Source organism: Haemaphysalis longicornis, unplaced genomic scaffold, assembly GCF_048455015.1.
Source record: "Haemaphysalis longicornis isolate Haplotype H1 unplaced genomic scaffold, Haemaphysalis longicornis Haplotype H1 scaffold_7, whole genome shotgun sequence".
In the NCBI taxonomy this organism is placed as follows: domain Eukaryota; kingdom Metazoa; phylum Arthropoda; class Arachnida; order Ixodida; family Ixodidae; genus Haemaphysalis; species Haemaphysalis longicornis.
This window is the reverse complement of record NW_027526422.1, coordinates 101,700,340-101,844,518: the sequence shown is the minus strand read 5'-3', so window position 1 is coordinate 101,844,518 and position 144,179 is coordinate 101,700,340. Positions and strand designations below refer to the sequence as shown.

Below are 144,179 nucleotides of genomic sequence, written 5' to 3'. Positions count from 1 at the left end.
CCAGAAGCTTAAAAAACAGCCTTAGCAGCCGAGTTACATAAGTTAGGCTTCAGGTTTTTCCTTGCAAACGGCCGATGTATTCTACTAGCTTCTTCGCAATAAAACACCGCTACGAAAGTAGGCTGCTCAGTCATTAAGTGATCCCCCGTAATTATATTTTTGAACACGTCACCGGCAAAATGAAAAAAAAGGCTTATTGATAAGCACATGAAACGTTTGTGCGCGATAATTTGAACATGGATGTAACAAACCTCTTTATAAGGAATTCCTGGATTTAACGAAGTTTATCAACTTCCCATTGCCACTTCCTTCGAAGCTGTGAATTTTCGACCTCTAAGTAACAAAACGTTGCGGCGGGTAACCTTGATATGACGAAGTCGGCAAGCTGATCAGTCATTGTTTTTGGGTCTTCTACGGAAAAATCGATCGAAGAAGTTAACTAATTTAGCGAATAATAGCACTACTGTTAAGAGCCAGCAGCAACGACAACGTCCAGAATCGCTTACAAACAAAATTCGCTATGATGATCATGATTAACGGAGTGGCATGCACCATCCCGTAACTAAAGTAGCATCTACTTCTGCTTTCAGTTGTTTAGCGTGACACCGCAACAGTTATGAAGAGTAACTACACTTTCCTGTACCGCAAACTACCATGCGTTTCCACGTGTGAGTGCAGCCTTTGTTCGCGTCAGATTTCAAGCTGCAAGCCCGTCCTATCGACGTGAAGTCGCGCGTCTCCACAGCGTTCTTTCGTAGAAGTTCCTCGGTGGTCAGTTCTGCTGCGAAAAAACGAAACGTTGTGTCTTTTCAGGACAAGCTCACAATTTTCAATTGCGCCTCTACCGTCGAGAATCAAGAATGTGGCCACATTGTTGTGTATCCCAGCTAGCACCCTCTCAATAATTTTGAGTTACGTAAAGAACATAAGGTACGGAAAAAACGCCCTTGCAACACACGTTCGGTTTTTAAACGTGTTAAGGCACAGAAAAGTGTCAAGGGGAAGGTTATATTTAAAAATATATACGTTTGTGAATACCGGGGTAAGTGACCTTGCTTCTTCTGAGTGCCCACCCAGACAGCACAGAAAGTGTTTCTCAAGACCGGCCTGTATACGGTCTTTTTTGGCATGTCCGGCCTGCATCTAGGTTCTGGCCGCCACTGATTGCTCGTTGAACAGCTAGTATTCGGACTCCAGCCCTTCGGTATTTCCCCGGCCGCCCATGTTCAGACACACAACGGCAGGTACCCGGCTGCCAGATATATAGTTTACTTGCGGCGGCCGAAGTTCAGAACAAGAACGGCCGACGTATGGCTTTAGGGCATGCTTTTTTCCTTCGGGAAGTGGTGTTCAGTCACAGAATGGCAAGCAACCGACGACGGAATATTCGTATTCTTGTGGCAGTTGGTGTTCGGAAGGAGACCGGCCGAAGTGCGGCAGCGGCGACTTCGCTCTTTCTATGGAGAACTGCGCGTCTGGCTGCAGAATATTCGTTTTCTTTGGGGAACGAGTGTTATAAAGGAGACTGGCCGACCTACGTCCTCAGGATGTACGTTTTTCTTTCGGTTAGCGGTCTTCAGTCGAATTACGGCAAGTGAACGGCCGCAGAATATTTGGCATCTATTGTTCTGGAGGAGACCAGCCGACGTTAGGGTCTCAAGTTACCAGTCTTTTTTTTCGGTAAGTGGTGTACAGCCGAACAACGGCAGGCCTTAGGGATCACAGAACCCATGCACAACTGCTGTTTAGAAGCAGACTGGCCGGCTCATGTCGGGTTTTTTCTTCAGCGTTGAAAAAGCTGTTAGGGCGCCGAACGAGGCAGACGCGTTTTTCACCCACCTGGTGTTTATACACTTTAAATGAACGAACTTTGTGTGTGCAGCAGTAATGAGTGGTATTAGGGGAACCGGCAAGGTGCAAAGACCCACTGGACATTACCAGCTAACCTTTGAGGCCAAAGGAATGCCATTTATTGCCCCAAGAAGACTGTGTCGCACGGACGGGTGAGCTAAGCCTCTCCAGGCAGCGCTACCGCGCATCGCCCGCCGGCCTCGTCGAAGCATCAGCTCGAGGCTATTCGCCCCCTCGAGAAATGAAGAGCATTGCAGACATCGACACGGCAGAAATGTCCGACGTGAGATGGCCTTGCTTCAGCGAAAATAACTAGCCTGCAAGCTCGTCGAGCAAGCTGTCACTACACAGGAGTGGAATCGGTGCCTTGTGAAGGACTCTTCACCAAAGAAAGGCAATAGCGCGCAAAACCACAATTTTCCGGCAATTCTTCTGGTAATAATGCGGCAAAAAACAAAGTTGCATTACGTTTTTCGTACGAAATATATCAGAGGCTAAGCTTGTGCATTTGTAAGCTCAACTTTGTGCCCTGCACTGTTTTTGATGTGATTTAATGACTGCCTATATAAAAACAAGTGTTATCTTATATTCGCGACAACAACAAAGCCTTGTAAATGACGAAGCGCGGGTTTTAAATTAGTTTCAGTGTGTGATGCTGAGCTCAGCTACACTTGCGATACACATTGCTATGGTTGGAGAAAGTGCGCATGAGCGACCAGAAGACAAGTGTACTTATATGTGTGTGCACTGTCCAATAAAAGTTAGTTGGGAGTTTGCGCTTGTCCCGTCCTTTCTGCGTGTGTTCTTTTTTCGCGCTAAGTGCGTGTTTATTCACCAAGATGTGCCAACGCGCCCAGCAACACGTTCTTCCCAAATGGCGGGTTTGTGCTGATGACAGCATGACTGAGTCATCTGCTTGGGCTGCATGCAGTCGTCGTCCACCGGCCTTAGTACAGTTAATGTACTGTGGCTGGACTCCAATGCCTGTAGCATGGCCGAACTTCCGGCAGCTTTAGTCCGCCTGGAATCCGACGACCATATCTCGGCTGACCTCCAGTGGGCGTACTTCGGCCTCATACAGGTGACTTTCGAATGGCCGGAGCCATACGGCGGGAATTTGGGCGCATGAACCTAAGCCGGTCAACCCGCAAACGGAGACTGGCTGTTTGATAGCCATGGGAGAGACGGCCGTGTACGGCCAAAAGGCCCACATTTGGACACGGGCCGTACACGTCTACCGGAAAAAGGCCGGATGGAAAATCACTGGCCAAAGTACATCTGCTTGAGTTAGGCCGAACGGTCCTGTGCTGCCTAGGACGTAGTGCCTAAGCTCGTGCGAAAGCGTCAAGCGCAACTCACGCACTTTTTGACTGTGAAAAGATCAATGAACGGTGAGTTCACATTCACTGATGTCTATCCTTTTAGCTTTGTTTCTGTTTTATTCCTGCGAGCCCTCTCTCAAAACCTGCATGTAACGAAAAATTCCGAACGATTGTGAACTTCGTTACATCTAGGATTAATTGTACATATAAATGTATTCGTCATTGCACACCGAGGGATTCACGGAAAACACACGTGCTCGTACAGAGACGAAATGTCTTGTTTCATGGATTGTAGGCTTTAACGCGCCGACGCAACGCAGGCGATAAGGCGTGCCGTAGTGCAGAGCTCCGGATTAATTTTGACCACCTGGGGAACTTTAACGTGCACTGAAATCTAGTACACACGGGCGTTTTTTCCTATTCGCCTCCATCAGGAAAGCGGCCGCCACGGCCGGGAATCGAACCCATGACCTCTTGCTTAATAGCACAACCCCCTAGCTTTTGAGCCACCGCGGCGGCTGAGACAAAATGTCGCTTCGTAGATTCAGAAAAACCGCTTTGTATAAAAGGGCCTAAGGTGAAGCCCTACAAAAGAAGTTTTTGTTCCAAATTTTAAGATAATTTCGTATCGATTAGTGCAAGCTCTACCTGCACATCATAATACACCAGCAACGTTTTTATTTGTTTCTCGCTGAATTGAATTGAATTGAATTGAATTGTTTTTTATTATTCCAAACGGTGAGAAATACATACAAATTAGTATACAGACAAGGGTCCCATAGTCAACAGACTGCAACGGGACCCTTGATTAATTAATACAAAATGAAGAATACACAGAAAGCAGCAAAATAAAAAATTACAGTAACTAAACGCAATGAACACAGCTTAGGCAGCGCTAGAGTATAGTAAGAAAAAGTGACGGAACCGGTTAAACAAAAATGCAAAAAAATACACGTAGCATATTGCTATTACAATACTAATTCAAACAAAGAAAAAAGGTAAAAAAGGTTAACAACACAAAAAAAACATTAAGTATACACTTGCATTACAACTACAATCAAGCTGAACTAAAAACACTTGGGCAACGAAATGAACAGTAACATAGCAATACAGATAATAAAAACAATACATTCATCGATTCAACAAAAACGTTTTTAGCAAGTGTTTGAAGGAAAAGAATGATGATGAAGATTTTAGTTCTACCGAAAGACTATTCCAGAATGATATAGCTGAAAAAGCGGATGTCATCTGACCATAGTTAGTATGGACTATGGGTAATAAATAATTTTCGTTTGCTGCAAATCTGGTGGAGTTGTTATTTTGTAATAGTTGCCTGTCAATAAATTGGTACGATAAATTATTAACACGCAGCTGAAACAAAAACGTGGCTATGTTGTAATAGAATAAATTTTTGACCGATAAGATATTATTCTGTTGAAGCAAAATACAGGCGTTAGCACGAAATGAGCTGTTAGTAATGATACGAAGAGCCTGATTTTGAATATGTTGTAATGGTGCCAGATTACAATCATAAGTGTTACCCCATGCAACAATACCATATGTGATATGACTATGAACGAAAGCAAAATAAAGAGACATAAGGGCTTGGCGTGAAAAAAATGGGTGGGATTTTATCAGAGCTCGAATGCCAAAAGCAGTCTTATTTCTAAGGTGATCAATGTGTTTATGAAATTTCAGATGCGAGTCGATGAACACTCCAAGAAAAAGGATGCTGTCACATGGGGTTATGGTACTCGAACAGAGAGAAATGGTTGGAATATATGATAGGCGCTTCTGGGGTGGTCTAAAAATCATAAATTTAGTTTTTGATGGATTGATTAGTAGGTGGTTGATGAGGCACCAATTAGTTACTTTAGCCAAAACAATATTTAGGTTAGACGTAAGATTGGACAAAGATTTATCAGCCGAAGATACTGTGGTGTCGTCAGCATATAGAACACAGTGTGAGGCATTAATGGAATCAGCAAGGTCATTAATATAGATAATAAACAATAAAGGACCTAAAATGGAACCTTGCGGCACACCTTGATTAATCGTTTTAGTCATAGAATACGCATTATTAACCCAAACACTACCTTCCCTGTTAATAAGAAAATTCTTTAGGAAATTTAAAGCTGGTCCGGTTAATCCATAGGATTCAAGTTTGCGAAACAGAATATTATGATTAATAGTGTCAAAAGCTTTAGTAAAATCTAAAAAAACAGATCCAACAAACATACCTAAGTCGAACGATTTTTTAATCAAATCGGTTAAAGACAAAAGTGCAAGATTAGTCGAACTTCCAGAACGAAAACCAAATTGACAGGGCCTAAGAATGTTGAATTTAGTTAGATAGTTATTTAGTCGATTAGCAAACAACTTTTCGATTACTTTACTAAGAGAAGAAAGGATAGAAATAGGCCGGTAGTTAGATATTAGGTGCTTGTCTCCTTTCTTAAAAACAGGAATAATTTTAGCACGCTTAAGAAAGCTTGGAAAAATGCCGAGAGCGAAAATCTTGTTGATAATGATGGAGAGAGGAAGAGAAACACAATGAGCAACAAGTTTTAGATGATATGCACACACGTTATCTAAACCAGCTGAAGTATTCTTAAGGGTAAGGAGCGTGGCACGAACTTCATCGGGAGTGACAGGAAAAAGATAAAAATTATGTGAAGACCGACACATATTAACATTTGCTACTGATTGGCCTGCTGCAGGAAGATTTGAGAAATAGTCATTAAAAGCATTAGCAATATGATCCGGTTGATGAAAGGTACGACCGTCATGAACAATTTTAGAGATAGGGACATTACGTGATGCATTATTTAAGAAATTGTTTAGAAGCTTCCATTGTATTTTTGGATTGTTCTTGAATTTACTGAATTCCTTTTCGTAGTAGAGCCTTTTTGCGTCCTTTAACATAACATTTAGGATGTTACAATAGTTTTTGTATCGATTAGCAAGAGCTAAATTGAACGGCTTCTTTTTAGTTTTCTTATACATATTTTCCTTTTTACGCATGCATTCTAGTAACTTTTGCGTTACCCACGGGTTACTTGGGTAATTATGCCTTTTTTTACATTTAATTATTTTTGTGTTTAACGAAACAGCCCCTAGAAATAGGTTACCAAACGTCTGCAGCGCTTCATCCGGGTCACGTAAGGAATCAATTACAGAGAAATCAGTTTTTTCTACTGAATCAATGAATTCTTCTTTGTTAAGAACGGAGGTGAAAAAAGAAGGAACAGAGTTTTGTGCGTTAGTGGGAAACGTAAGAAATATCGGGTAATGATCTGAAATGTCGCAACTTACTACGCCAGATTCAGGTGACGGAGATATATTAGACAGGGCGTGGTGAAGAAGTGTTTGCGTTACACATCTTGTGGGATGCAGAATTAAAGATTCGTAACCAAATCCGCTAAAACAATTAGTGTACGCTAAATATGAGTTCGAGGTAGTATCGAGCAAGTTAATATTGATATCTCCTACAATTACCGCGCACTTATTTTCAGCGGATACCTTACTGAATACCGAAGCTAAACCGAGCACGAAATCAGGAGTGGAAGAAGATGGGGAGCGGTATATACTGCCCAGAACAATGTTTTTATGGCATTCCGGAAAAAATGATTTATCTATTTCGATCCAGACTGTCTCACACTGGGGGACGTTGATAGTCAGATCCTGCCGACGTGAGTATTTTATTTCCGGAGAAATAAAGATAGCAGCGCCTCCGTGAATACTTGAAATGCGATGGCAATATTCGGCCTGATAGAACGGGAAACCATATAAATTGCAATCGGCGTTGCACAACCAAGTTTCAGAAATACAAATGACAGAAAATGAATGATGAAGTGAAGCAATAAAGTTATTAATAGCATCATAGTTTTTCCGAAGACTTCGGGCATTAAAATGGATAAGGGAGCTATTCTTTCCTAAGAGTACATTTTTTAGTTCATCTGGAGATAAAAGAGACATTGAAAGCGGTGCGAAGGAGCATGGGCGCGAAAGACTGGCTCAGGTGAAGATGCGCAGGTCAGCTTCAGTTACAGCTTGTATGTCATTTCACCCCATTGTTTTAACCCCTCATTTCATCTTTCGGCGCTATATGGAAGTATAACACAGAGCAACTCACTCGGTAGCAAGGATACTGAGGGTGAACGCAGACTTCTTTGACCTTGTGCACAGATTCACTTCGGTCTCTTGTGGCGCGTTTGTGAGACCCCAGATGCACAGTGAAATCGGTGTCTCTTTCTGGACTGGAAATACAGAATAGAGAGTTGATATTGTAATGGCCACCATACAACATCGCCATTGCGAGATTTCTACAAACATTTCCCTTTGCTGTTATAAAGAGCAGTAATTCTTCTGTCCCAAAAATATTTATTTTGAGTTGTGCAAGCCTTAAAGGCAGTAAAATATTGTTACACCGTCAAGATGGTTTAAATTAGACAATGAACTGTTGTTCGCAAACTTAGTGTCGGTTTTAGGTACTTACAATTGAAATCAACCAATAGGAGAAGCAGGCGTAGCGCCAGGTAAAAATATGGCTGGTTGTCACAAATACGTCTTACATAAGATGCAAACGGAATATTTAAAAACCAGAAAAGAACAAAAACAAAACATCTAAACTTCACAAAAATGAACTTGCAAAATCAATTATATGTATCCTTTGCATCGCGTCCAAAAACACGACCGCAAAAATAAATACCCGCGGAAAGGAACACTGAAAATGAGAATAAAAATAGGGAAAAGGAGCACGCTTCCCAACGCCCTGAATTTCCACTAATATGCATAATTGAAGAAGTAACCCTTTTAATCGGTATAATGGCGTAATGCAGAGAGTTGACCCAAGGGCGTTTTTAAAATCCAAAGAAGAGAAAATTATAAAAAATAATGTATCTTTAGATAAATGAACTGACCAAAATGAAAATACCCATTATAGAATTGGGTGCGAGAACACGAACGCAAAACTAAAAAGAAAGAGGCGGGAAAGAACGTTGCGAATAGCAATAATAGAAATCGCGAAGAATTGGCAATTCAGCACAACGCCTTCCATCTGCGGAGAAGTACATAGTGTTAAAGCAGGGGATATTTACGCAATCGGAGAAAATAAACAGACAGAACGTGAAAACAGTAAAGTAAACCACGTATTCGTCTACTCATAGCCAAACCTGTCTGTAAAAACACAGACAATGTACAAAAACATCATAAGGATGCTACACATTACTCGACAATTCTCGGAAATTTGGCAAACTGCGTCCTAAGTTTTTGAGATACGGCTTCGTGTTTATAAACGCTTTTCTATCGGCATTCGTATCAGAGATTCGCCTTAAGAAGAAAATATTGGCCTGAGAAAGTGACTCATTCCATTAATGCACTGTTTCATGAAAATCATATCCGCGACATGTCTCATGGGTGTTTTCTCTAGGACCTGTTTGTTTGTGACGAAGCATGGGGTCGCGTTGCAGAAGCCATAGAGTTCACCTTTGCAGTAAAGATACCCAGGTATTGCCTGCATAAGGTACGATAGTTTAATTCCATTCTATAAAAAAGCAAGTGCCAGCAAGTTGTGACAGGTGATAAAATTCCTTTTTGTCGCTGATATTTCCTTCAGTGTTAAGGCTAATGTAGTGCGTTCTTCAAGGTTGCTTTTTTATTTGCTCGTGAAGTTCACATGCTGGCACTGGCTTTGAATGATAAAGAATGGTTGAAGCACCGATTTCCCTGCAACTACGGCGTTCGGTCTCCAACAGCGTTAAGAAATGGGGGGCTTCCAGTCAGTCTCAAGCCCCTGTGTTTTTGGATAAGTGTATTGAATTATTTTTTAACCCAAGCCGGTTCGGAAACGGTAAAGGAGAAGCAGTGAACCAGTGAACCAGTGAACCACAATGAACCAGTGATCACGTTATAAACGAGGAGATAGTATTAGTTCTTCGTCTGACTCCGCAAACGACAGCTTTGGACTAACAAAACGTGCTTTGTGCGCGGCAGAAAAGCCAGCAACTTTTTCCCCATCACGGCGAATGAACCGCAATTTCGCAGTCCTGCGGACTGGTGGCATATGAAGGCTTCGCCAAAGGCGTGTAGAATTCACTGGAATGCGCTTCACACATGATAACTCAAAACGGTTAGGTTATTAGAAATTCCGGCGTCCTTAGCAAAGGAGCTACAAGTGCGCCTAAGGTGCATCATACTGAAGGGCTACAGATGAAGTTAGATAACAAGGGTATCGCGACAGAAGAAAGTCCATACAACGGTATCTTGACTCGTCGGCTGCTGACGAACGGTTACATAGTGTTGTAAGGAAGTTGGAACGAGTCAAAAGGGTTAGGTGCGCAACGTCTTCACAGTGCTACTGATAGCGAGTCCTCCTAAAATCACCTCTTTCCCTTTGAATATCAACGGCTACACAAAGTATAGACTATTTCACCCAGCTTGTTATTGCAGTAGGAACGCCGATACCTTACTTTTACAAACACGTCTCCCCAAAGTACACTGAATTCAGCAATGCAGAAAAAAAACGAATTTTCGCAGGACAACCACAACAGTGATTTTGTAGAAACTGCCCATACGGAACGTTGGAAGGTATAACAAACATAAAAGTGCACATTCTTAAATACCTTCTACACCGGTCCTTTCTCACATCCTCTGTAATTCCTCTAGCGCTTGGTTGTATACTCAAGAAAGGTTGTATCGCATTGACTGCGTGGTTTAGGCTTGTAATGGTGTTGTGAAAAACCAAGCACACCAAGAAAAAAACACAGTTCCAATGGTCACAACTAACCTGGGTCACTCGCGTTACGAGAGCGACTTCTTCTGATAGGGCAATTCGGACACGGTTTTCAAACGCAAAGCTCTTGAAGGTGATCTTGCGCAGTGTCGTTCCCACGGACGCTGCCGTTCCCAGGCCTTACTTCACGCCAGGACTTGGTTGGCTGAGTTGAAATGGGTGCACCGGAGACTCATGACCGGAGACCGGAGACTCATTTACCGCATCGAGGTTTACAAGGACACCGCCGTTGGTAAGCTTCGCCGCATGCCGAGATATGAGCCATTCATTTGAAAGTTGCTGAGGACAGGCACGTCAGTGGAGGTGAATGTGTATGTGACGAAGTAATTCCTGGTGTGATTAGAGGTGATTGTTCATCTGGTGCGTGTTTGGTATTGTTTTTTTTTTCGTGATAAGATCAAGCTCAGCCAGTGAATGACGTTGGGTTCGGTTTGTGTCAGGTCAGGGTTTGGGTCGGAGTTGATGGGCCTCTGAGCTTTGTTTCGGTTTATGCTGACTAGTGAGAAGCTTTTCGTGCGCCTCTGTTTTATTTTGGAGAGGGACTGGTTTTTTTGTCAGAGCAGTTCAACTCTGGAGCTCTTAATTTACAAACTACAAATATCTGCCTTTGCCATTTTATTATATCAGTCAGGTATCTAGGTAAGCACCACACGTGTCCTACGGTTCGTATTTGGCGCTTCTCGTTTCAGAAAAGCTACTGTGCAGCCTATTGCGTATAAACGGAACCACGATGTTCAAAAGCAGTTTCACACAACAATGTTTCTGAAGATAAAGCGGACGTAAGCCAACTGGTTTTTCAATTACTGGAAGTATTTTCATGGTGTATACCAGTGATTAATCATCCCCACAAAGAAAGCTTCGTCATGTTGTAAACCGAAAAAGGTATTTTACCCTGGATAGTGTTCTTTATTCAGACACACAGTTAGGTTGTGTCGAAGACAGCAAAGTATATCCATCGTCTTGAAAGTGTCACCAGTCTCGTTGACAGGTGATAAACCCAAACATAAGGCCATCGTGCGAGTTTAGGGTGAGGACGCTGATCACAGAACAAATAATATTTGCGTTGCAATAATTTTGGCCAAGTAGTATTAGTCCCGGCTCCACTAAAGGAGTCGATATGTACTTAACTGCAGGAAGGTGCAACTCACCAGAAGCAGTGGGCAGCCGTAAGGACATGTCGGTCACTGATCAAAACACCCCCGCAGAAATCGAAACCATTACTGTAGTACAAGCCAGCCATCCATGGCCAGCTGTGAGGAATGGCGACCTGGCCCCCGAAAACTCGGTCCCCGGGTTCCAGCATGGGCTGGACGCCAGGACGACCGCATTTCTCTGCCCACAAAAAATGGTAACGTAAGCATTGTTTTAGATTTGCATTCCGGCATCCACATAACCTGCTGGTTTTCGCAGGCGACAAACCTAAAGGAGTGCGACCTTTTTTGAACTTGGGTCAATGTAAAGACGGTTCATTTCAGGTTATTCGGTTGCTAGAATACAGAGATTTAGCTTAGTCTACAGCGCATGCATTCCCGCTGTTATACGGATGGCTGCGCATTCGTGCGACAGCTATTAACCTTTTTAAGCAAAGAAAAGTTTGAAGGCTCTGATCATATTGCTACGGTACGTGCATAGCCTATGCACCACATTGGGACATGTGCCAGATACTAGCCGAAAGAAGATGACGGTAGCGCACGCGGACTCGAAAAACGAGCTAGATGACGAAGTAGAAGAGGATCTTGCGCCTGGCCTGCGGGGTGCTCTCGCGATTGCAAATACACTGTGCGGATACCTCTTGTACCGCTTGGCTACACGTCTTCCTTCACGTCACCGTAACATCTTGGTGGAGGTGCGGGGTTCTCCTTTCCGGGGTTAGGGAAAGAGGAGTTTTTCAGAAAGTCCCACGCGGCGCGACGGCGCCCACAGCAGAACAAGTGATCCCGGCGGGAAGTAAAGGTTTCGGTGTCGCGAGTCGTAGCGCGCCTTTTGGGAGACTTGTGATGAGAGAAGGTTAGAGCGGGCAACTTGGCGAGCGTGGTCGGCACGGGCGATGGCGGCTTCGGCATACTCAGTTGTGGGCTGAGAAGGCGGTAAAAGGGTGTCGAGCGGCAAAGATGGTTCGCGGCCGTAGAGCAAGTAGAATGGGGACGAGCCTGCAGTGTCGTGACGGGACGAATTGTAAGCGAACGTGACGTAAGGCAACGCCACGTCCCAGTCGCGATGGTCGGTGGAGACGTACATCGACAACATGTCTGTAAGCGTCCTGTTGAGCCTCTCCGTGAGGCCGTTGGTTTGCGGATGGTAAGCAGTGGTGACCTTGTGTTGTGTTGCGCACGCACGAAGAAGGCCCTCAACAACTCGGGACAAGAAATAGCGGCCTCGATCAGTAAGAAGCTGGCGAGGTGCTCCATGATGAAGAATTACATCGCGTAGAAGGAAGTCGGCCACGTCGGATGCGCAGCTGGAGGGGAGAGCACGGGTAATGGCATAGCGTGTCGCGTAATCGGTGGCGACTGCTACCCACTTGTTGCCCGAGGTAGACACCGGAAACGGACCGAGAAGATCAACACCAACACGATAAAAGGGCTCAGTGGGGATGTCTAACGGTTGTAGGAGACCGGGCGGTGACGCGGTAGGCTTCTTGCGGCGTTGGCATAGGTCTCACGTGGCCACATAACGTTGGACAGAACGGTAAAGGCCGGGCCAAAAAAATCGACGACGCACACGGTCGTACGTTCGAGAAACACCCAGGTGACCAGCCGTAGGTAGGTCGTGAAATTGTTTGAGGATGTCTAAACGAAGGTGGTTAGGGACAACAAGCAGGAGCTCAGGGCCATCTGGACGGAGATTCTGGCGGTAAAGGATGCCATCCTGGAGTCGAAACAGATGAGTGGTAGGTCCAGGGGAGCCCATGGTGAGACTGTCGATGATGGATTTCAAAGAGGGATCGCGACGCTGCTCATCACCGATGTGGAGTAATCCCGAAATGGACAACAAGCAGGATTGGGGCAGAGGCTCAGGAGGGTCAACCGGATAACGAGATAGACAGTCAGCGTCCCGATGAAGGCGACCAGACTTGTAGACGACGGAGAAAGAATAGTCTTGAAGGCGTAGTGCCCAGCGACCCAAGCGTCCGGTGGGATCTTTCAATGAAGAGAGCCAACATAACGCATGATGATCTGTGACAACAGTGAAGGGCCGTCCGTACAGGTAGGGGCGAAACTTTCCAACGGCCCACACAAGTGCAAGGCATTCCCGTTCGGTGATAGAATAGTTGCGTTCGGCAGGCGAGAGGAGGCGACTGGCGTACGCGATAACGCGATCGTGACCGTCCTGGCGTTGAGCCAGTACGGCGCCGATCCCGTGACCGCTGGCATCGGTTCGCACTTCGGTAGGAGCGGCTGCGTTGAAGTGGGCTAAAATTGGGGATGATGTAAGGAGGGATATTAGGGTGTGAAAAGCCTCATCTTGGTCGATACCCCAGAAGAACTTAACGTCTTTCTTGAGAAGGTCAGTGAGAGGACGGGCGATATCAGCAAAGCTTTTGATGAAACGTCGAAAATAAGAACAAAGTCCGACAAAGCTCCGCACGGCGTCTGTAGAACACGGAACCGGGAAGTTCTTCACGGCGTTGACTTTGTCTGGGTCAGGCTGAACTCCTTCAGCGCCGACGAGATGGCCGAGGATCGTAATGCGGCGGCGAGCAAATCGACATTTAGAAGAGTTTAGTTGCAGGCCAGCATGTCGGAAAAGGGAAAGGATGTCCGCAAGGTGAGATAGGTGAGTTTCGAATGATGGGGAAAACACAATGACGTCATCCAAGTAACACAAGCACGTCGACCATTTGAATCCACGAAGTAGGGAATCCATCATTCTTTCGAAGGTCGCTGGCGCATTGCACAACCCAAATGGCATGACCTTGAATTGGTAAAGGCCATCGGGTGTGACAAATGCAGTCTTTTCCCGGTCCATCTCGTCGACAGAGATCTGCCAATAGCCCGAGCGGAGGTCAATTGAGGAAAAGAACTTAGCCCCATGAAGGCAGTCGAGGGCGGCGTCTATTCTTGGCAGTGGGTATACGTCCTTCTTGGTTATTTTATTGAGGTGGCGGTAATCGACGCAGAAGCGCCAGCTGCCGTCTTTCTTTTTTACCAGAACCACTGGGGACGCCCACGGACTGCAGGAAGGCTCGATGATGTCTTTATCGAGCATTTTTTCTACTTCTTTTTGGATTACATCGCGTTCCGCATGGGACACTCGATAAGGTCGCCTGTAAATTGGCCTGGCATCGCCTGTGTCAATCCGGTGCTTCACTGCATGTGTTTGACCCAAGGGGCGGTTCTGGAAGTCAAAAATGTCAGAATACGACAGAAGAAGCTTGCGTAGTTGTTGGGCTTGTGGTCCTGAAAGGTCGGAGCTGATCATTGCGCCAAATTTCTCCGCTAAGTTCGGGGTATATACGAGGTCACGAGAGGAAGCCGGTAGAGAAGTGTCGACGGTTAGCGCAGAAATGTCAATGTCGTGCAGTGGAGAAACTGAGGCGAGGGAAATTCCTTGGGGAAGTACTTGGGGATGCAATCCAAAATTCAGAATTGGAAGGATGGTGTGGTTGTTTTTGATGGTTACCACAGAGTTCGGCAGGATCACATTGTGCGTTAGGAGAACGCACCTCCACCCCACTTCGTACGTGACAATATTATAATGTTTAAAAAAGCGTCTCACCTTTTTGAGTGGCCAAAGCAGCACCAAACAGCAGTAAGGACAACAAAAGTGCCTGCCCCATACTTTCTCCAGCTTCTCAATATCGGACCTCACCAATGGGGAAAAGATTGCGAACTGTTGTGGGTGCCACTATATATACTCTCTCTTATCAAGTCGCGTGTACGCAATCGGACTCGTTGACTCTGGGGAAGGCGTGCGTGTCGCTTACAGGTGTAATCTACCTTATTCCTCAAAGGCATGACTTGATTGTGGATTGCTTGCAGTGTCACATAACTACATGCTTACAACCGAAATACAAAGTGCAGTGTTTACGTGTAGACAATTATCGCCTACGGCAGGCTGTGCTAGGTGAAACAAAATTGCCATAAAACTACCATACGAACGAACAATTTCTTTTCACTAGTGCAGGTTTCACTGTCATGTTATATCGTTATATCGTTCCTGCTTGGACAGCATTGCTGTCCGCAGTATCTGAAAATAAATAAATAAATAAAATAAATAAATAAATAAAATGCAATATCCCGTGCGGGACAACTTGTTTGAGAAATTTGACATTTCTGTACAGAAGTATTTCGCGATGTGCAGTACCAGCACTCACGTCTGGCTTCTGTTCAGGAATCTGTCGGCTCCGTGCGTCTCTCCTTTCAAGATTTGTGTTACGAAATGATTATGTTCGAAGCAAGCAGCAAAAACGACTCCTTCTGCCCAGTGATGCCTCTAATCTAACGGAGAGAATGTTTAAGTCATAAGTTTTATGCAAGCACTTTGCCTCGATACTCCATGGCGAATAAGGCACCGTGTGTTGTAGCTCAAGCGATGACGTCCTCATTGTATGCCAGTTGTACTGTTGCTAGTTTGGTTTGTTTGCATACATTGTAAGAAATGTATCAGAAAGTTTATTAAGCTGCAACAAAATTACTCAAAGAAAGATTCTTTGAGCAGGGACTTAAGATGTTTTCGAAAAAAGCTGCAATTAAAAAGCACAATACATTGATATTGCCAAAAGCAAAGAGACGAACAATATTGCATACAGGATTCAAATAACAGTAATTCTTTAATATTCCCAGAGCGCGTACAAATGCATGAACTGAAACAATGGCAGCAGCCAGAAATTTAGCAAGGTGGCAGCTTGCCATTAGAGGATACTTTTATATTTCTTTTCTTTTTGTCTTCTTGTCGTTCGTAGTCTTGTATGTCCGGCAGAAGCCTGGTAAACGGCGTATCCTCTTTTTGTAAAGCATTTGAAGCTCACGCATATTCCTTACAGGTTTAAGCTGTTAAGATAAGACAGATAAGGCTGATAGGCACCAGTTGAGTAATTTGACGAGCATTGCACATATTTTTTTCATTTTACTCGTTCCTCTCGTTGTGTGAGTGATCCTATCTCTGAATTGCCTCTCAGCCTGTTGAAAGATTTTGTCTTTTTTGTCAATGTAACTAGTAGGGGTATTTATATGTTGCATATTCTCCCTACTGTAAGGCTAGAAGCCACTGACGGCAATAAAAAAAGGAAAGAAGTCAAGAAAATATCTTGAAATTCTTAACATCATAAACGTGGTTGGAACAGAGGACTATTAAAAAACACAACAGCCTGCGGCACTCATTCCCTTTCAATATAATGGCTGATTGGATGCCGTCAAGCACTCAACACCTCTCATTTCCTATCTTCCTAAGGAAGAGGGTTGCAAACGTGCAACTTCGCTTTATTCATCTAATTTTATGTATACCGCAGGACAAGATTTATTTTTGTAATGGCACCAAATTCCGCCAAAGCAGGTCATACGCTTGGCTTTTCCTGAAAAAATGTCGACGCCAGGAGCTAGAGAACCGGTGGAGGCACACGAGTTTATAGACGATCTCATGCACAAAAGCTTCTTGTTGTGGTCGCGAAATTACGGGTTTTCTACCACGGAATCCAGCCACACCCTCGAGCATTGTACCTTAATTATATGTTATGCGTAATTATGCCTTATTAGAAATAATACCATACAGAAAAATACAAGGACGGCGTATACCATAAGTTGCTTTGGGTTCCATTGTATTGCACAGTATTGCATAATTACCTTTCCGATACTCTCGAACCCAGTTATAATGATCCCAGATATAATGATATATCGGTTATAATGACCATATTTCGTTGCAGGTACGGCTTTCCTATGCTACCCCTTGAAACTGCGTTCATACATGCCAAAAACGTTTCTAAACGTCCAATTTTTATAACGAACACTTCCGACATGGTCACGGTAAAAATATGGTGCAAACAAAACAAAAAAAAAATCTAAACAGTCCCTAAAACACGAGAGAGACCGCGTGCTGGTACCTTCACAGCTTCCATTTAATTGTGAGGAAGATATCCCAGATCGGCGAGCACCGTACAGCCCATGTCACTCACTTTCCAGGAATTGCTCCAGAAGCAGACTGGCTGTGAGTAACAAAAAAATGTGTGAGCATGAAGCCCTGCGGTGAACTGGCGGTAATTAGCAGCCCTAATTTGTACGCCGCCGTCAACGTAATTAAGTGTGAACAATTTAGAAACTGAAGCATATTCAAGAAAGCCAAATGAACCTTATGCGGCAATCCGTATAAACTGCCGCTCAAGCGTTGCTATCACCGGTGTCGACCTGCACGGCGTCGGAGCCGACGTGACACCGGCCTCGCACGCTGCAAAAAGCGCCAGTGGTTACTTAGCTACAATCTAGAGATCCCGGTTCACGAGATACTTCGTTTCCTCATTTGCTGATAACAAACCATGATGGCGTTCAAACTTTCCAACTTTGCTCTTCTCCGGCCGAAGCGACGCCGCCACCGGAAGGATCAGCCTGTCGTGGCTGATGACTACGGAAGCCACTGCGGCGAGTGGAGGTTTTGAAGACGTACCAGAGAATGTCTTCGCGGGCATTGAGCCGGATGCGGCAGGTTCGACACAAACACAGTTTAGTTCGTTCGTATGCAAGCATGGAGCGCCCCTGCATGGAGCGAAAGACTTGTCACCGAAGTGGTTGTTCGACATGTACGCTAATTTGCGCGCGTTTTAAAGGGCGAGTCCATATACAACGAACTACTGATATAAGGACCAGTTTTTGCGGCACTTTCGAGTTCGTTATGAGCGGGTTTGATTGTTTTATCAAAGGTAGCGCGGTGCGAGTGACTAATATACGCACTTTTAAACAACAAAATATCTGACCAGAGACCAGAACTAAACACAGCAATTCAGAGCTCTGAATTCATACATACATACATACATACATACATACATACATACATACATACATACATACATACATACATACATACATACATACATACACATACATACATACATACATACATACATACATACATACATACACACCTACACACACATACATGCATACATACATACATACATACATACATACATACATACATACATACATACATACATACATACATACATGCATACAATTCCAGCAACGGTCGGTAGAGCCTTTAACTTACCCCATGGCAAACGCCGGCTGCACTCGGCTTTTCTAAAGCGGTTTTCAACACATCACCGGTAAACTTGTGCTGTTGGGGGTATTCAAATTTATGCGAGAATCTAACATTCTCTGTTGCCTGTTTTCCAATTCGCTGTTTACTTAAGCAAGAACACGCTCTGCCTCTGAAACATTCGATTTCTCAGTAACGGCACACCACGCGTGCGGAGCGCCACACAGTAGACCATATCAAAGGGACACAACAATCCACGGGGTGGGCTGCCGTATCGTGATAGTTGAATTGGCACTGCGTCATGCACGTCTTTCACCCAACAAGGTCGACCACTGCAATACAAGGTTCGTTTTGAATGCACGTAGTATATGTCCTTTGGCGTTGAGGGCGCGCAATGAGACATGGGAACCAAACAGTACGCATGCATCTTTGGACGCGTCCACAAAATCTTAGAACACTCCTCGCCAACGCTATTCCTACACATCTCAAGGAGAATAATAATCATATCTTCACTCTATAAGAAACTGATACAATATCCGGGATATTTGTCAGCTTGTATATTTTAATAGGCTTGAGCACCATTCTTTTTCTATATATATATAAGGTTATTTAGTGCTTGAAAACTCCGTTCCTTTTTATGCAGCAAATGCGTCCATCGAAAGATCTGCCGAAAACAAAACAGCGGGCATCCTTTTGTGCAACAGCGCTTTTGTCTCAAAGGTGTAGCTATTGTAAACAGACATTGTTGTCTAAAACGCTTCAATGAATGGTGATTGACGTGTGATTGAATGAATGAATGAATGGATGTATGAAGGAATGAATGAATGAATGAATGAATGAATGAATAAATAAATGAATGAACGAACGAACGAACGAATAAATATTTAATTGCCTAAATAAGTGATTAAAATATTAAATAATTAATAATGTACGAAAGACTTTTAATGGAAAGCGAAAAAGGAGGAGGGAATAGCCTCAAAGTTCTCATGAAAGCAAAAACACGCAAGAGTAGGGTCGAGCGCACAGAGTTTTCAGGCTCACCCATGAGAGAAGGTTTACGGCCGGAATCTAGGCACTTAGTACGGAAAGATTAGAAAGATTAGAAAGATTGCAGCCTCGCCAGAAAAAGGCGCCAGTGGTAGTTCGCGCTTACATAAAGAGCGCACCGGGTTTATCAAAAAGGCCTCATAAATACCCATTGTTGTAGCTTAGGACAATACAGAAATACAATGCTTTTTGTAAAACCCTTTCCAGTGCATTTAGGTTTGTGTGCTTTGGCGGGCAGTACAATACCGTGTTTTATCAAGAAACAATTCGCAGAACATTAATATATCAATGGTACATTCTTCCTTTTACCTTCGACGAAGCAAAGTTAATATCGGGAGTTCTGTTGTACCTAAAGCGTTTTTATCATGTACATTCTTCCTTTTACCTTCGACGAAGCAAAGTTAATATCGGGAGTTCTGTTGTACCTAGAGCGTTTTTATCATGTTAGCCGTTTCTGATAACCTCTTAAGCATAAAGCAGTGCTCTCAGTGATAATAAAAAGCAGTGGAAAAAGAAGCACAATATTAGAGAAGCTAAAAAATTAGGTCCATTCATTTTATAAGGTCCTGAAATTTGTTATTTCAGATTACGTTGCCTGGAGCTGTGCTAGGTATTTCCATCTTATAAAGGTGGGTGGAATGAATGAGTGTGCAAACATTAACGAATGAGCATTTCCGCGCATAAAGGAGCCATGAAGAGAAAATACAACTTAGTTTAATTTGAAAGAACTAGGATTCAGTATCTCACTCAGCTCCATTACAGCCACAAAAGATGTTTTTTAACGAAAAAAAAAGGAAGAAGTATTTAAAAACTTTCAAATTTCGCGCCACAGTGACGTGTTATGAGCAAGAATGACGTCATACGGGCCAATACTAAAACATAATTTTCAGTGCGTTAACTGCACGTTAGCATTCAAGTGATGCGGTCAAATGGAACTGGAGGCCCCATTACAGACGTCCAGTCATGTGTCGTCGCGACAGGTCAGTTAGGCGGCCGCCAATCGCGCAAACAAGGTTCCGTGACGTCATAGAAAAGTTGCAGGAAATTGGCTAGGGGGTCGCGACTGCTTCACACGTTTTCATTAATATCTTCGTTATTTGTTCGAAGATTGCGATGATATTGGTATCATTGTTATCGGGAATAAGCAGTATTTGTAATAAACCCAATTTGTATTTTGTCTTCATGGCTCCTTTAAAGGGATACTGAGGCAGTTTTCAATCTGCTGAATACACAGAAATTCGGAAGCGTTGACCTTAAACACCTTACCTACGAGGTTTTTTTCTTTTGGTTGAAATAGCGGCGTAATAGGCGAATAAACAAGCGCCATCGCCACGCCCCCGCGACGCGCAGAGCGCAGGGGAGGAGGACGGCACGAGAGTGAAAGGGGTCGTGGTGACGTCGTCGTGAGGAGCGATCGGCAGCCGCGGCAAGTGTTCGGTCCCTGCTGCTGCCTTTCTCAGCGTGCCGTCCGCCAGCGTTTGCTTTCCTGGGCCCCGTGCTGTGTTTTGTTTTTATTTAGCAACTAGTAGTGGAAACTTTTTCAGTGCTGCGTTGTACTGCTTCACAATCGTGCCGTGGAAGCGGAGTAACCATGCCGAGGTTCTGCTCGGCATTCGGTTGTAACAGCACCTATGGCAGCGGTAAAGTGGTCTTTCACATCTTCCCGCGGGAGCCGAAACTCGCTGCTCAGTGGGTTGCTACTGTAAATAGGGAACACTTCAAGCCCACAAAGGCGAGTGTGTTGTGTTCCAGACATTCCCAGACAGGCTGCTTCTAGGCAGTATCGGGGTGCCATTCTGTCGAAGTGCAACCTCCAGCAGAGCCCTGTTGAGGCACACATTTTTTTAGTTTTCTGGTGGTTGTGGCGCTCCTGGGGTGCCTTTGCCTCTCTCGAACCTCCCGTACCCCCGGTAACAGCAGCAGTCCTCTTCGTCGGTCATTGTAACGCAGTTCGCGCATGAGCACCTGTTATGAAAACGTGCTTATCGTGATATGAGTGCCTCAGAAGGGACCACTACACACAGAACACAAATAAGCCGGAATGGGAGTAAATGGCTTGTGTCATAACTCAGTACCAATTCGGAGTTTTCAAAACTCCTTCCAATGGGAGTTTCGCATTACTCCCATTATTTCGGCAGTTTTTTCAGTAGCATATGGGAGTTTCATTTTACTGCCACTACAATGGGAGTTTCCAGGGGTACCATTGGGAGTGTATTGTTTCCTCCAACTGGGAGTTTTCAGGGGGCGCATTGGGAGCAGTGTTGACCTGCATTCGAGGTTTTTTTGTGTGTGTTTTTGTGCGCTTCATATATATGTGCTGCAGTGGAATTTATTACTGCATTTGGGAGTTCTTAATAAGGGCACAGGCCGCATTTTTATTTTTCGTTCGGGATCACGTAATTTCTAGTCTTTTCCCGCTTCAAACGTTGAATGGCGAAACGTGAAAAGTTTGTTTTCTGCACAGTCAATTTATTGCATAAAAATTAAGTGAATACGATATACGTGCGAACACGTTAATAAGACAATAAAAACACAGAATCAACAAAACACCTACATCGAGAACATAAGGTATCTTGGAAAGAGCTTTATCTACTACAACACTCCTCAACGAAACAAATTTAAGCCATTTGCAAACAATGAGCTCAGCATGTCGTCGATGCGCTGTTTGCTTGCACCAGCCTCCCAAACGCTGAAGTTGCCGCACCCCCTCGCGAATTCCCCTGGAAGCCACAGCAGCACATTCATTAGAGGGATAGCAAAACGCTTTAAATATGCGGTAACAAATACAGAGACATATTGGGCATCTGACCTGAAAAAAAAAAAAGAAAGAAACGGCACTGTAAAGGCGCTGCACTTGTCACTCTTGTGTCCAACTTTCCGAATGTCTGAATGTTTGTTTAAAGCTACGAAAAATTGCACTTCTTTCCTAGACACCTGCGCGCTCACTAGTTCGTCAAAACGAAGTGTTCTGCTGTTCAAAAAGGTGCGCGACCTTTGTGGCGACCAACTTCTCAAAATGCTTCCTTTCCCTCTTTTCCTTGCGTGTAGTGTTCTGGGAACGAGCTTCAGGTTTTACCCCCCGCACTGCCCCTCTCTCCCCTCACCGAAAGTTAAGGAAAAATTTCGGTCGGTGTGACACCTGCGCGTCCCCCCCTTCAAAAAAAAATAAATAAAATAAGCAGTCGTCTGTCGACTCTACAGAATGCTCCCTCGAATGGCGTTTGCTGGTTATATATAGTTACACGCGCCTAGCGTACGGAGAGCTCCCACGGGGCCCCGACCTTCTCCCTTTCCAGTGAATGCAATTAATCGCCGGCGGCACGCGGCAGTCACCCTCCTCGTAGCAGGCGCGGCTAGCACCACACCTACTTCTCAGGAAAAGCGGCCGCCCTGCGACGTTTGACCGGCCAACTTCACCCTCGCTTGCCAGTAAGCCACAGACACAGCCTAACAAAAACACCTAACAGCCGTCCAGAGTTCGGCGCAGTTTTCATTCTGCTTGCGAGTGTGAATGAGTGAGTTTTCTGCTCGAGACCCGCGCAAATACGCATTGCGTTCACACCGTTCGGCCTCCCCAATGACGTTCCGGGCATGGTGCCGTCTTTCAAGCACAACGCTCATTTCGAGTGGCGGAGAATCGCCCGTGCAGTGGCGCGGGAAACACGTTGAGTTTATTTGACGCTAGAAGGGGCACAAGTCTCCCAAAATGTTGCGTACAATAAAAAACGTGAAAATCTTACCTTCAACCACCTCGCAGAGGCACAACCGCGTTGTTTTTAACGAGCCACTCTCAGCGATCACTGAATTTAGGCCTCGCGTCGGCTCGCTGGCGTATTCCGTCGGCTCGAAAGTCGGTGACTCGGAGGCGACGTTGCAGTCCGTCGCACGTCAGTCCAGGCTGGTTCCACAATGTTCGCAACGAGCTTCGGTTGTTGGGAAGCACTTCATATCCGTTCGTCCAGCCGCAAGTTCACACTGGCAATAAATGTTCGGGGACGCTGGAGCTCACACGACACACGACACCAACTGGCAGCCATTTTGTAAGGACGCGTAGAGGAGGAAGGGGTGAAGGAGGAGGAGAAGGAAATGGAGGTGGCGTGGGAGCTTTCAATACTCCCATTAGGACAAACGCAGTAATCAAAGCCAGATACTGCGTTTTGTGAAGAGGTACAACCGTGGTAAATGCGCTTCTTTACGACGGCTTGTGGCCCCCGGTGTAAACTGGCAGTTTTTCCACCATCATACTACCACACGTGGGAGCAGGCCGCCTGTCGTGAGGAGTTTAAAAGACGTATCCCAGCCAAGAAACTCCCATTCAGGCTAACTTGTGTTTTGTGTGTACTAGCTAAAGCTTTTCAATATAGCTCATGCTGAACTAAGTGACGACGCCACTGCAGTTACAAAAGCCCCAGCGGCGGGATATCGGCTCTAAAATCTGGAACAACAGTGGTGACGTCGCAAAAAACAGCTGTGAGGAGCGGCTCTCTCTAATAAAAATTGGAGTATCGTGTCGCCGCTGCACGACTCAAGCACTTCGTGCGTACTGGCGTGTGCGCTGCTTGTACTGTATGTACTCCTCAACTTCTTGTTTGAACGGAGAAAGAAAAAAGAGCTGTGCGCTGGTGCCGCGGCAGTAATAATATGGATGTTATGGATGAACCCCCGGCGAAAAGACCTCTGTAGCACTTAAAATTTGCATATAAATTAGTGCGTACGTCAGCAGAAATTTAACCTCCTCTAATAAAGAAGGCCTTACTTTGCACCATGGTACCGCATTTTCGAGAAACACGGTGCAAGAAAAGGGAAATTAATTGTTGTGGCTCAAGACGCCACTCGCTGTTTCGAAGGAAATTTTCTATTGCAAAGGTAGTTGCTTCTCAATATCAGCGGAGAAAATGATTCACAAATTGCATACGCAAACCATCCCCTTAAAAAAACCGCTAAAAAAAAACTGCCTTCGTCGGTAATTGAACCCGCGAAGTTGAGCGCACGGGCGCGACGCGCGAGAGCACTGCACCACCGCACAAATGGCGACGCTTTGCAAAATAGCCTAGGTAATAGATGGAGGCCCATCCTTCCGTGTCATACGTCGGTGTTTACTAGCTGATTTACAGAATTCCTGGCTGGTAAACTAAAAATTCTTAAATAGCGCTTGCACAGCAAGGTTCCCCGAAGCCCCCACAATAGCTTATCGCCAATTCACTCCGCTGCTTCGCGAAAGCGCTCGCAAAAATGTGTGTGCGCGGCTGCGACTGCGATTTCCCACTGCGGGGATAGTGCTTGCCGTACTGTGGTTTTACGTTTCACGTTAAAAACCTTTGCCGATATTGATTCCTTATTACCCAGATTACCCTACGTAACTCTTCTTCTGCACGAAACTGACCTTACATTTTCTACAGGCGAGCCGATCGCACACGCATTTACAGCTTGCAGCTCCGGGGTAGCGGCATCGCCGAAGAGCACAGCCGAAGCGCCGAAAGTCAAAATACGGATTGCATTAGCGCTAGTGTTGAGTTGCATGGGCTTCGTGGACCTCATTGATCATCGGCCGACGTGTTTGTGTCGCCGTCGGCGTAGTATGACAGCGCGGTCGGGCAACTCGGCAGTGTGCCGATGGTTTGGCGACTCAGCGGTTCCCAGGCAGGTGAACGTTGCCGGTTGGGACACGTATTCCTCGGAAGTATTGTTATCGTCGCCGGCACTTGTCGCCGTCGCCGCTCGTGCACGGGCGAGAGGCTCGAACAGTACGGGTGTACGATAAACTCACTACTCGGACTGGCCATCGTGGGATCAATTAAACAAATGCAAATACAGCGTATTCTACCGCGACGACCCGCTGGGAACGCGTTTCGTGCTCCGCTTCCTCCGAGGGTCCTCACGACGACGTCACGAAGACTTGACCAATCACGAACGGCGGTGAGGTTCGCCAAATGCCCCTAGGCACCCGTTGTTCATTTTTGCCAAAAAAGTGCTTTGTAATAGTTTATGCCAAGTTTTGACTTGATTGTCGAGTTCGCCTTATGAAAAATAATAAAATGGGAGCGAAAGCTGTTTTTTTGTAAAAAGTGCTTCAGTATCCCTTTAACTTTCCAACAAAGATTGGAAAGTTAAACAATTACAGTGGGGGAGTGAAAAAGTCGCCAAGTGAACTCTTTGTGATAAAATTTCCGAAATAGTTGGTAGGCGACCATGATGGCGGCTCAGCAATAGGAAGCCAGCTCGGCCAAATTGTTGGGTGCTGTGACGCTAATTGTAGTGAATAGCCAGAAAATATCATGCTAACATTTTTCCCCTAGAATTCCAAGGAAAGTACCGGGGGCGGGTAAAGAAAACAATTGCAAGGCCCCTGAAATATTTCAATATCGCATTACCGACAAATGCATGCCTAATACCAGAAAAAAAATTTGCGGCACGCCCTGAGGCGGGGCCGTAATTCTAGACAACCACGCTTCCTAGTGTATCCTTATATACGACAATATCACAAAATAGGTTGTAACTCTTAGAAACCTTACTTAAAAATTCCCGTCGCAGACGTCGTTTCTCATCATTGAGACGCCAGTATCAACCTTAAGGGTGAGCAGCAGGCATGTTTCGACACTGGGTGCTTTTCCAACCCCGAACATTGTTCAGGCCAACGCAGTGTTTTGAATGGAAGGCTGAACGACTGCCAGATTTTTTCTTTAGAAAGTTTCATAAAAACAGTTCGAGTTTTGTCAGGTTGCTTAGTTTAGTTGTGAATTTCGCATTGTTGTTGGTGTTAGATAAATTTTTAATACAGGCTGCATTGTTAATAGTTAAACACGTCATTTCACTCCCATACCAAACGACGAGCGGCGGCCACTCCGAGGCACAGCCGGCACAATCTCAGCTCGCCCAACTTTTGTGACTGTCGTCCGTCGTGGCTGGCCCACGAGGCGCGAATATTGGACCATTGGAGAAGCGGCGGTTTTGCAGCAGCTGGCGCGTGGTGGCCCATCATAGCCCGGCCTGGCCCGGTCCCGCTAAAAAAATTTCGCCACCAGCGCCTGCCACGTCAGTAACTCGTAACGTCAGTAACTCTCGCCATTCGTTGACATGACGATTGATTCAACGTTTTGCAGACGCCACGCAGCACCGAGGGAGGATTTGGCTCTGTTGGCGCTTATTACGAGAGACCACGGGTGATGCTTTAGAGGCCGCCTGGTGGGTGTATCGTAATGTGGTCTGGCAACTCTGGCCAGACCATTCAGTGTGAAAAGGAGCACGCGCCAATAAACAGCAGTCTTGGCGCGTCAGCCCCCCCCCCCCCCCCCCCCACCACCCCCGCTCACTGCCGTCAATCAAAAGATGGTAGGCCGGAAGGCCATCAATATCCTCAGAAAGCGCCGGTTTTGAGCCTGGATCTGCCTCGTGGTAGCGACAGGTTGACCCCGTTCACGACATGCTCATCAGCTCTAGCAGAGTCCTTCGTACTCTGGTTCCAGTAATGTCGGTACAGTCGAAATGTTGTTTTCAGAAACACGCAAATTTTTATTTGGGACTCTACAATCACCAGATTTTAATTGCGTCATAGCCATTCCCTACTCTTCCTGATGCCCGGCTACAGTGGGAAAGCAGACGAGCGACACATTATCGTTTGGGCTTCTGTATCCGGATCCGTAGCGGCAGCCCGTCACACAGCAGGTCTTATGCATTGTTGATCCCACTTTCCATGTCGTTGAACTTGTACACGGGCACTGGCACGAACGTCGCGTGACATTGACAGTAAAAACTTCGTTGGAGGGAAAGCTACCCGCAGCCTTAGCACAGTGCCTCCGAGCTGCCGCCGCTGCCGCCGCTGCCGCCTCTGCGGTGGGCCCACCGGCAGCGACAGCCTTCTTAAGAGAAGCTGTGCCACTTATCGGCCGTTCTTGACAGAATATAAAGCTCTTCTATAAAGTAGCGTAGAAGTTTCGTGACCAGAACAGGGTTGTAGGACTCTGCTTTCTGTTAATTCAATATCGTTAATTTCTGTTAATTTCCGTTGACTAAATATAAGTCTTGTTAATACAAAGAAGTACCTAAATGTTACTTCATATGAACTAGACAACTGCTCTGGCTCCGAGCGCTTGCCGTCAAGACGCCACCATAAAAATAGAATGTATGACTTTTAAAAATTTCTGAGAGTTGTAGTTGTAGCACCATAAATATAATAAAATACGTCTATAGCTTTTTAAAGCAACGCTTTCTAGCTATACCAGCCAACGGTTTTTTCGTGGCGTGCGGGACAACAAATTCCAAACGCATAGTAGGCGGTGGCCGAGGGTTTCACTCACGTAGTATACTTTAGAGGGAGCCACGAATTTATCCAGCGTTTCTCTCTCCGAGGTGCCTGCTCCCCGGCGGCGGCGTCGGTGTACGGCTTTGTCGTCTGCCTTAGCGACGGTTGTTTTGGGTCTGTTTCGGTGACGCTTCGCGTTGAAGAAGCGCTTCGTTCGCAGGCTTGATTAAATTGTTCAACACCACCTCCCAACTAACCCGCCCCCAACACAATTCAGTGGTAGTACGGCACAGATACGTTAATGGTTGGTTTGCAGGGCGGGAAAACACAATCTGCAAAACACATACACATGTGGCCGCTAGAGAAACGCTACCTTTTGCAGGCTGCTTGCCACGAATGCGACACCATTTTATAAATTGGTCAATACCAATTACGTTGTGTTTTAAGAGGTACTACAAAGGCCGAAATTAGCAACGGCTTCTGATTAATAGCAATTATAAAAGTTCCCTGAGCTTTCTCAAAATTCTCAGACTTACTAAAATAACTAGTTTAAATTGGTATAAATGGGAATCACTAAGCTCAAATGCCGGATTGTTTCGATATCTGCGGTTGTGTCGCGAGGTGGTGTAGCACCAAGCTAGCACATCGCGATGGCTGGGTTCCGCTGTCCCACCCTTCGAAACACGCTCCTCTCCGTTATGATTCTCCCGACTCACAGCCGGGCTACAGCGCCGCCGTCCGCCAGTGTAGCCCGGCCGTTGCCGACGCTGCTGCTGCGTTTGGGACACCGCCCCAGAGAATTCCAGGTAACGGCTGGCGGAATCTCTGGTTTAACTTTTAAATGCAGAGCATTTCAGTAACTCACGATGTCACCCTTGTTGACGTCCGCAGGCGTCCGTAGTCGTAGTCCGCACCACTCCCCCTACACTATATTAAAAAAAAATACTATCCGGCGCCTGGTTTCGATCCCACGACCCTGCGGGCGGAACGCAATGTACATGGTGCTCTACCCACTGCGCCACAAAGCCGACACAGAATGGGAGTGTACGAACGCACCTTATATCCTTGACTCATTCAAATTACTGCTGACGAGCGCTCTCTCGTCAGCAGTTGCCACAAGTGCAACAACATTAACGTACCGCAAACTACTTAACGTCGTGCGCCCCCGGAAATGCTCTGCATTTGATCGTGCCCATCGCGAGGGGGATGTTTCAATGCGTCGCCATGGGAACAGTTTGCCATTATAGTTTCCGCCCGCTCCGGTCGTTGTCGCCACGGTTCAAACCACGACAGGGGAGCTGCGGGGGTGTTCGTTGATCGGCGTGCATTCCGGCGTGGTGGTTTGATGTTTCGCTTACTTTCGTAAGAACCAACCCAACGAGCGTTCCTAACTAAATGAACGCGGGTGCTGCCTTTACTACACATTTAAATATAAATTTGTTTGTGCTTGCTTTTCCTCCCGCACGTGCGGCGTTGTACTGCAACTTTTTTGTAGAACCACGTGTCCGGATTCAAGTGACGTCGCATTGGCAATTGTTGACGGTGTAGTTTAAAGCTTTGCATTACAACCACTTTTACAGCGTAGATTGGAGCCAATTTTTTTTCTTGAGGACCTAAAATTACGTGCTAAATTCGGATAACATGACGATCAAAAGTAGCCAAGCGAATAAAATACGGAACTTTTCGTCTCAGTTCTAATGAAATAGCGATGTTTAATGCCAGACAAAATCGCTGGAAGAGGTGGTGGTTTCAATAATACGAGATTTTAATGTATTACCTTTCAATGTTGAACTACCACTATACTATCCTCAATCTTTTCCCGTTTTGAAATTGCCTTCTTCTTTTCATGTCCAGAAGTTTTGTAAACGTAAAGACAATTCATTACTCAAAAAACCAATCCGCTTCCCCAAAAACGTGCGGTTATCTCCACAGCAAACTAAGTATTTCCAAATATTACAAAATAACCTCGAACTATATATCTGCCTCTCCGTTTTTTTCTTAGCTTTGCTAGAGTAAAAATATCAAAGGTTTGTCAATGTTTTGCAAATACCAAAATTAGAGTAGGTGATCCCCGCACCTGAATTCGTACGTTTCCCTTTGCGTGTTCACAATGACGTAGGAATTGTCCTTACCGGACGCATTGTCCTCTCAACTAAGCAGCATGTAAAAGAAGGCTATTCTGGCTAACACTGTCAGTACGACGAAATCATGGGACAACTTCATGAAGCGCTAATTAAAACTTTTGACTTCTTTGCGCTTGTGCACAACTGCCGCTGCTATTCCTTTTGCTCTCCCGTAAACGGAAAACGCACGTGCGTCTCAACAACGCGTGCAAAGATTTGTTTTAATTTATCTAACAATCTCGTTATCAAACTTTACAGACAAGAACATTTTCTTCACAAAAAAAAAAGGGTGCTGCTTGCGCTAGCGGTGCAAGGCAGAAGAAATATCAGAGCTGGCGGCCCATCTCTCTTCGTTAAAGACGGGGCGGTTGTACCTCACATTGATTTAACAGCTTGCCGCTTAAAGGTGCACATGAATGCTAGGCCCGGGTTGTTTTATCTGCAGGCTTTTACACCCAGTGGACAGCGTTTCCACGCCTTGCGAACTCGCCGTACGTAGCGCTAACTCGGCGGCTGTTCTCCCCCTTCAGGCACGAACGCAACCGGCGATGAGAGCGGCACACGAGGGATCACGCCACGAACGCTGGGAAGAGTTTTCTCGAAAGTCGAGCTGGCCAACGCCCTACTCTACTCACGAGGGGCATACTCAAGTTGCTTCACTATTTGTTCTTGGTATTTTTTGCGACCTCCTCCCGTAAAGCAAGCCCATGCGCATGCCAGGACGACGCCGGCCACTCCTCACGAGATACCCGCCGCGGTGGCTCAGTATCTAAGGCGTTGCGCTGCTGAGCACGAGGTCGCGGGTTCGATTCCCGCCGCGGCGGCCGCTTTTCTGATGAAGGCGAAAAGCAAAAACGCCCGTGTGTACGAGATTTCGGCGCACGATAAAGATCCCCAGGTGGTCAAAATTAATCCGGAGTCCTCCACTACGGCGCCCCTCATCGCCTGCGTTGCGTCGGTGCGTTAAACCCTACAATCAAAATCTGCTCACGAGATGCAAGGTAAGTGCGTTCGGTTCCTTTTCCTCGCATTTTTTGGTAACGCTGAAGCGCGAAATTAAATGCTTAAACAGCTCTCCTGTTAAAAATTATGCACCCCTAGCCAACAACAACGATTGTTGAACGCGAAGTAGTGCCCTGAGGGATTTTTCAATTCTCGTCTGAGCTTGGACTTTGACTCGCAGACTCTTTGGACTTCGCCTCAATGAGCTTTGACTATTACCCTCATGCAGTTTGGAGTTTTGATCCAAGTGGCTTTGGCTCTAACTCTTCGCTATTTGGTTGCGCACGAAGAAAGCTTCCCCTTTAAGCATCCTGTTTGTTAGGCGGAGGAGTGCATAATTTCTCTGTGTAATGTTGGCACGTTCGTGACCCTTCTCGAAATTAAATCTCATTTTGCGTTTGGGAATGGCGCTCTCAAAATAAAAAAATGGCCCCATCGGACTGTCGTGGGTCTGGTAACGCAAGGGACCCTGTTTGAGATCCGTCCACAAGAAGCGTTTCTTTTTTCTTGAAGCGCTTCCACGGTCGTTATCATCTACGTAGAATATTGGGGTTCCTGCCGTTCGCTTTTGGCGATCACGGACGAATCAGTAAGACATATTTGTCTTACGTAGTAAGACTTCGATTTAGAAGCGCTTTACTTGTAGAGGCCTATTTAAACATTATTTAAATTGTTTTGTATTCTCTGAACATTGATTATCCATCTCTTAAACTGTGTACAGTGGTTTTTGTAAAGGTGTTTTTCTAGTGGAGCGATGTGTGGTTTAGATGCACGTGGTAAAATTCTTGCAATTTCTGGCTGTCTGTACAGTGCACTCTACTCTTAAAAATAACCCGAAAATTTACTTCTTACGTTGCCTAAAGGTACCCCGATGCCCATTTGAAGGCGCGTTGAGTGCCTCCCCGCATGTGGAGGAACAAACGTTCGAGGCACACCCTTCTGCGTTCTTCACACCTGTTACCCATCGCTAAAAGACCTTGTACAGCACAGAGTCTTGTTCTCTTTACCAGTAAACCTTACTGTACAAGCCTCAAAGCCGAATGGGGTTCCACCGTGTAAACACTAGACTATACTGTTCTTCTTAGATAGACAGTGTCCTCGAAATATTTCTATACTTGCGAAAAAAAATTCACCCGCATTTCCCCGAAGGGGAGCATGGGGAAGTGCGAATGCACGGGTGATGCTATGAGGGGGAGTACACACACACAACTACAAAGAAAGAAAGATGCATTTATTCACAGACACCTATTTGTGTTGTCGTTGTACTTTATTGCTAGGGCGGATCTCAGCTTTGAAATTTCGTGTCAGTACTCTTTTAAGCGGGTGCATTAGCCCTTTTCACGCCCGATTCCTGGCCAATCCCCCACGTGGGTATGTGCCATGTCAGCGGCCAGGCAGCGCGCGCCCATCTCCCCCCGTTGCCAAGGAAGACGAGGAGATTCCGGGCCAATCCCCCACGTGGGTATATGCCATGTCAGCGGCCAGGCAGCGCGCCCCCATCTCCCCCCGTTGCCAAGGAAGACGAGGAGCGCGCGCACCCGCAGCTTTTGCTATGTGGACGGACGGCGCTCAACGGAATTCAGGGTCGCTTATAAAGTGCATTCGCACTTAAAAAACAGGGACGAGTGGTAAATGCTAGCAGGCGAAACGTCATGGCATTCAAATCGCGGACGCTCGGACTCGCGTAGAGGCAGCAGTCATTTTGCTGACTGCTGCCTCTACACTTCTACTTTCTGCTAGTTTATAGCGGCAAACAAGGCCGCTGAATCAATGCAATTTCAACAGAAAGCCTCCCTCACGGGTCTCTACGGGATGATATACGGACAAAGCGAATTGAGTTTACATGAACTGCCGCACAATGGTGAAAATGGCTTTACGGGTTTTTTGCCGGAGATTGATAGGTGGCGGTCAGCGTACGCCACATATCTAAGGAAGCATACACAGAAATTGTGTCACTTATTTGCAACATTCAATGCAGAACGTTGGCGAATTTTACAGATGTTGCTTGAAATTATGCTTCAAGGAGGGAGACATCTTTTTTTCTCGCATTAATTGTAAGCTTTCTGGCAGCGAGATAGGCATGGACGATGAAAGTTTTGACTGTTTTCAATATTGGCTGCAGCTAATTTTTTTCCTTTATCGTAATAAATACTTAGGCAGGCCTCTTTCTTGCTGAACCCCAATTTCTGCTCTTGAATCGCATCAGGGCACCAAAGAGCAGCTGCAAGGAAAGGTTTGGTTGGATGCCACACCAATAAAAGTATCTGTGCAAGGAAATATATTATTATTTCCCCAGACATAGCTTTATTGTCAAATATTGTCAATTTGCTGCCTGTGGACACCACGGGATCGCTTTATTGAGATTGCCGGAAAGAGGAAAAATACAGCTAAAGCTTTGTTTGAAGTGCTTCTAACTGGTCACATCAAATTGGGGCGTATACAAGCAAAATGTTTATACAAAACCTGCAGGGGGAAATCTCCGGGCCGCTACAAAAAGTTGCGCTACTAGATACCACAAATGTTCAGCTTCGATGAATTCCGGTTCAAATAAGGCTGTATAAAATTGCTGACGAAGTGTGAAACCCTTGTTTCTGTCGCTGATGCGTCACGAAGATTGTTGAAGAACCTCAAACCCGAGTGAACGAGTCCAAACACTGTCCACGTCCCATTTTTGCCGTGAACCACTGGTCCGCCACTGTCGCCCTAGGTGGTCGAAAATGAGATTTTCAGCCTCGCATTATGAAGCCACTGTACAATGCCTAGTGTATAATTTAAAGTATTATAAATACAAAAAAAGTATCGGGCACAAACCAGTAAAAACAATTCGGGCATACTTCCCTTCTTTTACCGCTTCTAGATAATCAAATTTAGATAACGTTTGTCCTCACTCCCACTGTAGAAAATATAAGTTGCTAATTTGAATTGTTGGAATAATGATACAATGAGAAATTACAGTGCAATGAGGGCATTGTGGCAATAATATTACATTTTGGCCATTGCGATTAATAATAAAGTTAGATAAAAGCTTCCGTAGCAGAATAATTTTGTTTTATATCCTTGTAGTCATGTGGGCCAATTTCATCCTGTGTGCGTGTGTTTTTTAAAGATACTCATCGACGTCCAACTCACTTGATCTCATATGACGGTCTGCCATCGTAGCTCTACGTGTGCATTTCTGTCGTGTGCAGGTGATTGATCATTTCATTCTAAATCAACCCTAAGCAATTGTCACCGATATGTCGTATGGATACGAATGTCTTTCTTGTAGCTTACCAAAGGCTAGTTTCTTGTGCACGCACTTCTCACCAAATGGAAGTGAATGGTTCAGCTAGAGCACACCAGTCACGGTAGTTCAACTAGTTAAAAGGATACTCACTCGTCGATGAATTCCGGTAACACCACGGACACAGATTAATTTTTCTCTGTTAACCATCGATATCGAACACGGGATCTCTTGTATCAAGGCTTGTTTTAGTTCGGTGGGATTTTCGTTTGTTGTAGTTGCTGTGAAAAAAATAAAAATGCTTGATTATTAGGCCACATGCAACACTTAAGGCCAAACTGAAAACCAGAAATTCTGTTTCACTTTACCTGAGAGATGGATTTTAAAAATGAAAAGTAGAAGAAAGTAATGCCATATTTTAAATATCATTTGTCACCTTTGGCATTATACAACTCTGCTGTAAGCGACAAATGCCACTAATAAAACCTGCTGCCTGCTGCACTCAACCAAGGTTACGTGGGGATGCTGGCCACTCTCTAAAACGCGCAATGAGGTTGTTGTGTTTTTAAAAATACGGTCCCACAGTCTCTTTTGTATATAAAAAATGATAGCCGTCTCAATGAGATAAACCCTGACCGCTGAGGCAATGTGATATTTAGCCTTTTACAATTTAGCAACATGCTCCGAGGTAAAAAACAGCCCGGATGTAGCGCCATTGTATTGCAACCTTGTTTTTTTCTCGTTTCTAGCATGGCGTTATAGAATTTATCTTCCAACTTAGTGACTGTCCTATTCATTTCCGTAGTGGCACTTTCTTTATAGTAGCAGGTCTCCTAAAGAAACAGTTCACCACTGTTTCGACTGCGCATATTACTCCACTGGCCAAGAAATCTCTTAATGCTTTTTGTGTGCCAGAATTTACGCATCACCAAGTTGAGGACTAACTAATAAATTCTGCCTACTGGTTGGTACAACTACGCTGTTCCCTAACAAGGCGCTCTTCATAAAACTGTCACCGACGGCTTCACACTGGTTCATCGGGTAATGCAACGTCCGCATTCGTTCTTAGATCATTCCTTGGACAAGACGTCTACTTTGTATTTCCTGAGATAGTCATGTTACAGCTAGTAAGCCGGTTGTTTTTCCGCACAGTTCTACACAAATAAATTAAAATATAGGCCGCAGTGCCACACTAACCACGTACAGTGCGGGATTTAAACCTTTTTGAGTGTGTACTCACTTAGGTAAACACGTCCATCATTCATTCAGTCAGACAGTCAGCCTGTCTGTCGCTCTGTCCGTCACTCGATTGGCCGCGCGAATGAAAAATTAACGGCAAGCCAGTTTGTCAGTCAGTTGTAAGCGACGATTATATGTTACTTAATTACATCCATTGATGTCTTTCGCTATATGAAAAGATCGAGTATTTTGCAGTTATACGCGATAGAGGTAATGCGTTAGCCGCGTTCGGCAAAAAGCGAGCACAACGTGTTTGTGCTTTTAGTTTTTTTCGAGATGATTACATGTTTGGGTGGCGTCATGTTTGAGTGTGTGATGTTGGAAGCTGGGGCGCATTTTTATATACCAATAGAACGAATGAAAGCTGTGTCTTCGCATCCCTTTGTGTGCCATTAGGCATTGTTGCGGAATATGCATCACTCACATGTGGTACGTCCCCATCCTGTGACGTGGTACGTAGATCCCATTGGCAGTGCTTCGCGATGACTGGGAAGACACACAGGAGATATGGCGTCGGAGAAGTTCACTTTGTCCCGGAGTGTAATGATGGCGATGTCATTCAATTGAGGCACGCTTCCTTCCTTTTTTATATTGGGGAGGGGAAATACAGAAAAAGAAAACTTGAGTGAATTTTAATGTTTTCTTGTAAGCAACAAGTGCAGATTTATATTCTTTTTATATTTTGCACGTGAGGGCAATATCGCAAGAAGCATTAAAAGCTCCTATTGGTTGACGGGTTGACGCAGCCATGATTTTCTGTGTCATAATTTTCTAACGAAGAACTGTTTCGACGTAAGATATAATCCAACATTGTTAATAGCCGCTATTAGTTTATTTTGTTGCAGGTGGAGTGTAATGGCCAGGGGTCCCGAAAATTTTCTTTCTCAATGACTCATCGACACTAAAGTATCACCCGAAAGAATGTTTTCCATGGTGAGCTTTCGTGGTCAGAGCATTCCTCCCGATGTCTAGTCATAAATTTGCATCACCACAAGGAAGTCGCGCGAAAGCTTAGTTCACCAGCGCTATGCAGTGTAGTGGAAAATCCTTGCATGCGAATCATTCCTAATTAAGCCTGGTGAAACGAAGCACAAACGCGCAGGACGCAAGCACTGGCACAATTGCCTACTTGCGTCATGGAGGGTACACGACAAGTAGGGAGCAAGTCGTTCATTGGGACTGCCAATAATTTCAGATGAACACTTCTGAACTTATTTCCTTCATCTAGGCTTTGCTGCACAAGTTTAACTTGCAGCATACGCTTCGAACATGTGCCTTACTGTTGGATGGTGTTTGGCTTAAACCTTTAGCAATGAACTTAGGGCATCGCCATTTTTGATGGACAGTCGTGTCGCCGTATTGCGCAAATACCTTTTAGAACTTGCCCTGAGGAGTACATAAAGGGAGTAGTCGACATAGAATCTTGTTGGCATAGCGAAGTTTTCACATACAAATTACTGAATCTTTTATTCTGCTTCTGGTTAGTACGCATAAGCGATGTTGTAAAAGCGGCATCACGTTTAATATTGCTGGGTCGCTACTAAAAATGTTTGCTCAAATGCCATTCAGTGACTATCAAAGTTGTTACTATTAGCTATCAACGTAGCACTGAAGCCTAGGCCGGACACGGGGAAACATGAACACATATATACCACTATAGAAATAAAATGACTCATCGTTAGGAAAACCTGGTTTTAAGCAAAGGTAAGACTAAGAAATTGTTCCGCTCATAACACGATACCAAAAGACGCGCTACATGAGGCACTGGCGTTGCAATGAAATTAAAGAAATATTATCGTCTACAACGATCTCCACTGAAGAGATTGATTGATTGTGGGGTTTAATGCGCCGAAGCTACACCCTGCTCTGAGGTGCGCCATAGGGGAGGGCTCTGGAATAATTCTGTTCACGTGGGTATCTTTAACGCGCGCCTAAATATCGACCCACGGCCAATTTCGTTTTTCGCCTACATGAGAAAACCCGCCACCGTGGCCGGGACTCCGCGAAGTGAGTAGACAGCGTAGTTGTTATATTAGCAATAAAAAGAAATTTCTAAATTGGCGACACATTGATTTCAAATTGGAATTGGGCAATTCTCTATTTGTACCTTATTGAAGGGCGGGAAGTCTAGACAAGAACTGGAAAGAAAAGAGGGTTGTTTTTATTTGCTATTTATTTCTTCCGTTCAGGTGTGCATGTACGCGTGTATGTATATTGATATGCATATATGTATATATGTAACTTTATCTATGCGTGTGTACATATGGTTGTATGGCGTGCTTCTATATATCTGCATATTGCGTTAACTCTGGTGTAAATACCAACATGTGGAATGAGAAAGGCTGTTTTTCCAGTCGTGATATTTTTGTTCAAACAATCACGTGTTGTTTATTGTACTTGATAGTGTATAGTTTTTATTTTTATGACTGCAACGGGTATGCGGATGATGTCTTCTGGCCTGTTTGCCGATTTTTCTTTGTATCTTTTCCTATTTTTCCTCAGTGGGGAGTAGGAAACAACTCAATCTGTTTTTTTTTTTCGTTTTCTTTTTTTCCCTCTTTTTTCCCAGCTTTTTTTTCCCGACCTCATCCATCAATATCGGATTGAAAATAAGGGAGGTATTATTAATTTTATCACTATTATTTAAAAAACATACCTAAATGGGAAGGTCCCGACAGTTTAGGTAATAGATGACCATCGGGCTAAACGTTCCAATGACTGATGTTGGTGGCCGGAAGTTATTTGTTAGATTACAATTGACACTTGTTCCTTTTGTCGGATGATATAAAAGTTTCTACGTTTATGTTGTCGACTAAGCAATTATTTTTGGCATGGTTAAAAAGCACCCGTAGTTGCAGCCGATTTCTGTGACCGTATTTTTTCTGTATAAGACCTTGATGACTGATCGAAGGTAAAAATTGTGGGCATTGTCGTTGCCATCTATTCAGAAACGGCAAAACAATGAATCTGGCGCAAGGATTAAGTCGACGTAGATAACTTCAGTACAGTATAATATATATCTATATATATCTCCAGGGTATCTATGCAAGACCAAGTGTTTGCGGGCTGAGCGCATCAGACGAACACTATGAGGAGTTTGTGCGGCAGCAAATGCGCCGCCATGCGGACAGTTCCGCTTTTGTAGCTAAAAGAAAACGATGAAAACGATAAAGCCCTTTATCAAGTTCGGAGTGCAAAAAACGGAAGTCCCATGGGAAGGCCTGAGGCCGCGCTTACACAGCGAAATAATAGAGAGCTTTAGCCAGCGGGTAGCGTCCGCTAACTCTACGGCGGCAGCTCCCGGGACTCGACTAGGCATTTGCGGATTCATCCCCATAGGGTGGATTAGTTCCGCGGGCCATCACTCGCATTGCCCGCGCATTCGTTCCTCTGAGGGGCGGCCTTCTCACCATCCCCACGCGCGCATGCGTAGTTGGGCCCCTGTAACCTGCCGCCGCAGCGTGAGCCTCTGCTAGCCGATATGCTGAAAATCTAATAACGCAGTTCCATGTCATAACCCGGTCGCGGAGTCGGCGGACGAAGCGACGGAGAGAAAACAATGGCAGAGCATCGGCTTCCGTAGTGCGCAAAAATGTTGGGAACGGCAGGTAGGAGGTAGTCTCCTGGGCGGCAGAGAAGAGCAGTATAGAGGGGTTTGAGTGTAAAGGAGTTACAATGAACTGCCGTTAACACGAACTCGGTTAACGCGAATTCTCATTTGTGCCCAAAACGTGGGAGTATTTGTTTGATTTTCCATAATCCCAACAAAAAAAAAATCGCTTAAGAATAACAGCTCCGGACGTGCTCTTCGGTGAAGAAGAACAACTTTCCTGGAGACCACCACTGCTGGCGATTCTGGGTAGCAAACCTGGAAGTCTGGGCTGGGTGTGGCGGGGAATTCGCGTGACCAGAAAGAGAGGAAAGGGAAACAAAACCTTAGCATGGAGCGAAGAAGAAGAAGGGCGGGAGGGAGAAAAAAGAGACACGCGTATGAAAAAGTCTCCCGCGCTTCAGCCCGCAGAGCCAGCGGCAAAGAAAACAAAAATCGAGCGAAGTCGCGTTTTGTGGCCGCTGTGCTTCCGAGGAGAGAGGCCCAAAACAAGGAGGATAAAAAAAGTTTTAAAAATTGACCACGGAGACTTCAGTTGGCGTACGTCGCAGCTATCCTGAGCAATGCCGTTTCTCAGCGGGAGCATGTGAGTTCGCTTCGGCTCTCGTCGCGACTCCAGCAGCGTCACCCCCGAGAAAGCGAGGAGTTCCCGCTTTGCCTCTGCTGGGTTGTAGCTTGAGGTAACGCGTGTACGCTTTCCGTCGCCGCTTGGACTTAATAACACCAGGCAGGAACACTTGAAGACACGCTTCAAAGAAGTTGCGCACTCAAAAAATTTGATTTCGTTTTGCCCTTTTATTAATTTCAAGTCTTCTTCATTCCCCGTCTTGAAGGGAGATATTTGCATGCACCCGGGCGAGTTGCAAATTCTTTTTTTGGGAGAGATTCTGATAACACGAAAACATTATCATGGTCCGTTCGAGATTGTCTTAGCGGGCGTTCGCTGTATATGGTTTGCTTTGCATTATTAGGGCAGCTTCTTGCCCGCCGCATCCTCTGGTTTCCTTTTAGGATCGAATAAATGCTTGTGGGAGGATACTGCTAGTACTACAGAAATATTTCATCGTCACCATCATTATCAGCCTGGTTGTGCCGACCGCAGGACGAGCTCATCTCCCAATGATCTCCAGCAAGGCTTAATCGCGCGTAATTTCAGCACGTAGAGTAATTTAAACACACAGAGTAATTGCAATGCGTACTTTATTGCCCATTACTTCAACACGTAGAGCTAATCCGTAGCAGCGAAGTGCGTATTAGTGAAATTTTGCTGGAGTGAAAAATACCACCACTCAAATTTAGTGAAAAATTTGCTGGAGTGAAAAATACCACTTAAAAAACTACTTAAATAAATGAACAGGTGTTAAGCAGTTACTTTATTTATTGCCAATATAATTTAGGCACGATTCTTGGACCAGGGCTTCATCGGTTATTGCAAAAGAAGCCACCTGGATCCCATGCGTTCAGTTACCAGCTAGCAAACGGCTGGCTGGCTGGTGTGTCGACTCACACACGACATTTTACTGGTCGCAGCCACAGTTCCGGCAGGGCTAATAGAAAAAAAAGTGCGTATTTCTACGATACCACCCACAATTGCATCACTCCTCGACGCTGTTGTAAACGCCGATAGGAGTAATTACGCACTGCAATCTCTGACCTTTGCTTATAAAATAAATTGATTTCGGAACACTTTTCCTTCTGTCGTAAACGACGCCCCTCTTAGGTAAGGTAGCTTACTGGTATATAGCTCATGGTACCAAATATATGATATTCGGTCTCACATACTTCTCGTGAGAAGGGCCCAAACCCTCTGGTTTTCGTTAGAACAAAAGGTGAAGTAAACAGTGATTTTACTTCTGTTTTGAAATTTGATGTTCACGACAAGAGCGTTTGAAAATTAACCGAATAGAAGGCAGCCCTTAGCCTTTCGGCACGACCGACCGCAATTAGGTGTTAAGCCCTAAATCATGGGTATAGCTCGACGTCGAATGAATACATTTAGTGCGCTTATTTGGGGTGCGGTTGAAGAGCTAATAACTGAAATCTACAAATAAAGAAAAGAATCGATGTGTATAATTAACGTTATTTAAGCTTGACGTTGAACATACGACGTTCCGAGCAATGCCATGTTTAGTTCGTGAAAAGGTGCGGCACGGCGTAGTACTTCGGCCTGGAGCCACCACCTACACGCATAGCTTTCCCGCTCAGTTGTTTAACAACATTTGCAGTAGTGAGTTATAATATAGAAAATAAAAAAAGCTTAAAAAACAGCCTTCGCAGCGGGGTTACATAAGTTAGGCTTCATGTTTTTTCTTGCAAACGGCAGATATATACTACTAGCTTCTTCGCAATAAAACACCGCTAGGAAAGTAGGTTGCTCAGTCATGAAGTGATCCCCCGTAGTTATATTTGTGAACACCGCACCCGCAAAATAAAAAAAAACCCTGATAAGCACTTGAAACTTTTGTGTGCCATAGTTTAAACATAGATATAACGAATGTCTTTATAAGCAATTCCTGGATTTAACGAAGTTTATCAATTTCTCGTTGCCTCTTCCTTTGAAGCCCGTGAATTTGCGACCTGAAAGTAACAAAATGTTGCGGCGCGTAACCATGATAGGACGAGGTCGACAAGCTGATAAGTCGTTGTTTTTGACTATTCTACGAAAAAATCGATCCAAAAAGTTAACTAATTTAACGAATAAAAGCAGTACTGTTAAGAGCCAACAGCAACGACAAAGTCCAGAATCGCCTAAAAACGGAATTCGTTATGCTGGTGAAGATTAACGGAGTGCCATGCATGATCCCGTAACTAAGGTAGCATATACTTCTGCTTTTGGTTGTTTAGCGTGACATCACACTAGGTAGGAAGAGTAACTACACTTTCCTGTAGTACCGCAAATTACCATGCGTTTCCACGTGTGAGTGCGCTCTTTTTTCGCGACAGATTTTAGGCGGCACGCCCGTCCTATCGACATGAAGTCGCGCGTCTTCACAACTATCTTTCGTAGAGGTTCGTCGGTGGTCAGTTCTGCTGCGAAAAAAACGAAAAGTTGTGTCTTTTCAGGACAAGCTCACAATTTTAAATGGCGCCTCTACCGGCGAGATCAAGAATGTCTCCGCCTTGTTGTGTATCCCAGCAAGCACCCTCTCAACAATTTGGCTTATGTATAGTACATAAGGTACGTAAAAAACGCCCTGGCAACACATATTTGGTTTTTGAAACGTGTTACGGCACCGAAAAGTGTCAAGGGGAAGGTTATATTTAAAAATATATGCGTTTGTGAATACCGGGGTTAGTGAACTTGCTTCTTCTGAGAGTGCCTAAGCTCGTGCGGAAACAGCAAGCGCAACTCACGCAGTTTTTGACTGTGAAAAGATCAATGAAGGGTGAGTTCACATTCACTGATGTCTATCCTTTTAGCTTTGTTTCTGCTTTATTCCTGCAAGCCTTCGCTCGAAACCAGCATGTAAGGAAAAATTCCGAAGGCCTGTCAACTTCGTTACACCTAGGTTTAACTGTACATATAAATCTATTTACCATTGCGCACCGAAAACACACGTGCTCCTACAGAGAAGAAATGTCTTGTGTCATTGATTGTAGGGTTTAACGCGCCAACGCAAAGCAGGCCATGAGGCTTGCCGTAGTGCAGAGCCCTGTAATAATTCTGACCACCTGAGGATCTTTAACGTGCAATGAAATCTCGTACACACGGGCGTTTTTTGCTTTTCGCCTCCATCAGGAAAGCGGCTACTACGGCCAGGAATCGAATTCACGACCTCTTGCTCAGCAGCACAACCCCCTAGCTTTTGAGCCACCGTGGCGGGTGAGACAAAATGTCGCTTCCTAGATTCAGAAAAAACATTTTCTATAAAAGGGCCTAAGCTAAAGCCCTACAAAGGAAGTTTTTGTTTTTGCAAATTTTAGGATAATTTTGTATCGAGTAGTGCAAGCGCTACCTGCGCATAATAATACGCCAGCAATGTTTTTATCGGTTTCCGGTTACAGCTTGTATGTCATTTCGCACCATTGTTTTAACCCCTCATGTCATCTTTCGGCGCTATATGGAAGTATAAAACGGAGCAACTCACTTTGTCGCAAGGATACTGAGGGTGAAAACAGACTTTTTTGACCTTGTGCACAGATTCACTTCGGTCTCTTCTGGCGCGTTTGTGAGACCCCAGATGCACAGTGAACTTGGTATCCCGTTCTGGACTGGAAATACAGAATAGATAGTTGATATTATAATGGCCACCGTACAACAGTGCCATTGCCATATGTAAAACTTTTCCCTTTGCTCTTACAAAGAACAGTAATTCTTCTGTCCCAAAAATTTTTATTTTCAGTTGTGCAAGCCTCAAAGGGAGCAAAACGTTGTCGTTACATGGTCAAGATGGTTTAAATTATACAATGAACTGTTGTTCGCAAACTTTGTGTAGGCTACAATTGAAATCAACCACTAGGGGAAGCAGGCGAAACGCCAGGTAAAAATATGGCTGATTGTCACAAATACGTCTTACATAAGATGCAGTATACGGCCAGTGAAAGTGGAGGTTCGATATTTTCAAGAAGATTAATGCGTAGCATTCCTCGCCGAGTACCACCACATCCGGGATTAGGTAACGCCCAGAATATCTACAAAAATGCATAATTGACATTAGTAACACATTCAATCGGTAGAATAGCGTAAATGGAGGTTCTTGGTCGAACAGAGTTTTCGAAAACCAGAAAAGGACAAAAAAGAAACATCTAAACTTCACAGAAATGAACTTGCAAAATCAATAATATGTATCCTTTGCATCTCATCCAAAATCACTACCGCAACAATAAATGCCTGCGGAAAAGAACACTGAAAATAAGAATAAAAATGCGGAAAAAGAGCACGCCACACAACGCCCTGAATTTCCACTAATATGCCTAATTGACGAAGTGACCCTTTCAATCGGTATAATGGCGTAATGGAGAGAGTTGACCCAAAGGCGTTTTGAAAATCCAAAGAAGAGAAAATTATAAAAAATATTGTAATTTTAGATAAATGAACTGACCAAAATGAAAATACCCATTATAGAATTAGGCGCGAAAACACGAACGCAAAACTAAAAAGAAAGATGGGAAAGAACGTTGCAAATGGCAATGATAGAAATCGCGAAGAAGTGGCAATTCAGCACTACGCCTCTCATCTGCGGAAAAGTACATAATTACCTAAAAAAGCAGTCGTTAAAGTAGTGGATATTTACGCAATCGGAGAAAATAAACAGACAGAACCTAAAAACAGTAAAGTAAACCACGTATTCCTCTACTCATAGCCAAACCTGTGTGTAAAAACACAGACAATGTCCATAAACAGCATAAGAATGCTGCACATTACTCGACAATTCTCTGAAATTTGGCGAATTTTAGTGCGTCCTAATTTGTTGAGATGCGGCTTCGTGACTATAAACGTTTTTTTATCGGCCTTTACATCAGACACTCCCGTCAAAAAGAAAATGTTGTTGTGAGAAAGTGACTTATTCAATTAGTGAATTTTTTCATCAAAATTATATACCGTGATATGTCTCGTGTGTTTTTGCCTAAGGCCTTTTTGTTTCTGTCGAAGCATGGACTCTCGTTGTGGAGGCCATACAGTTAACTTTTGCAGTAAGGATGCCCAGGTATGCCCTGCATGAGCTACGATAGTTAATTTCATTCCATCAAAAAGCAGGTGCCGGCAAGTTTTGAGAGGTGATACTATTCCTCTTTGTCGCTAATATTTTCTTCATTGTTGAGGCTAATATAGTGCGTTCTTCAAGGTTGCTTTTTCATTTGCCCGTGAAGTTCACATACTGGCACTGGCTTTGAATAATAAAAAAAGGTGGAAGCACTGGTTTGCCTGCGAACTACGGCGCTCGGTCTTCAACAGCGTAAGGAATGTGTGGCTGCCAATTCGTCTCGTGCACCTCTGTTTGTGGGTAAGTGTATTGACATCTATTTAATACAACACCATCTGGAAAAGGTAAAGGAGAAGAGCTGTAATATTATTCTATAAAAATGAACCAGTGATCATGTTATAAACATGGAGATAGTATTGGTTCTTCGTCTGAATGAGCAAACGACATCTTTGGACTGAGGTAACATGCGTTGGGCATGGCAGAAGAACCGGCAACTTTTTTCCCCATCACGGCGAATTAACCGAAATTTTGCAGTCCTCCAGACTGGTGGCATATGAAGGCTTCGCCAAAGGCGCGTGGAATTCACTTGACTGCGCTCCACACATGATAGCTCAAAACGGTTAGGTTAATAGAAATTCCGGCGTCCTTAGCAAAGAGCTACAAGTGCCCCAAAGGCGCACCACACTGAAGGGCTACCGATAAAATTTGACAACAAGGGCATCGCGACAGAAGAGAGTCCAGACAATGGTATCTTGACTCGGCGGCTGCTGACGAACGGTTACATAGTGTTGTAAAGAAGTTGGAACAAGTCAAAAAGGTTAGGTGCGCAACGTCTGCAGGGTGCTAGTGATAGCGAGCCCTCCTAAAATCAGCCCTTTTCCTTTGAACATCCACGGCTACACAAAGTATAGACAATTTCAGGAAGCTCCACCCCCTTTTGTTATTGGAGTTGGAACGCCGATATATTTACAAACACGTCTCCCCAAATTACACGAACTTTACCAAGGCAGAACAAACAACCGAATTTTTGTAAGATGACCACCACAGTGATTTTGTAGAAACTGCCCATACCGAAAGTTGGAAGGGATAACAAGAATAACAGTGCCCATTCTATGGTACTTCTTACACTGGTTTTTTTCTCAGATCCTCTGTCATTGCCTTAGATTGGATGTATAGACAAGAAAAGGTTCTATTGTATTGGTTGCGTGGTTTAGGCTTATAATGGTGTTATAAACCAAGCACACCATAAAAAAAACACAGTTCCAATGGTCACAATTGAACCTGGGTCACTGGCGTTACGAGAGCGACTTCTTCCTATTGGGCCATTCGGACACGGTTTGCAATCGCAAAGCCGTTGAAGGTGATCGTGCGCTGCGTCTTTCTCAGGGACGCTGCCGTTCCCAGGCCTTACTTCACGCCAGGAGATGAGCGCCTGAGCTGACATGGGTGCGCTGAAGACTCATGTCCCCATTTACCGCAGCGAGGTTTGCACGAACAATGCCGTTGATAAGCTGCGCCGCATGCCGAGAGATGAGCCATCGATTTGAAAGATGCTGAGGACTATACCGTACAGCAGGCACGTCAGTGGAGGTGAATGTGTATGTGATGAAGTAATTCCTTGCGTGATTAGGGGTGATTCTTCATCTGGCGCGTGTTTGGTATGGTTTTGTTTCATGATAAGGTCAAGCTCAGCCAGCGAATGGCGTTGGGTTCAGTTTGTGTCGTGTCAGGATTTGGGTCGGAGTTGATGGGCCTCTGAGCTTTGTTTCGGTTTATGCTGATAGGTGACAAGCTTCTGTGCACCTTTGTTATATTTAGGAGAGGGACTGGTTAGTTTTTATGTTTCACTGCAGTTCAAATCCGAAGCCCTTCATTTCCAAATTACAAATATCTGCCTTTGCCGTTTTATTATATCAATCAGGTATCTAGGGAAACACCACCCGTGTCCTACGGTTCGTATTTGGTGCTTCTCGTTTTAGAAAAGCTACAGTGCAGCCTATTGCGTATAAACGGAACCACGATGTTCAAAAGCAGTTTCACACAACAATGTTTCTGAAAATAAAGTGAACGGAAGCCAACTGCTTTTTCAATTACTGGAAGTATTTTCATGGTGTATACCAGTCGTAAGTATCACTATGGAGAAAACCTCGTCATCTAGTATACCGAAAAAGGTATTTTACCCTGGATAGTGTTCTTTATCAGATACACAGTTACGTTGCGACGAAGACAGCAAAGTAAATCCATTGTCTTGGAAGTGCAATCAGTATCGATGACAGGTGATAAACCCAAACATAAGGCCATCGTCCGCATTTTGGGTGATGACGCTGATCACAGAACAGATTATATTTGCCTTGCAATAATTTCGGTGGCGCAGTATAAGTCCCGTGCCCCATAAGCGAAAAATGTGGTGGGGTGGCTTTGACACGCCTTACGAAGAGCTCTTTTTGGAGGCACCTTTTCTCGATTACGTGGCTGACAAAACCACCACCAGGTTGTACGAGGTGAAATGCTTGCATCTGGGTAGCTCCGATACAGTCCTTGCCATTGACGCCATATTAGCTGCCCGCGTGCCCTTATTTCATGAGTTTATGGATGTCTTAAAATTTATGGCTCATGAAAATCAACTTGTAGTTGTCACACAATGCCGGCCAAAATATTGCACAGGAATGAGGCATCTCATGCGGTGATCATCCATTATTTGATTGATTGAGGGCATCGCTTAGAACCATGGTAAAACGTAGAAAGTTCATTTTGCCCATTTATTCTTATTCGGTGCGGCCACGCTGCAGCGGTCGTATTTATATGTTGTTTGTATCGCAACACAACATTACTCAGATCAGTCTGGCAGTACAACGTGACCGCATAATTTTCTGAGTAGAAGCACTTAGAATACCAGTGATTGTCTTACTATATTTATACTAGGTTGTCTCCCCAATTTTTCTCTTCAAAGTCTAATGTCCCTAAAGTTCAGTGCACAAATACCTCTAAAGTTTAGTGCACCACTGTTCCCTTAGTGCATTGTTACCTTAGTGCCTCATTGGACGGGCTTAGGCTGACTAGGAAAAACTGAAGGCCCGAAATTGTTGTTGTGTGGCGGTTTTTTCTCGTGTAACGTGTTCTACAGTGAAAATACAGTTTTGAGTGGCTATAGCGAGCGAAAATAAAAGGTCTTACGCCGCAAAGACACTGTTAATTGTACTCGATCGTTATCATTTTCTGCTGCAACATTGTGGCAAGGAATAGTTATTAGTGGCTTTTACAGACTCTCCACTCAAGAAAGCCAAGTCAGGAAAACCTACGACTTCCACTAAAGGAGTCGCTATGTGCCTAGTTACAAAAAGGTTCAACTCACCAGAAGCAGTGGGCAGCCGTCAGGACATGTCGGTCACTGATCAAAGCACCCCCGCAGAAATTGGCACCATTACTGTAGTACAAGCCAGCCATCCATGGCCAGCTGTGAGGAATGGCGACCTGGCCTCCGAAAACTCGGTCCCCGGGTTCCACCACGGGCTGGACTGCAGGGCGACCGCATTGCTCTGCCCAAGGATAATGGTAAAGTATGCGTTATTTTATAGTTAAATACCGGCATCAACACAACCTGCTGGTTTTCGCAGGCAACACGCCTAAAAGAGAGATACTTTTTTTTACGTGGGCCCATGTGTGTACGATTCATTTCAAGTGATGCAGTTTCTGGAATACAGATCTTTAGCTTAGTCTGTAGCGCATGTATTCGCGCTGTTATACGAATGGCTGAGCATTGGCGCTATGGCTATTATCCTTGTTCAGCAAAGGAAAGTTTGAAGGCTCTAATCACATCCTTATGTTTAAAAAAGCGTCTCACCTTTCTGAGTGGCCAGAGCAGCACCAAACAGCAGTACGGTCAGCAAAACTGCCTGTCCCATACTTTCTCTCGCTTCTCTATGTCGGACCTCACCAATGGAGAAAAGATTGCGAACGGTGCTGTACCGGGTGCCACTATATATACTCCCTCTTATCTGGTCGCGTTTGCGCAATCGGAGTCGTTGACTCTGGGGAAGGCGTACGTGTCGCTCACTGGTGTAATCTACCTTATTCCTCAATGACAAGACTTGGTTGTAGATTGCTTGCAATGTCACAGAACTGCATGCTTACAACCCAAATGCAATGTGCAGTGTTTACGTGTAGAAAATGATCGTGTATGGCAGGGTGTGCTAGGTGAAACAAAATTGCCATAAAACCACTATACGACCAAACAATTTCTTTTCGCCAGTGTCGGTTTCACTGTCATGTTATATCGTTCCGTAACTCCAATATCCCGTACGCAACAACTTGTTTGGGAAATTTAACAAATCTGTCCCGAAGTATTTTGCGATGTCCAGTACCAGCACTGACGTCTGGCATCAGTCCAGGAACCTGTCGGTTTCGTGCTTCTCTCCTTTCGAGTTGTGTGTTACGGAAATGATTATGTTCGAAGCAAGGAACAAAAACGACTCCTTCTGCCCAGTGATGCCTCTAGATTGACCGACAGTAAATGATTGAGTCATAAGTTTTATGGAAGCCATTTGCCTCGGTACTCAATGGCGAATAAGGCACCGTGTGTTGTAGCTCAAGTGATGTCGGCCTCATTTTGTGCCAGTTGTAATGTTGCTAGTTTTGGTTTGTTTGGATACATTGTAAGAAATGTATCAGAAAGTTTAATACACTGCAACAAAATTAGTCAAAGAAAGATTCTTTTACCACACAATTAAGATGATTTTGAAAAAAGCAGCAAATAAAAAGAGCAATACATTGATATTGGCAAAAACAAAACACCGGCAATATTGCATACTGGATTCCGATAAAAGCAATTCTCTAATATTCACAGAGCGCGTACAAATGCATGTACTGAAACAATGGAAGCAGCCAGAAATTTAGCAAGGTGGCAGCTTGCTAGTTGAGGATGCTTGTAGTTTACTTGTTTATTTGTCTTCTCGTGATTCGTAGTCTTGTGTGTCTGGCACAAACTAAATGGAAAGCATGGGAAGCGACGTGCCTTTTGCTTGTAAAGCATTTGAAGCTCACGCATATTTCTTACAGGTTTAAGCTGTTAAGTGCCAGTTGATAAGACCGATAAGGCTTATAGGTACCAATTGAGTAAATTGACGAGCATTGCACATATATTTTTCTTACTCGTTCCTCTCGTTGTGTGAGTGATCCTATCTCTGAATTGCCTCTCAGTATGTGGAAAGATTTTCTCTTGTTTGTCAATGTAACTAGTAGGGGTATTTACGTGTTTGATATTCTCCCCTACTGTAAGGCTAAAAGCCACTTAGGGCGATTAGAAAAGGACAGAAGTCAAGAAAACTGCTTGAAAATGGCAACATCTTAAACGTGGTTGGAACAGAGCACTAATAAAGAACCGAACAGCCTGCGGCACTCATTCCCTTTCAATTAAATGGTTGATTGGATGCCCTCAAACACTCAACACCTCTCATTTCTTGTGTTCCTACGGGTTGCAAACGTGCACCTTCGATTTATTGAGGTAATTTTATGTATACTGCAGTACTTCATTTATTGTTATAATGGCACCAAGTTTTGCCAAGACATTGGCGACGCTGCCCTTTTCCTGACAAAATATCGACGCCAGGAGCTAGAGAACCGATGGAAACAGACGAGTGAATAGATGATCTCATGCACAAAAGCTTCTTGTTGTGGTCGCGAAATTACGGGTTTCGCTGCCACGGTATCCAGCCACACCCTCGAGCGCCGTACTCTAGTTATATGTTATACGTAGCTATCATGTATTAGAAATAATAACATATACAGAAAAATACAAGGATGGCGTGTACGAAAGTAGTTTCGGTTTATTATAGTATTGCACAGGATTGCATATTTACTTTTTCGATACAATCGAAACCACTTACAATCATCCCAGATATAATGATCTATCGGTTATAATGGTCATATTTCATAGCACTTACGGTTTTCCTATGCTACCCTTTGAAACTGCGTTCTTATATATACCGAACCATTTTCAAAACGTCCTATTTTTATAACGAACACTTCCGACATGGTCACGGTAAAAATATGGTGCATACAAAACGAAAAAAAATTGAGACAGTTCATAAAGCATGAGAGAGGCGGTGTGCTGGTACCTTTACATCTTCCGTTTAATTGCGAAGAAGATATCCCAGATGGGTGAGCACCGCACGACCGATGTCGCTCACTTTCCAGGCACTCCTTCAGAGGCAGAATGGCAGTGAGGAACAAAACAAAATGTGTGAGCATGACTCTGGACGGTCATCTGGCGGTAATTAGCAGGCATAATTTGTACGCCCCCGTAAAGGTAATCAAGTGTGAACAATTAAAAACTGAAGCCTATGCAAGAAGATATAAATAAACCTTATGCGCCAGCTCGTATAAACTTCCGCTCAAGCGTTCCTATCACCGGTGTCGATCTTCAGGGCGTCCGAACCGACACGGCCCCGGCCCCGCACGCTACAAAAAAAATCACGCCATATCCACGGAATGAATGATGATAAGTGGGGCGAAGCTCGAGAGGGGGAGATCATCGGTAACCGTAACTCTCCCGTGAAAGTTCGCCCATTACATCATTAAGAAAGACGTAAGACTGTGTGCGTACATTGTACAAATCAACTTTTATTTTCGGAGTCAATGCTCCCAGGCCCAGACCTGGTGAAAGACCCCGCGCCATCGAGGACTACCCCGCACCTCCACCACAATTTGTCACGTAGGATAGGACACAACGGTAAAGAAAGAACTTTTATTTAGGGCGAACTTGTGCCCGAACAAGACGAGAGGAAACGAGCAAAGGTCCTTGCGTCTCGTTCGATCTCTGAGAACGACTGCCTGCGTTCGCGGCGTGATCTCTTGCGTGATCTCCCCCTCGCAGTGCACGTGCGCTCGCGCCTCCGTTGGCGAACACAGACAAGCTCGCGCTCCCGGTGCCGAGTTTGCGCTGCCGGTTGCAGCCGGTTCTTGCGCGTGCAACGCGGCCCACTTTGCCACATCTCCGAAAGCATGCGGCCGCCACGTACCAGGAGACACAAGGTATGGACAGACCCATGACTTCAGGAGCTTCGCCCCTAAAAGCGCCGGTGGTTACTTAGCTATCATATAGGGATGGCGGTTCACCGATACTTCGTTTGCCCAGTTTCTGATAACAAATCGTGATGGCATTCCAACTTTCGAACTTTGCTCTTCTCCGGCTTAAGCGACGCAGCTCCCGGTACGATGAGCCTGTCGCGGCTGATAGCTACGGAAGCCTTTGCAGCGAGTAGAGATTTGGAAGACGTACCAATGAATGTCTTCGTGGGCATTGTGCCGGTAGCGCCACGTTTCGTACAAACACAGTTTGGTTGGATCTTATGCAAGCAGTGGGCGCCCTTTGTGAAGCGAAAGTCTTGTCACCGAAGTGGTTGTTTGACATGTACGCTAATTTGCGCGCTTTTGAAAGGCGAGTCCATATACAACGAACTACTGATATAACGAACAGGTTTTCCGGCACTTTCGAGTTCGCAGTGAGCGGGTTTGACTGTTTTATCAAACGTAGAGCGATGCGAGTGATTATTTCCAGCACTTTTAAATAACTAATTCATACATACGTACATACATACATACAGATATGCGTACCTACCTAAATACATACATACATACATAAGTACGTATATACATACATACGTACATACATACCTACATACATACATACATACATACATACATACATACATACATACATACATACATACATACATACATACATACATACATACATACATACATACACATATAATTCCAGCAGCGGACGGCAAAGCCTTTACTTACGCCATGGCAGAACGCGGAATCAACTCGCCTTTTCTAAAGCGGGTTTGATGAGCTCAGCGGTTGAAGCTTGTGCGGTTGCGGGTATTCAAATTTATGCGAGAATCTAATGTTCTCTGTTGTCTGTTTTTCAATTCGCTCTTTACTTAAGCAAGAACATGCTCTGTCTCTGAAACAATCGATTTCCCAGAAACGGAACACCAAGCGTGCGGAACGTCACACAGAAGACAATATCGAACGGACACAACAATCCACGGGGTGGGCTACCGCATCGTGATCGTTGAATTGACCCTGCGCCATACGCCTATTTTACCCAACAAGGTAGACAACTGCAATACAATGTTGGTTTTGAAGGCACGTAGTAGATGTCCTTTGGAGTTGACGGCGCGCGTTTTAACATAGGAATCAAACAGTACGCATGCATCTTTGGACGACCATAAAATCTTAGAACACACTCCTCACCAACGCTATTCCTACACATCTCAAGGCGAATGATTACCATATCGTCACTCTACAAGAAACTGAAAAAAATATCCGGAATAATCGTCAGCTTGTAAATGTATTATGCTTGAGCAGCGTTCTTTTTGTATGGTTATTTTGTGCTTGAAAACTGCGTTCCTTTTTATGCAGCAAAAGCGTACATCGAAAGACCTGCCGAAAACAAAACAGCGGGCAGCCTCGTGTGAAACAGCGCTATTGCCTGAAAGGTGTAGCTATTGTAAACTGGCCTTGCTTGAATGAATGGTGATTGACGCGTGATTGAATGAATGTATGAAGGATGGAAGGCAGGAAGGAAAGAATGAATGAATGAATGAATGAATGAATGAATGAATGAATGAATGAAAGAATGAACCACTTTAATGGGAATCGAGAAAGGAGGAGGGGAAAGCCTCAATGATGTTCTCATGAAAGCAAAAACACCCCAGAGTAGGGTCTAGCGCACAGAGTCTCCAGGCTCTCCGGCGAGAAGGTGTACGGAAACGCTGGCTATTAGGAAGATTGCAGCCTCGCTGGAAAAAAAAGGCGCCAGTGATAGTTGCGTTTACATAAAGAGCGTACCGGGTTTATCAAAAAGGCCTGCAAATGTAGCAGTTTCGGAGGATATAAAAACGTGCCGTAAGGTTACGGCCTGGTGCCTTAATAACGAAACACCTCTTTCTGTGAAATGCACGCTTGAATATACCACCCGGAGTGAAGGCCATTATAGTTCATGACAAGGTGATGTGGAAGTGATTCGGGTACATGTCCATATTGCGCTTTTTTTACGGTAGTCGTACCTTTAGCCGGTACCAAACGTTTACCTGGGAGTACTCTTTAGCAGACATAGTTACTGGGTGAGACTGGCAAGCTTATTAGCTGAGGGTAAAAAATACCTCCGAAGTCATCATATCAAATTTACAATCCTGCCAAATATATTAACCATTTTTTACTCTGTTATAGAGCTGTCACGAACATTCCGTGCAACCACAGTCGTGGAAATGAGAACGCGCGAGTTTTGTATGCAAAGGTCCGTGTCCCATACCTGAACGACAATCCCGACGATTGCTTCTCTAGTTGTCGTGACCTTCCGTTCTATTTTGGGCAGATTAAATTTATCAGCGAGGTCGCCAAATTGCGTACATGCCTCGTAATATTTCAATAGGTGCAATGCCCTTGATTGCTGAGCTCAGGACAAAGGAACAAAAGGCTATAGAAAAGTGCAGACTTCTTTCTTTTCATGTAGCTCTTCAAAAAGCACTTCAAGCGACTCTGTATCGCTTCCGATAAACTTCGGATTTTTCGCCGTTGTGTCTGGAGGCACTGTGAATGGTATCTTTTTCGACAGCGTATAACGGCACAGCGTGTGTTGAGTGATTTGCATTCTATTTCTTCAGTGCTTTTTTGGCAATTTTTTTAAGTCGCTGCAGGAGATGTTTATTGCTTAGACTGCAAAAAAAAAACTCCCAATCGCTACTAAATCGCTCTAGTGACGTAATTCAAGTGGTAGAAAAGTTCCAAGTCCACGAAAAAATCTTTTGAGCAGGAATATAATTTCTAAATAAGTATATATATATGTAATTTTCTTAGCAACGATTTCGAATCTTGAAGTAAATAAATTGCATATTCACCATTTCACCTCCAGAAAAGTAAAATGTACAAGTGAATTTTGTACTCACGAGTATGAATGTTTAGCGCCCTTGACAATGAAAGTAAGGCTGAAAAAAAGTGCATGTCTAGGAACCAGAGAGGACCTGAAACCAGACGCAATGTGCAGCCTCTTTTTTTTCTCCAGTTTCGGAAATATATTTGCTTGTCACGGAGGTGTTTTAAGACTTGCCTATTTAAATTCAACAGTGACATTACGATCATTTTCTTTTAACTTTATTTAAACTCACAGATTATTTTGGAAGCAGGCAGTCTCCGAGAAAGTAAACAATAACTCTCCTGACAAAGTAGCAAAACATCCTGGGCCATCTCCACTAACGTAAACCCTGGGGAGGGGCCAAACGTGCAGCATATCAGTGCATCCTTGGCCTGTGGGCATTGTTTTGTGCCAAAGCAGATGAATCTATTGGGGGGGTGAGGTATGCAGCTTTGCTGTAAAAGTGTCGTGTATTTGAATAACAAAGCGTTCTAGGGAAGGCGTGAAGGAGTGTCCCGGTGTTTTTTAGTAGGCGTTACAGAGTGTTCGAGCTCTAGGTGTAAACGAGTGGTGTCCCGGTGTTCTAGTACCCGGTTCTAGTACCCGGTGTTCTAAATGAGACAACGGTTATGACGACGACATGAGACGCCGACATCCGGAAGCCCCTAAAACATTGTCGGCTATTGTAAGTTGTTGCTTGAAGATACTTTAAACTCAAAATCTAAATTCTCCAGAACTTCAAGATGGCACTTTACTGCGCGGATGGTTTCCCATGTGCACTAAAGGCCTGCTGTACCAATACAGTATGACTCGCGCAGCATGAAACACAGCCCACGCCAGCTTTAACAAATTTCAATGCACTCCCAAATGAACCCCACACTGTAGCAAGTTATCTGGTATCATATTTGGCGGAAAACATCATTGACAATGAGTGCTTTATTCGGTTCTTAACCGGCAAAATGAATTCACACCAAGGTGTAGAAACAAAATCGAAAAAAAAAAAACTAAATTTGGAGCCTAAAGGGTATGTTCACCAGAACTAAACCCAAGCCTGAGCGTGAATTCTCGGGCCTGATGAACTCAGCCAGGAAGTGAAAGAAACAAAATCAATAACGGTTGCCAGCACACAACAGAACGGTTCGACCACTCGCCGTTTATAATGAAAGTCAATCTCATCCAGTATATTCAATTGCACAGAAGACAAATTTCGCCCCACGCCGATCCCCTCGTCAGAGCAATTACGATACTACAGTCGATTCGCGATAGTTAGAAGTCGCGTAATTGGAATTTTCGGTTAATTGGCTGCGGTTGTCGAGTCCCGGCATTTTTACCTGCAATATAATAGCAGAAACCTGTCGGTAATTTTAGCCTAAAACCCACCATCGCGGTTAATTAGAAGTTATTGTAGATAAAAAGCATCAACGAGGCCGTCATAGCCCTTTAAAATTCACTACTCACAAAAGCCAAACCATGCCGTGCTCTGCACTAGGGTGGGGCCATCGCAATTCTAGCACAGTCACTAAGCGGAAGGTCAGCTGAGACTCTGTCCACCGAACGCCATTGTCTTGTGAGTGTTTTTGTCTTTCCAGGTCGTCAACCTTCTTTGTTGAGCACAGTTCCGTGTGGTTTGCGCGATGGACGTTTCAGGGTTCGATTTTGCGATAAGTCTCTATCTGGACATACCGTGTTGTGCGCTCTAACTGCCAACGAAAGCCGAGATTCTGAATAGGATAAAAAAAATAAAAAAGGGAGACGAGTTCCGGACTCGTGGAAATGTTATTATTGGGTTTTATTTTTAATTTAAAGTTCGCATAATTCGAAGTTTTTTTGCCGCATTAACGGGAGTCTAGTGTACCTACCCTCAACATGTTGTCTTTACATGCCAAAATGTATTCGCACCGACATTCGGCACACTTTGGTATCTCTATGTTGTGTCTGTACCGGAGAATCGGGCTCCAGTATTGCAGCACAGCGAAAATCCGAAGACCCACACATTCCATTCGCCTCCTTGTTGTGTTTTTTATATGCTTAAAAAGTGCGCGCTCCTAGAAAGTCCTAAAACGTGGCTTATATTATGCGCTGTAACGGTTTAGCATCAAATAAGCTGAAAAAAATGCCGGTTCGATCACTGATAAAGGACCGGCGGCCGTTTGTCTGAACTAGAGGCGTATTTAAAACACCTATGTGTCGACATTTAGAGATTCGTTACATTCCTAAGCAGTCAAAATGTTCCTCCAGTTCTTGAGTATGCAGTCATAGATTCTTTGAATCAAGCGCGGCAACACGTTTTTTTAACTGTTTCTTTGGGAAAATAGAAACAAGACGTCAATCAGTTGAACTTATATTAAGCCGCTCAGGGCTTATACAGAACAGTTTGCGCCCTTCTTTGCTGTATGCATCCATCGAATATGTAGAAAAAAAAGGATCTCTCTCTCTCTACGTCTCTACGTCTCTATCTACGTTTCTTTCTATCTCTATTTCCTTCTGCGCCCTTTTCGGAAACCAAAGATGTGATCGCTCCGTGGAAAGCCTCGAATAATCGCTAGTTTTCAACAACACTCAGAACGAGCAAATTTGTATAGGCGTTTTCGCGTTTCACGTTTGACGTCTAAAGACTGTTCCAAACCCATGCATTACGTCATCGCACTACGTGTTACAACATCATATTGCTTGCTTTATATCTACAGAACTACACAGATATAGCAATACCTTTTTGCGGAATGTGGCAAGGACCAACCTTGGATATATTTGTGAAAATCTGAAAAAGTCAAAAATCGCCTTAGTTTTATCTTTCTTTTCAAATAAAAGCGAAATTCCTATATTATCTCGTGCATTTTTGAGAAAAACCGTGCGTGCTGATCAAATACATCAACACTAATAATATCAAAGTATGACAAATAATACTACAAAGTGAAGTCCTTGGTTTGTTTAGACGCATGAAAACAGGAGCGGACATTTTGAATATCTTTTGAATAGTGCCATGTTTATGATTTCTTTATCAGAAAATAGTAGCAGTAGTAAGGAGCCTTCAGTGCAAAAGGGGGACTACTGGTTACAATAGAAGAAAGGGATGGAGAGGTAGTGTGAGGAAAAATACACGTAGTGGTGCATGGCTTGCGACTTTGACCAATATCGACATTTTTTAAAACAGTTACGCCAGTCGGCCGATCGATCGGTTTTTGTGCACATAGGATACAATATACGGATTAAACGATAACCAACGTCAGCTCACAGAGTTACAAATCTGTTTTCGTTACTGAAGTCGTTTTAAGTATTTAAATGGCATATAACTGCGCGTAATTATGAAACATTCATGGAGCGTATACAACAACCTAATCCGGATTGCACATCTCGTTTACAGCTTTGATCATTACTACTGTATTTTGCTTGATTGGTAATTGCTAGTTTGACTTCAATGGGAGTCGCATGAAGCAGGTTCAACACAAAATAGTCCCAGTAGTATCACTAGGTTCATAAAAACACTGGCACAGTTTGCAGTACTGGTGCAAGGCCGGAGAAACAAAAGGGCTGGCATCCCCTCTGCCTTCGTTGAAGACCCGATTGTTGCACCTAACATGGATTTGCAAACTCACCGCTCAAAGGTCGGCATGACTGGCAGGAGAGCATCGTTTTGTCCACACCCTTTCACATCTGTCTAAAAGAGAACCGCGTTAGCACGTGCTAACCGCCTGCGGCAACCGCCTTCGCAAACTCGGCGTCTGTTGGGCAAACTCGGCGTCGTTGCTCACGACATCAGGAACGAACGCACGTGAACCGGCGATTAAAACAGTACGCGAAAAACCACGCAACGAACGCTGGGCAGGGGGTTCTCATAAGTCGAGCTGCTCAACGCCGGGAACAACGCACGAGAAGCAGGCGCACGTGGGCTCGGTAGTTTTCTTTCTTTGCGAGCTCCTTCCATAGCGCAAGCACGGCCGCAAACCTGGCTGACGCCGAGCTCTCCTTACGAGGTGCACGCTGACGTGCACTTGTAATTCGTTCTGGGTATTTTGTAGCGTAAGCTACACTGGCCGAGGTTGAGCAGTTTCGCGGGTGCCGTGAAGGGCCGTTCTGCGCATGCGCGACGGGCATTGGATTGGATTGAATTGGTTTGGCTTGGCTTGGATTGGATTTGGATTGGATTGGATTAAAGTGGATTTTGTTGGATGGTGTTGTGTCATAGCCGCGACAGACGCACTGGCGCCGGCGCTTGCCAAGGTGTGCGCCTCAATTGCGCACTAGCCAAGTCTGACCCTGCCCCAGAGCCGCATGATAGCCGTTTCGCATGACTCGTGAAGAGACGTGCTGAGCATGCGCGAGGAGCAGTGACTGGGCAGGACTGGAGTGGACTGGACTGGATTCGATTCGATTGCTGAACCTTAGCTCACGCTACGTATATCCTGGCATAGCAGAGCTAAGCCACTACTAATTTTTTTAAGTGCAAAGAACTTTAGCCGATCGCCTTTTCTTCCTAGCTCGCTCGCTCGACCCAGGTATATATATGGAGGACCAAGGCGGCGCCCCGGGTTAACGCTGTTGTTCGAGGCGTACCCCAGAGGCTTTGAAAGCCAAGCGGTTTATATAGTCATAAGCGCTCGAAATTGGTAAAACGCTGGCGCTTGTCATGCATCGTCCCGTTGTTCAGCGCAAAGAAAACTACAGGTATCCTCGGTGTTCAATGGCGTGGAATGTATGCAGGAAACCAAGTGTGCGCCGCCATATCTGTGGCCAAGCGTCTGTTGCTAGGCGACATTACGCGCACGGCCCGCAGATCAGACACCCCTCTTCTCCTCCATGCAACAGTGTGAGTGCGCCCGTGTCCTCCGCGATTTTGCTGCCGGTGGCGCGCCGACGGTAGCCGATCGCGAAGGATACAGTGCGCCGTCACTCGTTACGTCGTGCTCCGCGGGATGGCGGCACTTGTCCGTGCTAAGCACAACTGTGAAACACATCACTGTGTTTCACGTTGCGAACTCTTTGCCGAACACAAAGTAATGCGTCGAGTTCACTGTGAGTGCGATTAATAACATCTCTGTTGACCCAACTGTTTAGAATCGGATTGGAAAGGAGCAGGTGACGCACGCCGGTGTCTTTTAGGTGCGACTGCATCTCATTCACTCGCCTTATCCCTGCATCCGGCGTCGTCGGCGTCAGCACCTCCCCCATTCTCGTCACCGCGCGAGCTGCGCTCTCCGCCGCTCTACCCCTCCCCTCTCCGATGCCCCTCTCTCGCGAGGGGCATTGGATTGGATTCGAATGGCTTGGCTTTGCTTGGCTTGGCTTGGCTTGGCTTGGCTTGGCTTGGCTTGGATTGGATTGGATTGGATTGGATTGGATTGGATAGGATTGCAACGCTGCAACGTGAACCACCTATGCGTCGCATCTATAGAGGGGTTCCCACGAGGGGAGGTGGTAGTTTTTTTTTAACGCAGAGCTTTTCTTTAACTCACATCTAGCGTCCGCCGTCCGTCCGCAACAGCTCAGCGCGCAGGTGCGCCCTCTCCCCCACTCCTCCTCTCCCGCATCACGCTACCCTCCTCGCTCTCAACAACAGGTCCGCAGCCCTCCCCCTACACTATATATTAAAAAAAAGTTATCGGCGCCTGCTCTCGATTCCACGACCCTGTGGGCGGAACGCGAGGTACATGGTGCTCTTCCCACTGCGCCACAAAAGCGACACAGAATCAAAGGGTACGAACGCGCCTTATATCCTTGACTCATTCAAACTACGTCAAGAAGCTGCTGATACACGGCAGCAGCTGCATCGATCTCGTTTCACCAGTTGCTGCAACGCACGACCACTGCTTAAAGACCCCTTAACCGTACACTTTAGCGACCACGAAGCCGTCGTTCTCAGCGTCCAATACAACGACAACAGCAACAAATAAATAAATAACGACTTACAACAACCTACTCCTTGCCTTCACTTCTTGCGTCACAAAAAAAAAGAAAAATTGGGCCCATCTCTCGACGAGGGGGGACTCGAGTCGCAAAATCACGAAAGTAATAATGAATATATGAAAGAAATAATATTAATTAATAGTAATAAGGAATAATAGTTAACACATTCACTACCACCCCACCACCACCCCCCAAACACTAACATTAACGCAATACACCCACCCCCTACGCGACGCATTTACTCGAGTCCCCCCTCGTGGGGAGATGGGATTTTTTTTCTTCGGCGTGCGACCGCAGTGGCCCAGGCTGCGCCGTGTCCGTGGCTCATAGAAGAAAGCCGTGGCGCATCGGCCATGTCTGTGGCCGTTTCCAGTGTTGCTAAGCGAAGAAATTGACCGCTAAACTTTTCAACGAATACCGTGTATAGGTACATTTGAGAAAAGAACATACGAAATTGACCGGCAGTGCCCGCGTTCCTTTAGTTAAGGACGACCGTTAGGTTTGTTTTTACGATAGTAAACGCAAAATTTGGCAGTGCAACGCCGGCACGGGCAAGTAGAAAAACACAAAGAAAACAGTACTCCCGCTGGCGCAGTTTCCGGCAGGGGGAGCGTGAGCACTGCGAAGGCGGGAAATTTGAATTAAGTAGGGTGGTAGCAGTAAGTGGATAACGGCGGTACAGCCCACTATGGCGAATCACTGCTCTGTCCTTCCGAAAGCTTTCACATTGAGTGGAACTGCTTTAATTTTTTCCAGTAACGTTATACAGCGAAACTGAAAGCTTAAACAACACATTTGCAAAAATCCAAGTAAACTAATTTAAGAGTGACGTGTATGCCTGGAGGAGAAAAAATTCTAACCCTGAATGTTTCATTCTGGTTATAAAAACAGAAATATTCTCAATACCTAAATAAATTCAACGAGTTTATTTGCAACTCTCATTTCCGCAGGACCCAATACAGTAGGGTGTTATAAAAAAATTCCCCCGCATTTCCCCGAGGGGGAGAATGTGAAAGTGCGAATACACGGTTGTCGGCCCGCTTGCGGCGCTTGCGCTCGGCCCCCGCAGCCCACCGCCTCGCCGCCTTCTCTTCCATCTCTTCCATCGGGTTTGTAGTATCACGTGTACACCACGCAGTTATCAAGCCGCTATAACGCCGCTGAGTCGCCAACGCACGCCGCTGACGACGTAGTTTGAATGCGTTAAAGATATAAGGCGCGTCAACACTGATATGACCGTCGCGTCCGTGGCTTGATCGGTAGAGCGTCGCGCTGCGGCCGCAAAGTCCTCGGATCGAAACCTGGCGCCGGATGCTGTTTTTCTTTATAGAGGAGCACTGCGGACGCCGCCGACGCCGCCGACGCCGGCGGTGGATGGTTTGTGGTCGCTTATAAAGTGTATTCACACTTAAAAACAACTTCCATCCAAATCCAGGCAACCCTCATTCCAGTCAGTTCAGTCCAATCTTGAATTTATAATTCTTGTTTCATCACACTAAAGACGACCGAGCGCTTACCGCAAAAATTCCGGACGAGTAGTCTACAAACGTTTGACGATAAATTATTTCCGCCGATCAGTTCTACGCATTGGCTTCGTAAGCAAGGTGACTTTGTAAATTCATAAATTTTTTAGGTGCCCAGTGCAGCGTGTGACAACATTTTTTTGCCTCTATTACCCCGCGCAAGCATTGGTGGTTCGGTACAACCAACCAATAAAATGGCTCGGAGGACCCAAAATGGGTACCATTCTACCGGAGAATAGACTAAGCAACCGAAGTCGCAATGCGGTTGCAGGAAAATTGTTTTTTTTTTACTTGAAACACTCTCAGGACATTGCAAAACTCTTCTCGCTGTATGCTTGAACGCGGCACCTTGCCACGCGAAGTTGGAGAGACCGAGCCGACTACAAGCGTGCTTCAAAATTTTTAGGAATGTAAAATTGAAATGCCTAGCCGGATCTCCTGTTGATCTCTTCTATATACAGTAATCCCTCATTATAACGAAATCAATTTACTCGATATATTGCTTTATTATAAATTTCTTCTGATCCCAAACCAAACGCATGCATTTTAAGCAGCATTACTCGAAGCGAACGCCGATCTTGACCCGCTTAGAGCGAAGTGGCGATCGAAAGCATCGGCGAGCGGCGGCGACCCAGCGGTTCAGGCTGTCCACACGGCGGGTCAACGCAAGCTGGTGTTTCCCCGACGATTTTCTGGTGCCGATCAAGCTCGATTCCCGCCATCCGATTTTAGACAAACGGTCGATAGGCGTAGTAAGGTCATTGCACTTTGTTCCTAGATAAACAATGTCATGGACGCGACGGCCCGCGAACACCGACACTCGAATCGTACAATTAGCAGTGTCGTCGACAACGGGCGCCCAAAACCTCACGGCGTTAAACCTGGGAAACAAATCGCCCAGTTATCATTCAAAGCCCTTAGTGCAAAACCAGTCAGTTTTGACAGACTGGCAAACTGAGAAACTGACAAAGAATTGTTTTTAAACAGTCCTAGACATCTACAATTTATTTGTGCTTTGAAAAACTAGGAAACCAGGAAGGCACAATGCGCCAGTCTGTGTCTCGTTTCTAATGACTTGCGTGAATGCGAGTATATCTATGTGATCGTACACTGTACAGACGATTACCTTGAATCGGCAGGCCGTGTAGGTAGGCTTCTTGACTTTTCCCTTGTATGTTTACGTATTTTTAACTTCTCAGCTACATCAGCCATTTCGCTGAAGATACCTTCGTCGGGAACACCTGGCAACCTACTTATGCTTGTTGGATGGGCGGCTGTATTGCTAAGTCTCATGCATTTCCTGTTGCATACGGTTAATTATATTATATATGATGGAGCAATGGCGTAGCAATGCAGTGGGCGTAGATAGGATGATGATGATGATGATGAATTATTTTATTAAAGCCTGACCAGCGCCAATCTCTTCAAGAGATGACACATTGGGTTGAAGTTTTTGGCCACCTTTGAGTTGTCGCAAATCTCCAAGGAGGTGTCGTATTGCTCCCACATGAACTGCACTGATGTCTACTTCCTCATTGGCGGTTTGGAAGCTCAGAACAGTTTGCATGATACACTTGAAGTGACTCAACAGCAGCAAGAAGTTGTCAACGCTAGCTGTAATCTCTAGGGCACTGGTCAATTTTTTGGGAAGCCAACTAACGCACGTTAATGTTTTCGTATCGGCACCCGTGGAATGAAAGGCAGATTCCGTAGACGTGATCGACCTTTGGGATGTGAAGCAAAGCCACATTTTACGTTTTTCTTTCCGATATCCTTGATCGTGTTTTCACTGAATAGCGGAGTATTGTTGCACAAGGTGGGACGAGCCGTAGGACGCTGAGCATACCCAGAAGTATCATGATTTGGGTAGCACATTGCGCCACTTTCCCTAAGTCATCGTCATTGATGACGATTATGGCTTGCGAAAATGTGCATAACGGAGAAACAGAAGCTGAAGTCGAGGGCGGGATAAACCCAACGCATAAATACCTCACCTTGCCCCAGAAAAAAAAACAGAACGAAAAAAATAAAAAGACAGGTCATTTTCACTAACGCGTTACCTTGGGAGGTGCGAAGCATGTTGTCTCTTCAAAGGTTGTAAGTCTCTCTCTTGCCACATGGCGCGCGCAGGTATACGCGATATCCAAATTACAGTGATGGAGGAGAAGCAAAAGTCTAAATGGAGAACTGGAAAATTTTAGAGTTAAAGGCGAGAACCGAGCGGAAACAAAGCAAGCAAGCAAACGAGAACAAAAAACACGTGTACTGGTCCCTTCTTTTAGTACGCGTTTTTGGCTGTGGAGATGAAATGTTCTAGCGCGAGGCGTTGGAAAACAGTGTACTAGTATTTTAGTAGTCGGATCCCATGAGAATACAACGACACAAGAGACCTAAAGCCCGGGCATCTTTGGGTCTTGGCCCCTAAAAAATCTGCCGCCGACAATGAACTCGTCAGTACAATGTCGGACCTTAAAGCTGACTCCCGTAGCTGCTACACAGGCGACGCTTGTTGCCGCACTCCTGACTTGTTTATTTGACAAGACTGTCCTGATCGGGTCGGCAGTGCATCTTCGACAGGATCAACGACGCACACACGGTACAGTGTAGGATCAGCTACTAGTAGGTGCCGGGATGCCTGTCGCCGCAACGGATGTGAAACCGGAAGTTTCGGCGTGCAGTAGCTAATCTCCACCGTAGCCGGCCAGTAACGTCCAAAGTTAACGGCGGCCTTAACGCTGATCATACTGAAATTTCAAAGTTCCCAGGTGATCCTACGAAACATGTTGTAGAAAGATTTGCAGTTTCCAACACACAATCCGGAGATTGATGGAAGAATATTAAGGAGAGCGAGACACTCTCCGTCCTCTCACCTTGAGACAGCACCGCGCGGAACACCCTGAATTGCATTCAGAAAACTGTAATGAAGCATGTTCGTGATGTCCTCTACTGTTCACGTATGCCCATAGGAGGGGGTAACAGCTGAAGGCAGGAGTGGTTGTTGCAATTCTGATCACCAAACTAAGATAATCAGGTTTCTGCCCGGGCAACACTGGGCCAAAGGATTGACTCCCAAGAAGAGCGCTTTTCAGCGTCACTAGGCAAAATAGGACTAATTTTGAAGAAATTGCATGCTATGTTTTCGTTCTCTTTTTACGTTCCAATATACAGCAGCGCGCTTCTTGGCAGACTTCCTTTTATTAAGAAGGCGTGCATGGTAAAAATCTCACCGGCTCGTCTACCTCCTGGTTACGAGTAAGCTCTTGGAGATGAACTTGTAAGGCTGAACCGCTTCCAGCACGTTGGTGCCTGCTTTACCCACCGATTTTTCCGAAGGCCTTCAACTTTTCACCATCTTCTTTGAAACTTCCCCAACAAGTCACCTTTCCGGCAGAGCCGGTGCAAGCGCGAGCACTGGCAGCATCCGCCATGTTGGCAGCTATGGTTTCTTTTCCGTCTTGCGGGCTAGAAAAGACCAGTGCTAGAAAACACTATTCATAAATGTGGGGCTATTCTTTATGCTACTCAGCTGATTGGATGATATGGCTTCTTCGTGATGTCCGAAAATAATTGTGACAACGTTTCTCCCTCCAGCCGTTTTTCACTTGTCTCCTGCTGTGAAACCTATGTGTTGTGTATTTGCAGAAAGAAGATGAGGCTCCTGGAATATACGGTATCACTATCATCGTCATTTTACGTTTACTGAGGTATCTCCATTAGGGTGTCCTATGGCTTCGTTACGTCGTAGCTAGAACGCAACGAGCAGGTCCCTCCGCAACATTTCGTGCCGAAACCAGGGAAAACGAGCGGTTCTCGACGGCATGTGCAAGGAGCGAAAGGAGACGACCAGTGTCTTCCGAAAAGCGTGGCCAAAGCAACTTCTTCCTCCTCGGAACCGCACCCAGGGAGACAACGCGCCGACCTGACCGCCTGCCAAGCGAGTATGCCGGAAATTTTCACTCACCGATGAACCGGCTGAAAGCGAAACGTGCTGCCAGGCGAGCCCAACTTGCCAAAGTCCGGATCGAGGCAAATGGCTGCTCTGACCGAACATCCATCAGGAAGGTGGTAGAAAATCTCGTTGCCATCCGCGACGAGCTTAGCCAGATCGACGCCCAGGTCGAGGACGCGATTCCGGTCGAGGAGCTGGGAAGGAAGTACGAGTAGGCGGCGCACTGCAACCACCATACGCTCGAGGCTCTGACTCGCCTTACGTGCCGGCTAGAGGACCTCAGCGTCAGCAGCACGGCGCGACATGCCCCCTCTGCTGCAATGACTACGTAACTTGCCCGAATGACAGCTCCGTCCCATATCTACGGACCTCGTCTCCCAACTCTCAACATCAAGCCTTTTATTGGGACGTGTGTCAATGAACGCCATTCTGGGAGTAATTCAATGGGGCAGTCAACACCAACGAGGCATTAACCACCACCTACCAGTTTCACTACCTCCGAAACTAACTGGAAGGTGAAGCAGCAGCTTCCATTGCCGGACTGACAACAATTAAGGCGTGCTATGAGAGTGCCATACAGCTGCTCAAGGACAGAATCGGCGACAAAAACCAGATCATACAGACGTATTTCTGGATGCGCCGCGAGCTGCAGCACGTGACATATCCTTCGGATACGAAAGAGCTGCGCAGATCTTACGACATCGTCCAGCTGAATGTCCGCTGCCTCAACGTTCCCGACGTTCCAACGCGCAGCTTCACGGCGATGCTGTACGACATGTTGCTCGAGGTCTTGCCGGAAGACATCGTGCTAGCATTTCGTAGGCATGGCCACGTGCAGGAGAATTCAACGACCACGGCGTCATCTTCCGGGGAAGAAAACGTAACGAGCTGTGGGCGGCAACTCGAGCACCTCTTGCGATACACGATGATCAAACTCGAGGCGAGAGAGGGATGTTTGCTCCAATGAAACCTTCGACACGTTAAAGTGACCCCTTCAACGTAACGGTAAATCAACGTCGGTGCTACACGCCTCTCAAGTATCGATGCCTAAACGCAACGGGTGCTCCCTTTGCAAATCGGCAAAGCACAACACCCAGGCATGGCACTCTTCGTTGAGCATAGAAGAGTAAAACTAGCGGCCTGAAAACAAGAACGACGCTATAGATGCATGGCGGTGGGCCACCAATCGAAGGAGTGTCAACGAAAGATAATGTATTTGACATGCAAGGGACGGCACGCAACCATCATGTGGGACCCTGGCTACAAAGCTAGGCTACAAAGCAAGGTCAGAAGCAAAACCACCTCCAATTCCCGGTGCAGACGCTGGGTACGAACTCAGCATCTCCATAGTGAAAATTTAAAGCTCAACAAATTTAGACACAAGACGAATGACACGGGGATAAGCGCAGGGAATGACAAGGGACAGGGACAAGTGTCATTCGCCTTGTGTATAAATTTGTTGCGCTTTAAATTCTCACTATGGAGTACCAACTAGCTCGAACCCTCACGTCGTTCAGCATCGCCAGCCCTCGCTAGCTCCCAGAAGGATGAAGGAGGGCACCACCAGACAGGCCTTGGGTTATTGGGACTACCAATATGCGTTACATACGAGGCATTTTGGACGGCGGCAGCCAACGAACGTTCATTAAGGAAGACGTCGTGGCAAAATTGCGACTAAAGTCGCAGGAGAGACAAGCCCCGGCCTCGGTACCTTTGCAACGTCAGTCATCTCAAGTGGGAAGAAGAATCGCTGAGGTTCCATTGCACAGCTAGTTTCCACGCAGTGGCAGTACCCATTATCTGCCCAAATGTCGCAACTATGGAGATGAAAAGCCATTTTGGGAAGCATCAACCGAAGTTTGGTTACAATCTTGCTGACGAACGTAATGTAAGGACCAAGATATCGACCTGCTCGTAGGATCTGACCAGGCTTGGACAATATTAACAGGAGACATCAGTCGCTGCAATAAAATGCAAAGTTTAGTAGCTTTAAAGAGTTCGCTCGGATGGACGCTTGAAGGCCCTGACCGGGAACCGAGTCGTGCGAAGCAGACAACGGCGGAGGCGTTTTGCGTGTTTAGTAGGCAAGTGCCACGCAATGTCAAATCAAAACGGGACCCTGCATGGAGTCGACACGGCAGCCTTGGTGCCTTATATCAAGGTTCTGCATCCATCGCACAGCACACCACAGCAAGGAAGAAAGCAAGGGCACTTAAGGGTTTTCAAGCAGACTTGCAGCGCTATGGACTATCAAGCAAGCATATAAGTTGCCGGGAGCCCCATAAGAGATGTTGAATGCGTAAGAGCGAACATCCACTTTTAAAAGAATTGAGGCGCTTGCCGCCATCCCCCCAGGCTTTACAGGTCGCAGACATATGCACTGTGCCAAAGCCAATGGATCAGACACATTTTATGCCAACATTAGGAGAGAGAGAAAGAGAAAAGACTTTATTGGACCCAAATAAGATGACTGGTCTGATGTCTTCTTTCTTGCAAGGGCTCAGCCGACTCCAGGGAAGTCAGCGGCCTCTCTTAATATTCGGACCAAGGCCTGTTGAACTTCAGTGGTATAGCTGTGATGCGCGGACTCACAATGATCATCGTTGTTTATGTTTAGTAAATATGTGCCGTGTTCCTGTGGATTCGTAGAAATTTGCGGGCATTCCCGCATTCTGTGTGAGAGGATAGTCCCCCCTGAACAAAATTTACATCTCTGGTCATGTAAGCCGGGATACATCTGCTGATACAGGACTGGGTTTGGAAACGAATTGGTCTGCAATAGTCGTAGTGCTACAGCCTGTTTTCTATCGAGGGATTGGTGTGGGGGCCGGGATATGATCGTATCCCTCCCTGTAGTAGTTGAGATTTTCCCCATACGAGAGAAGCCTGCCGCCGTCCCGAGGAGTGTCAGCGGATGCGACTGGCAAGGTTTAATTGGTGAGAGCGCAAGCCAACTCATGTGCCTCCTCGTTATCTTCCAGGGTAGCGTGTGCAGGGACCCAGAGTAGCGTGAGAAGCTTCACAAAACAATACACAAGCGCAGGCATACTTGAATGGCTACAGGCATCGTAAGCACAGCAGGCACTCTGGGCATGATAATCCTCTGAACCTTTCGGAAGCAACGCGGTGTCTAACCTGGATGCTATGGAAGAAAGCAAGTAAACGAAAAAAAAGGTGTATGAAAAAGGCTATCTAGGTTCAAGTGGCCCGAACGTTAGTCTTTCACCAGTATCTGAGGCACTATGTTTAAACAGGAGCCATTCTCAAGATGCTATGTTTTTTCGCATCTGTTTTGTGGCCGGGAGTATGTTGTGAATCGTACAGAAAAAAGATGAGGCCCCTGGAACATACTGCATCACTATCATCTTCATTGTACCTTTACTCAGTCATCGCCATCAGGGTGTCCCACGGCCTCCTTCCCTAGTATCTAGACCGCAACGAGGTGGTCGCACCGCAACACTATGCTTTCACTGCAAGCTTTTTTTTAAGGATTACCTTAGCTACAGCCACCCTCCCCTGGGCTTCGTAGTGGTCAATGCACCAGACACGTACTCTGAGTGTCGGGGGTTCGGATCCCACCCGGCGGTCATTTTTTCTCCCCTTTCTTTCTGTCTTTCAAAATTCTTCATATGTTTCAATGACCTACCGCATTCTCCCCTTTGTTTTCGGAGGCATTCTTGACTAGCAACCCTTACTCCTGCCTGAAATCAATGAGCCCCTCATTTCCCACTCTGCTTCGCTAGATCCATAGCGAGGGCCTGTGTTCTGGCCGCCTTAGTGCCATAGGTAGCTTAGGAGGATTCAACGCTGGTCTACCACTCTCGACATGTCGTAGACACTCGAGTCATGGCACGGAGGCTACACAAAGGTCCCCATAGCTCCGACTGTACCGAGTGATGCTGGCAACACACCCCAGCGCAGGAAATTAAATACCTTAACATAAATACCCCAAAAAGTGGAGGGAAAACAACCCCGCTGGAAGCGTAGTGGTTATCGCAACAGACGCGTATTCTGGAGGTCGTATGTTCGCATCCCAACCGATGGGCATTTCTTAAATTTCTCTCTATCTTTCGAAATTATTCATCTGTTTCTATGACCGGCAGCATTCTCCCTTTTGCTTTCCGAGGCATTCTTGACTGCCAACCCCTATTGTTGTCTTAATTCAACGAGCCCCTCATTTCCTACTATGATTCGCTACATGCATAGCGAGGACCTCTGTTCTGGCAGTCTTGGTGCCATGGGTAGCTTAAGACGGCTTGACGCTGGTCGACCACTCTTGACATGTTGTAGACACTCAAGTCCCGGGCCAGGGGTTAAAATGAAGGTCCCTTCTTCCCGAGTAGTCCGACTGGCCCTGGCTACCACCCCCATGCACAGGAACCAAAATTCCTGAACAGAAATAGCCGAGAAAGGGGAGGGGAAGCAGCCCCGCCCGTAGCGTAGTGGTCATCGCACTAGACGCGTGTTCTGGAGGTCTTGAGTTCGGGTTCCATTCGGCGGGCGTTTTTCTCTCCACTTTTTATCCACTTTAGGGGGTGGAGTGCACGATTTTTCTGTATAATGTTTGCGCGCTCGTGCACCCGTCTCCAAATAAATCTGCTTTTACCGGGTCGATATTAGCGCAAGCACAATAAAAAAATATGGCCCCATCAGACTGCCTTTGGTCTGATAACGCAAGAGACCCAGGTTCAGTTACGTCCAACGGCAGCGTTTTTTTTTTTTCATGAAGCGCTTCCACGATCGTCATCAGCGAGATAGAATATTGGCGTTTTTTCTTGAATTTTAGGCGATCACGGACGAATCAGTAAGACATATAAGGCTTCAATTTAGAAGCGTTTTACTTGTACAGGCTTATTTAAACAACATTTAAATTCGAAACTGTAGCAAACTGGGCCAGTTGGTAGAGATTCATATTGGTGAAACAGCGCGAAAAAGCCAAGACAGAAGGAAGAGGACAACAACAATACTTGTGTTGTTGTTCTCTTCTGACTGTCATGGTTTTGCGCCCGCTGTTTTACCACTATGGTATATTTAAATTGTTTTGTTTCCTCTGCACATTGATTACCCAATTCTTAAAATGTGTACAGTGGTTTCTGTAAAGCCGTTTTCTAGTGGAACGACGTGTGGCTTAGAATTACATAGTAAATTACTTGCAATTTCTGGCTGTCCGTACAGTGCGGTCTACTGTTCAAAATAATTCGAAAATTTATTTCCGACATTGGCTAAATGCACCCCGAAGCCCATTCGAATGCGAATTGAGTGCTTCCCCTCATGCGGACGACCAAACGTTCGAGGCACACCCTTCGGCGATCATCACACCTGAGCCCCATCGCTAAAAGACCTTGTGAAGCACACCGTCTCCTTCTCTTTAACAGTAAACCACACTGTATAATCCTCAAGGCCGAATGGTGTTCCACCGTTCAGACACGACACTATAGTGCTCCTCTTAGACAGGCAGTGTTCTCAAAATTATTCCATACTTTCGAAAAAACAGGGAGGAGTGATAAATGCTAGTAGGGCAAATGCCATGGCATTCAAATCGCGGAAGCTCGCCCGGGCTTGCCATTTTGTTGACTGCTGCTTCTACGCTTGTATTTTCTGCTAGTTTATAGCGGGATGCAAGGTCGCTCAATGAATTAGCTTTCACAAAAACCCTCCCTAATTGTTATCTACGTGACAATGTACGGGCAAAGCGAATAGAGTTTACATGAACAGCCACACAACGGTGAAAACGGCTTTACATGATTTTTGCCGGGGATTTGCAGGCGGTGGTCAGCGCACGCCATATATTCAAGGAAGCGTCGACAGGAATTGTAGTCACTTATTTGCAACATTCTCAGCCGAGCGTGGCGACTTTTACGGACGTTAGTTCTAGTTCTGCTTCAAGGAAGGAGATATATCTTTCTATCACATTGGTTGTAGGCTTTCTGACAGCAAGATACGCATCGACGATGAAAGTTTTCAGTATCGGCTGCAGCTAGTTTTTTTCCTTTATCATAATAAATGCTTAGCTAGGCCTGTTTCTTGCTAAATCCCTGTTTTTGCTTTTGAATTGTATAAGGGCACTGAAAGACGCCTGCAAGGAAAGGTTTGGTTTGATGCCATACCAACTGAAGCATTGTGTGGAAGCAAATAAATGAATATATACGCAGGAATGGCTTTTATTTTCAAATAATATCAGCTTCCCGGCTGTAGACATCTTAGGGCCGCTGTATAGAGATTACTGGAAACAGTCCAAATATAGATTAGGCTTTGTTTAAAGTGCTTTTACCTGGCCACAGAAAATAGAGGCATATATAAGCAAAACTTGTATATAAAAATTGCAGGGAAAAACTTCCGAGACGCTTATCAAGTTGTGCTGCTAGATACCACAAATGTTAAGCTTCGACGAATTCCCGTTCAAATAAGGCTGTATAAAATTGCTGACGTAGTGCGAAACCCTTGTTTCTGTCGATGGTTGTTCACCGAGATTTTTGAAGAACCTCACACCCGAGTGAACAAGTCCAAACACGGTCCAAGTCCCATTTTGGCCGTGAACCACTGGTCCGCCGCTGTCGCCCTAGATAGTCGGAAATGAGATTTTGAGCTTCGCATTATCAAGACACTGTACAAGGCTGAATACATGATTTAAGGTATTAAAAAGAGAAAATGTATGGGACAGAATCTAGTGAAAAATATTCGGGCATACTTTCCTTCTTTTTACGTTTCCATATAATTTAAATTAGATAAGGTTTATCCTTAATCCCTCTGTCGAAATCATAGGTAGCTTCAGTGAGTTTTTTGGAATAATGACAAAATGAGAAATTACAGTGCAATGAGAGCTCTAAAGTAATATTATCACATTATTTTCATTGCGAATAATTAGGTTAGGCAAAGGCTATTATAGCTCAAAAAAATGGTGTTATTTCCTTGTGTACATGTGTGCGCATTTCATCACGTGTGCGTGTTTTTTATTTAAGATAATCCTCGACGTCAAACTGACTCGGTCTCGTATAACGGTCTGCCTTCGGAGCTCTACGTGTGCACTTCCCTTGTGCGCAGGGAATTGATCATTTCATTAGGAATCCACACTAAGCAATTGTCACCGATATGTCGTATGGAAACGCATGTTTGTCGTGTAGCTTACCAGAGCTAGTTTATTTGCGCAGGCACTTCTCACCAAATGGAGGTGGTTGGGTCAGTTAGAGTACACTAATCACGGTAGTGCAACTACCAAAAAGGATACTCACTCGTCGATGAATTCCAGTAACACCACGGGCACAGATAAATCTCTCTCTGTTACGTATCCGTTTCGAACAGGGTATCTCTTCTATCAAGGCTTGTTTTAGTTCGGAGGGGTTTTCCTTCTTTGTAGTTGCTGTGACAAAAAGAAAATGTTTGATAATAAGGCCACATGAGACACGTACGCCAAAACTGAAAACCAGCAATTCTGTTTCGCTTTACGTGAGAGATGGATTTTGAAAATGAAAAGTAGAAGAAAGTAGTGCCATATTTTAAATTTTATTTGTCATCTTTGGAATTATTCAACTTCATTGTAAGTGACAAACGCCGCTAACAAAAGGCGTTGCTCTGCACTCAATCAAAGTGAGGTTGGAACGCACGCCACTTTCTAGCCGGCGCAATGAGATTGTTTTGTAATCAAAAATACGGTCCCCGTAGTCAATCGTGTATGATCGTCACGAATGAAATCTTAAGGAACTAAAACCTGACTGCGGAGGAAATTTGATATTCAGCCTTCTACAATTTACCAACATGCTCCGAGGTTAAACCACAGCTCGAATGTAGCGCCATTGGATTCCAACTTTGATTTTGTCTCTTATCTGGCATGGCGTTAGAGAATTTCTGCATTTTTTTATTTCCTATGATGTTTCCCTTTGCTACCACATGTGCAATATATTGCACACTGGGACTAAGTTGTCAAAAAAGCCTAAAACATGTCATAGACAGTGGGTGTGTATGTGTTGTGTGTGTGGGTTGTGTTGTGTTGCGTTGTGGTGTCTGTGTGTGTGTGCACGTGTGTGTGTGTGTGGGTGTGTCTGTGTGTGTGTCTGTGTGTGTGCGCGCGTGCGGGCGAGCATGCTTGCGTGCGTGCGTGTGTGTGTTGTGTGTGCTGTTTTATGTGTGTGTTTGTGTGATTAGGTTTTGTGTGCGTTCGCTGTGTGTGTTGTGTGTGGGTTGTGTGTGTATGTGGCTTGTGTGTGTGTGCGTGTGTGTGCGTCTGTGCCTGTGTGTGTGTGTGTGTACCTCGCTGTTTCTGAAGAAGATGAAGAGGCCAATCGGCCAAGGGAAGTCCCTCCTTTTCTTGACATCATTAGAAACGCCTGCCTCACTCTGCCGTGCTCACCAAACGTCGGCGTTGTCCGGCAGATTATTCCCTTCACCGGTAAATGCCGAGTTAAGGAGTTCGTCCCCGGGAAGCTCAAATTGACAGCACTCAAGAACTTTTGCTTGGCAAGCCATCAAGGCTTATGTCTTAGGTTTTGAAATCTCAAGACTTCGATTTTGAAACCTTTCAGAGGAAAGGGAGCCTAGCGCAAAAGAAACAACATGAAATTAGTGCTGCTTGTCCCCATTGACGCAATCCTCTGAAGAATTTCGAGGACAGAGACATCCGCAGCATCTAAAGAGGTATTTTTTATTTTTATTTACACAAAATAACACTTAGTGTGTATAGACAGAAAGAGAAAATAAAATAACGAGTTCTGCAAACGTAGTCACGAAGAGTCAACATTGTCCTGACGTACAATTTGTGGCCCATAGAATTAACGAGACAAATGAAGAAAATATAAAAGTGAAGGAAGAAATAGCGGTGGAGTGGGAAACCTTTGTCTTTCGTGAGCTCGTAAAACAAAATTCAAGAGCACCACAGTGTTTTCAAGTACATGAGAACGGCTTTCTTTGTGGCGTCGATGTAAAACCTCCCGACTGAAAAACGCCATTTTTGTTTGTTGGCATGAGCGCCATTTCAGAATTAAAGTGGAATGAAACACCAACAGTAGGCGCCACCAGTATCTACTGTAGCTTGGAAAGACTGTTTCAGTTTTGCTTGCAGCCCATATTGCTTACAAAGCATCTGAATTTTAATGTGCTATACGTTCAAGGGGGGCCTTAGGAGGCTATACTAAAAGCACGAAGCAAACCAGGCTCTGCAGGAGTTTTCGTGTGCCATTAAGCATTGTTGCCGATTAAGCACCACTTACATGTGAATGATCCCCAACCCGCGACGTGGCACGTAGATCCCATTGGCAGTGCTTCGCGATTACTGGGAAGACATACAGGAGATATGGCGTCGGAGAAGTTCACTCTGTCCCGGAGTGTAATGATGGCGATGTCATTCAAATGAGGCCAGCGTCTTTTCTTCTATGAATTGAGGAGGGAAAATACAGAAAAATAAAACGAATGAATGATGGTTTCTTCGGAGCAGCAAGTGCAGTTTAATGTTCTGTTTATGCTTTACATGTGACGGCAATATCGCAAGATATTTTAATAGCTACAATGGGTGACAGCTTCACGCAGCCAAAATTACCCGAACAAAAGGCAGCCTTTAGCCTTCTGCCTCAACAGTTCGTAATTAGGTGTTAAGCCGTTAATCATGCCTATAGCTTGACGTCGAATGGATACAGCGCGCACGTGTAACAATGGGTGCAGTTTGCGACGTACTAATTAAAATCTGCAAATAATAAGAAGATCGATGAGTATAATCAACGTTTATGGAGCTTGACGTTGAACCTTACGACGTTCCGAGCAATGTCATATTTAGTTGGTGACAAGGTGCGGAACGGCGCAGAGCATAAACCTGACCTCGAGCAGCCGCCTATTCACGTATAGCTTTCACGCTCAGTTGCCTAAGAACATTTGCGCGAGTGAGTTATAAAACAGAACATACAAGGAATTTCAAAAACCAGCCTTCACAGCGAGGTTACATATGCTAGGGTTCATGATTTCTCCTTGAAAACGCCAGAAGTATACTACTAGCTTTTTCGCAATGAAACACCGCTAGGAAAGTAGGTTGTTCCGTCATGAAGTGATCCCACATTATTATATTTATCTGGTAACTGCACGCACCAAATAAAAAAACCGCTGATAAGCCCACCAAAACTTTGTGTTGGATACAGTTAAACCTGAATGTAAGGAACCTCTTCATACCGAATGCGTATATTTAACGATGTTTTTCAGTTTCCCATTGCCATTCCTATTGAAGTCCATGTGTTTGGTACCGTTAAGTAACGAAACGTTGGGGCGGGTAACCTTGATATGACTAAGTCGGCGAGCTGATCAGTAATTGTTTTTGGATCTTCTACTGGAAAATTGATTGGTGAAGTAAACAAATTTTGCGAATACTAGCACTACTGTCAAGAGCCAACAGAAACGAGAACTTCTAGAATCGCCTAAAAACAAATTTCGTCATGATGAGGATTATGAACGGAGCGGCAGGCACCATCCTGTGACTAACGTAGTATCTACTTCTGGTTTTGTTTGTTTAACCTGACAGCACACCAGGTAGGAAGAGTAGCTAAACTTTCCTTTTTTTTTCGCCTGTACTGCAAACTACCATGTGTTTCAACGTGGGAGTGCGGTTTTTGTTCACGACAAATTTTAACCTGAAGGCCGTCCTGCGGACGTGTAGTTGCGCGTCTCCATTGCTAGCTTTGGTAGTGGTTCGTCGGTGATAGTTTCTGCTGCTGGAAAAGGAAAATGTGTGTCTTTTGGCGGCTCCACGGCGGCTCCACGGCGAGAATGACGAATGTCGCCGGCTGGTTGTGAATCCCAACTAGCACACTCTCAACAATTTTAAGCGTCTTAAAGAACAAGAAGTACTCAAAAGGCGCCCTTTCAACCAACGTTTGTATTTTAAAACGCGTTAATGTGCCGAAAAGTGTAAAGGGGAAAAGTGATAGTTAAGTTACGTTTGGAAATATTGGAGTAAGTGACCTTGCTTCTTCTGAGTTCGGAGTAGTCCCTAATCTCGAGCGAAAGCAGCAAGCGCAACTCACGCAGTTTTTGACTGTTAAAAAGATCGAAAGAAGGGTGAGTTCACATTCACTGATGTCTATCATTTGTTTCTGCTTCATTCCTGCGAGCCTTCACTGGAAGCCTGCATGCAACGAAAACCTGCATTTAAAAAAAAATTGCAAAATTTTGTCAAGTTTCTTACATCCAGGTTTAGCTGTATACAGTTAAACCTAGATGCAACGAACCTCTATATAACGAATTCCTCGAGTCAACTAAGGTTTTTAATTCCCCATTTGCAGCCTCATTGAAACCCATCTTTCTCCGACTTTTATTTGACGAAAGCGTTGCGGCGGTTAACCTTGACGTAACGAATTCTTCGTTGCGCTGATGTGACCTTGTTTTTCGAACTTTTTCTTAAAAATCGGCAGCAGAAATGCCCTAATTAAGCAATCTTCGCCCGCACCGCAAACTACGGTGCGTTTCCAGTGTCAATACGGTGCCGGTTGGGTGCTAGGCTTGCGTGTCCACGTGTAGTCGCGAGTCTCCACTGCTATTTGTGGTGTCGGTGCGTCGGTCTTGAGTTCTGGTGCAGGAAAAAGAGAAGTTTTGTTGTTGTTGTTGGTGGTGGTGATGTTGATTGACGGCTGGACCTAGCCGTGCCTGGTATGCCGGCAATTGCTCACGCGAAGAAGTTTTGGTTTTTCATGGCAAGCTCGCAATTTTAAATACCTCCTCTTCCCGGGAGAAAGAAGAGCATCGCCGCCCGGTACAGAATCCCAGCTAGCACCCTGTCAACATTTATGAGTGGGGAAAAGAGCGTCAAGTTTCCGAAAATGCTCCATTTCACTATAAGTTTGGTCCTTGAAACGGGTGAAGGCACCGAAAATTGCCAAAAGGCATGAGTGATAATTAAGCTATGTTTCCGAACACGGGGTAAGTGACCTTGCTTATCCTTAAGAGTTAGTTAAGAGTTAGAGTTAGTTGCACATCACTTAAGAGTTAGTTGCACATCACTGAGGTGCACATCATATCACTTTGGTGTTGTTTCTGCGCCCTTCGTGCGAGCTTTAACTGGAAACCTGCATATAACGAATACCTGGGTGTCACATAAAATTGCAAATTTTTTGTCAGCCTTGTTATATCCAGTTTTAACGGTATATAAATCCATTCGCCATTGCGCACTGAGGGTTTCGCTGAAAAAACACGTGCTAGTACAGTGACGAAATGTCGCTTCCTAGATTCAGAAAACCGTCTTTGTATAGAAGAGCCTAAGCTACAGCCCTAGAAAGAAACTTTGTCCCATTTTAAGATAATTTAGTATTGAGTAGCGTAAGAGCTATGTGCGCACAATAATACGTCACAGAGGTTTGTATATGTTTTAGGTTACAAATTGTTTGCCATTTTGCCCCATTTTTTCAACCCTTACGTCATCTTTTGGCGCTATATGAAGTAATAAAACGGAGTCACTCACTCGATCGCAAGGATACTGAGGGTGAACGCAGACTTCTTTGACCTTGTGTACAGATTCACTTCGGTCTCTTGTGGTGCGTTTGTGTGACTCCAGATGCACAGTGAAGTTGGTATCTCTTTCTGGACTGGAAAGACAGAATAGATAGGTCATATTTTAATGGCCACAGTTCAAAGTACCAATTATCATATGTACAAAGGTTTCGTTTTAACTTACAGACACATTCAGAAATTCTTCTGCCCCAAAAATCTTTATTTTGAGTTGTGCAAGCCCTAAAGCAACCAGAATATTGTGGTTACGCAGTCGACACTGTTTCTTTGATACAATTAATTGTTGTTCGCAAACTTATTGTAGGTTGTAGGTGCACACCTACAATTGAAATCAACCCATCGGAAAACAGGTGTAGCGCCTCGTAAAAATTATGGCTGAAGGTACACAAAGACGTCGTACATAGTGTGCAGTATACGGCTAGGGAAATTGGAGGTTACACATTGGAAAGAAGTTTAATGCGTAGCATTTCTTGCCGAGTACCACCACACCCTCGAGCAGGTAATGCCCAGAACTGCTACAAAAAGCTACAAAAATGCAGAGTTGATATTGATAACACATTCAATCGGTATAATATCGTAAATGGAGGTAATTGGTTAAACGGCAAATTTCAAAACCAGAAAGAAACAAAAACAAAACATCTAAACTAAATAAAAATGAACTGGCAAAATTAAAAAAAAAACTTATGTCCTATACATCTTAGCAAAAAAAAAAAAACGACCGAAAAAATAAAGACCTCCGGAAAATAACACTGGAAATATGAAAAATTGCGAAAACATGCAAGCCGTGGAACTCCCTGAATCTCGACTGATCTGCATAATTAAACAAGTAACACATTTTATCGGTACGATAGAGTAATAAAGATAGCTGACGCAACTTCATTTTTAATACCAAAAGAAGAGAAAATATAAAAAAATGATGTATCCTAGAAAAATGAACTGACCAAATCGAAAATACCCATCTTAGACTTCGCCTTCAAAATTCGACCAGAAAACTTAAAAATGCAGGGAATAACGTTGAAAATTGCAATAAAAAAATCGCGAACGGCAAATTCAGCACTACACCGTGCATTTGCGGAATAGTACATTATTAGCTAAAAAAGCAATCGTTATAATAATGAATATTTACATAATCGGAGAAAATAAACAAGACAAAACTTGAAACCAGCAAAGTAACCAAACGCATTTGTCTACTCATAGCTAAACCTGTCTGTAAAAAAAAAACATGCACTGTATCAAAAACAGCGTAAGAATGCCACGCATTACTCGACAATTATCTGAAATCAGGCGATTTTTACTGAGTCCTTAGTTTTTGAGATAGGGCTTCTGGACTATAAACGTGTTTTTCATCAGCCTTCAATTTTCACACTCCCGGGACGAAGAAATTATTTTTCTCAAACAGTCACTTTACTGAATAATACCCTTTTTCCTCAAATTCATATACCGAGATATGTATGATGTGTGCCTTTCTCTATGGCCTGTTTGTTTCAGTCGAAGCATGGCATCCCGTTGCATAAGCCGCACAGCTAACCTTTGCGGTAAAGCTACTCAGGTATGCCCTGCTTGCGCTATAGGGGACTTTCCTTCCATTCCATCAAAAAGCAGGTGCCGGCAAGTTTTGAGAGATAATAAGGTTCTTTTTTGTCTCTAAAATTACCACGGAAGTGTTTTATTCCGAGATACAGAAACATTTGTGTAACGTCAAATACGTCACGAAAATGATGCCAGCACAACGAAGGAAGCGGCCTATAAAGGGTGCCCCCCCCCCCCCCCCACGTAAACAGGGTCTTCTTGCGGGCCGGCAACATTTAAAACCAAAAATTACGCTATACGGGGGGTTGTTCCTCTTCTGCTTCTATAGTTTAACACGAAAGTATTTTATCCCGGGATACACCAAGATTCAATGTATGACGTCAGTGAAATGTCAAGGTAATAGGAAGGAAACGGCTTTCAAACGGACACAAACGTTTTCCCGGGAAATCAGCTTGCGGCTAGTGCAGGCCGACAAGACCGGTGAATTTGCAGTTTTAAACAATGAGCTATATCAAGCGAAGGCTCATGATGCTCGGTCGAAGAATTTCCAGAGAGCGGAAGATATGTCACAGAAAGCTTTAAAAGCGGTCCGCACATCAGCAGGGAAGTTCTGTGAGGAGGCAGGACTTGAGTGGTTAGCTGAACGAATCAAGTCCGCTAAGGAACTGTGCCTGCGTCCTTTGTTCACTTTGAAGAGCCACAAGGAAGGCGCACCCTTCAGGGTTATCGTCGAAGACAAGGCAACGTGGCAGCAGGCTACAGCTCGTTACCTACAGTCCCACCTGAACAAACTGCATGTCAACGACCCCTTCCTCATCCGCAATTCCGAGGACATTATCAGTTTTCTGGACAGTTCCCCCCCCCCCCCCCCCCCAGGGTCTTGTTTTTCAGTAGATGTGAAAGACCTGTTTTGCAGTGTTCCGCAAGAACGTCTTTTACTGGAAGTAGAGGACTGCATACTCGCTTATGGAGCAGTCAAGTTCCATAATGAAACCTGTGTTAGTGTTCCTTCTTTCTTGGATTTGCTCAGGATCTATTTGCAGTCTTTGTACATTGAATTCGAGGGAACTGTTTATTCCCAGCAAGACGGGATCACGATCGGCTCATGCATAGCTCCGGTGTTAGCAGACATTTATTTGGCAAAAAGGGGATGTGAATCTTCTCGAGGACTTGACACCACTTGGTATAACAAGGTGTTTCCGCTACGTCGACGACTTTTTAGTATGCATGCCTTCAGGAACAAACCTCGACAGTGCCATCATAAAATTATGGAACAGTTCAGCCGGTTGCATGTGGGGCTAGATTTCACACACGAAAAGCCGGAAAACAAGTGCCTACAATTTCTTGACCTGTTTTTAAAAGAAGAAGAATTTTACACATGTTGGGGCTACTGCACGAGAGGGGAAAAGGGACTGCTGCCTTATGACTCGTCCCACACCAGATTGATTAAGCGTGGAATTGAAACTTCCTGCATCACGCAGGCAAACACGAAATCGTGCTCGCACACTGTGACGGACAGCCTGGACCGCCAATGTATAAGGCTGAAAAAGGGTGGTTACCCTACCCACGTACTTGTATCAGTTGCAGAGAATGTGCTTAAGAAGGTGAAAAACGCGAACAGCCCCGAGAAGAACAAGGAAAGACCTAAGATTCGACCAGTTGTCATGAACTACATTCACAGGGTTTCGCACCGGCAAAAGAAAGTGGGCGCCAAACATTATATCCGGTGGTATTTTCTGCCCCGTTGAAACTAAAGGGACTGTGCAAGGCTGCAAATCAAGAGAGGAAAAAAAGGTTTCGAATGTGGCACATGGCACAGGCGCTAGTTCGTCAACTACGCAGAGGGTATTGTATACAAGATCCCCCTCTCCTGTGGTAGGTCGTACGTGGGGCAATCAGGCCGCTGTCTCAACGACAGATTACGGGAACATAAGAATGCATGCGCGCAACTGGTGGCAAACGGAAATTTGGCCGCGCATGTTAAGAAGTGCGAGAAGAAATGTTCCCCGATTTTGAGGGGACAACCATTTTGTTCCGCTCCAGAGACAAGATTACCCGCGAGATATACGAAGCATATGCAATGTTGTCAGGAGTGGAGGGAGATTGCGTTAGCGCCCCTTCAATCCGGCTTTCGGCGCGTGAAATAAGTTTCCTAAATGAGGAATGGATATCATGTCACGTGTAGCGTTTTATTGTTATTTTTTCGTCAATGTTCTTCATTTCTGTCATATATAACCGCCCCCCTTCACAAGATAATAAACAGTTGATAGTTTGCGCCTCACCTTGTCTGTTTTTGTGGTATTAACCCTGTCCTACGTTTCGTGTCAGGCAGCGCACCTCTGCACTTCAAGAGGATGGGAGATGTTCCACTCACGTGACAGGCAAGCGGTAGTTCTTTGCTCCTCATGTGGCATTTCGCCGACGCTGCGTGCGTGCGTCTATCCGTTTGGTTGCCGGGCCGACCGCGTATTCGAGTTTCGGCGATGAGTCGTTGCGCCCAGCTCTGCCTGCAACCCGAAACGCGCAGCGGCCTGATCGTGCGGACAAAGTGGTCGAACGGGAGAGGCAGAAAACATCCTTGTTTACTGAGCTTTCGGACCCGTTGAAGTTCACGCCGCAGTTGGAGTTGTGTGCCGCCCCCACGTGCAGAAGTGGAGAGGATCTTTTCAACGTTGCCGAGCAGGCAAAGTTGAAAACCTCAACCATTTCAACTATTCTTTAACTATTTATTGCCACGGCGCAGTCAGTCCACAATTCAGCTAGGTCCCTCCCAGGCGTAATCTAGCATTCGTTTTTTTTTATATATATACGTATCGCACCGATCGAGTGATCCTCAGCGGACAAACAGCCGGCGTACTGCTTGCGACGCGAGGTGGTCACACCCAACATAAGGGTTCTGAACCCTTTGTTTTCCAGTGCACTGAAGTAGATAAAAACGTACCTCCACGCCGGAGCTCCCGAAAGGCGAACGTATGCAAAAGCGCGCGCGAGCGAAACCAAAGCTAGCCTCACCACCTCACCGCCGACACGACACTCGTTACGCGCGATAACTCAGCAGAATGCCAAACGCAATCGTCACAGCACACCTGCCAAGCACCGCACAGCTGTAGGCCGCTCCATGCTTGTGAATGTTTACGGCGGCGCGTTCGAGCGATGCAACGTCAGAAGTGAAATTCGGCTTGCAGCTCGTGAGGGTGCTTTGTAAGAATGCGATCGAAGTCTCGCCTTGCTTTGAACAGCGACAGCGGCAGTACTTCCACGATACGAAGCTTGGAGCGCAACGCTGGCGAACAATCTTGTACGGCGCCTTCGGCGACGACGCTCGCCTCCATCTCCACCGGCAGCAAGCCGGAGCCACTAAATGCTACCGCGGGCCTGAGCGTGGTGGATTTTCCATAATGCATTGCGCGGGAGGAGCCCGAGGAGAGGAGAAAGCGGCTTCAGAGGAGGTTGGCTTGCCGAAGCTGGGCCGCCTGAGGTCATGCTCCCTCCAAACATTTTGCTTCCTCCATGCTTGCTATGCCAGCTGTGCGTCGGCGCGCACTAGCGCTCGGTTAACGCATGCGCATGGGCTGCTCTCTCTGATTCCCTTCACCGTTATACGCATGGAGGAAGAAAAATGTTAGGAGGGAGCATGACGTCAGGCGGCCCAGCTTCGGCAAGCCAACCTCCTCTGAAGCCGCTTTCTCCTCTCCTCGGGCTCCCCCCGCGCAATGCATTGTGGAAAATCCACCACGCTCAGGCCCGCGGTAGCATTTAGTGGCTCCGGCTGGCTGCCGGTGGAGATAGAGGCGAGCGCCGTCGCCGAAGGCGCCGTACAAGATCGTTCGCCAGCGTTGCGCTTTATGCTTCGTAACGTGGAAGTACTGCCGCTGTCGCTGTTCAAAGCAAGGCGAAACTCCGATCGCTTTCTTACGAAGCACCCTCACGAGCTGCAAGCCGAATTTCACTTCTGACGTTGGATCGCCCGAACGCGCCGCCGTAAACATTCACAAGCATGGAGCGGCCTACAGCTGCGCGGTGTTTGCCAGGTGTGCTGTGACGATTGCGTTTGGCATTCTGCGAAGTTATCGCGCGTAACTAGTGTCGTGTCGGCGGGGAGGTGGTGAGACTGGCTTTGGTTTCGCTCGCGTGCGCTTCAATTGCATACGTTCGCCTTTTGGGTGCTCCGGCGTGGTGGTACGTTTTTATCTACTTCAGTGCACTGGAAAACAAAGGGTTCAGAACCCTTATGTTGGGTGTGACCACCTCGCGTCGCAAGCAGTACGCCGGCTGTTTGTCCGCTGAGGACCGCTCGATCGGTGCGATACGTATATATAAAAAAAACGAATGCTAGATTACGCCTGGGAGGGACCTTGCTGAATTATGGACTGACTGCGCCTTGGCAATAAATGGTTAAAGGAATGGTTGAAATGGTTGATCTTTTCAACTTTCAACTTTGCCTGAGCGACAAAGTTGAAATGATCATCTCCACTTCTGCACGTGGCGGCGGCACACAACTCTCCGACTGCGGCGTGAACTTCGATGGGTCCGAAAGCTCAGTAAACAAAGATGTTTTCTGCATCTCCCGTCCGACCACTTTGCCCGCACGATCAGGCCGCTGCGCGTTTCGGGTTGCAGGCAGAGCTGCGCGCAACGACTCGCCGTCGAAACTCGAATACGCGGACGGCCCGGCAACGAAACGGATAGACGCACTCACGCAGCGTCGGCGAAGGGCCACATGAGGCGCAAAGAACTACCGCTTTCCTGTCACGTGAGTAGAACATCTCCCTTAAGTCTTTCCTTTTTATTTTTATGACTAGGCTTCACTATTGTCACGTGACGCTCCCTCCTAAACTTTTCTTTCCTCCATTGTTATGCGGTGGTATACAACGCGGTACCTGCGCCGCTCCGCTCCGTCGTTCCAGCGCCGGTGCTCCGATGTCCAACGCTGCTTTGAATGGAGACTAACAAGCCTGCTATCGCGATGGTCGGCGCAACCGCAACAAGCACCGGCCAGCCCAATAACAGAACTGCTAGCACCACCGACGATGAGACTGCAAAGCGACGTGCACGGGATGCGGGAACCCCGTAGTAGACGGAAATGCATCGTACGCGTTCATGGCACGTTTCACGCGGTATGAGAATCAACGCAACGGAAACGCCGAGGGAAACCCACGATGCGTCGCATCTACACAGGGTTCCCGCGAGGGGAGGTGGGCGTAATTTTCCTTCAGGAAGGAACAAGCCGTTAGGGAGCCAAACGAGGCAGACGCGTTTTTCATCCGCTTGGTGATTATATGCTTTAAATCAACGAACTTCATTTGTCCAGTAGGAATGAGTGGTATTATGTGAACCGGGAAGGTGCTAAGACCCACGGGACATTACTAGCTAACCTTTTCGGCCATAGGAATGCCATTTATTGCCCAAGAAGACTGTGTCACACGGACGGGTGAGCTAAGCCTTTCCAGGCAGCGCTACCGCGCACCGCCCGCCGGCCTCATCGAAGCATCAGCTCGAAGCTATTCGCCCCCTCGATAAATGGAGAGCATTGCAGACATCGACACGGCAGAAATGTCCGAAGTGCGATGGCATTGCTTCAGCGAAAATAACTAGCCTGCAAGCTCGTCGAGCACGCTGTCACTACGCAGGAGTGGAATTGGTGCCTTGTCAAGGACTCTTCACCAAAGAAAGGCAAGGGCGCGCAAAACCGCAATTTTCCGGCAATTCTTCTGGTAATAATGTGGCAAAAACCAAAGTTGCATTACGTTTTTCGTACGAAATATACCAGAGGCTAAGCTTGTGCATTTGTAGGCTCAACTTTGTGCCCTACACTGTTTTTTGATGTGATTTTATGTCTGCCTATATAAAAACAAGTGTTATCTTATATTCGCGACAACAACAAAGCCTTTTTAATGTAGAAGCGCGGGTTTTAAATTAGTTTCAGTGTGTGATGCTGAGCTCAGCTACACTTGCGATACATATTGCTATGGTTGTAGAAAGTGCGCATGAGCGACCAGAAGACAAGTGTACTTATATGTGTGTGCTCTGTCCAATAAAAGTTAGTTGGGAGTTTGCGCTTGTCCTGTCCTTTCTGCGTGTGTTCTTTTTTCGCGCTAAGTGCGTGTTTATTCACCCAGATGAGCCAACGCGCCCAGCATTACGTTCTTCCCAAATGGCGGGTTTGTGCTGTTGACAGCGTGACTGAGTCATCTGCTTGGGCTGCATGCAGTCGTCGTCCACCGGCCTCAGTACAATTATTGTACTGTGGCTGGACTCCAATGCCTGTACCATGGCCGAACTTCCGGCAGCTTTAGTCCGCCTGGAGTCCGACGACCGCATCTCGGCTGACCTCCGGTGGGCGTACTTCGGCCTCATACGGGTGACTTTGGAATGGCCGGAGCCATACGGCGGGAATTTGGGCGCATGAACGTAAGCCGTTCGACCCGCAGACGGAGACTGGCCGTTTCATAGCCATGGGAGAGACGGCCGTGTACGGCCAAAAGGCCCACATTTTGACACGGGCCGTACACGTCTACCTGAAAACGGCCGGATGGAAAATCACTGGCCAAAGTACATCGGATTGAGTTAGGCCGAACGGTCCTGTGCTGCCTGGGACGTAGTGCCTAAGCTCGTGCGAAAGCGGCAAGCGCAACTCACTCAGTTTTTGACTTTGAAAAGATCAATGAACGGGGAGTTCACATTCACTGATGTCTATCCTTTTAGCTTTGTTTCTGTTTTATTCCTGCAAGCCTTCTCTCGAAACCAGCATGTAACGAAAAATTCCGAAGGCCTGTCAACTTCGTTACACCTAGGTTTAAGTGTACATATAAATCTATTCACCACTGCGCACCGAAGGATTCACGGAATACACACGTGCTCCTACAGAGAAGAAATGTCTTGTGTCAGTGATTGTAGGGTTTAACGAGCCGACGCAAAGCAGGCGATGAGGCGGGCCGTAGTGCAGAACCCTGTATTAATTTTGACCACCTGAGGATCTTTAACGTGCAATGAAATCTCGTACACACGGGCGTTTTTTGCTTTCCGCCTCCATCAGGAAAGCGGCTACTACGGCCGGGAATCGAATTCACGACCTCTTGCTTCATAGCACAACCCCCTATCTTTTGAGCAACCGCGGCGGGTGAGACAAAATGTCGCTTCCTAGATTCAGAAAAACTGTTTTGTATAAAAGGGCCTAAGGTGAAGCCCTACAAAAGAAGTTTTTGTTCCAAATTTTAAGATAATTTTGTATCGATTAGTGCAAGCTCTACCTGCGCATAATAATACACCAGCAATGTTTTCGTTTGTTTCTCGTTACAGCTTGTATGTCATTTCGCACCATTGTTTTAACCCCTCATTTCATCTTTCAGCGCTATATGGAAGTATAAAACAGAGCAACTCACTCGGTAGCAAGGATACTGAGGGTGAACGCACACTTCTTTGACCTTGTGCACAGATTCACTTCGGTCTCTTGAGATGCGTTTGTGAGACCCCAGATGCAAAGTGAAATCGGTGTCTCTTTCTGGACTGGAAATACAGAATAGATAGTTGATATTCTAATGGCCACCGTACAACATCGCCATTGCCAGATTTGTACAAACATTTCCCTTTGCTGTTATAAAGAGCAGTAATTCTTCTGTCCCAAAAATCTTTATTTTGAGTTGTGCAAGCCTTAAAGATAGCAAAAAGTTGTTACACCATCAAGATGGTTTAAATTAGACAATGAACTGTTGTTCGCAAACTTAGTGTAGGTTTTAGGTACTTACAATTGAAATCAACCAATAGGAGAAGCAGGCGTAGCGCCAGCTAAAAATATGGCTGATTGTCACAAATACGTCTTACATAAGATGCAAACGGATTATTTAAAAACCAGAAAAGAACAAAAACAAAACATCTAAACTTCACAAAAATGAACTTGCAAAATCAATTATTTGTATCCTTTGCATCGCGTCCAAAAACACGACCGCAAAAATAAATACATGCGGAAAAGAACACTGAAAATGAGAATAAAAATAGGGAAAAGGAGCATGCCTCCCAACGGCCTGAATTTCCACTAATATGCATAATTGAAGAAGTAACCCTTTTAATCGGTATAATGGCGTAATGGAGAGAGTTGACCCAAGGGCATTTTTAAAATCCAAGAAGAGAAAATTATAAAAAATAATGTATCTTTAGATAAATGAACTGACGAAAATGAAAATACCCATTATAGAATTGGGCGCGAAAACACGAACACAAAACTAAAAAGAAAGGTGGGAAAGGACGTTGCAAATAGCAATGATAGAAATCGCGAAGAATTGGCAATTCTGCACAACGCCTTCCATTTGCGGAAAAGTACATAGTTTTAAAGTAGGGGATATTTACGCAATCGGAGAAAATAAACAGACAGAACGTGAAAACAGTAAAGTAATCCACGTATTCCTCTACTCATACCCAAGCCTGTCTGTAAAAACACACACAATGTACAAAAACAGCATAAGGATGCTACACATTACTCGAAAATTCTCTGAAATTTGGCAAACTGCGTCCTAAGTTTTTGAGATACGGCTTCGTGTTTATAAACGCGTTTCTATCAGCCTTCGTATCAGAGATTCGCCTTAAGAAGAAAATATTGCCCTGAGAAAGTGACTCATTCAATTAGTGCGCTGTTTCATGAAAATCATATCCGCGACATGTCTCATGGGTGTTTTCTCTAGGGCCTGTTTGTTTGTGACGAAGCATGGGGTCGCGTTGCAGAAGCCATATAGTTCACCTTTGCAGTAAAAGATACCCAGGTATTGCCTGCATAAGGCACGATAGTTTAATTCCATTCTATAAAAAAGCATGTGCCAGCAAGTCGTGAGAGGTCATAAAATTCCTTTTTGTCGCTGATATTTCCTTCAGTGTTAAGGCTAATGTAGTGCGTTCTTCAAGGTTGCTTTTTTATTTGCTCGTGAAGTTCACATGCTGGCACTGGCTTTGAATGATAAAGAATGGTTGAAGCACTGATTTCCCTGCAACTGCGGCGTTCGGTCTCCAACAGCGTTAAGAAATGGGGGGCTTCCAGTCAGTCTCAAGCCCCTGTGTTTTGGGATAAGTGTATTGAATTATTTTTTAACCCAAGCCGGTTCGGAAACGGTAAAGGAGAAGCAGTGTGACGTCATTCTACCACAATGATCCAGTGATCACGTTATAAACAAGGGGATAGTATTAGTTCTTCGTCTGACTACGCAAAAGACAGCTTTGGACTAACAAAACGTGCGTTGTGCGTGGCAGAAAAGCCCGCAACCTTTTCCCCATCACGGCGAATGAACCGCAATTTCGCAGTCCTGCGGACTGGTGGCATATGAAGGCTTCGCCAAAGGCGTGTAGAATTCACTGGAATGCGCTTCACACATGATAACTCAAAACGGTTAGGTTATTAGACATTCCGGCGTCCTTAGCAAAGGAGCTACAAGTGCGCCTAAGGTGCATCATACTGAAGGGCTACAGATGAAGTTAGATAACAAGGGTATCGCGACAGAAGAAAGTCCATACAACGGTATCTTGACTCGTCGGCTGCTGACGAACGGTTACATAGTGTTGTAAGGAAGTTAAAACGAGTCAAAAAGGTTAGGTGCGCAACGTCTTCACAGTGCTACTGATAGCGAGTCCTCCTAAAATCACCTCTTTCCCTTTGAATATCAACGGCTACACAAAGTATAGACTATTTCACCCAGCTTGTTATTGCAGTGGGAACGCCGATACCTTACTTTTACAAACACGTCTCCCCAAAGTACACTGAATTCAGCAATGCAGAAAAAAACGAATTTTCGCAGGACAACCCCAACAGTGATTTTGTAGAAACTGCCCATACCGAACGTTGGAAGGTATAACAAACATAAAAGTGCACATTCTTAGATACCTTCTACACCGGTCCTTTCTCAGATCCTCTGTAATTGCTCTAGCGCTTGGTTGTATAGTCAAGAAAGGTTGTATTGCATTGACTGCGTGGTTTAGGCTTGTAATGGTGTTGTGAAAAACCAAGCACACCAAGAAAAAAACACAGTTCCAATGGTCACAATTGAACCTGGGTCACTCGCGTTACGAGAGCGACTTCTTCCGATAGGGCAATTCGGACACGGTTTTCAAACGCAAAGCTCTTGAAGGTGATCTTGCGCAGTGTCGTTCCCACGGACGCTGCCGTTCCCAGGCCTTACTTCACGCCAGGACTTGGGTGGCTGAGTTGAAATGGGTGCACCGGAGACTATGACCGGAGACCGGAGACTCATTTACCGCAGCGAGGTTTACAAGGACACCGCCGTTGGTAAGCTGCGCCGCATGCCGAGAGATGAGCCATCGATTTGAAAGTTGCTGAGGACAGGCATGCCAGTGGAGGTGAATGTGTATGTGATGAAGTAATTCCTGGTGTGATTAGAGGTGACACTTCATCTGGTTCGTGTTCGGTACTGTTTTCTTTCGTGATAAGGTCAAGCTCAGCCAGTGAATTGCGTTGGGTTCGGTTTGTGTCGGGTCAGGCTTTGGGTCGGAGTTGATGGGCACCTCAGCTTTGTTTCGGTTTATGCTGACTAGTGAGGAGCTTTTCGTGCGCCTCTGTTTTATTTTGGAGAGGGACTGGTTTTTTTGTCAGAGCAGTTCAACTCTGAAGCTCTTAATTTTCAAACTACAAATATCTACCTTTGCCATTTTGTTATATCAGTCAGGTATCTAGGTAAGCACCACACGTGTCCTACGGTTCGTATTTGGCGCTTCTCGTTTTAGAAAAGCTACTGTGCAGCCTATTGCGTATAAACGGAACCATGATGTTCAAAAGCAGTTTCAAACAACAATGTTTCTGAAGATAAAGCGGACGTAAGCCAACTGGTTTTTCAATTACTGGAAGTATTTTCATGGTGTATACCAGTGATTAATCATCCACACAAAGAAAGCTTCGTCATGTAGTAAATCGAAAAATGTATTTTACCCTGGATATTGTTCTTTATTCAGACACACAGTTAGGTTGTGTGGAAGACAGCAAAGTATATCCATCGTCTTGAAAGTGTCACCAGTCTCGGTGACAGGTGATAAACCCAAACATGAGGCTATCGTGCGAGTTTAGGGTGAGGACGCTGATCACAGAACAAATAATATTTGCGTTGCAATAATTTTGGCCAAGTAGTATTTGTCCCGGCTCCACTAAAGGAGTCGATATGTACTTAATTGCAGAAAGGTGCAACTCACCAGAAGCAGTGGGCAGCCGTAAGGACATGTCGGTCACTGATCAAAACACCCCCGCAGAAATCGAAACCATTACTGTAGTACAAGCCAGCCATCCATGGCCAGCTGTGAGGAATGGCGACCTGGCCTCCGAAAACTCGGTCTCCGGGTTCCAGCATGGGCTGGATGGCAGGGCGACCGCATTTCTCTGCCCACGAAAAATGGTAACGTAAGCATTGTTTTAGATTTGAATTCCGGCATCCACATAACCTGATGGTTTTCGCAGGCGACAAACCTAAAGGAGTGCGACCTTTTTTGAACTTGGGCCAATGTAAAGACGGTTCATTTCAGGTTATTCGGTTGCTAGATTACAGAGATTTAGCTTAGTCTACAGCGCATGTATTCACCGTGTTATACGGATGGCTGCGCATTCGTGCGACAGCTATTAACCTTTTTAAGCAAAGAAAAGTTTGAAGGCTCTGATCATATTCTAATGTTTAAAAAAGCGTCTCACCTTTTTGAGTGGCCAAAGCAGCACCAAACAGCAGTAAGGACAGCAAAAGTGCCTGCCCCATACTTTCTCCAGCTTCTCTATATCGGACCTCACCAATGGGGAAAAGATTGCGAACCGTTGTGGGTGCCACTATATATACTCTCTCTTATCAAGTCGCGTGTACGCAATCGGACTCTTTGACTCTGGGGAAGGCGTGCGTGTCGCTTACAGGTGTAATCTACCTTATTCCTCAAAGGCATGACTTGATTGTGGATTGCTTGCAGTGTCACATAACTACATGCTTACAACCGAAATACAAAGTGCAGTGTTTACGTGTAGACAATTATCGCCTACGGCAGGCTGTGCTAGGTGAAACAAAATTGCCATAAAACTACCATACGAACGAACAATTTCTTTTCACTAGTGCAGGTTTCACTGTCATGTTATATCGTTCCTTAACTGAAATATCCCGTGCGGAACAACTTGTTTGGGAAATTTAACATTTCTGTACAGAAGTATTTCGCGATGTGCAGTACCAGCACTCACGTCTGGCATCTGTTCAGGAACCTGTCGGCTCCGTGCTTCTCTCCTTTCAAGATTTGTGTTACGAAATGATTATGTTCGAAGCAAGCAACAAAAACGACTCCTTCTGCCCAGTGATGCCTCGAATCTAACGGAGAGAATGTTTAAGTCATAAGTTTTATGCAAGCACTTTGCCTCGATACTCCATGGCGAATAAGGCACCGTGTGTTGTAGCTCAAGCGATGACGTCCTCATTGTATGCCAGTTGTACTGTTGCTAGTTTGGTTTCTTTGGATACATTGTAAGAAATGTATCAGAAAGTTTATTAAACTGCAACAAAATTACTCAAAGAAAGATTTTTTGAGCAGGGACTTAAGATGTTTTCGAAAAAAGCTGCAATTAAATAGCACAATACATTGATATTGCCAAAAACAGAGACGAACAATATTGCATACAGGATTCAAATAACAGTAATTCTTTAATATTCCCAGAGCGCGTACAAATGCATGAACGGAAACAATGGCAGCAGCCAGAAATTTAGCAAGGTGGCAGCTTGCCATTAGAGGATACTTTTATATTTCTTTTCTTTTTGTCTTCTTGTTGTTTGTAGTCTTGTATGTCCGGCAGAAGCCTGGTAAACGGCGTATCATTTTTTTGTAAAGCATTTGAAGCTCACGCATATTCCTTACAGGTTTAAGCTGTTAAGTGCCAGTTGATAAGACAGATAAGGCTGATAGGCACCAGTTGAGTAATTTGACGAGCATTGCACATATTTTTTTCGTTTTACTCGTTCCTCTCGTTGTGTGAGTGATCCTATCTCTGAATTGCCTCTCAGCCTGTTGAAAGATTTTGTCTTTTTTCTCAATGTAACTAGTAGGGGTATTTATATGTTGCTTATTCTCCCTACTGTAAGGCTAGAAGCCACTGACGGCAATAAAAAAAGGAAAGAAGTCAAGAAAATATCTTGAAATTGGTAACATCATAAACGTGGTTGGAACAGAGGACTATTAAAAAACACAACAGCCTGCGGCACTCATTCCCTTTCAATATAATGGCTGATTGGATGTCCTCAAGCACTCAACACCTCTCATTTCCTATCTTCCTAAGGAAGAGGGTTGCAAACGCGCAACTTCGCTTTATTCAGCTAATTTTATGTATACCGCAGTACAAGACTTATTTTTGTAATGGCACCAAGTTCCGCCAAAGCAGGTCCGACGCTTGGCTTTTCCTGAAAAAATATCGACGCCAGGAGCTAGAGAACCGGTGGAGGCACACGAGTTTATAGACGATCTCATGCACAAAAGCTTCTTGTTGTGGTCGCGAAATTACGGGTTTTCTGCCACGGTATCCAGCCACACCCTCGAGCATTGTACCTTAATTATGTGTTATGCGTAATTATCCTTTATTAGAAATAATACCATACAGAAAAATACAAGGACGGCGTATACCATAAGTTGCTTTGGGTTCCATTGTATTGCACAGTATTGCATAATTACCTTTCCGATACTCTCGAACCTAGTTATAATGATCCAAGATATAATGATATATCGGTTATAATGACCATATTTCGTTGCAGGTACGGCTTTCCTATACTACCCCTTGAAACTGCGTTCATACATACCAAAAACGTTTCTAAACGTCCTATTTTTATAACGAACACTTCAGACATGGTCACGGTAAAAATATGGTGCAAAGAAAACAAAAAAAAATCTAAACACTCCCTAAAACACGAGAGAGACCGCGTGCTGGTACATTCACAGCTTCCATTTAATTGTGAGGAAGATATCCCAGATTGGCGAGCACCGTACAGCCCATGTCACTCACTTTCCAGGTATTGCTCCAGAGGCAGACAGGCAGTGAGGAAAAAAAATGTGTGAGCATGAAGCCCTGCGGTGAACTGGCGGTAATTAGCAGCCCTAATTTGTACGCCGTCGTCAACGTAATTAAGTGTGAACAATTTAGAAACTGAAGCATATTCAAGAAAGCCAAATGAACCTTATGCGGCAATCCGTATAAACTGCCGCTCAAGCGTTGCTATCACCGGTGTCGACCTGCACGGCGTCCCAGCCGACGTGACACCGGCCTCGCACGCTGCAAAAAGCGCCAGTGGTTACTTAGCTACAATCTAGAGATCCCGGTTCACGAGATACTTCGTTTTCACATTTGCTGATAACAAACCATGATGGCGTTCAAACTTTCCAACTTTGCTATTCTCCGGCCGAAGCGACGCCGCCACCGGAAGGATCAGCCTGTCGTGGCTGATGACTACGGAAGCCGCTGCGGCGAGTGGAGGTTTTGAAGACGTACCAGATAATGTCTTCGCGGGCATTGAGATCGAGTGGGCAGGTTCGACACAAACACAGTTTCGTTCGTTGAGTATGCAAGCAGTGGGCGTCCCTTTATGAAGCGAAAGTCATGTCACCGAAGTGGTTGTTCGACATGTACGCTAATTTGCGCGCGTTTTAAAGGGCGAGTCCATATACAACGAACTACTGATATAAGGACCAGTTTTTGCGGCACTTTCGAGTTCGTTATGAGCGGGTTTGATTGTTTTATCAAAGGTAGCGCGATGCGAGTGACTAATATATGCACTTTTAAACAACAAAATATCTGACCAGAGACCAGAACTAAACACAGCAATTCAGAGCTTTGAATTCATACATACATACATACATACATACATACATACATACATACATACATACATACATACATACATACATACATACATCCATACATACATACATACATACATACATACATACATACATACATACATACATACATACATACATACATACATGCATACAATTCCAGCAACGGTCGGCAGAGCCTTTAACTTACGCCATGGCAAAACGCCGGCTGCACTCGGCTTTTCTAAAGCGGTTTTCAACAGATCACCGGCAAACTTGTGCTGTTGGGGGTACTCAAATTTATGCGAGAATCTAACATTCTCTGTTGCCTGTTTTCCAATTCGCTGTTTACTTAAGCAAGAACACGCTCTGCTTCTGAAACATTCGATTTCTCAGTAACGGCACACCACGCGTGCGGAGCGCCACACAGTCGACCATATCGAAGGGACACAACAATCCACGGGGTGGCTGCCGTATCGTGATATTTGAATTGGCACTGCGCCATGCACGTCTTTCATCCAACAAGGTCGACCACTGCAATACAAGGTTCGTTTTGAATGCACGTAGTATATGTCCTTTGGCGTTGAGGGCGCGCATTGAGACATGGGAACCAAACAGTACGCATGCATCTTTGGACGCGTCCACAAAATCTCAGACCACTCCTCGCCAACGCTATTCCTACACATCTCAAGGAGAATGATAATCATATCTTCACTCTATAAGCAACTGATACAAAATCCCGGATATTTGTCAGCTTGTATATTTTAGTAGGCTTGAGCACCATTCTTTTTCTAAGGTTATTTAGTGCTTGAAAACTCCGTTCCTTTTTATGCAGCAAATGCGTCCATCGAAAGATCTGCCGAAAACAAAACAGCGGGCATCCTCTTGTGCAACAGCGCATTTGTCTCAAAGGTGTAGCTATTATAAACAGACATTGTTGTCTAAAACGCTTCAACGAATGGTGATTGACGTGTGATTGAATGAATGAATGAATGGATGTATGAAGGTATGAATGAATAAATGAATGTATGAATAAATTAATGAATGAACGAACGAACGAACGAGCGAATAAATATTTAATTACCTAAATAAGTGATTAAATTATTAAGTAATTAAGTAATGTACGAAAGACTTTTAATGGAAAGCGAAAAAGGAGGAGGGAATAGCCTCAAAGTTCTCATGAAAGCAAAAACACCCAAGAGTAGGGTCTTCAGGCTCACCCTTGTCTTCAGGCTCACCCTTGAGACAAGGTTTACGGCCGGAATCGAGGCACTTAGTACGGAAAGATTAGAAAGATTAGAAAGATTGCAGCCTCGCCGGAAAAAGGCGCCAGTGGTAGTTCGCGCTTACATAAAGAGCGCACCGGGTTTATCTAAAAGGCCTCATAAATACCCATTGTTGTAGCTTAGGACGATACAGAAATACAATGCTTTTTGTGAAACCCTTTCCAGTGCATTTAGGTTTGTGTGCTTTGGCGGGCAGTACAATACCGTGTTTTATCAAGAAACAATTCGCAGTACATTATTATATGAATGGTACATTCTTCCTTTTACCTTCGACGAAGCAAAGTTAATATCGGGAGTTCTGTTGTATCTAGAGCGTTTTTATCATGTTGGCCATTTCTGATAACCTCTGAAGCCTAAAGCAGTGCTCTCAGTGATAATAAAAAGCAGTGGAAAAAGAAGCACAATACTATAGAAGCTAAAAAATTAGGTCGATTTATTTTATAAGGTCCTGAAATTTGTTATTTCAGATTAGGTTGCCTTGAGCTGTGCTAGGTATTTCCATCTTATAAAGCTGGGTGGAATGAATGAGTGTGCAAACAATAACGAATGAGATTTTCCGTGCTTAACTTTCAAAGAAAGATCGAGTCGTCCAACAATTACAGTGGGGGAGTGAAAAAGTCGCCACGTGAACTCTTTGTGATACAATTTCCAAAATAGTTGGTAGGCGACCATGTTGGCGGTTTAGCAATAAGAAGCCAGCTCGGCCAAATTGTTGGGTGCTGTGACGCTAATTGTAGTGAATCGCCAGAAAATATCATGCTAACATTTTTGCCTAGAATTCCAAGGAAAGTACCGGGGACGGTTAAAGAAAACAATTGTAAGGCCCCTGAAATATTTCAATATCGCATTACCGACAAATGCATGCCTAATACCAGAAAAAAAAATTTGCGGCACGCCCTGAGGCGGGGCCGTAATTCTAGCAACCACGCTTCCTAGTGTATCCTTATATACGACAATATCACAAAATAGGTTGGAACTCTTCGAAACCTTACTTATAAGTTCCCGTCGCAGACGTCGTTTCTCATCATTGAGACGCCAGTATCAACCTTAAGGGTGAGAAGCAAGCATGTTTCGACACTGGGTGCTTTTCCAGCCCAGAAAATTGTTCAGGACAACGCAATGTTTTGATATGGAAGGCTGAACGACTGCCAGGTCTTTTCTTTAGAAAGTTTAATAAAAACAGTTCCAGTTCTGTCAGGTTGCTTAGTTTAGTTGTGAATTTCGCATTGTTGTTGGTGTTAGATAAATTTTTATTACAGGCTGCATTGTTTTCATCGAGGCAAAACTATGAATGGAATGCTTTGTCTACATTGAGGCGAACGTCACTATGCAACATCGCTACTTTCTGAAAGTTTTTAACCTCCGTGAACAGCCTTTTCTATAAAAATCGTTTTATTAGGAGCATGAATGATGCCCGAGAATGGCTACGAGGGTGGAGCACACTGCTTCTTCGTGCACTGCCTGAATTGTGCCTGAATCATTATGCCTGAATCGTTAAACTAGTCTCTTAAGTATTTGGGCGACGACAACGTCACCGCGAAATGCCAACCGTAAAGAGCTTAGCAGTTAGAACGTACCGACGTTATCCGAAATACTTCTACTAGTATGGCTTTGGGAACAACAAGAAACAACACGCAAGGCTCCGGCGTTTCCAGCTGTTGTCCTGATAGGCCGTTTCTCAACTCATTGCTTATATATAAAACTCGCGTGCATAATGGTTTCATATTTGGCACGAACCTGTTATTCCTTTTCTGGCGCTAAATATTGCCACTGTGCTTAAAATGTTTGCGATATCCTTTCAATGCCTCAATGTGCATCACCACAAATTGTACAGCTACCCAAATTACCATAAAGAATAATATATAGGAAAATAAGTTTCCGTAGAGAGCGTAAAATAAAAAAGCGACAGAAAACCAAACTTGTGATATTGCATACTGTACACAATTCCCGCATATATGCGAGATTTCCATAATCCCTAAAGGGGGCACACTGCGAGATTTTCCGTGAAATCATGCAAAATTATACACTCAAGCTGCAGGGGCTATGTAGCGTCACGGAACGCAGGTGGTAATATTTCAACAATAACGATTTATTGCTCTTGGATCTTCTGATGAATCATATAGCTTCTATCGACGTAAAAACTGACGTAATTCTACAGGTTCCTTGTAATGCCATGGTATTTGCAATACATTTGGTGTAATTTGTTACAAACCAAGGCAACAACCTATCGACATCAAGGATTTCTACAGGTTTGTGTAAAGTTCTGCCAATATAATCGCATAGGAATCCAGCAGATTCTAGAATAAGATTCCTATTTGTGTTGACGTTTGCCGTAACGCCTGTAACTTTTGAGCCTTCGCGATCTATACACTATACAATGATGTGTTTTCATCCACAATCCACTTTGAGTACACCAATACGTCTATAGGTATGGATTTGCTTTCACCTTAGATGAAGAAAAGTTTATATCCCTACTTAAATGCAAAAATGCCGAGAGCTTTCTGATATGGTACTAATGTTGAAAAACCTCACTGATCGATGTTTGTATAGCCTGGTGAGATTTTATGGAATGGTATTCAGACTATGGCTACAGTGTTTCCTGGATGACCAGATAGAAAAACCAACGTTTAAGACTGAAATTTAATGCTGACCGTTAAGAAATACTTTTATATTCGAAATACTTGAAGAGCTCAACCAACAATGCTTAAGCGGCGACAATAATTCCACTTCATTTTGAGAAAGGTCAGTTCTCACACAAGACGTGTTTGGTAAATTTTCTTATTTCTAGTAAAAGGCTTCACTACAAAAATATAATTGAAGTTGTCTTACGGACTCACACATTTCCTTACAGCAAATCTTGGCTTGTCGAAGAAAAAGGTGCTCCCGCAGTTATTGAACCTGAAATGTTACCCGCCATTGCGTGTGGCTACGCCAGCTAGAAGCGGTGCTGTACCATATGTAGTATAAAGAAATAAATTTAAAAGATACCAAGTCTCCAGGAGAGCTATATCAAGTTGGCAGCAAATATAAGAACTTTATGCACGTGAGTATTAAATTCAAGCACGTAGCCCAGTGGCAACCAGTTCAAGCCAACACTAAGCAACAATGCAGCTTTGCTTATTGTTTTCTGTTCCAAAGCCTATGCTAGTGCTTCTCCTTCGAGCAAAGCCGGTACAATCCAACTGTCAAGCTAACTACTGTTGGAATTTGGTGCCGAAATTGTCTCCCTTTCAAATTATCCCGAACTACCGATTCGGAAGAACACCGACTTGAACATAGTACGCAAACAAGCAGTGTGCTCCAACTAGGTTTTCCTCAAGCGAATGAAGTGGGCGAGATCCAACCCTGCGAGAATCCTCTCTTTGTGGTTTTTGCCGGCTGTTAAGCTGTAATGGACGGAGAGGTGTCGGCTACTACAGTAGTCGTAAGGAACGATTCTTGTTTTAGACGGATGTTTCAACCAGTTTCCTTCGTGAACCAGCGGAGAGTGCCTCGATTCTGCTCAAAGACAGTAATTGCTGGTATGAAACCTGCTCACAGAGCGTGCGTTCTAGTCGGTAGGGAGATGGGAAAAAGACTCACTAGGAGCAGGCTGCCGCAAAAAGCACTTCTTACCTGAGAAAGCACTTCTTACCTGAGCCGGAGCTTGGTCATACAAAGGTAGATGGAAAGTCAGCGCTCATCTTCTTTGAATTTTTATTCGCGTGTCTTCTTAAGTTGCACTGTCATGCCGCAATTGAAAAGCCACAACAATATTTGTGCACACCGTCACAACTAGTATCGTTTTTGTGGACAACAACCAGCTCAATACGCAATATTTCATGCATGGCCCTCCCAGTCCGAAACCACAGCATGGATACCGCAAAAACCTAACAAGAATTTTGTTGGGACAACAGAAATTCTGTTGCAATGACACACATTTCCGTCGTAACGACAAGGTCGATTTTCTCAACGACAAACAGTTCTGTAGTCACAACAGAACTGCCATTTACGCTACTCTTCACATGGGCAGTAACATTCAAAGCTTGTGCAAGTGCTGATGGAACATCAGGATCACAAGATAGGAATTTCGCACGACTGAACATCACAATCAGGACAGGAATATGACACACAACAAAACACCAGAAGCACGACAGGACACGAATACGACTAGACGACACTACCATACGCGAAAATACGACAAACTACAGAAATATTTCTCGTCTTTTTCGACTGCGCTTGGGGAAGTCTGGCGTTAGGCCCCTTTGTGAGACGGGTTGTTTTTTTGTGAAAAAACCCATGAGTTTCCAGCTAGGAGGAGGTACGCGAACAGAAATGCTCGCTTAGTTTGGGTCTCTGCCCTATGGGACATGGCTAACAGTGCGCAGCTGTAACTGCCAATGTGGTCATTTATACATACCGCGGAGAAATGTGAAGTGCAAAATAACGCTGTAGGTATCAGGAAAGGGAAACTGTCGGCTCCTTCGACCTCAGCATCGACCGTCCGTCGGTCATACAAAGTGAAGAACACCATTTTCAGATCTAGATGGACAATAAAATTGCTGCAGCTGCCGTGGATAAATATCAGACACACTTCAATAACAAATAACATGAAACCGTTGCCCAAACCTCTTCTGAAAGTCGCAGTGGAACTGGCACATATCATCCAGCAATGCTCTTTGTGTTAATAATTCAATTGCCATAACATATAGATTTATTCTTCAGTTATAATTATCTGGTAATTCAGCATTTCCTTGTACACAGAGCTTCCCACCTTTTGTCCGTAAATGGGCTCCTGCGGGCGGCTTACGGTTATGAGGCAGTTTTGCCACAAGAGAAGTCTCCTCTCGCTCCCGCATAATACGGCTGGAGATCGTGTTTTATTGAAAGTCCCCTGAAACAAATTCAATAACGTTGCTATGCTCAAGCGATCATACAAATGGGAAGGTTTAACTGATTAGGAATCAGAGAACCATTAGTCACAGTAGTGTAGCGAATATTATGTCGTAGATTCTAAACCATCACAGCCATTTCGCGAAGCTGCGGCGGAAAAAAGTCCTATGTTTGTTTTCAACACAACTGTGTTATACGCTCAAGCAACTTAAGGTGTATAATCAATCACCCGTATGCTTCAGTTCCTAAGGCGCATTGCTGCAAGGCCCAAGGACCCGGGTTGAATTCCCGGTCACGGCAGCCATCTTTTCTGGTGATGGTGAGTAGGGGAAAACTCAGTGTGTTCGAGAGTTGGGCGGACACTAAAGATCCCCAGATGGTCCAAATTACTCCGCAGCAGTATAGATGGCCTCGGCGCTTTAAACCTCATAAAAGGGGGTATATAAATCACAAAGAGATGTTGGAAAATTACTACAACTGCCGTTTTATACTCGCACCCGTTGGGCAGGGCCGCTGTGAACTAGATTGTGTGCAACGCACGAGTTGAAATCGCTGTCCAAAGAAGTTTCACATTTTCGCTTTGGGGCAGTTCAAAAGCGGATGGCATTTTTTTGCCTCTAACTCAGAAAAGTAACACGCTCATTCATTAGGAATACGAGTTGAATTGTTTTTTTGTTAGCAAAAAAGAAGGTGTTCGAAAAGCCAACAAAAAGAAGTGCACTGCTCCATATGATGGCGCTCGATCCATGCGACCGTAAGGAATAATATTTCAGTCAAATTAACGTTTTTGTAGCCATCTTATGAGTGGAGAGGGAAGGAGGAAGAACGTGAGGGGCGAAAGTGGGAGAGAGGGCAGATCATCACGTGGCACGGCGGGATAAACAGTGCCTTTTTTTATGACTTTTGCACCGAAGCAAGCACACAACAGGCCGAATTTTTCTATCAAATGGCTATAATATTATATACAGCCAAAATGCATTTCTACGCCATTACTAGAATGTATTTAGTGTCAACGCTCGAAAATCACTACTTCGGAATGGGCGCTGGTAGCACGCAATAGCATTTTCGGTATGTGAGCAGAGTAACATCAATGTTTCCGTTTGCCCTTTTACCCGTTTTGTAAGAGCTAATTCTGAAATTGTTTCTGGAGATTTGTATGAGCACCAACAAAACCCAACTATATATGCCAGGGACTTCGTACTTTTGAGAAGTACCAACGAGCAAGTTTTCAACCTTATTGTTGGCTACACGCCTTGCGCGTTGGTAAGAGGAAGGCTCTGTGAAGCAAATATAATACACACATATGCGTTACTTATATTCGGAAAAAGAAGTCTATTATATGAACCAGAATTCTAACAAAATACATTTCATGCACTTCTACCTTGCAGTGGAACAACCAGTGCAGCATCATGTAGGCGCCAAAGTGCATGCATGGGTTAGGAATTACCGCGAGATAATGAAAATACTGGGACATAACAAACAGAGTTATGGAGAGTCAATAGCGCCGCCGCAGCGAGCTGACAAATGCAGATGCGGTTAGAACTACAAGCACGATTGCAATGGTGTGGGAGGGGCGTTTGAACAACCCTGTATTGCGGTATTTCAGAGTAGAAGCAAGGCACGTGCTTCAGGCAAAGACTCAATCTGCGAAGAATAAAGATGAGGGGTTTATTCAACTTTAAAACCAATAAATCATCTAAGAATTGTTTGTGCATGAAGTTTCTTGTACTATATGAGCAACATCAATGTGGATTTTGCCCCGCCCACGACTCCTTAAGCGTGTCTTAAGCGTGTCGCAAGCGTGTCGCAATAGCAGCCCGTTGTCTAAACATGTTTTTTAGATACACTCACTGCAAATATTAACTCTAGGTTTGCAGCGTTGGACGATCGTGAGTACAAACGAAAGCTAGGGATTGAATTATAGATTGCGCATGGCTCACGTACCAACCAAACTATTCCCAAGTTGGGAATAGTTTGGAACTAATTATCATCAAGTTTTATTTGGGTGTTTCGGCCTCCTCAAAACCAAAATACTTGAAGGGTTCCGATCGGAAACGAAGAGAAATAAAAACGTGGAGCTCCCTGCAAATTAAGCCGGCTGAAATGGGTGCGTGTACTATTACATGTTGCTTTCGCTGGAAGAGAAATCGGTAAACAATTGGAAAGGCAGAGAGTTGGCGAGAGGATGCAAAATATATGAAAATCTCCAGTGTGGCTGTGGCTGTTTAGGTAACTACTTTTTCATACGATTTCAAAGAGTTTGCGTCCGCCATAGAGGTGTCTGCCTTTTTGCACACCTGAAAGCGTGCAGCTGAAGTTGATAGAGTCGATATACTGTTTTATTCTCTCTCGCGGAGGATATACGAACTCCATGGATGCGAGACAGAGTCGGTACGCTGTTCTATTCTCTCCCGCGAAAGGGGTACAACCGCCGCTTAGCTCCATCAAGAGTGGGGAGAGTTCGCCAGCAGTTTTATTCTGGTTTCCTAGTAGAGTGAACACGCCATCTAACGCCACGCGTGGCGCGGACAGTGTCAAACGACCCTGGCAGGAATAGGAACGCTGTTTGATTCTTCAACTACTCCCCACATTTCTTAGAGTGCAGTGGGAAAGCAGACGAGCGACACATTATCGTTTGGGCTTCTGTATCCGGATCCGTAGCGGCAGCCCGTCACAGATCAGGTGTTATGCATTGTTGATCCCACTTTCCATGTCGTCAAACTTGTACACGTGCACTGGCACATGAACGTCGCGTGACAGTGACAGTAATATCTTCGTTGGAGGAAAAGCTACCGGCAGCCTTAGCACAGTGCCTCCGGGCTGCCGACGCTGGCGCCGCTGCGGTAGGCCCACCGGCAGCGACAGCCTTCTTAAGAGAGACTCTTCCACTTATGGGCCGTTCTTGACAGAATATCACGCTCTTCCATAGAGTAGCGTAAAAATTTTGTGACCAGAACAGGGTTGTAGGACTCTGCTTTCTGTTAATTCAATATCGTTAATTTCTGTCAATTTGTGTCAATTCAATATCGGTCTTGTTAACACAAAGAAGTACCCAATTGTTACTTCACATGAACTAGGCAAATGTACTCAGCGTTTTTTACGCAGCGTAAATTTACGCAGCGTTTCCCCGTCGGGGGTGCCTGCTCGCCAACGGCGCCGGCGGCGTCGCTGTACGGCTTTGTCGTCTGCTTTAGCGACGGTTGTTTTGTGTCTGTTTCGGTAAAACTTTGCGTCTAATAAGCGCTTCCTTCGCACGGCTTGATTAACTTGTTCGACACCACCTCCCGGGTAACCTGCACCCAACGGAAGTCACTGGTAGTACGACACAGATACGTTAATGATTGGTTTGCAGGGCGGAAAAAGAAAATCTGTAAACCACATAAAGACATGTGGCCGCTTGAGAAATGCTACCTTTTACGCACTGCTTGCCACGAATGCGACACCATTTTATAAATTGGTCAATACCAATTAGGTTGTGTTTTAAGAGGTACTACCATGGCCGCTGGATGAGAGCGCACGCAAGGTGCGGCCTTCCGCGTCGCCCGGAATTCAACGGGCGAGGGTATGAGAGGCGGTGTTTACGTTTGCCGCCGCTAAACTCCCTCGTGGCGCTAGCGTTCTAGGACTGGTTTAGGGCGGAGCTGGGCGGTCCCCGTAGGCGAGCGCTTGCGCCGACTGAGAGACACAGCCAGCGCACGGGTTTTAAAGATGTTGCCCTTCCTGGGCTACTCAACCGTGAAAACTGTCTGCCCGTATGTATGTATGTCTGCAAGTCTGTCGCTCGATTCAGCTGCCCGGCCGTGACTGAAGTGGCCAGAAGTTAAAATATTTCTTGAGTAAGATATAGGCAATAAATTTTCAATCTAATAAATCTAAAAAGGTGCTTCATATTCGACAACATCGTTAAAAAAAAGATAATATCCCGCAAAATGATAATAACCACCGGTTAGCTTTAATTGTCTGAAAACACGTCACACACAGCACGTAAACCGCGTTGCACAGTTTAAAGCCGTAAGTTGCTTAAAGCGGCCGGTATTTTGCGGGACTTCATTCTTCCGAAATTTCGAAAGTGTCACCTTTTCACGGAAAACGCGTTGTCCACAAACGGCAGAGCGACATATATTTGCCGGCGACGGATTAAAGCTTGCCTTGAAGACACTTCTATTGCAAAAAAAAAAACATTTTTGGCGGGCAGAACGCGCACCTCATAAATGCGCTATCATAAAACGGTGACACGCGATAGGATGGTTGAAAAAGGATTTGAAAAGACTAGGCATTTTGTGTCTTTTGATACTCTTATACTGGCTCGATCATATCTTGCCGCACATAGAGATTTGGGTTGTTTCATTTTCGCAGGCACGACAATGCCTTTAAACACGCTAGTGGAAACTAGGTTACAGAGGTTGTATAGAAAGAAAAATAAATACACCGTGCGGTGTTCAAGATACAGCGCGTACGGTCCACTCTACTAGCTTGTAAGCATTTTTAAACTTTGCGATGAGAACTCGCGCTAGGTACATTTCCTCCGTTATTTCATCGCCGATTTTAACCCATCCCTGAAGCTAACGGCCGGGCTCCTGGAGCAGCACCAGTGTGTGCTGAAATTAGCGCGCTCTAAAGACGATGGTAGTTTTGCTCTGCGAACATACTGCGCTTCAATTCGAATTTATTTTCGTAGCGTAGGGAAATTATCACATACGTTATTAATACGTCAGATTTCTTTTTTGAGTACCCATGGCATAGTCTCTCCGTAATGCAAGAAGTGTAATGCCTTGTATCTGCACAAAAAATGCGTACTTCACGCAGTTAGAACATTTAATAATTCTGATATTCTAGATGTAGATTGTTGGTGTAAAATAAGAAAGAAAAAAAAAGTGAAATGGAAAAGCGGTGTTTGAATGCTTACGGATTATTAGGCAATTTTTAGAATTTCCGTACAATTTCGCTTTTTTCTTTTGGGTCCGGGCAAAAAATTAGCATGCCGAAGCTCGGCAAATATTTTTTTAAATTTTTTGTCGACCCAGACATCACATCTGCTGTCCTTAATTTTTTTTCGAGGCTGCAGAGAACAAGATTAAATATTAGATAGAAACTGAAATCGCTTTTCATTCAACTGTATATATATATCGCCAAAATAAAAAAAGGGCTGACATAGCTATAATAGTAGTATTACTTCATAACTAAACAACGTGTAATCAAGTCATATGTGCCATGAAATTAATACGAATTGTGATGTTTTATATAGTGCACGAGGAAAAACCTACATGATAATTGGTTATATCTTTAAGAAGTGTTGGATCTCATAAATAACAAGCGCCGTCACAAAAACAATATTTCTCTTTGTCCGGAATTTAAATATATCCTCTGCAGTCGCAGCTCGCAGACAAAACGTAAAGAGTATGCCGGGTGATGTGAGACACAATGACATAGCAATGCGCGACAGAAGGCACACTACCAACGCGTAATGTTGCTGCTGCGAACGAAATTTAATTTCCGTGCTGACCAAATGAAACTCGGCAGCCGTTAATCGTGTTTGTCTTTTAACAGGCGTAAAATTATTGCTGGTAAATGCCTCATGCAGAGCGTGGAACGCCGATGATAAACCCACTCTTCGAAATAGGCTCCCCTAAAGTCGGCGTCTCGCGGGCCGCGCTCGCCGCAACCAGTCCCTAGAATTCTGTGTATATAGCTCCCCTAGGGGTGCAGAGTGGCGCGTCTATCCGCCATCTTGAGATCCAGGTCGTGCGGGAAAGCTACCCATCGCGCATGTAGGCCGCCCGGCAGCGCCGAGGAGGAGTGGCGAGGAGCGGCCGGAAAAAAAATGGCGCCAATCCCCTCTGTGAATGCGGTTGGATAGCAAAGCTGTAAACGGCACCCATAAAAATTACCCATGCAGCATCACATGAATTTCCTTACGTCGCTGTACAAAACGTGAAACCAGAGAGATATGAAATGTACTTAACCACACCCTCTATTACTTCAAAGAGATATTGTTCCTCCGGTTAAATAAATGCAGGATGCATTAACGGTGGTTGGTTGAGTTATATTGGTGTAGCACATGAGTGGAAACGTTTTTATAAAATTAAAGCTCAAACCCGGTGTAAGACGATCTCACTTCTCCGCCTCTGCCGTCGCGGACGGAGGCGATGAGCTCGGTGACCGAGACAGGGAAGGAGCTGGAGGAGAAGGATGAGGTGGAGGAAATACTTATATTCAGATTCCTGAACGGCCCACAGTGCGGCCCAGGGGAGTGGTTGCTTCTTCACTGTAGCCGCGCTGCCTGTACCCGGTCCACCAGCTGAAGCTTAGTAGGCTGAGAGGGGCTGGACAGCAGCATCTCCCATTGCTCTTGTTAGGTAGTTGACAGAGGGAGAGGAGGGTGCTCAGGGCTAAAGTCGCACACACCGATTATGTGGCAGAGTGTTCCTACTTATGAGCAAAATTTAGATTCAGCGTCGTAGCGATTCGGCTGCATTAAGTGACGACGCGTCCGGTGTGGGAAGGAGCCGGATTGTTTGAGCCGTAGAGTAATTTGTTGTTCTATGGAAAGGTCAGGGTAAGGCGAAGGTGGGGTGTGCCTCAGGAGGCGCTAATTCTGGGTTATGTCTCTGAACGAGGCAAGCGGGTGACTGTCCTCGTGCAGCTCCATAGCACGGGGGGTGAAAGTGCAGACTTAGTGGGCGTATTCTTTGCCCTACATGGAAGCGTGAGCGGGTGTCCAAATGAGCTGAATGGAACCTTTGGGGAGTGGTTTTTTAGCACACGCAGTGAAGGTCGGGACACCAAACCCGACAGGTAGTTCCGGTTGGCTTGTTGGGAATTGGTGACTACCTTATGAACCCCTGGTTGAGAGCCAAGGCGACAGCGGCCTCTTCTGCTGCCATCATGTCTTCGGCCTTGAGTGAGGCACAAGCAAGGAGGTTGGTGCTGGAGGTAGTGCACGATGATGGCGTACAGCTTCCCTCGATTTTTTTAGGCGTCAGTGTAGACAACCGCATATTCAGCACCGAAGGTGGTGTTGAGCGCTTGAGCCCGTGCTTGTCGGCGACCCCCGTCGTCTGAGGGGTTCATATTTCTAAGCAAAGGGAGCATATTTACTTCTTGTCGCCAAAAGCCCAGGAGTACATCAAGCGGAGGGACATTCTGTGCTGCCCAGCCAATCTGGTGAAACATACGGCGACCCGCCGCAGTTCTGCTCATTCGGAGCTTGGATAGAAAGATTAAGCTCTATCAGATTTTCAGATTTGTAGATCCCCGTGCTAAGAAGCCTCTCTGTGGCGCGCTCATGGGAAGACCAATGGCTTGCTCAACCGCCTTTCTAATCATTATAGAAAGCATCTTTATGTCCTCCTTGGCGAGAAGAAGACAGGGGGTTGATGTAAGTGATTCTCCAGAGGACGAAAGCAACTAATCGAAAGGTATCGGATTCCTTCAGGCCTCGCTTCTTGGAGGCAACTCGCCTGATCATATGTATGATTTATTGATGCTGTGTTTGAGGCACTGCAAGAATACGTTACTCTTGGTGTTGGCGTGAAGATGTAGGCCTAGGATTTTGATACTGGGGCTTGGAGTGATGGCCTGGCCATCAAGGAGTATTTGAATGTGTGAGGGAGGACGACAAGGAACATAGATTGTTTGCGCGAACACTGGAAACCACAGGCCAATTGGCGTAGTAGAAGTGAGATGCCATGGGTTGGTGTGAGCGTCGTTTAATCGCTATCGCTTGGCATTTAGCGAGAATGCAGGGGTTAAACCCATAGATGTGCTTGGTCAGTGCACCACTTGTCTTACCCGTATCCGCGGGGGCTCGTAGCTAAATCAGGAAGACTACGGGCTCTTGCTTTTTCACTCTGTTAGTTCCAAGTTCGATTCCTGGCGGTGCAGTAAATTCTTTTATTTGTTTGCGGGAGTTTCTGATGACACCAATGGTCGCGAAAGAAGCTGCTTCTCAGATGGGCAGGCGCTGCAACCGCCGCTTCCACAACCGCCGATGCTCACTTCACCAGAACTGACTGAATACGGCGTCTTGTGCGCAGCACTAAAAGCGGGCCGTCCTGTCAAACTGGAACCCGCGACATGTGGCAATCAGACGCGCAACTCTTGCGCTACGCGATATACATGAACTCTACCAGTCCCGAACGGTGGCGCCGCGGTGGCAGTATTTGGCTCTAGGCGCACTCACGCCGCTTTGGGGACACGCGGCAGGCCGCACGTCAGTGCGCCTTTCATCCAGCGGCCGTGGTACCACAATGGGCGAAAGTAGCAACGGCTTCTGATAAAGAGCAATTATAAAAGCTCCCTCAGCTTTCTCGCAATTCTCAGACTTACTAAAATAACTAGTTTAAATTGGTATACATGGGAATAACTAATCTCAAATGCTGGATGTCTGCGCTTGTGTCGCGCGGTGGTGTAGCATCAAGCTAGCACATCACGATGGCTAGGTTCCGCTGTCCCACCCTTCGAAAGGCGGTCCTCTCTGTTTTGGTTCTCCAGACTCTCGGACGGGCTACAGCGGCGGCGTCCGCCAGTGTAGCCCGGCCGTTGCCGACGCTGCTGCTGCGTTTGGGACACCGCCCCAGCGACTTCCGGGTAACGGCTGGCAGAATCTCTGGTTTCACTCTTTGCAAAACCACGTGTGCAGATTCAAGTTACGTCGCATTGGCAATTGTTGGCGGTGTCGTTTAAGGGTTTGCATTAGAACCACCTTTACAGCGTGCATTGGAGCCAATTTTTTTCTTCAGGACCTAAAATTACGTGCTAAATTCTGATAACATGACGATCAAAAGTACCCAATTGAATAAAATAAAAATTTTTGTTTGAGTTCTAAAGAAATAGCGATGTTTATTGCCAGAAAAAATCGCTGGAAGAGGTGGTGGTTTCAATACTACGAGATTTGAATGTATTACCTCTCGAAGTTGAACTACCAATATACTATGCTCAATTTTTTCCCGGTTTGAAATTGCCTTCTTTTTTTGATGTTCACAAGTTTTGTAAACGTAACGAAAATTCAATACTGCAAATAAACCAATCCGCTTCCCGACAAATGTGCGGTTATCTCCACAGCCAACTAAATATTTCTCAATATTACAAAACAACCTCGAACTTTATATCTGCCTCTCCGTTTCTTTCTTACCTTTGCTGGAGTAAAAATATCAAAGGCTTGTCATGTTTTTCAAATACCAAAACTAAAGTGGGTGATCCGCGTACCTGAATTCGTAAGTTTTTCTCTGCTTGTTCACAATGACGTAGGAATTGTCCTTACCGGACACATTGCCTCTCCACTAAGTAGCATGAAAAAAGAAGGGTACTCTGGCTAACACTGCTCGTACGACCAAATCACGGGGCAGTTTCATGCAGCGCTAATTAAAACTGTTGTCTTCTTAACGGTTGTGCGCAACTGCCGCTGGTATTTCTTTTGCACTCCCATAAACTTGAAACGTACGTGCGTCTCAACAACACGTGCAGAGATCTCTTTTAATTTATCCAACAATCTTGTTATCAAAATTTAACAGAAAACCTAATTTTCTATACAACAAAAAGGGTGCCTTCTGTAGAGCCCAGGCTGTTGTACCTCACTCCTGTTTAAGAGCTTGCCGCAGAAAGTTCCGCATGATTGCCAGGCCCGGATTGTTTTTTCTGCAGGCTTTTACACCCAGTGGACAGCGTTGCCACGCGCTTGAACCTGCGGCAAACATCCTTGCGAACTCGCCGTACATAGCGGTCACTCGGCGACTGTTCTCCCCCTTCAGGCACGAACGCGCGTTGACTGGCGATGAGAGCAGCACACGACGGATCACGCCACGAACGCTGGGCAGAGTGTTCTCGAAAGTCCAGCTGGCCAACGCCCTACTCTACTCACGAGGGGCATACTCACGTTGTTTCAGTATTTTTTCTTGGTATTTGTTGCGACCTCCTCCCGTAGAGCAAGCTCATGCGCATGCCAGGACGACGCCGGCCACTCCTCACGAGATGCAAGGTCCGTGCGCTCGGTTCCTTTTCGTCGTATTTTTTGGTAACGCTGAAGGCGGAAACTAAATGCCTAAACAGCTCTGCTGTTAAGAATTATGCACCCCTAGCCAACAACAACGATTGTTGAACGCGAAGCTTTGCCGTACGGGATTTTTCGGTTCTCGTCTGAGCTTGGACTTTGACTCGCAGACTCTATGGACTTCGACTAATGAGCTTCGACTCTTACCCTCATGCAGTTTGGAGTTTTGATCCAAGTGACTTTGGCTCTAACTCTTCGCTATTTGGTTGCGCACGAAGAAAGGTTCCCCTTTAAGCATCCTCTTTGTTAGGCGGAGGAGTGCATAATTTCTCTGTGTAATGTTGGCACGTTCGTGACCCATCTCGAAATTAAATAACCTTTTTGCGTTTGGGAATGAAGCTCTCACAATAAAAAAATCATGCCATATCCACGGAATGAATGATGATAAGTGGGGCGAAGCTCGAGAGGGGGAGATCATCGGTAACCGTAACTCTCCCGTGAAAGTTCGCCCATTACATCATTAAGAAAGACGTAAGACTGTGTGCGTACATTGTACAAATCAACTTTTATTTTCGGAGTCAATGCTCCCAGGCCCAGACCTGGTGAAAGACCCCGCGCCATCGAGGACTACCCCGCACCTTCACCACAATTTGTCACGTAGGATGGGACACAACAGTAACGAAAGAACTTTTATTTAGGGCGAACTTGTGCCCGAACAAGACGAGAGGAAACGAGTAAAGGTCCTTGCGTCTCGTTCGATCTCCGAGAACGACTGCCTGCGTTCGTGGCGTGATCTCCCCCTCGCAGTGCACGTGCGCTCGCGCCTCCGTTGGCGAACACAGACAAGCGCGCGCTCCCGGTGCCGAGTTTGCGCTGCCGGTTGCAGCCGGTTCTTGCACGTGCAACGCGGCCCACTTTGCGACATCTCCGAAAGCATGCGGAGGTCACGTACCACGAGACACAAGGGATGGACAGGCCCATGGCTTTAGGAGCTTCGCCCCTAAAACAATGGTCCCATCGGACAGTCGTGGGTCTGGTAACGCAGGGGACCCTGGTTCAGATCCGTCCACAAAAAGCGTTTCTTTTTTCTTGAAGCGCTTCCACGGTCGCTATCATTCACATAGAATATTGGGGATCCTGCCGTTCGCTTTTGGCGATCACAGACGAATCAGTAAGACATATTGGTCTTACGTAGTAAGAATTCGATTTAGAAGCGCTTTACTTGCAGAGGCCTATTTAAACATTATTTAAATTGTTTTGCATTCTCTGAACATTGATTATCCATCTCTTAAACTGTGTACAGTGGTTTTTGTGCAGGTGTTTTTCTAGTGAAACGATGTGTGGTTTCGATACACGTGGTAAAATTCTTGCAATTTCTGGCTCTCTGAACAGTGCGCTCTACTCTTAAACATAACTCGGAAATTTAGTTCTTACGTTGCCTAAATGTACCCCGATGCCCATTTGAAGGCGCGTTGAGTGCCTCCCCTCATGCGGAGGAACAAACGTTCGAGGCACACCCTTCTGCGTTCTTCACGCCTGATCCCCATCGCTAAAAGACCTTGTACAGCACAGCGTCTTGTTCTCTTTACCAGTAAACCTTACTGTACAAGCCTCAAGGCCGAATGGGGTTCCACCGTGTAGACACTAGACTATACTGTTCTGCTTAGATATACAGTGTCCTCGAAATATTTCTATACTTTCGAAAAAACAGGGACGAGTGGTAAATGGTAGCAGGCCAAACGTCATGGCATTCAAATCGCGGACGCTCGAACAGAAACGTCATTTTGTTGACTGCTGCCTCTACGCTTCTATTTTCTGCTAGTTTATAGCGGGAAACAAGGCCACTGAATCAATGCAATTTCAAAAGAAACCGTCCCTCACGGTTCTCTACGGGACGATATACGGACAAAGCGAATTGAGTTTACATAAACTGCCGCACAATGGTGAAAATGGCTTTACGGGTTTTTTGCCGGAGCATCGTAGGTGGCGGTCAGCGTACGCCACATATCCAAGCAAGCATAGAACGAAAATGTAGTCACTTATTTGCAACATTCAATGCAGAACGTTGCCGACTTTTACAGATGTTGCTTGAAATTATGCTTCAAGGAGGGAGACATCTTTTTTTTCTCGCATTAATTGTAAGCTTTCTGGGAGCGAGATAGGCATAGACGATGAAAGTTTTCAGTGTTTTCAATATTGGCTGCAGCTAATTTTTTTTCCTTTATCGTAATAAATACTTAGGCAGGCCTGTTTCTTGATTAACCTCAATTTCTGCTCTTGAATCGTATCAGAGCACCGAAGAGCAGATGCAAGGAAAGGTTTGGTTGGATGCCACACCAAGAAAATCATCTGTGCAAGCAAATATATTATTATTTCCCCAGAAATAGCCTTTATTGTCAAATGTTGTCAACTTTCTGCCTGTAGACGCCACAGGATCGCTTTATTGAGAATGCCGGAAAGAGGCAAAATACAGCTTAAGCTTTGTTTGAAGTGCTTCTACCTGGTCACAGCAACTTGGCGCATATACAAGCAAAATGTGTATACAAAACCTGCAGGGGGAAAACTCCTGCCGCTACGAAAAGTTGCGCTACTAGATACCACAAATGTTCAGCTTCGATGAATTCCGGTTCAAATAAGGCTGTATAAAATCGCTGACGTAGTGTGAAACCCTTGTTTCTGTCGCTGATGCGTGACGAACATTGTTCAAGAACCACACACCCGAGTGAACGAGTCCAAACACTGTCCATGTCCCATTTTTGCCGTGAACCACTGGTCCGCCACTGTCGCCCTAGGTAGTCGAAAATGAGATTTTAAGCGTCGCATTATGAAGGCACTGTACAATGCCTAGTGTATAATTTAAAGTATTATAAATACAAAAAAAGTATCAGGCCCAAACCAGTAAACACCATTCGGGCATACCTCCCTTCTTTTACCGCTTCTAGATAATCAAAATTAGTTAACGTTTGTCCTTACTACCACTGTAGAAAACATAATTTGCTAATTTGAATTGTTGGAATAATGATAAAATGAGAAATTACAGTGCAATGAGTGCACTGTGGAAATAATATTACATTATGGCCATTGCGATTAATAATAAGGTTAGATAAAAGCTACCGTAGCACAATATTTTGTTTTATATCCTTGTGGTCATGTGGGTGAATTTCATCACGTGTGCGTGTGTTATTTTTAAGATAATCATCGACGTCAAACTTACTTGATCTCATATGACGGTGTGCCTTCGTAGCTCTACGTGTGCACTTCTGTCGTGTGCAGGTGATCATTTCATTCTGAATCAACACTAAGCAATTGTCACCGATATGTCGTATGGATACGAATGTATTTCTTGTAGCTTACCAACGGCTAGTTTTTGGTGCACGCACTTCTCACCAAATGGAACTGAATGGTTTAGCTAGAGCACACCAATCACGGTAGTTCAACTACTTAAACGGATACTCACTCGTCGATGAATTCCGGTAACACCAAGGACACAGATAAATCTGTCCCTGTTAACTATCGATTTCGAACACGGGACCTCTTGTATCAAGCCTTGTTTTAGTTCCGTGGGCTTTTCCTTTCTTGTAGTTGCTGTGAAAAAAATTAAAATGCTTGATTATTTGGCCACATGTAACACTTAAGGCCAAACTGAAAACCAGAAATTCTGTTTCACTTTACCTGAGATGGATTTTAAAAATGAAAAGTAGAAGACAGTAATGCCATATTTTAAATATCTTTTTTCACTCTGTAAGCGACAAACGCCACTAATAAAATATGCTGCCTGCTGCACTCAACCAAGGTTACGTGGGGACGCAGGCCACTCTCTAAAAGGCGCAATGAGGTTGTTTTGTTTTTAAAAATACGGTCCCACCGTCTATTTCGTATATAAAAAATTATAGCAGTCTCAAGGAGCTAAAACCTGACCGTTGAGGCAATAAGATATTCAGCCTTTTAACATTAAGCAACAAGCCCCGAGTTAAAAAACAGCCCAGATGTAGCGCCATTGTATTGCAACCTTGATTTTGTCTCGTCTTTAGCATGGCGTTAAGGAATTTATCTTCCAAATTAGTGACTGTCCTATTCATTTCCGTAGTGGCAGTTTCTTTATAGTCGCAGGTCTCCTAAAGAAACAGTTCCCCACCGTTTCGACTGCGCATATGACTTCACTGGCCACGAAATCTCTTGAATGCTTTTTGTGTGCCTGAATTTACGCATCACCACGTTGAGGACTACCTAATAAATTCTGTCTACTAGTTGGTACAACTACGCTGTTCCCTAACAAGGCGATCTTCATAAAACTGTCACCAACGGATTCACACGGGTTCATCGGGTAATGCAACGTCCGCATTCGTTCTTAGATCATTCCTTGGACAAGACGTCTACTTTGTATTTCCTGAGAGAGTCATGTTACAGCTAGTAAGCGGGTTGTCTTTCCGCACAGTTCTACACAAATAAATTAAAATATAGGCCACCGTGCCACACCAACCACGTACAGTGCGGGATTTAAACCTTTTTCAGTGTGTACTCACTTAGGTAAAAGGGTACATCATTCAGTCAGTCAGTCAACCTGTCTGTCGCTCTGTCCGTCACTCGGTTGGTCGCGCGGATGAAAAATTAACGGCCAGCCAGTTTGTCAGTCAGTTGTAAGCGACGAACATATGTTACTTAAATCCATTGATGTCTTTCGCTATATCGCAAAGATCGAGAATTTTGCAGTTATACGCGATAGAGGCAATGCGTTAGCGGCGTTCGGCAAGAAAGCGGGCAACACGTGTTTCTGCTTTTAGTTTTTGTCGAGATGATTACATCTTTGGGTGGCGTCATGTTTTAGTGTGTGATGTTGGAAGCTGGGGTGTATTTTTATATACTAATAGCACGAATCAAAGCTGTGTCTTCGCGGCCCTTTGTGTGCCATTAAGCATTGTTGCGGAATATGCATCACTCACATGTGGTACGTCCCCATCCTGTGACGTGGTACGTAGATCCCATTGGCAGTGCTTCGCGATCACTGGGAAGACACACTGGAGATATGGCCTCAGAGAAGTTCACTCTGTCCTGGAGCGTAATGATGGCGATGTCATTCAATCGAGGCAAGCCTCCTTCCATCTATAAATTGGGGAGGGGAAATACAGAAAAAGAAAACTTGAGTGAATTTTTATGTTTTCTTGGAAGCAACAAGTGAAGTTTTATATTCTTTTTATACTTTGCACGCGAGGGCAATATCGCAAGAAACATTAAAAGCTCCAATTGGTTGACGGGTCGACACAGCCATGATTTTCTGTGTCAATTTTTTAACGAAGAACTGTTTCAACGTAAGATATAAACCAACTTTTTAATAGCCGCTATTAGTTTATTTAGTTGTAGGTGGAGTGTAATGGCCAGGAGGTCCCGAACAGTTTCTTTCTCAATGACTCATCGACACTAAAGTATCACTTGAAAGAATGGTTTCCATCGCGAGCTTTCGTGGTCAGAGCAGTCCTCCCGATGTCTAGTCATTAGGAGTGTGCGAATATTCGACAATTGTGAATATTACTCGAATATTAAATATGATATATTCGTATTCGCTTCGAAAACTATGTATGAAAAATGTTTCGAATATTCGAACGGGTTGGAATAATCGACTATTATCGAATTTTTGGATTTATAATTAGATTAAGGGGGGACGCGTCTTTCAACTTGGGAAAAAGGACCACAACATCGTTTTTTCGAAAGCCACATATTCGGCTTCTATGTTTTCTATCCTGCGCATTCGCAAAGTTTTTCCGCGGAAAACCATCGCAAAGTGGCACAATGTCAGCGCAAATGGACGGTGACAAATTTCAGCGCAAATGGGCGAAAAAACGGCCATTTTCAGAGCGCTGTATCTCCGCAACCGTGCCGCCGATCGCGGCCATTTTGGTATCATTGCTAGTTTTTTTTTTAAGAACGTTTAGTTTGCCACAGGGCATATATATGGGATTATGAGGTGATGGTGATCAGATGAAAATGAAAATGTTCGCTTTGCGGATGAAGTCAAGGAGTGAACGATGATGGCGCACATGTGTCCATGCGGCGTATGCGGAGGCGTCGTCTACGCGGACGCCCGTCGCTGCAAGATGCCGCAGTCTCGTCGGCTTCAAGGCGAGGCAGGACCACAACAAGTGGTGCCGGTCGGCAATCGCATCGCTGCGGTGGCACACTGGGCAACCAGGGTTTGTAAAGGAACCTCGGTATTGAGGGCAGTGGCTGGTCACGGCGGGAGTTAAGGCCACCCCCACCCGAATCCTCCTGTGCGCAACCTCCTCTGCACGGGTAAGACCAGGGGGAGGGTGGCAGCACACGTTGGAATGAGAGCACGTGTGCGGCGCCGGAGGTGTTCTTTTCTCGTCACCAGGGGAGTGCCATCATCCAGCTCTAACGGGGAAGTCGGAGATGGAACGGATGCTGCCAGTCGGGCTGCTACGTCTGCCTTGCAGTGTTCTGTGAGTAGGTCACGTGGAACCCATTCAATAGAATCTTGTGAGCGATTGTTCTTGAATACTCTGAGCCAGCACAGGGCTACGACTAACTAACCGTAGTAGGCGGACTGCTTGTAGAACGTCGGTGCGAACTACGATGCGCGCCCCGGGCTGCAAAGTGATTCCGATTACAGAAATCAGAGCCTCTCTAATGGCTACAAGTTCTCCACAGAACGGTGATGGAGGTTCCGGGACCTTAAAGCTGGACGTCTTGCTGAGGGCTGGATGGCTAGTGCAATAAATGGCAGTGGCAATCACAGTCTCTTGTATACTGGCGTCAGTATATAATATGATAGAGCCGGGTGGAAGGAGGCTATCCGTGTCGCCGATGCGTGTTTGAGGGCAGACGCCGAAATGTTGGAATCTGGACGACGAAGGTCAGTTGGTTTGTTGCCACTCAATTGCACGGACTGCCACGGGGGAAGTAATCGCTGCGGAAGGGCTGGTAGCGCATGAGAGACTGCGTAAGCTATTAATGCTCGCGCCGAATCACACAGTGCATTCTTCAATTTCCGAGCTTCGCGGCGTTGATGGACAAGTTCATCCAACGTGTTCAGTTGGGCTTGTTTCTGGAGAGCAACTATAGGGGTGATGCGTGGAAGCGCAGTAATTGCTCTCATAGCCTCTCTGTTAGTCGCTTCCAGTCGATCCCACTGTGTTGCCGTCAAATGCTGTAAGTGAGCAGAGTACACCAAGCGCGGTTGTAAAACTGCTCTCACTATTTGTCGCGCCACGTGTGAGCTGGCTCCACCAGCTTTGGGAGCAATACGGCGTACTAGTGACAGCGTTTGAGCAGCTTGGTCTTTAGCCTGAGCACGCCAAGCTGTCGCCATTCCTGACCGGTGTATCAGCAATCCCAGGACTTTGATTGCTGGGCCCTCCTGCGTGTTCGTGCGGTGATGCCGTGGTCTCGAGCGTCGTGCCCATTCGATCAACGTCGCTGGTTCGATTCCTCGTCGAAGTATTTTTTTTTTCTTTTCTGAAGGTTCTATCAATTACGAAAAGACGTCGTTCTTTTTGAAATGGAGGGTTTGTGTTGTTACGCCCTTTCTGTACTACGGAATGTCCGTTGTTAAAATTATTTCCGCTGTCTAAATTAGGGAAATGTGTCCGGCAACATTTTACCAGCAGCTTTCTTCGTGGCGGCATGCTCGCTAGCCTTAGGAAAGAAACTGGCGACGCGTCAAAACTCAAAAGCTTCGGCGCGCACGGCGTAGCTGCACTGTAAACATGTGGCCAATTTTACGGAGAAAGCTGCTGGTAAAATGTTGCCGGACACATTTCCGTAATTTAAACAGCGGAAAGAATTTTAACAACGGACATTCCGTAGTACGGGAAGGCCGTAACAAAACAAACCCTCCATTTCAAAAAGCACGTCTTTTCGTAATTGATAGAACCTTCAGAATAGAAAAAAATACTTTGACGAGGAATCGAACCCGCGACGTTGATAGAATGGGCACGGCGCTCGAAATCACTGCACAACCGCACGAACACTGCACTCTCGCCGAACAACCTGTATAATACATGGTTGTCCACCCTGCGTGAGCCATACATCGGTGTTTACTACCTGCCTTACGGATTTCCTTGCTGATAAAGTGCGATTCCTAAATAGCGCTTGTGCAGTAAGGTTCCGTGAAGACCACACAATAGTTGATCGCTATTAACTCCGCTGTTTCGAGAAAGTGCTCGCAAAAATGTGTGTGACTGGCTGCGACTGCGATTTCGCACTGCGTAAATAGTGCTTGCTGTGCTTTGGTTGTAATCTTTAGGCCAAATACTTCGGCCGATAATGATTCCTTAAGAACTGAATTACCTCCCGCATCTCTGCTTCTGCACGGAAATGACCTTATATTTTCTACAAGTGTGCCGGTCACACAAGCATGTGCAGTTTGCAGGTCCGGGGCAGCGACGTCGCCGGAACGTCGTAAAGACAAGATACAGCGCTCGTGTTGAGCAGTATGGGCCTCACGGTCCTCACTAAGTCTACTACACTTTAGACACTAATGAAACAGAGCCGCATTCATTACGCCACGAATGTTGTCGGGCGCAGTTTTCGCTTCTCGATCGATTCCCGACGATCGAGACGAAATATATTTCTTGCAGTTATTAATAAACTGATCTGTTTCTGTTCTGCATCATACAAAGGAAACGCCCGTATTTTTCAAAGCAGACAAAAATTCCGTTTGACGTGTAACGGAGAGAGCATCCCTATACTGAGGGACGGAGCACACTTCCGTTAAATTACCGGTGTTTGCTTTGTTCTGCATCAAACAGAACACGGCTCTGTTTTATTACGGCCATCTGGTCCGTACTTGGTCGTAAAAGTACGAATTGTTCTACTGGGTGCTGCGCGTTGTTCTAGTGTGTGATGCGCAACCTGGTACGACTGAACGCCAGTAATTGTAATTATTTCCTGTGACTTTAGCTTTAATCTTAAGAGTGACCTGACGGGACATGTCAGGGGATAAACAAAGTATGAGATGTTGCGGTATACGAGTGCCGCTATGCGGGTGAGCCATATCGCTTTTAAGTGCGAATGCACTTCTTAAGCGACCCTGAATCACGCGTCCACCGCCGTCCGTCCATCCGCACCACATACCCACTTAGGGCTATTGGCCAAGAAGAGTTCCTAATTTCTTTAGCACATACCCACTTAGGGCGATTGGCCAAGAAGAATGCTTTCGCATCACCCGTGCATTCCCACTTCCCCATCGACGACTGCTGCTTCGCCAGGAGCGGAAGTCGGGGCGAGTACTGCGGCGTCTACCTCGTCGGTCACGTCTACGCGAACCTCGTGTCGCACGCCGTGTCCACCTCGCCAGTCAGGGACGAGTCGCCGTACAGTGCCGTCTACACCGACGCGTACTCGGGCGACGGAATCGTGGTCGTCACCTTCTACCTCGCGCCAAACATCTCGCGCGACGACGTCGTCGAATACGTGGACGCGGCGATGGAGAGTGTGGCCAGGCGCGTAAAGCCCTCGGACCCGGTCGTGGTTGTTGGGGACTTTAACGTGGACGTGCGAAAGGGCGGCGAGTGTTTGATGGAATACATGCTCGCCAACCACTCCATGACGTGCCTACCGCTAGAGGCTCCCACCACCATCAACGGCAGCTACATCGACCTGGCCTTTGCGATGAACTGTCTGATACGCGCGGTCTTGCAACAACTCTTGACCGTACATTTCAGTGACCACAAGGCGGTCATAATGACCGTCAACTACAACGACAACACCAACAAGTGCTGAATAAAGAATACTGTCGTTTCACTTTACTTGCGTGTGTGTGTGATCTCCTCGAACATACACTTTAATTCACCAAGATTTCCAGAGAACGACTAACGGGGTGTGTGAATCCCCACTTGATCACGCGGGGGTGTTAAATGCAACTAACGGGCGAATGCCAACACAGTTCAACATAACTCCCCCTCATAGCATCACCCGTGCATTCGCACTTCCCCATGCTCCCCTTCGGGGAAATGCGGGTGAATTTTTTTTTGCGCAACGTTTCCTGTGCACTTCGAGTAATCATGCAAACGGGTCTGAGTTAGGAATAAGAACGTGTTGACAGTGTTAAAAATGCTCCTTACCGTCGGTGAGTTTAACACATTGATTTTTAAGGAAAAATATTATGGCGCATGTCTACCTCAGCGCTGAAGATACTATCCTCAATCAAGGATCCCCCCAACATCCAGACTGTATGGACACCAGGCCATTCTTCCCTCAAGGGAAACGAGGTGGCACACGCCGGTGCCCGCGCTTTTACATTCCGGGCGTTTTCGGCGACGGAAGAGGACCTTTCCGAACCCTCCATCTATCCCCCGGTCTCTCCCCGATACACTGAAACCTTATATCATTATCGCCAACTACGGCTTCAATACCCTCCTCCTCGCCCATCCTTCGGCATACCGGCGGCTCGCATTTGGCGCCGACTGCAGACCAACACATTCTACAACACCACGATACTCCACTACATCTCTCCCTCGACTTACCCCTACAACTGCCCTTCTTGCTTCGTCCCGAACACTACCTACCACCTAGTCTGCGAATGCCCCTACGCGCCAAACGCCCTCTCTTCCCCACCCCCTTAGCAGTGGGAGCACGACCTGGCCAGCTCACGGTGCGAGGACCAAGAAAGCCTCATCACTCGCGCCCAGGCAGCTGCGCTAGCTCGCGGCTATCTGGACTGAGTAAGCCACCCACTTTTATGCTCAATAAATGTTTTCCAATCCAAAATCCAATCCAATGCATACATCTACAGTTTGGTGGATATGGGATGCCCTGAATTTTAAGAGTATCAAAAGATGTCCATGTTTTGAAGTTGGAGTTATGCAGAATATTATACCAAGCTTCAAAGTAGCCCATTCCTACCCTTTTGGAAAGTAAACTTTTGGCAATGAACGCCTGCATGTAGTCTCCTGATCCAGGCAGGATATAAAGCATAAAAAAAGTCAAAGTTCAATTTTCTAATTAAAGTAAAATAGTGTACTGAAGTCGTTGCCATGACCAATGCAGAGTGAAGTTTTGCAGTGCGATACAATCAACCAGCTAGGCTACTTTGCATTGAAAGCCAGTCCCCCCCCCCCCCCCCCCCCTTGGTCCGCAAACTGGGCTGTGTACTTTTCACAGAGAAGCTGAAATTGATGTTTTATGCAAAGAAAAAGGCTGCAAAACGCACCCCAGTTTCAAGGCAAGACATTCCAGAAGCCCCGTGTTAAAAAAACACGAAATGCTACAACCCTAGCGACATTTAAAGAACGAAATCTGTTTTTCAACTTCGGAATCCGATTTCTCAAAACAGTTTTTTTGCCACCTATGTCTCTTGTTGTAGTGATTTCTTCGTGGCCTGTAGGTCTATTTTTGCTTCCATTTTTTGCGTCACATTCTTCGATGAACAGTTCCGGTTGTGATACTCTTGGTTTTTCAGGTTTATTATTTGTGAATTTTTTATTCGAATGGTCATTCATTGTCTAAATGCCTGTTGTACATTCACCTCTAAAAGACTGAAAACTAAAAAAAACTGTGTTTTAATAAAAATCTAAGACTGTCACGACCTCGTTCATTCATTTGGGATAGCAAAGTACTTTGAACAAGTATCCTATCATGTTTTATAGGCCGCTCAAGCGCGGTACAAGTTGGACAGAAAGAAAAGTTTATAAATAAAAAGTTTTCAAAACATCACTTTGAATTTTTTATGGTGTTATCACAAAACCATTTCCAGTTGTTGTGCTAATTTCCATCAAAAATCACAAAGAAATGAAAAGGTTTATTTTGAAAGCCACATTCCCCCTTTATTATTCAATATTCGATTCGATATTCGAAGCTAGATATCCGTATTCGATTCGTATTCGAAAAATGTGATATTCGCACACTCCTACTAGTCATAAATTTGCATTACCATAAGGAAGGTCGCACGACAGCTTGCTTTACCAGCGCTATGCAGTGAAGTGCAAAATCCTTGCATGCAAATCACTCCTAATTATTCCTAGTGAAAGAAAGCACAAACACGCAGGACGCAAGCACTGGCAGAATTGCCTACTTGCGTCACGCAGGGTACACGACAAAGTAGGGAGCAAGTCATTCATTGGGACGACCAATATTTTCAGATGAACACTTCTGGGGCGGTATTCTCTAGTTTTGTCCCTTTTGCGTCCCTTTCAAAAGCATCCCTTTTGGCAAGCCCTGATTGGCTAAAAGCAAACAACCGGAAGTGACGTAAGCGCAACAAACCTACTTCCAACACCCACTGCTTAACCGGAAGTACGTCACAATGAAAGGGACTTAAAAGAGACATTTTCAAAATGGACAGTTGCGAGAATACCGCCCCTGAACTTATTTCCTTTGTCTAGGCTTTGCTGCACAATTTTACCGTGCAGCACACGCTTCGAACATGCGCCTTACGGTTGGATGGTGTTTGGCTGAAACCTTTAACAATGTACTTTGGGTATCGCCATTTTTGATGGACAGTCGTGCCGCGATATTGCGCAAATAGCTTTGACAACTTGCCCTGCGGAGTACATAAAGAGAGTCGCCCATCTACAATCTTGTTGGCATAGCGAACTTTTCCCATAAAGATGACTGAATCTTTTATTCACCTTCTCTTGGTTAGTACGCATAAGCGATGTTGTAAAAGCGGCGTAACGTTTAATATTGCTGGGTCCTTTCTAAACATTTTTGCTCAAATGCTATTCAGTGACTTTCAATGTGTTACTATTAGCTATCAACGTAGCGCTGAAGACTGGGCCGGACACTGGGAAACATGAACACCTTTATACCGGTATAGAAGTAAAATGACTCATCGTTAGAGAAACCTGGTTTTAACCAATAGTAAGACTAAGAAATTGTTGCTCTCATAACACCATACAAGACGACGCGCTACATGAGGCAGTGGCGTTGCAGTCAAATTACGGAAATAATATCGTCGGGGAGGGTTCCGGAATCCTTCTGTTCACGTGGGTATCTTTAACGCGCGCCGAAATATCGACCCAAGGGCGTTTCCGCTTTCCGCCTACGTGAGAAAACCCGCCACCATGGCAGGGACTCTGCGATGTGAGTAGACAGCGTAGTTGTTATATTAGCAAGAAAATGAATTGTCAAAATTGACGACAAATTGACTTCAAATTGGAATTGAGCAATTCTATAATTTTACCTAATTCAAGGGCGGGAAGTCTAGAGAAGTACTGGAAAAAAAAGACGGTTGTTCTAATTTTCTATTCATTTCATCTGTTCAGGTTTGCATGTACGCGTGTATGTATATTGATAAGCAGATATGTATATATGTAACTTTATCTATGCGCGTGTACATGGTTGTGAGGCGTGCTTCTATACATCTGCATATTGCGTTAAATCTGGTACGAATATCAACATGCTGGAATGAGAAAGGCTGTTTTTTCAGTCGTGATATTTTTGTTCAAACAATCACGCGTTGTTTAGTGTATTTGATTGTGTATAACTTTTATTTTTATGCGTGCAACGTGTAAGCGCACGATGTCGTCTGCCCTGTTTGCCGCTTTTCCTTTGCATCTTTTCGTATTTTTCCTCAGTGGGGGGTAGCAAACAAGTCAAGCTGTTTTTTTGTTTGTTTTTTTTCTTCTTCTCGGTCTCGGTCTCGATCCACCACGTACACGCTTAGCTTTCACGCTCAGTTGTTTAACAATCTTTGCACGAGTGAATTTAATATATAAAATACAAGAAGCTTAAAAAACAGCCTTAGCAGCGGGGTTACATAAGTTAGGCTTCAGGTTTTTCCTTGCAAACGGCAGATATATTCTACTAACTTCATCGCAATACAACACCGCTACGAAAGTAGGCTGCTCAGTCATTAAGTGATCCCCCGTAATTATATTTTTGAACACCTCACCGGCAAAATGAAAAAAGGCTGATAAGCACATGAAACTTTTGTGCGCGATAATTTAAACATGGATGTAACAAACCTCTTTACAAGAAATTCCTGGATTTAACGAAGTTTATCAACTTCCCATTGCCGCTTCTTTTGAAGCCGTGAATTTTCGACCTCTAAGTAACAAAACGTTGCGGCGGGTAACCTCGATATGACGAAGTCGGCAAGCTGATCAGACATTGTTTTTGGCTCTTCTACGGAAAAATCGATCGAAGAAGTTAACTAATTTAGCGAATAATAGCACTACTGTTAAGAGCCAGCAGCAACGACCACATTCAGAATCGCTTAAAAACAAAATTCGCTATGATGATCATGAATAACGGAGTGGCATGCACCATCCCGGAACTAACGTATCATCTACTTCTGCTTTCAGTTGTTTACGTGACACCGCACCAGGTAGGAAGAGTAACTACACTTTCCTGTACCGCAAACTACCATGCGTTTCCACGTGTGAGTGCAGTCTTTGTTCGCGACAGATTTTAGGCTGCAAGCCCGTTCTATCGACGTGAAGTCGCGCGTCTCCACAGCTATCTTCCGTAGAGGTTCCTCGGTGGTCAGTTCTGCTGCGAAAAAACGAAAAGTTGTGTCTTTTCAGGACAAGCTCATAATTTTAAGTGGCGCCTCTACCGGCGAGAATCAAGAATGTCGCCATCTTGTTCTGTATCCCAGCTGGCACCCTCTCAATAATTTTTAGTTACATAAAGAACATAAGGTACGGGAAAAACGCCCTTGCAACACACGTTCGGTTTTTAAACGTGTTAAGGCACCAAACAGTGTCAAGGGGAAGGTTATATTTAAAAATATATACGTTTGTGAATACCGGGGGTAAGTGACCTTGCTTCTGCTGAGTGCCCACCCAGGCAGCAGAGAAAGTGTGGCTCAAAACCGGCCTGTCTACGGTCTTTTTTTGACATGTCCGGCCTGCATCCAGGTTCTGGCAGCCACTGATTGCTCATTGAACAGCTAGTATTCGGCCTCCAGCACTTCGGTATTTCCCTGGCCGCCCATGTTCAGACACACAACGGCAGGTACCCGGCTGCCAGATATATAGTTTACTTGCGGCGGCCGAAGTTAAGAACAAGAACGGCCGACGTACGACTTTAGGGCATCCTTTTTTCCTTCGGGAAGCGGTGTTCAGTCGCAGAATGGCAAGCAACCGACCACGGAATATTCGTATTCTTGTAGCAGTTGGTGTTCGGAAGGAGACCGGCCGAAGTGCGGCAGCGGCGACTTCGCTCTTTCTATGGAGAACCGCCCGTCTGGCTGCAGAATATTCGTTTTCTTTGGGGAACGAGTGTTATAAAGGAGACCGGCCAACCTACGTCCTCAGGATGTACGTTTTTCTTTCGGTTAGCGGTTTTCAGTCGAATTACGGCAAGTGAACGGCCGCAAAATATTTGGCATCCCGTGTTCTGGAGGAGACCAGCCGACGTTAAGGTCTCAAGTTACAAGTGCTTTTTTTCGGTAAGGGATGTACAGCCGAACAACGGCAGGCCTCTGCGATCACAGAACCCATGCACAACTACTGTTTAGAAGCAGACCGGCCGGCTCATGTCGCGTTTTTTCTTCAGCGAGGAAAAAGCCGTTAAGGCGCCGAACGAGGCAGACGCGTTGTTCACCCACCTGGAGTTTATACGCTTTAAATGCACGAACTTCGTGTGTCCAGCAGTAATGAGTGGTATTAGGTAAACCGGCAAGGTGCAAAGACCAACTGGACATTACCAGCTAACCTATGAGGCCATAGGAATGCCATTTATTGCCCCAACAAGACTGTCGCACGGACGGGTGAGCTAAGCCTCTCCAGGCAGCGCTACCGCGCATCGCCCGCCGGCCTCGTCGAAGCATCAGCTCGAGGCTATTCGCCCCCTCGAGAAATGAAGAGCATTGCAGACATCGACACGGCAGAAACGTCCGACGCGAGATGGCCTTGCTTCGTGAAAAATAACTAGCCTGCAAGCACGTCCATCAAGCTGTCACCACGCAGCAGCGGAATCGGTGCCATGTCAAAGATTCTTCACCAAACAAAGGCAAGGGCGAACATAACCGCAAGTATCCGGCAATTCTTCTGGTAATGATGCGGCAAAAAACAATGTTGCATTACGTTTTCCGTGCCTAAACTTTGTGCCCTGCACTGTGTGTTGATCTGATTTTATGACTAACTATTTAAAAACAAGTGTTATCTTATATTCGCGACAACAACAGAGCCTTGTAAATGATGAAGCATTGGCTTATAATTAGTTGCGGTGTGTGATGCTGAGCTCAGCTACACTTGCGATAAAGATTCGTATAGGTGTAGAAAGTGCGTATGAGCGACCAGAAGACAAGTGTACTTATATGTGTGTGCTCTGTCCAATAAAAGGTTAGTTGCGAGTTTGCGCTTGTCCCGTCCTTTCTGCATGTGTTCTTTGTTCGCGCTAAGTGCGTGTTTATTCACCAAGATGAGCCAACGCGCCCAGCAACACGTTCTTCCCAAATGGCGTTTTCGTGCTGTTGACAGCGTGACTGAGTCATCTGCTTGGGCTGCATGCAGTCGTCGTCCACCGGTCTCAGTACAATGTACCGTGGCTGGACTCCAATGCCTGTAGCATGGCCGAACTTCCGGCAGTTTTAGTCCGCCTGGACTCCGACGACCGCATCTCGGCTGACCTCCGGTGGGCGTACTTCGGCCTCATACGGGTGACTTTGGAATGGCCGGAGCCATACGGCGGAAATTTGGGCGCATGAACGTAGGCCGGTCGACCCGCAGACGGAGACTGGCCGTTTGATAGCCATGGGAGAGACGGCCGTGTACGGCAAAAAGGCCCACATTTGGACACGGGCTGTACACGTCTACCGGAAAAAGGCCGGTTGGAAAATCACTGGCCAAAGTACATCGGCTTGAGTTAGGCCGAACGGTCCTGTGCTGCCCGGGACGTGGTGCCTAAGCTCGTGCGAAAGCGGCAAGCGCAACTCACGCAGTTTTTGACTGTGAAAAGATCAATGAACGGTGAGTTCACATTCACTGATGTCTATCCTTTTAGCTTTGTTTCTGTTTTATTCCTGCGAGCCTTCTCTCAAAACCTGGATGTAACAAAAAATTCCGAACGCTTGTGAACTTCGTTACATCTAGGTTTTTTTGTACATATAAATGTATTAGTCATTGCGCACCGAGGGATGCACGGAAAATACACGTGCTCGTACAGAGACGACATGTCTTGTTTCATTGATTGTAGGCTTTAACGAGCCGACGCAACGCAGGTGATGAGGCGTCGCGTAGTGCAGAGCTCCGGATTATTTAGACCACCTGGGGATCTTCAATGTGCACTGAAATCTAGTACACACGGGCGTTTTTTGCTTTTCGCCTCCATCAGGAAAGCGGCCGCCACGGCCGGGAATCGAACCAATGACCTCTTGCTTAATAGCACAACCCCCTAGCTTTTGAGTTACCGCGGCGGGTGAGACAAAATGTCGCTTCCTAGATTCAGAAAAACCGTTTTGTATAAAAGGGCCTAACGTGAAGCCCTACAAAACAAGTTTTTTTTTTGCAAATTTTAGGATAATTTTGTATCGAGTAGTGCAACACTATCTGCGCATAATAATACGCCAGCAACTTTTTTATTGGTTTCCGGTTACAGCTTGTATGTCATTTCGCACCATTGTTTTAACCCCTCATGTCATCTTTCGGCGCTATATGGAAGTATAAAACGGAGCAACTCACTCGATCGCAAGGATACTGAGGGTGAACGCACACTTCTTTGACCATGTGCACAGATTCACTTCGGTCTCTTGTGGTGCGTTTGTGAGACCCCAGATGCACAGTGAACTTGGTATCTCTTTCTGGACTGGAAATACAGAATAGATAGTTGATATTCCAATGTCCTCCGTACAACATCACCATTGCCAGATTTGTACAAACATTTCCCTTTGCTGTTATAAAGAGCAGTAATTCTTCTGTCCCAAAAATCTTTATTTTGAGTTGTGCAAGCCTTAAAGGAAGTAAAATGTTGTTACATCGTCAAGATGGTTTAAATTAGACAATGAACTGTTGTTCGCAAATTTAGTGTAGGTTTTAGGTACTTACAATTGAAATCAACCAATATGAGAAGCAGGCGTAGCGCCAGGTAAAAATATGGCTGATTGTAACAAATACATCTTACATAAGATGCAAACGGAATATTTAAAAACCAGAAAAGAACAAAAACAAAACACCTAAACTTCACAAAAATGAACTTGCAAAATCAATTATTTGTATCCTTTGCATCGCGTCCAAAAACACGACCGCAAAAATAAATACCCGCGGAAAAGAACACTGAAAATGAGAATAAAAATAGGGAAAAGGAGCACGCCTCCCAACGGCCTGAATTTCCACTAATATGCGTAATTGAAGAAGTAACCCTTTTAATCGGTATAATGGCGTAATGGAGAGAGTTGAACCAAGGGCATTTTTAAAATCCAAAGAAGAGAAAATTATAAAAAATAGTGTATCTTTAGATAAACGAACTGCCCAAAATGAAAATACCCATTACAGAATTGGGCGCGAAAGCACGAACGCGAAACTAAAAAGAAAGGGGGGAAAGAACGTTGCAAATAGCAATGATAGAAATCGCGAAGAATTGGCAATTCAGCACAACGCCTTCCATCTGCGGAAAAGTACATAATGTAAAGTACGGAATATTTACGCAATCGGAGAAAATAAACAGACAGAACTTGAAAACAGTAAAGTAAGCCACGTATTCGTCTACTCATAGCCAAACCTGTCTGTAAAAACACAGACAATGTAGAAAAACTGCATAAGTATGCTACACATTACTCGACAATTCTCGGAAATTTGGCAAACTGCGTCCTAAGTTTTTGAGATATGGCTTCGTGTTTATACATGTTTTTTTTATCAGCCTTTCACCTTAAGAAGAAAATATTGGTCTGAGAAAGTGACTCATACAATTAGTGCACTGTTTCATGAAAATCATATCCGCGACATGTCTCATGTGTGTTTTCTCTAGGGCCTGTTTGTTTGTGACGAAGCATGGGGTCGCGTTGCAGAAGCCACAGAGTTCACCTTTGTGGTAAAAATACCCAGGTATTGCCTGCATGAGATACGATACTTTAATTCTATTCTATAAAAAACCAAGTGCCAGCAAGTTTTGAGAGGTGATAAAATTCCTTTTGGTCACTGATATTTCCTTCATTGTTAAGGCATACCTAGTGCGTTCTTTAAGGTTGCTTTTTAATTTGCTCGTGAAGTTCACATGCTGGCGCTGGCTTTGAATGATAAAGAATGGTTGAAGCACCGATTTCCCTGCAACTACGGCGTTCGGTCTCCAACAGCGTTAAGAAATGTGGGGCTCCCAGTCAGTCTCATGCCCCTCTGGTTTTGGATAAGTGTATTGAATTATTTTTTAACCCAAGCCGGTTCGGAAAAGGTAAAGGAGAAGCAGTGTGACATCATTCTACCACAATGAACCAGTGATCACGTTATAAACAAGGGGATAGTATTAGTTCTTCGTCTGACTCAGCAAACGACAGTTTTGGACTAACAAAACGTGCGTTGTGCGTGGCAGAAAAGCCAGCAACTTTTTCCCCATCACGGCGAATGAACCGCAATTTCGCAGTCCTGCGGACTGGTGGCATATGAAGGCTTCGCCAAAGGCGTGTGGAATTAAATGGAATGCGCTCCACATATGATAACTCAAAACGATTAGGTTATTAGAAATTCCGGCGTCCTTAGCAAAGGAGCTACAAGTGCGCCTAAGGTGCATCATACTGAAGGGCTACAGACGAAGTTAGACAGCAAAGGTATCGCGACAGAAGAGAGTCCATACTACGGTATCTTGACTCGTCGGCTGCTGACGAACGGTTACATAGTGTTGTAAGGAAGTTGGAACAAGTCAGAAAGGTTAGGTGCGCAACGTCTTCACGGTGCTACTGATAGCGAGTCCTCCTAAAATCAGCCCTTTCCCTTTGAATATCAACGGCTACACAAAGTATAGACTATTTCACCCAGCTTGTTATTGCAGTGGGAACGCCGATACCTTATCTTTACAAACACCTCTCCCCGAAGTACACTGAATTCAGCAATGCAGAAAAAAAACGAATTTTCGCAGGACAACCTCAACAGTGATTTTGTAGAAACTGCCCATACCGAACGTTGGAAGGTATAACAAACATAAAAGTGCACATTCTTAGATACCTTCTACACCGGTCTTTTCTCAGATCCTCTGTAATTGCTCTAGCGCTTGGTTGTATAGTCAAGAAAGGTTGTATTGCATTGACTGCGTGGTTTAGGCTTCTAATGGTGTTGTGAAAAACCAAGCACACCAAGAAAAAAACACAGTTCCAATGGTCACAATTGAACCTGGGTCACTCGCGTTACGAGAGCGACTTCTTCGGATTGGTCCATTCGGACACGGTTTTCAAACGCAAAGCTCTTGAAGGTGATCTCGCGCAGTGTCGTTCCCACCGACGCTGCCGTTCCCAGGCCTTACTTCACGCCAGCACTTGAGTGGCTGAGTTGAAATGGGTGCACCGGACACTCATGACCGGAGACCGGAGACTCATTTACCGCATCGAGGTTTACAAGGACACCGCCGTTGGTAAGCTTCGCCGCATGCCGAGATATGAGCCATGGATTTGAAAGTTGCTGAGGACAGGCACGTCAGTGGAGGTGAATGTGTATGTGATGAAGTAATTCCTGGTGTGATTAGAGGTGATTCTTCATCTGGTGCGTGTTTGGTATTGTTTTTTTTCGTGATAAGATCAAGCTCAGCCAGTGAATGACGTTGGGTTCGGTTTGTGTCAGGTCAGGGTTTGGGTCGGAGTTGATGGGCCTCTGAGCTTTGTTTCGGTGTATTCTGACTAGTGAGAAGCTTTTCGTGCACCTCTGTTATATTTTGGAGAGGGACTGTTTTTTTTTAGAGCAGTTCAACTCTGGAGCTCTTAATTTCCAAACTAGAAATATCTGCCTTTGCCATTTTATTATATCAGTCAGGTATCTAGGTAAGCGCCACACGTGTCCTACTGTTCGTATTTGGCGCTTCTCGTTTTAGAAAAGCTACTGTGCAGCCTATTGCGTATAAACGGAACCACGATGTTCAAACGCATTTTCACACAACAATGTTTCTGAAGATAAAGCGGACTTAAGCCAACTGGTTTTTAAATTACTGGAAGTATTTTCATGGTGTATCATCATCATCATCATCACCAGCCTATCTACGTCCACTGCAGGGCAAAGGCCTCTCCCATTATTCTCCAATTACCTCGGTCCTGTGCCAACTGTGACCAATTTATCCCCGCAAACTTCTTGATCTCATCTGCCCATCTAACTTTCTGCCGCCCCCTGCAACGCTTGCCTTCTCTAGGGATCCACTCTGTTACCCTTAATGACCAGCGGTTATCTTTCCTTCGCATTACATGCCCTGCCCACGTCCATTTCTTCTTCTTAATTTCTACTAATATGTCTTTAACACCAGTTTTCTCCCTGACCCACTCCGCTCTCTTCTTGTCCCTTAATGTTACACCTATCATTTTCTGCTCCATTGCCCGCTGAGTCGTTCTCAATTTAAGTTGAACCCTCTTAGTGAGCCTCCAAGTTTCTGCCCCGTAGGTGAGTACCGGTAAGATGCAGCTGTCATACACTTTCTTCTTCAGCGACAATGGTAGGCTGCTATTCATAATCTGAGAATGTCTGCCATATGCACCCCACCCCATTCTGATCCTTCTAATTATCTCTGCCTCATGGTTGGGATCTGGGGTCACAACTTGGCCTAAGTAGATATATTCGCTTACCACTTCCACTGCCTCGCCACCTATCTCAAACTGCTGTGCTGTCCCGAGGTTATTGATCATTACTTTAGTTTTCTGCATATTAATTTTCAGTCCCACGGTTCTACTCTGTTCGCCCAGTGCGGAAAGAATTCTTTGCAATTCGTCTCCCGAGTTACTTAGCAAGGCAACGTCATCAGCAAATCTGAGGTTACTGAGGTATTCTCCATTAACCCTTACTCCCACCTGTTCCCAATCCAACGTTCTGAATACTTCTTGTAAGCATGCTGTGTATAACATTGGAGAGATTGTGTCTCCTTGTGTGACACCCTTCCTAATAGGTATTTTGCTGCTCTCCCTATGGAGGATGATGGTAGCTGTAGATCCATTGTAGATATCCTCTAGAATTCTTACATAATGCTCATCTACCCCCTGGTTCCGTAATGCCTGAATGACTGCTAGGGTTTCGACCAAGTCAAATGCTTTCTCATAATCTATGAAGGCTATATATAGGGGTTCAGTATATTCAGCGCACTTTTCTATCACCTGATTGATCGTGTGAATATGGTCCATGGTTGAATAACCTTTACGGAACCCTGCTTGTTCTTTAGGTTGACTGAAGTCTAAGGTTGCAGAGATTCGGTTAGCGATTACCTTGGTAATCGCTAACCGAAAAATATGGTGGCGAAAAATATGGTGGGGTGGCTTCTACACGCCTTACGAAGGAGCTGTGTTTTTGTAGGCAACTTTTCTCGATTACGTGGCTGACATCACCACCAGCTACCCTGGTACGAGGTGAAATGCTTTCATTTCGGTAGCTCCGATACAGTCCTCCCCGTTGACGCTTTTTAACCTGCCGCGTGCACTTATTTCGTGAGTTTATGGATGTGTTAAAATAATAAATTATGGGTCATGAAAATCAACTTGTAGTAGCCACACAATACCGGCCAAAATATGGCAAAGAAAGAACCATCTCATGGGGTGATGATTCATAATTTAAATGAGGGAAGGCGTCGCTTAGAACCGTGGTAAAACCAAGAAACTTGATTTTTCCCTTTTATTCTCCTTCGGTGAGGCCACACTGAAGCGGTCGTGTTTATATATTTTTATCGCAACACAGCTTTACTAGGATCTGTCTGGCAGTACAACGTGGCCGCATGATTTTGTGACTAGAAGCACGTAGAACACCACTGGCTGTTTCACTGTATCTATACAGTCGAGTCCACTTATAACGATACCGTTTATAACAATATATCGGATATAACGATGAACAGCTATGCCACCGTCAACTTTTTGTTCTTTCTGTGGTAAAATAAACCGCTTATTACAATGCTCCAGGGCAACGATATCGGATATAACGATTGAATCCGGTTATTTGTGCACAGAAAATGCAACACTGGTGACTAATGACGTGGTTGCGCAGCCTACTCAGGTAGGGTCTTCGTAGGAGGCCCAATGCGTGACACAGTCCCTCGGGGACTTTTTTTCCGCCAAGCACATTTACATCAGCTAAGTGAAGCACCTAGAGATGCTCTTGGAAAAGATCTGCTGTTGCTTCAAACGCGGGAAACAAAGATGACAACTGTAGATAATTTTCCGCAAATTAGTAGTAGTACGACCTTGCTGGCGTGCGAATAAAATGTTTTCAGCTCTGTTCGATCTGTTTATTTCGCAACCCGTTTTAAATGCAGAGCATTTCTTAGCCTCGCCTCTTCCTGCGTCGGACGGCGTCCACAGCTCCGCGTCCACAGCAGGTGCGCGAATGCGTCGTAGTCAGCCCGTTCACTCGTCACCCCCGGAACGCTCCGTCGCGGTCTCTGCCACGGCCGGGCTGGAGGAGCGGCGGGCGCGCACTTTCATATGAAAGTGCGTGATCGCCGCTCCTCCAGTCCGGCCGTGTCTCGGCGTAACAGGTGCGTGATAACAGCGCGGTGGGGCGTAGAAGAGCGCGCGCTGCTTGCGCATGCGCGCTCTCCCTCTACTGCGCGCGCTGCAAATATAAAGCCGCTAGTGGTTGCTCGTGCTTCAGTCACTGCGTTGCTCCTTCCTTCCTTGGTTGACGCTCGCTCCCACGTTTACTCGTGTCTGCTACTCCAGTATCACGGAAGAAGCGATGGAAGCAACACTGCCTTCAATCAGTACTGAGGCCCCAATGCTCTGCATTTACTCGTGTTCCCCTCGCGGGAAGGTGCGGGAATTTTTAAATGCGCAGCATTTCTTAGCCTCGCCTCTTCCTGCGTCGGACGGCGTCCATAGCTCCGCGTCCGCAGCAGGTGCGCGCATGCGTCGTAGTCAGCCCGTTCGCTCGTCCCCCCCGGAACGCTCCGTCGCGGTCTCGGCCACGGCCGGGCTGGAGGAGCGGCGGGCGCGCACTTTCATGTGAAAGTGCGTGCTCGCCGCTCCTCCAGTCCGGCCGTGTCTCGGCGTAACACGTGCGTGATAGCAGCGCGGTGGGGCGTAGAATAGCGCGCGCTGCTTGCGCATGCGCGCTCTCCCCCCCGTACCGCTCTACCTCTACTGCGCGCGCTGCAAATATAAAGCCGCTAGCGGTCGCTCGTGCTTCAGTCACTGCGTTGCTCCTTCCTTCCTTGGTTGACGCTCGCTCCCACGTTCACTCGTGTCTGCTACTCCAGCATCACGGAAGAAGCGATGGAAGCAACACTGCCTTCAACCAGTACTGAGGCCCCAATGCTCTGCATTTACTCGTGTTCCTTTCGCGGGAAGGCGCGGGAATTTTTTAACAATTATTGGTTGCAGCGATGGGATTTCCATGGCACTTGGATATTGTTATAAGTGGACTAGACTGCACTAGGTTGTCTCCCCAATGTTTCTCTTCTAAGTGTAAAGTCCCTAAAGTTCAGTGCACAAATGCGTCTAAAGGTTAGTGCACCACTGTTCCCTTAGTGTCTCATTTCACGGGCTTAGGCTGGCTAGGAAAAACTGAAGGTCGAAAATGTTTGTTGTGTGGCGGTTCTTTCTCCTCTAATCTGTTCTACAGTGAAAATACAGTTATAAAGTTCTGAGTGGCTGTTGCGACAGAAAACAAAAGGCCTTACGCCGCAAAGACACTGTTAATTATAGTCGACCATTATAATTTTCTGCTGCAACATTGTGGCAAGGAATAGTTATTAGTGGCTTTTACCGACTGTGCACTCAAAAAAGCCAAGTCATGAAAACCGATGGCTCCACTAAAGGAGTCGCTATGTACTTAATTGCAGAAAGGTGCAACTCACCAGAAGCAGTGGGCAGCTGTCAGGACATGTCGGTCACTGATCAAAGCACCCCCGCAGAAATCGTTACCATTACTGTCGTACAAGCCAGCCATCCATGGCCAGCTGTGAGGAATGGCGACCTGGCCTCCGAAAACTCGGTCCTCGGGTTCCAGCATGGGCTGGACGGCAGGGCGACCGCATTTCTCTGCCCACAAAAAAAATTGTAACGTAAGCATTGTTTTAGATTTGCATTTCGGCATCCACATAACCTGCTGGTTTTCGCAGGCGAAAAACCTAAAGGAGTGCGACCTTTTTTGTACTTGGGCTAAAGTGAAGACGGTTCATTTCAGGTGATCCGGTTGCTAGAATACAGAGATTTAGCTTAGTCTACAGCGCATGCATTCCCGCTGTTATACGGATGGCTGCGCATTCGTGCGACAGCTATTAACCTTTTTAAGCAAAGGAAAGTTTGAAGGCTCTAATCATATTCTAATGTTTAAAAAAGCGTCTCACCTTTTTGAGTGGCCAAAGCAGCACCAAACAGCAGAAAGGACAGCAAAAGTGCCTGCCCCATACTTTCACCAGCTTCTCTATATCGGACCTCACCGATGGGGAAAAGATTGCGAACCGTTGTGGGTGCCACTATATATACTCCCTCTTATCAAGTCGCGTTTACGCAATCGGACGCTCTGACTCTGGGGGAGGCGTACTTTCGCTTACAGGTGTAATCTACCTTATTCCTCAAAGGCATGACTTGATTGTAGATTGCTTGCAGTGTCACATAACTACATGCTTACAACCTGAATACAAAGTGCAGTGTTTACGTGTAGACAATTATCGGCTACGGCAGGCTGTTCTAGGTGAAACAAAATTGCCATAAAACTACCATACGAACGAACAATTTCTTTTCACTAGAGTCGGTTTCACTGTAATGTTATATCGTTCCTTAACTGCAATATCCCGTGCGGAACAACTTGTTTGGGAAATTTAACATTTCCGTACAGAAGTATTTCGCGATGTGTAGTACCAGCACTGACGTTTGGCATCAGTTCAGGAACCTGTCGGCTCCGTGCTTCTCCCCTTTCGAGTTTTGTGTTACGAAATGATTATGTTCGAAGCAAGAAACAAAAACGACTCCTTCTGCCCAGTGATGCCTCTAATCTAACGGACAGAATGTTTGAGTTATAAGTTTTATGCAAGCACTTTGCCTCGATACTCCATGGCGAATGAGGCACCATGTTTTGTAGCTCAAGTGATGACGTCCTCATTTTATGCCAGTTGTAATGTTGCTAGTTTGGTTTGTTTAGATACATTGTAAGAAATGTATCAGAAAGTTTATTACACTGCAACAAAATTACTCAAAGAAAGATTCTTTGAGCAGGGAATTAAGGTGTTTTCGAAAAAAGCTGCAATTAAAAAGCGCTATACATTGATGTTGCCAAAAACAAATACATGAACAATATTGCATACAGGATTCAAATAAAGGTAATTCTCTAATATTGCAAGACTGCGTACAAATGCATGAACTGAAACAATGGCAGGAGCCAGAAATTTAGCAAGGTGGCAGCTTGGCATTAGAGGATACTTTTATATTTCTTTTCTTTTTGTCTTCTTGTCGTTCGTAGTCTTGTATGTCCGGCAGAAAATAAATGGAAAGCCTGGGAAGCGGCGTATCCTTTTTTTGTAAAGCATTTGAAGCTCACGCATATTCCTTACAAGTTTAAGCTGTTAAGTGCCAGTTGATAAGACAGATAAGGCTGATAGGTACCAGTTGAGTAATTTGACGAGCATTGCACATATTTTTTTTGTTTTACTCGTTCCTCTCGTTATGTTAATGATCCTATCTCTGAATTTCCTCTCAGGCTGTTGAAAGAGTTTGTGTTTTTTGTCAATGTAACTAGTAGGGGTATTTATATGTTGCATATTCTCCCTACTGTAAGCTAGAAGGCAATGACGGCAATAAAAAAAGGAAGAAGAAGTCAAGAAAATTTCTTGAAATTGGTAACATAGTAAATGTAGTTGGAACAGAGGACTATTAAAAAACACAACAGCCTGCGGCACTCATTCCCTTTCAATATAATGGTTGATTGGATGCCCTGAAGCACTCAACACCTGTCATTTTCTATCTTCCTAAGGAAGAGGGTTGCAAACGTGCACCTTCGATTTATTCAGCTAATTTTATGTATACCGCAGGACAAGATTTATTTTTGTAATGGCACCAAGTTCCGCCAAAGCAGGTCCGACGCTTGGCTTTTCCTGAAAAATATCGACGCTAGGAGCTAGAGAACCCGTAGAGGCACACGAGCTTATAGACGATCTCATGCACAAAAGCTTCTTGTTGTGCTCACGAAATTACGGGTTTCACTGCCACGGTATCCAGCCACACCCTCGAGCGTTGTACTTTAATTATATGTTATGCGTAATTATCATTTATTAGAAATAATACCATACAGAAAAATACGACAGCGTATACCATAAGTTGCTTTGGGTTCCATCACAGTATTGCACAGGATTGCATAATTATCTTTCCGATACTCTCCAACCCAGTGATAATGATCCAAGATATAATGATATATCGGTTATAATGACCATATTTCGTTGCACGTACGGCTTTCCTATGCTACCCCTTGAAACTGCGTTCATACATACCAAACACTTTTCTAAACGTCCTATTTTTATAACGAACACTTCCTACACGGTAACGGTAAAAATATGGTGCATACACAACGAAAAAAAAATCTAAGCAGTCCCTAAAACATAAGAGAGACCGCGTGCTGGTACCTTCACAGCTTCCATGTAATCGTGAGGAAGATATCCCAGATCGGCGAGCACCGTACAACCCATGTCACTCACTTTCCAGGTATTGCTCCAGAGGCAGACAGGCAGTGAGGAAAAAAAATGTGTGAGCATGAAGCCCTGCTGTGAACTGGCGGTAATTAGCAGCCCTAATTTGTACGCCGTCGTCAACGTAATTAAGTGTGAACAATTTAGAAACTGAAGCATATTCAAGAAAGCCAAATGAACCTTATGCGGCGATCCGTATAAACTGCCTCTCAAGCGTTGCTATCACCGGTGTCGATCTTCACGGCGTCCCAGCCGACGTGACACCGGCCTCGCACGCTGCAAAAAGCGCCAGCGGTTACTTAGCTGCAATCTAGAGATCCCGGTTCACGAGATACTTCGTTTCCACATTTGCTGATAACAAATCATGATGGCATTCAATCTTTCGAACTTTGCTCTTCTCCGGCCGAAGCGACGCCGCCACCGGAAGGATCAGCCTGTCGTGGCTGATGACTACGGAAGCCACTGCGGCGAGTGGAGGTTTTCAAGACGTACCAGAGAATGTCTTCGCGGGCATTGAGCCGGATGCGGCAGGTTCGACACAAACACAGTTTAGTTCGTTCGTATGCAAGCATGGAGCGCCCCTTCATGGAGCGAAAGTCTTGTCACCGAAGTGCTTGTTCGACATGTACGGTAATTTCCGCGCGTTTTAAACGGCGAGTCCATATACAACGAACTACTGATATGAGGACCAGTTTTTGCGGCATTTTCGAGTTCGTTATGAGCGGGTTTGATTGTTTTATCAAAGGTAGCGCGATGCGAGTGACTATTACACGCACTTTTAAACAACAAAATATCTGATCAGATACCAGAACTGAGCACAGCAATTCAGAGCTTTGAATTCATAATACATACATGCATACATACATACATACATACATACATACATACATACATACATACATACATACATACATACATACATACATACATACATACATACATACATACATACATACATACATACATACATACATACGTGCATACATACATACATACATACATACATGCATACATACATACATACATACATACATACATGCATACATACATACATGCATACAATTCCAGCAACGGTCGGCAGAGCCTTTAACTTACGCCATGGGAAAACGCCGGCTGCACTCGGCTTTTCTAAAGCGGTTTTGAACAGCTCACCGGTAAAGCTTGTGCGGTTGGGGGTATTCAAATTTATGCGAGAATCTAACATTCTCTGTTGCCTGTTTTCCGAATCGCTGTTTACTTAAGCAAGAACACGCTCTGCCTCTGAAACATTCGATTTCGCAGTAACGGCACACCACGAGTGCGGAGCGCCACGCAGAAGACTATACCGAACGGACACAACAATCCACGGGGTGGGCTGCCGTATCGTGATAGTTGAATTGGCACTGCGCCATGCACGTCTTTCACCCAACAAAGTTGACCACTGCAATACAAGGTTCGTTTTGAATGCACGAAGTATATGTCCTTTGGCGTTGAGGGCGCGCATTGAGACATGGGAACCAAACACTACGCATGCATCTTTGGACGCGTCCACAAAATCTTAGAACACTCCTCGCCAACGCTATTCCTACACATCTCAAGGAGAATGATAATCATATCTTCACTCTATAACAAACTGAAACAATATCCTGGATATTTGTCAGCTTGTATATTTTAGTAGGCTTGAGCACCATTCTTTTGCTAAGGTTATTTAGTGCTTGAAAACTCGGTTCCTTTTTATGCAGCAAATGCGTCCATCGAAAGATCTGCCGAAAAGAAAACAGCGGGCATCCTCTTGTGCAACAGCGCTTTTGGCTCAAAGGTGTAGCTCTTGTAAACAGACCTTGTTATCTAAAACGCTTCAATGAATGGTGATTGACGTGTGATTGAATGAAGGAATGAATGGATCTATGAATGAATGAATGAATGAATGAATGAATGAATGAATGAACTAACGAATAAATATTTAATTAAATAAATAAGTGATCAAATTAATAATTAATTAATTAATGTACGAAAGACTTTTAATGGGATGCGAAAAAGGAGGAGGGCAAAGCCTCAATGTTCTCATGAAAGCAAAAACACCCCAGAGTAGGGTCGAGCGCACAGAGTCTTCAGGCTCACCCATGAGAGAAGGTTTACGGCCGGAATCGAGGCACTTAGTTCGGAAACGCTGACTATTAGAAAGATTGCAGCCTCGCCGGAAAAAGGCGCCAGTGGTCAAAAAGGCCTGCGAATGTAGCAGTTTCGGAGCAAATGAAAACGTGCCGTAAGGTTACGGCCTCGTTCCTTAATAACGAAACACCTCTTTCTGTGAAATGCACGCTTGAATATACCACCCGGAGTGACGGCCTTTATAGTTCATGACAAGTTGATATTGAAGTGAGTCGGGTTCTGTCCATAATGTGCTTTTTTAGGGTAGTCGTACTTTGAGCCACTACCAAACTTTTACCCGGGAGTACTTTTTAGCAAACATAGTTACTGGGTGAGACTGGCAAGCTTATTAGCTGAGGGTAAAAAATACTTTCGAAGTTATTGTATCAAATTTCCAATCCTGCCAGATATATTAACCATTTTTTACACTACTATAGAACTGTCACGTTCGTTGCATGCAACGGCAGTCGTAGAAATGAGAACCTGCGAGTTTTGTAAGCAAAGGTCCGTGTCCAATAACTGATCGACAATTTCGACGATTGCTTCTCTAATTTTCGTGACCTTCCGTTATAATTTTTTCCGATGAAATTTATCAGCGAGGTCGCCCAACTGCTAACGTTCCTCGTATTCTTTCAATAGGTGCAATGCCCTTGATTGCTGCGCCCAGGACAAAAGAACAAAAGGCTATAGAAAAGTGCAGACTTCTTTTTTTTCATATAGCTCTTCAAAAAGCACATCAAGCGACTCTGTATCGCTTCCGATAAACTTCACATTTTTCTCCTTTGTGTCTGGAGGCAATGTGAATTGTATCGTTATCGCCAGCGTAGAACGGCACAGCGTGAGTTTCGTGACTCGCATTCCATCTCTGCGTTGCTTTTGTGGCAATTTGTTTTAAATCGCCGCAGAATGCGTTAATTGCTTATACTGCCAAAAAAAAACTACCAATCGTTACTAAATCGCTCTAGTGACGTAATTCAAGCGGTCGAAAAGTGCCAAGTCCACGAAAAAATTATTTTGAGCAGGAATAAAATTTTTATATAAGTATATACAATTTTCTTACGCAAAAATTTCGAACCTTGAAATAAATCAATCGCATATTCGCCGTTTCACCTGCAGAAAAGTAAAATGTACAAATGAACTTTTGTACTTATGAGTATACATAGTTAGCGCCCTTGAGAATTAAAGTAAGGCTGAAAAAATATGCGTATGTTCCGGAACCAGAGAGGACCTCAAAGCAGACGCAATGTGCGGTCTTTTTCTTTCGCCATTCTTGGAAATATACTTGCTTGTAACGCAGGTTTTTCAAGGCATGCCTATTTCAAGACTTGCCTTATATAAGCTTAGAGCTTATACAGAACAGTTTGAGCCCTTCTTTGCTGCCTGCATCAATCGAATATGTACAAAACAAAGAGGAAGTCTGTCTGTACGTCTTTACGTCTCTCTCTACGTTTCTCTCTACGTCTCGTTCCTTCTGCGACCTTTTCAGAAACCAAACATGTCATTACTGCGTGGAAAGCCTAGAATAACCGCTAGTTTTCAACAACAAGCAGAACGGGCGAACTTGTACCGGCTATTTCGCGTTTCACGTTCGACGTCTAAAGACTGTTACAAACCCATGAAGTACGTCACCGCAATACGGGTAACAACATCATATTCCTTGCTTTCTACCTACAGAACTACACAGATATAGCAATACGTTTTGCGGCATGTGGCAAGGAACAAGCTTGGATAGAATTGTGAAAATCTGAAAAAATCGAAAATCGCCTTAGTTTTATCTTTGTTTTCAAAATTAAGCGAAATTCCTATATCATCTCGTGCATTTTGGAGAAAAACCGTGTGTGCTGATCAAATGAATCAACTCTAATAATATCAAATTGTGAAAAATAATACTAGAAAGTGAAGTGCTTGGCTTGTTTGACGCATGAAAACCGGAGCGGACAGTTTTATATATTTTGAATAGTGCCATGTTTATGATTTTTTATCAGAAAGTAGTAGCAGTAGTAAAGAGCCTTCAGCGCAAAAGGGTGAATACTGGTTACAATAGAAGAAAGGGAAGGAGAGGTAGTGTGAGTGAAAATAAACGTAGTGGTGCATGGCTTGCGGCTTTGAACCATATGGACATTCTTTAAAACAGGAAGGTCCGTCGGCGGATCCTTCGGTTTTTGTGCAGAAGGGATACAATATTCGCATTAAACGATAACCAATGTCAGCTCACAGAAATATGAGTCTGTTTTTGTTACTGAAGTCCTTTTAAGTAATTAAATCGCGCAGCTGTGGCGTAAGCAAATCTCAAATGCTGCTGCTTTTCTTCAGTGACCGCTTATATCAAAATACCGCTTATAACAAATTTTTAGCCATCCCCTTGACTTCGTTATAACAAGGGATTACTGTAGTGTGTTAGACTGTCGTGTTCTTCTCATGTAGCGGCTGGTGTAGCTTCCTACTTAGCCGCTTCATTTTGACGGTGGCTATGATGGGCGCCGTTTGGAGCTGCTCTAGCCTTCACTTCAAATGCATACTTTCTTAGCCTTGCCTGACTGCGCTTCCTCATCCGTAGCGATGTTGCACAAGACTCTAACCCGAAGTGGCGATGTATTGAAGTTGGGCCTCAAACGTTGTACAAGAGCCGCTGCTGATATTTTCCTCCTCCATCCAAGACCCGATTTTTACCATTCTCGTAACGCTCTCACAACGCTCCGTCTGCCTTTCTCTGAATACTCCTTCGGCGCTGCTGCTCGCTTTCGAGGCCTGCGCTCCGAGTCTCTGTAGCTCACAGTGCGATATTGAGACATAGAGATGTAAGCCTTTCGCCATAAAAGGCTTTATTTTTTCAACTAGCCTTGAACCATGAGACACCTGACCATGGAGCGTCCACAGTATTTGCTCAGCCGCGGACGCGGGATACTTTCTGTACACAAAACGTTGTACGTTACTGTCGCAGCGTCGCGCGTAGCCGTAAATCTCGCGATGGCTGGACCCATTTCATGGGTTATTTATTTTATTTATTTAAACATACTGCCAATCCCTCACGGGATTCTCGCAGGAAGGGCATATACACAGTATATGTCAGAGTTTTTCAAGCTCTGTGGGGTTACACAATCGGTGGATTGTAGTACACATTATACTCTCTTCATTGAATAAGTATTAACAAGGAACGCATGCATTTTTCATATGTAACATACCGTACATGCTTTGATAATACAGGTTACAACATTCCTCTGCGTACGGGATTACTGATTAATGCTCTTCATTACAAATCTTTTCAAAAATTCGTGATTTCGTGAAAAGATGATACACAAATGAGTTGATACACACATTGACTTGAGCGATAACAAGTAATAGTCACATCGCGTTAATTTTCATTTCTACCAGTCTTAAAAACTCTGTTAAACTCTTGGTACCAGTTATTGAGTTGCCTAGAGAATTCCATTCCCTTATTGCTAATGGAAAGAAAGCATACTTGAAACAGTCTACATTGAACCGGTATTCTGTTAGCCTTTGGGGATGTTTTAGTCTGGTTAGCCTTGTACGATCAACGGATACATACTTTGAGGCCTCTAAATTTAGGTGACCGTGAATTAGTTGAAACAAAAATTTTAATCTGGCTATCTTGATTCTATTATCGAGGGTGCGCATAATTATATCGGATAATGATACGCGCATAATTATATCAGATAATTTCGGGTGGAATATAGCATCAAGCTCAAGCAAGGATAGCGTCCGCCATGTCAGTGCAACGGCCAATCTCCCTCCGGGGTTCGAAAAGTATAGTCAATGCCTCTTCCACTTAGTATGTTCCAAGGGGAAAATATAAATAAAGTGTTGGAATTTCGCCGGAAGTTG

General features: G+C 45.1%; 3 protein-coding genes across 3 annotated transcripts; all 3 read right to left on the bottom strand.

The window, feature by feature from the left end:
* Positions 1-35,442: 35,442 nt before the first annotated feature.
* On the bottom strand, positions 35,443-48,208 carry LOC144146443 (chymotrypsinogen B-like). Its single transcript, XM_077678398.1, has 4 exons — positions 48,123-48,208; positions 47,634-47,817; positions 42,725-42,848; positions 35,443-35,607 (listed from the first exon to the last, which is right to left on the bottom strand). The coding sequence occupies exons 1-4, from the start codon at positions 48,181-48,183 to the stop codon at positions 35,443-35,445; spliced, it is 534 nt and encodes a 177-aa protein (XP_077534524.1). The 5' UTR covers positions 48,184-48,208.
* A 23,530-nt stretch (positions 48,209-71,738) lies between these two features.
* LOC144146183 (chymotrypsinogen A-like) lies at positions 71,739-91,334 on the bottom strand. Its single transcript, XM_077678151.1, has 6 exons — positions 91,246-91,334; positions 90,756-90,939; positions 78,001-78,124; positions 74,777-74,936; positions 72,806-72,933; positions 71,739-72,135 (listed from the first exon to the last, which is right to left on the bottom strand). The coding sequence occupies exons 1-6, from the start codon at positions 91,304-91,306 to the stop codon at positions 71,938-71,940; spliced, it is 855 nt and encodes a 284-aa protein (XP_077534277.1). The 5' UTR covers positions 91,307-91,334; the 3' UTR covers positions 71,739-71,937.
* A 21,573-nt stretch (positions 91,335-112,907) lies between these two features.
* Positions 112,908-135,964, bottom strand: LOC144146182 (chymotrypsinogen B-like). Its single transcript, XM_077678150.1, has 6 exons — positions 135,876-135,964; positions 135,384-135,567; positions 128,111-128,234; positions 115,466-115,625; positions 113,983-114,110; positions 112,908-113,313 (listed from the first exon to the last, which is right to left on the bottom strand). Exons 1-6 carry the CDS (start codon positions 135,934-135,936, stop codon positions 113,116-113,118), a joined length of 855 nt encoding a protein of 284 aa, XP_077534276.1. The 5' UTR covers positions 135,937-135,964; the 3' UTR covers positions 112,908-113,115.
* Between the last annotated feature and the right edge of the window lie 8,215 nt (positions 135,965-144,179).

Excerpts from the sequence above, each read along its gene's own strand:
- LOC144146182 (XM_077678150.1), bottom strand. The coding sequence starts at position 135,936 with ATGGGGCAGGCACTTTTGCTGTCCTTTCTGCTGTTTGGTGCTGCTTTG. Across the intron at positions 128,235-135,383 it reads ACAGCTGCCCACTGCTTCTG|TCCAGAAAGAGATACCAAGT; the intron begins GTGAGTTGCACC and ends CTGTATTTCCAG. Across the intron at positions 114,111-115,465 it reads AGGATGGGGACGTACCACAT|CAACTACAAGAAAGGAAAAG; the intron begins GTGAGTGATGCA and ends TTTTTTTCACAG.
- LOC144146183 (XM_077678151.1), bottom strand. The coding sequence starts at position 91,306 with ATGGGGCAGGCACTTTTGCTGTCCTTACTGCTGTTTGGTGCTGCTTTG. Across the intron at positions 74,937-78,000 it reads CTCAGTATCCTTGCGATCGA|AAGAAAAGACGCTGGCCTCA; the intron begins GTGAGTGACTCC and ends CTCAATTCATAG. Across the intron at positions 72,934-74,776 it reads GGGTTGGGGATCATTCACAT|CAACTACAAAGAAGGAAAAC; the intron begins GTAAGTGGTGCT and ends TTTTTGTCACAG.
- LOC144146443 (XM_077678398.1), bottom strand. The coding sequence starts at position 48,183 with ATGGGACAGGCAGTTTTGCTGACCGTACTGCTGTTTGGTGCTGCTCTG. Across the intron at positions 42,849-47,633 it reads ACGGCTGCCCACTGCTTCTG|TCCAGAACGGGATACCAAGT; the intron begins GTGAGTTGAACC and ends CTGTATTTCCAG. Across the intron at positions 35,608-42,724 it reads CTCAGTATCCTTGCGACAAA|GAAGGAAGCGTGCCTCAATT; the intron begins GTGAGTTGCTCC and ends AATATAAAAAAG.